Source organism: Amblyomma maculatum, chromosome 2 (assembly GCF_055883805.1).
Source record: "Amblyomma maculatum isolate TAMU_Amacu chromosome 2, ASM5588380v1, whole genome shotgun sequence".
Lineage (NCBI taxonomy): Eukaryota > Metazoa > Arthropoda > Arachnida > Ixodida > Ixodidae > Amblyomma > Amblyomma maculatum.
In genome coordinates this window covers 122,621,676-122,765,854 of record NC_139345.1, presented here as the reverse complement: position 1 = coordinate 122,765,854, position 144,179 = coordinate 122,621,676, and the positions used below count along the sequence as shown (strand labels likewise).

Below are 144,179 nucleotides of genomic sequence, written 5' to 3'. Positions count from 1 at the left end.
TAAGTTATCCCGGCGCTCGATGGCTGAACCCATAGACGCAAGATCATATCGTGGTTCAGGCGGCCGCTTTTAGATGGGTGCGAAATTATTACAGTATTGCGCTTAGCTTCGCTTAGGAGCTTAATGGCGAAATCATAGAGAAAGAATATATGAAGATAGGGCACTCGGCTGAAACTGGCCTCAGAAAGTACGTCACAACTACGCAGGCGTCTAGTATTTTCACCCAATTCCAGACAGCACAAACAGCAAGAAAATGTTCTTAAATTCTAACGTACAACTTTCTTGTTATTAAATACTTATCTTATGCTCTAAGGCTGCTATTTTAATATACGTATGAATCTGTAATTTATTGAAAAAACATGCTAGACTGCAAGTCGTCTGCTCTGTAAGCTCGGTATTGCTGTGGTGCATCAAACGACATTTCGCTTGCTGACCAACATGTGAGACATGTTTTTCTGCTTTAAAACACCGACATAAACAGGCAGCAGGGGCTATATAGTTGCGTTTTTGCATTGCAGTGGGCTGTTTGCATGAGGCGCAGTAATGCATTTAAAGCGCCGCGCCCATGCAGGTTTGATTACAAAAGTAAGAGGATGGGGATGAGGGTAATGAGTAGCCAGAGCGCACTTATTTCTCGGTGGAGCTTAAGAGCAAAGTTGTGCCATTTATGAAACCCTGAGCCTGTTTATTACTCTGAAAATTACGGGCAGATTGTTTTGCTCAGGTGCTGAATTGCCGCGTATTTCAAATCCCGAAAGGGCTCACGTTGGTATATTTCGGATATGATCAGCGCTTGTCGCCAACTCCTGTGTCAAATCCCATAACCTGTGTCGTTGTGCCAGCGTTTCTGTATGGCGGAGTACTTTTCTACTGTGTTCAAAACAGTTTTATTGCAGTTATGACTTGTGAATATGGTTTGATTATTCAGAATAACACGTGCATGTACTGACATCTTTCAGACCATTACGCTATGCCGTACGGCGGCCATTCCTACGGCAGCTACTGTTCTGTGTCGTGGTGACAGAACAATGGCAGAACGCATAAGAAGCCAGGAATTAGTTTCTTCCGCATACCATGGGACAGCAGGGCAGTGAGGACTACAGTTCCTTTCTCTTCGTGATATGTGAACTGCTGACGATGATTGACTGGTCACACAATACTCAAACTTCTGACAAAGTGGTGCATAAAAGAGGGAAACGAGCTGCCGACATTGGAGCAGCTTTTATTTTTCAATCTTTGTACTGGCTCACCTGCAAAGCATATTTTACATGCATACCAGTACATATTTTGAGCATGTCCATCTTTTCCTAATTTTTTTCTGCAAACACTAGCGATGTGTTGACGTTTTTGTAATTGTGTTCGCTCTGGTATTATATTAAGATTTTATTTGCCTTTCTATGGAGCCTTTCTCCGTCATGCTGGTCTTGGTTTGTGCCTAGATTTAGTGTTCATTTTTTACTTTGCGCAGAAATAAAAAGGTTCCTCGACTCTCCGTTTCCTTATTAAATATTACATGCTGACTGACTACTTGCTCCAAACAGTTTCTGTAAATTTAACATTCAAAATAATTTCGGAACGATAAAATTCGCAGAAGGGATAAAATGAGACATTTTATCCACCTCAGGCCACAGACAAACGCGAGTAACGCACAAACAATTTGAAATTTGCGCCAGTGAAACCGAAACAAGAAGTGTGTGCCAGTTGCTTTCACGCTAAAATCCACTGGACGGAGCGCAAGCAATTTTAAATTCGAGCCAGTGAAACCGGAACAGGAAGCATCCGAAAGTTTGGGGGTCAGTTGTGTTCACCCACTGCTAGGCGCGCTAGCGTCGATTGAGCCGCTAGGGTTTATGAGAGTGGCCGTTCTTATCCTTTCTTTCTCTATGGCGAAATCCTTTCCTTCTTTTTTTGTGTCTGTTTTCTTCTACCATTATACGGCGCAGAGAAGGACGAGGACAAAATGAAGACACATAGGACACACGAGTGCTGACTTGCAACAGTTTTGTATTTTTCCATCATGAATAACCAACACGCCCAGACTGCCACGGTATTATACGGCGTGTTTTTGTACTAATTGTAATTTAATTTCCTCATTTCTTTTTTTTTTGTTTCATTGTCGGCGATATCGGCATCTCAGGACTCCTCTCCTCGACATGAGAGACTGAAAGGACTTACACGTAGCCCTACGGGGATTTTATAGGGACTAGGCCTAACTAACTAAACGGGGAAATTGCGTTGCCTTCAAGCCTATCGCGACATCTGGCGGAAAAATCTTGCGAACACATCTCGCGGACAAAACTTGCGGACGCGAGATATTGTTTTAAGGTTTTCGTCTTAAAACCAGAAGCCTGTATATTTTGTGATGTCATTGCAAGTTTAAGAACCCAACGTGGTCTAAATTTCTAGAGCCCTCCACTTCGGCGTCGCTCATAACCTGAGTCGCTTTGGGACGTTAAACAACTTTCTGTCATAATCATCATCATCAGCCTGACTATACCGACCGCAGGGCGAAGGCCTCTCCTATTTCTCCACTTAACCCGGTTCTGTGCCAGCTGCATCCACTTGACCCCTGCGAACTGCTTAACCTCATCCACCCACCTAACTTTCTGCCGCCCCCTGCTACGCTTGCCTTCCCGAATCCAGTTTGTTACCCTAAGAGACCATCGGTTATCCTCTCTTCGCACTACATGTCCTGCCCATGTCCATTTCTTCTTCTTAATTTCCACTAGAATGTCGGTGACCTGAGTTATTTCTCTGACCCACTTTGCACGTTTCCTATCTCTTAATGTTACCGCTTACCACTTTCTGTAGACCAAACAGCATTTCTTCAAAGCATGATATCACATTTCACATGAGCATTGTAGAATGTTTAAAATTGTGGCGAAAGGTAATGTGGCTATGACGTCAACACTTTGTCGACCTAAAAGAATTTTCGCGACATGACAGCGGAAGCCGACGGTAGAACGTCGGGTTTTCCGCTGAACTGAGAGCTCACAAGCTATGGCTTTGAAAACTGACGGGCATTATTGTACGATGCAGCTTGAAAGCTAAAAAAAAAAAAACGAACATTCCTGAAATGTTCAGAATAGCGCCGAAAGCGATTGTTGGTGCCAACCTTATGTCACTAATTCTAATGTTTCGTAAAAAACTAAAACTGAAAAGTTCTTATTCTTACGGCACCGTTTTCGCAAACATTTTTTGCAGGCCTCGACTGCATACCAGAATAAATGTAGCATAATATGTGCCGCTCTTGCAGGTTTTTTGCAAACATCCTGCTTTGCGCTTAGGCATATTCTAAAACCATGTCACTAATACTGAATCTTTCCGACAATCGTACTATTTTGACCAGAGTAAATAAATAAAAGTTAACGAATGATGCTGTTGATTCTTACGAATGTACGTTGGCTACAGAACGCAGGATGATGCCACCTACTCGAGCCGCTCTGGCTGTGTGCGGCACGCACCTTTCACAACGGAACCAAGATTAAGGTGTTCTATTTTCGGGAGTACGTTCTGTCTTGGTCCTTCGTAGAGATAAGAATAACACATGCGCGGCTCATGAGCTGCTCATTCCTTGACGCATGATGCTTTTTTCAAGAAATTGCAAAGATTCTGCTAGCACCTGTTTTAGCTTAACTCTGTGCTCAAATTCGTACTTCAATGAGGACTATGATAGACATAGATATTTCACAAAAGCATGAAGTGGCTGCTGTTGACGGTTTCCTCGCTCTTGGTATGAGAGCAAAGATATACAACAGCAGACTCTCATCAAATGCCACCACCTTTCTTATAGAAACTGCAATTCTCCAAGGGATTTATCTCGTTTGGCTTGCGGATAATTGAATAACTAAGGAAGCAAGCTCTAGATCCTGCACTCAATAATGCAAGAGGCTCTACACCAGCAGAAAGGCTTGCATCAGGAAAAGTTTCTTGTTGTTTCACGCAGCAGCAACAACGTGAGGAAGAGAAACACACAGTACGGTTTTTATTCTTGTGCCAGATAAGATGAGCGTTTAAAAAGTGATCTGCAAATAAAGCAAATTCCGTTTTTTTTTTTTTGTTTTGCTTATATATAGATGTTGATATTCACTAGCATCTAAAAGAAAACCGTGCTAATTTTTAATATAATGGCTCCCCATTGTTACATCTGCACTAGCTATCACTTTCTCACATACATACCATCTCTCCGTAATGTCGCTAAAGATGCTAAAGAATATCAGGATCTCGTTACTGAACGTTTGGAGCAAATCTTTTGTGATCAGAGCATACACAGGAAGGAAAAAATGATGACAGATGAAAGGAAGTCTGGTAAGAGTAACAAAGCGTAATTGGCAGTCTTACTGCACCAATCGACACGAAGGGGCCTGAAAAAGAATGAGAATAAGGTAACCAGCATGTACGCGGTACGGCTAGGTGCGTAATAACCAGCAGCCGGTCGGCACGCAGTGATCTCGTCTTCAGAGAGCAACATTGGTCATTTAGAAATGAAATTGCTTTGATGTGGTTTGGAGGGTTTAACCTCCCAAAGCAACTGAGGCTATGAGAGATGCAGTAGGGGAAGACTCCAGAAATTTCGACCACCTGGGGTTCCTTAACGTGCACTGACATCGCACAGCGCACGGGCGCCTTGCTTTTCGCTTCCATCGAATCCCGTCGAGGCTGGGATTCGATCCCGCATCCTTGGCCACCGTAGTCGAACGCCCAAACTAAATTAAGAGGTGATTACGATAACCCTAAAGCGAAATTTAAGCGAGCCATTTAAGCGTTTTTGGACTACATGAAGACGACGAATTTGAGGGATGCCAGTACGTGTGTGTAGTTACAAACAAATCAATTTTTTTTTTCTAGAGAAGAGCTCGTGGCTGATTTTTCTCTCTTTCTGATCAGTTGTCTTTGGCTTGAGACGATTCCTTCTGAGAAATTCTTCTTGGCTCGTGACTCTCCAGAGTCTCGTGACACTCTTTCGCTCTGTTACATCGACAATGGCACCAACGGAGACGCGGCTAAACCTTTGAAAGGGAAGCCTAGGATTCTTGTCGCCGCTACTGAGAAGCATTCATTTTGTTCGAGACAACCGAAGTGCACCAAATCATCAGATCATTGCAGATAACTCAAAGGAAGGCAACCAAAAATTCACTTCAATAGCGTGAAATTCAGACTATATGGAGCATATACATTCAATAAAAAAAAAAGGTGGCTTGCCGGGCACAGAAACGCGTAATGCCTCAGTTGATAACGTGGTGTTCTTAAAAGCCGACAAAAGCACTGTTAGGCATGCAGCAACGTTGAAACTGCTATGAACGAAATATGTACTAGCCAGCGTGAAATCTACACCATAAATTGTTATGAAGAACCAGCTTTGAGAAACAGCGGATACGTAAGTAAACTATCCAGCTGAAGACTCATCCAGCTGGATAGCTGAAGACGAGTCTTCAGCTGGAGTGAAGATTGCTGGAAAACGTATCAACAACCTTAGATATGCGGATGATACCACTTTAACGGCAGAAAGTGAAGTGGAACTCAAGAGACTTCTGATGCGCGTACAAGAAGAGAGTGAGAAGTTTGGGCTTAAACTGAACATTCAAAAGACAAAGATCATGGCGTCTTGCCCTATCAAGTCCTGGAGCATCAATGGACAAGAAGTGAAGGCTGTGACAGATTTTCTGTTCTTGGGCTCCAAGATTACCTCGGAAGGAGACTGCAGCCATGAAATTAGGAGACGCCTGCTTCTGGGAAAGAGAGCAATGGTTAGCCTTAACTGCCTAGTAAAGAGCAGAGACATTAGTCTGCCAACCAAGATCCGTATAACTCGTGCTATGGTCTTTCCAGTTGTGATGTATGGATGCGAGAGTTGGACTGTGAAAAAGGCTGACCGCCGAAGAATTGACGCGTTTGAATTGTGGTGCTGGCGAACACTCTTGAGAGTTCCTTCGACTGCCAGAAGATCAAATCAGTCGATATTGTCGACCATAAACCCTGACTGCTCATTGGAGGGTCAAATTCTAAAGTTAAAGCTCAGCTACTTTGGTCATGAGATGAGAAGAGAGGAGTCGCTGGAGAAAGATTTGATGTTGGGAAAGGTTGAGGGTCGCCGGAGAAGGGGTAGGCAGCGAACGCGATGGTTAGATGGCATCCTCGAGGTACTGCAGATGAAGTTATGTGATGATAGGAAGACCGGAAAGCGTGGCGTGACATGGTCCATAGGGTCACGAAGAGTCGGACACGACTGAACGACTGAACTGAACTGAAGTAGACTATAATAATGATGAGGGAGCTTATTTTTACAGCTACTTAATAATTTGAAGTATGCCTCTGCGGAGAACGGTATAAGCACTCAAATGGCGACATTTCTTTTTATTGACCACATGTGTGCGTTTTCGAAACTGTATTCTGTTTACTTAGTTCCATATAATCAGATACAAGAATTATATCAGGTGTTAAATCTCAGTGCTAATGTAAATATTCTTCCTACTTGCTTGTCACTACAACGAAGGGTCCTGCCCATAGCACAAAAGCCAACCGTACGCCTCTTGCACAAATACGAAGCCACGTAAAAACTGACACGACCTAGATCAAAGTGCAAAAGTTAAGAGCTCTGAAGTGAGGCCACCTTAGTGCACAATTCCGAGTGGCTCAAGGACGCCTTCTCTTAATGCTTATATCAAAGGGCTCACACTTCTTCCGCTGTGATACCAGTACCTGAAGCACCGTGCAGGGCACCCGTCACTCGTGGAGATCACTCAGTGACATCTCTGTAATGAGGGGTTAATATGCGTATACCTTCATATGAACCTGAGGCGGCTCCGATGGCTGTCTACGAATGAGGGCTGTTGTCATAATTTGTATGGATCAGAGCCGTCAAAAAACAGGCCCCTTTCATATATTTGCCGACTATAACATTCTTCTTTAAATTTCGTTTATTTCTCGCAATAAAGCGTAGATTATGAGGAAGACATAATTTCGCTGAAGTAAACCATTTCTTCCTATGCAAGAGACCAGCTAAGTTTCAATAATTCGATCATTCAATAATGAGAACTCTCACGCTCCAGGTCCGGCTCAAAACAATTCTTTTCTCACTTAACATGCGGGAAGTTCTATTTTCACACCATTTTAAACAGATGCCGCAGCAGCAACTGAAATATAGTTTTCTTTGTCTCTGCAATTTCATAATCTTTTATGGCATTCACCTGATATGCCTCTCTTGAATTAAGCTACTCACAACGAATGAGTCTTCTAGGCGTTGACGCCTCAAGGTATTTGCATTATAGCTAGCTGCTTCATGTCGTGAATAGATGATCGCAATACCACCTTCAAAATAATTAAAATGACTACGTTGGAACTTAGGAATGACACCAGAGTTAGTCGCCGCAGGATTCAAATGGGAAAAGAGTTAGGAAGCAGTCGCTTACGCAACATCATTGCTACTTTAGCAAAAAAAAAAAAAAAAGCCTTGTTAAAAAAACTGCGTGTAAAATTCTTTTCGACAAATGTACTAGAGTCAGTCACATACCAGAGCTGTTCTCAGAGAATCTTAATTTGCATGTTGCACTATAGCTCCAAATTTGTGTCCGCACTGAAATTTTTAAAGTTTTATTTACTTTTCAAAATAAATGCAAAATCTTTGCAAAATTCTACTGGGCCAATAACCGAAGCTAGAAGATCCATTTAATCCGTTTTTATTTAGGCAGCAGGATATGATGGCAGGATGGTTCACGAGTGATGCCAGGGTGTCCACACGGATGCCAGCCTGGCCGCAAGCACATTGCGGCATCGGGCCCGTGCTGTCGCGCAGCATCCCACCAACCACGCGCACGTCAAAAGCTTCGGCGCACCACTGCCTGCAAGCGCCACTACAGGAATACGCCCGCGATTACCGCCACATGCATTCTCATCCACGATAGTCAATTGCCAACAACAAACCTCCTTTCCACCTGACCATTTTATTTATTTATTTGAAATACCCTAAAGGCCCAGTAGGGCATTACATAGGGGGGGGGGGGGGGGCTGTGGAAGCAAATTAGGGTAGAACAAAAACAGGATAACATATAATGTTATGGTGGTATGTGAGGGAAGTATATAACTAGTCATAGTAATCTTTATAACAAACTAAGAAAAAACAGTCGGGCAAGAAACATAATCAGAGAGCTGTAAAAAGAGAAACATGTGCAACGATTTCAGCAAAAGGGAAAAACATGCACATCGCGCATGACCGACACTACAAAGCTTACCATGAGTACAGAAACTAAAACCAGAAAAAAGATGATAAAAGAAAGGTTCGAGATCTCACCGACTCAGAAACACAATAGATACCGAAAGAATCAAGGAAAGGAAACTACACTGGGAACGACAAAACCGCACAAATTGACTACGATGCGTCTCAAGAAGCTAGCAATGCTGCTCGAAACTCTAATAAATCTATCAAAACAGCGACATCAGACGGCAACTGATTCCATTCATTTATTGCTAAAGAGAGTGGTGAATATTAGTATCTTCTTGTTCGTGAGAAAATTGGGATGATTTGGTTTGCGTGGTCAAGGCGTGATGAAACGTGAGGAGCAGGAAGAAGATGGGAGCGAGCAAATTCTGATTGACTATAGTAAAATGTGTGAAGAAATGAAAATCGCGCAAACTTCCGTCTGGAAGCGAGCGATGGTAGGTTTGAAACTTCTTTAATTGATGATATGCTCTGAAATCTTGAGTAGGATGATGCAATGAATCTTGCTGCTTTATACTGGATGGATTCAAGAAGATTGGAAAGGGAGTCCTGGTGAGGATGCCATATGACGGAAGCATATTGTAATGTTGGTCTTACGAGTGTAGTGTAAGCTTGATGTCTTGTGCTTGGGAGTTGTAAACGGCGCCTTAGCATGATAAGTTTTCTAAAAGTTTTGCCGGTGATGAGGTCTATATGAGTGAATAAAATGCAAATGACCACCAAGATATTTTATAGAAGAAACAGATTCAACAGTTTTATCTTTGACTGTGTACATGCTATGTAACGGGCCTGGAACAGGCGAAAATCCTATATGTTTAGTTTTTTATTGAATAATTTTCATTTGCCAAGTACGGCACCATTCAGTTAGCTTGCTTAGATCGGACTGCAGCTTGTGTGCATCTTTCGCGTTAGATATCGTTTTATAGATTGCGCAGTCGTCTGAAAAAAGGAGAATTGATCAGTTGATGTTACTTGCTTTGTCATTTATATCAATTAAAAAGAGCAAAGGCCCGAGAACTGTCCCTTGTGGGACACCTTATTTTACACGTGTAGGGTTAGAGATGCTATCTTTTATCTTAACTGATCGGAAGCAATTAGTCGAGAATTCAGCAACCCATCTGGCCTTGTTATCACCAAGCCGCAGATTTTTTAGTTTTTAACAGTAAACGTTTGTGAAGAACACGATCAAAGGCTTTTTTAAAAATCGATAAAAATTGCGTCTGTGTCAAGGGACATATGTAGCGCATGATGTAGGCCAGTAACTAATTCAAATAACTGCCTTTGGCATGATCTTTTGTACCAGAAACCATGCTGGGTTTCTAGAAGCAGATTATTTATAGTTTAAATGGTTCATAATGTGAGAAAACAAGATCTGTTCTAATAATTTGGAGCATATTGATGTCAGGGAAATGAGTCTGTGGTTAGAAGGATCAGAACAAGTTCCCGCCTTATATATAGGAATGATGTGAGCAATCTTCCAGTCATCCGGGGCGCATCCTGAGTCAAGTGACGGCTGAAATAGCAGCGACAAAAGAGATGATGATTTATGGCACGTCACGTTGGGAAGACACCACCTAGCACCGCCTTCATTGGGCTCTACAGCGCCACAGATATGGCCACCGCAACTCACCTGCGACGTTGTTAGTTTTGGAGGCAAATGCAAAATATAGTACTTTATTCGCGCGACGCACACGTTATGCTGGCTTATTGGTGCTGCCAAGGCAACTGTGCTGCATCTAGATTGCCTCTGATTGCTACTGTCTTATCAAGCAGTTACTAATCCTTAAAGGCAACGTTGAACTAAACCTTGGTCCCAACACTCGTTCCGTAGATACCCAATCTTCCACTGAAATACTTTAAGCACTAAGCGAAATTTGATCCGACCCCACCCCCCAAGCTTCAATTCTTACAGAAATGAAATCTTTTCGCCTTAATCTTTCCCAGAGTGACGAAACATTTCAGGAAATCAAAAACATTGATCAAAATTGAAGCTGACTGCCAATGGTAGCAATTAAAGAACAGATGAACAACGTACAAGAACTCTCCGAACAAAATGCTAAGTAAATTGCCAGCATTGAAACCTGACTGGATGATTCGGACGACAGATCACGCACATCAAACCTCTTGTCTTTTGGCCTTAAAGATGTCGAACGCGATACGTGGGCGCAATCAGCATAATCCAGCACTGCAGTACACAATTAGATACTACTCTCATTCCTCTTGATATTGAAAGAGCTCACAGGCTGGGAGGGTTCTGGGCGGACCGTGACCGACAAATCATCGTTAAATTCGACAACTTTAAGGTAAAAGAAAAGCTACTTTCATGTGCCAAGAAACTAAGAGATACAGGTTACAGTTTTTCTGAAGATTACTGTCCACACACGCTTACAACTAAAAAGCACCTCCTGAAATTAGGTAAAGCATAGAAAGGTTATCCCCCACCCTTTAAACTCTTAGAAGGAAATCATTCGCGTCCTAACCTTTCCTACATCTCTTTTTTTGTATACTAATATTCTGTGAAAGCCGTATGCCAAAACTTGATGCTCTCCGTAATGTACTTCACACAACAGAATCTAACATTGTCATTCTTACCGAAACGTGGCTCAATTCATCAATCACAGACTCCGAAGTACTTTCGCTTTCTTCAGATTTCAATATTTTCCGGCGTGACCGAAATAATAAACGTAGTGGTGGTGTACTGATAGCCGCCCACCGCAGCCTTCAGTGCCCTGAGTTTAGGACACCATCCCCCTTAGAAATTACATTTGTTATTAGCAACGCTTCTTATCCACCCATAGTAATTGGCGCCTGTTATCGACCTCCTGATGCAAATATTTTTTTGTTGGCGAGTTCCAAGAGGTGCTTCTATCAATATTCAGCGCATACCGTCTTCAATTTCCCTGCCATAATTTGGTTAAATCTTGCCTCAGTCCTATCACAAAACAACAGCGAAAGTGACTTTGTAAACACTTGCTTAACCTTTGGACTAACGCAAACAGTCACAGAGCCGGCGCGTCGAAGTAACAATTCATCAAACACACTCTATCTGGTTTTACCTTCCGAGCCCAATATGCCCTCTCCACTCACATATTTGCCAGCGCTTAGTGACCATTTCATTTTACACGGTTCCTTTCATTATCATCTGGTGCATACGTGAAAAGTAACGAAAACAATAACACTATATAATAGTCAGAACTATCCCGAAATTAACGCAGTACTCGAAGAATTTTGCATCTGGCTTCTTCATGCCGACGGTTGCTTTCAAGGCCATAGCGGTGGAAAGAAAATTCCTATGTTGGCGCGGCCCTGCTGCGGTGAGAAAGCGGCATCTAGTGTGCACCGCTAGTCCCAGCACATTTTAGGGCTATTTGATTTCCGCTAATTTTCCTGGTGTTCCTGCTAGAAACAGCCGCGCGAGCTGATATGTCGCGCCCAGTGTCCGCAATAAAACACTGCAACGCCTAATTCAAAGCAAGTAGATCTAGTTCCGTTTCTCACAGTCCAAATTAATTTGCCAACACAGAGACACTCGTCACCCGCTCGAGTAGAAATTGAGAAGGCATCGCATGCAGAGACCCAATTTTTAGACTACCTCGTCTGACAAAGACCTATTTAATAACTTCAGTTACCAACGACAACCACTAGCTGCATAATCGGGAAATCAGCTCATAAGGTTTTGCTGATGTCCAGGACAGATTCGCACGCTCTCTTAGACTGCAACTCCAGACTAGTACATTCATTCACTCTCTTGGGCATTTTGTACATTTGGCTCTAGCAAGGAGAGCATAATTATGCGCTCACTGAGAAAAAGTGCTTTCTACAATATTTCAATCGCAGCTACGTGCCCACTTAGAAGAAGTAGGCATTGTTCTACAGAGCTCCTGCAGTGGAATTTCGAAGCGCAGCGCTATAATCAAATGCCCGGCGGCTAAATGCAGTTGTTCAAAACATGTGAAAATATACAGCAGCGAAATTAAGTGCTTGTGCCAATTGGAGCCACAGAAAAGCCCCCCAATTACCTGTGCTTCTCCTTGCGGCCGCACCGTGGCCCGAAAGCCATATGTTCTATCTCTAGCCATACGTGGCTAGAGATAGAACAGCAGTTGAAGGATGACAAAATAGGTGTGTACGCTCTTTGCGAGACTCATCTCAGGGATCTAGAAGATCCGCCGTTTATAGAAGGCTACGTCTGGGAAGGGTGCAACAGAACGAGAACGGAAAGAAAGGGTGGAGGGGTAGGTAAGTTGATACACCAGGGAACAAATTGGCAAAGAATTAAATCATCTTGTAAAGAACATATCTGGGTTTCAGGAACCATTGCCGGCATAAGGACATGGCTAGCGGTAGTTTATTTAGGAACAGGACATCAATGCAGGCAAGAAAACAGGGATCTTGTTGAAGGTCTCAGTGACGATATAAGCCAGTTTGGAAACGGGGCCAATATTATTGTATTGGGGGACATGAACGGCCACATCGACGATCTGGATGGATACACGAATTGTAACGGCAAGCTAATGCTAGATTTCTGTGAGCGACACGATCTATTTATAGAAAATAGAGAAACAAAATGTGAAGGCCAAATCACGTGGGAATTCTGCAACAGGCAGACGACCATTGACTATTGTCTAATTTAGCAGGAAATTTATAGCAAGGTCACAAAAATGGAAATAGACGAAGAAGGGAAGTGTAGTCTGGGAAGTGATCATAAACGTATTAGTCTGCAGATGGGGCCCTTGATGAAAAGAGAAATGGGACTTAGACAAAACGTAAACGCAAAATTAAACGACGATCAAATAGCGCAGATAGCAGCAGACATAGAGGAAGCAATAGAGAAAAGCCCCATGGAAGACTGGGATTATGAACAGGTAGAACTACTCATAAGGAGGAAAATTCAGGAGGTTAAAGTAGCAAACCGCTGGAATGGAAAGAGGAAGCCACGGAGCTGGTGGAATAAGGAAATCAGGGAAGCTATTGAACAACGACGGGCTGCTTCAAGGGAACACCGAATGGCAAAGAAAGCACAGGTATCTCAGGAGGAAATCGACCAAAAATGGGAATCATATCGACAAAAGAAACTTCAGGTGCAGACCCTCGTCCAAAGTAAAATAAGACAGTCCACCGATCGCTGGATGGCTAATATACGCGATGCCTCTAGAGGCGGACCAAGAAAATTCTGGAACCATATAAGCTGGCTAGGGAAGAAGAATCAAAGAAAGCAGGATCGGATTCAAGATAACGAGGGAAATTGTTTAAAGGGAGATAACGCAGTGAACTACATTACATCAGTTATAGCCGAGTCATTTAAGACTGACGATAGGGTGATCTCCGCAAATCAGGAAGCGACACAAGGTAGCAGAATACAAAGCAGCTTAGAACTGACCAATCTAAACTGGAAAAAAGGCAGAAAAAAATATTCCTAAAAACACATCTACAGGAATACATGGAATTCCAATCAAGCTGAATAATTAACACGGTCCAAAAAGTAAGGAAACGTTGTTAAAAGCTCTGGAAACGGTCATAGCGAATAAGCAAATTCCGGACAGCTGGCGGCAGAGTAAAATGAATTTGATTTATAAAGAGAAAGGAGACAGGCTGCACATAAAATCCTACAGGCCGATTACCATAACATCTGTTATGTACAGGTTAGCCATGCAGGCGGGGAAATTAAAGGTGCAAGCATGGGTTGAAAGTAACAAGACACTCGGAGAACTTCAGAACGGCTTTAGAAATGGTAGGCGCTTAGATGATAGCCTGTTCGTGCTTACCCAATGCATCCAAATATCTAGAGTGGAAAATAGACCTTTGTATTTGGTCTTCCTGGACATAAACGGGGCGTACGACAACGTAAGCAGGGAACTCCTGTGGAACATATTAAAAGAAGAAGGTATCGGACATGAGATAATAGAGTTCCTACAGGAAATATACCGGGATAACAAAGTAGAAATTACGTGGGAAGGGATAAGAAGTACGGAGGATGTCAAAGTATGCAAAGGATTAAGACAAGGCTGTCCTCTATCACCGGTGCTGTTCATGCTTTATATGATAAACCTGAAACGGAGGATACAAGACAGTAACCTAGGTTTTAACCTGTCATATAGATTAGGTGGAAAGGCGGTAGAGCTACCAGCGCCTCCCCGGTTTGATGTATGGGGACGATATTGTGCTGCTAGCTGAGAGTCTGGACGAATTGCAAACTCTAGTTAAGTATTGTGGAGACGAAGGGGACGCTCTAGGCTTCAGTTTCAGCCCCGTTAAGTCGGGTCTGATGATTTTCAACGGCTCAACTGATCAGGGTCTTAAAATACAAGGCCTTGAAATACCTAGAGTAGCAGAATAAAAATATCGGGGGTATGGGTAAACGAAGGATTGGCATACATTGGAAAGCATGAGCAATCACTTAAGGCCAAAGGGCGAAGGAAGGCCGGGATAATGAAGCATAAGGCATTGTGGGGATACAATAGGTATGAGGTTTTTTGGGGTATTTGGAAAGGAATTATGGTGCCCGGACTTACTTTCGGAAATGCGGTTTTGTGCCTAAAATCAGAGGTACAGTCGACATTAGAAACAAATCAGAGATCCGTTGGACGATTAGCACTAGGTGCCCACGGCAAAACTACAAATGAGGCGGTACACGGAGATATGGGCTGGGCATCTTTCGAAATGCGGGAAGCTCAGAGTAAAATATTATATGAGGAACGCCTGAGGAAATTGGACTGTAACAGATGGGCAGCTAAAGTATTTAAATACATGTACCTAAAAATCATTTACTCACAATGGAGGAAAACAACTAGAAAACTAACTAGTAAGTATGCTAGTAACAAGGACGGAGAAATAAAGAGCATTAAGCAACATTTGAAAAACACAGAAGGTAAAAATTAGATAAATTCGATGGAAAAGAAACAGAGTGTGGAATTATACCGAAAGTGGAAAATGCAGATCAGGAAGGAAGATTTCTTTGATAACTCAAGAGGCAGTGCCCCACTTTTTGAAGCTAGATCAGGGTGCCTTAGAACACGCAGCTACAAAAAGAAATTTAACAATGGAGATGACGCATGTGCTGTATGTGGAAACTCCAGTGAAACAATTCCCCATATTATACTCGAATGTAATGGTATTCATCCGGAAGTTGGTGCAGGCGCAATCACTGTTCCTGAAGCTCTGGGGTTTAGAGATAACAGTGGCCGGGTGAATAAACCTGCGGTGGAAACTAGCAAAAAACGACTGGAAGATTGGTGGCTTAAAAGCAGAGAAGTGACATAATGTTAGTAATGTAGGAACAAAATTTAATAAATAGAATGATGGTTTAGTTAACCATTCTAAATCAATAATTAAGATATAGGGAGAAAAATGAGCATGATAGCTACTGCTCCACCCCGTTTCAAAGGGGACGCTCCTATATTCCATCCATCCATCCATCCATCCATCCATCCATCCATCCATCCATCCATCCTTCCATCCATCCATCCATCCATCCATCCATCCATCCATCCATCCATCCATCCATCCATCCATCCATCCATCCATCCATCCATCCATCCATCCATCCATCCATCCACATCCATCCATCCATCCATCCATCCATCCATCCATCCACATCCATCCATCCATCCATCCATCCATCCATCCATCCATCCATCCATCCATCCATCCATCCATGCATCCATCCATCCATCCATCCATCCATCCATCCATCCATCCATCCATCCATCCATCCATCCATCCATCCATCCATCCATCCATCCATCCGTCCATCCATCCATCCGTCCATCCGTCCGTCCATCCATCCATCCATCCATCCATCCATCCATCCATCCATCCATCCATCCATCCATCCATCCATCCATCCATCCATCCATCCATCCATCCATCCATCCATCCATCCATCCATCCATCCATCCATCCATCCATCCATCCATCCATCCATCGAATGTGTCTCGCGGCGCTGTCGGATCGCTTCTCGCACCGAACATTAGGCTGCGCGACTGGATGGATGAAGCGGTGGGAGAATATGGTTGCGAGCGCCGCATCGCGTAGAGCGACGAGATTAGGCGCTCCCTGCAATGAATGAATGAATGAATGAATGAATGAATGAATGAATGAATGAATGAATGAATGAATGAATGAATGAATGAATGAATGGGGCGCTTCTCCGCAATAAGTCGCACGCATTGCATTGTAAGAATCACGAACATAGATCGCCACGGAGAACAAGGCGCAGTGCATGAACCGGGATGTTTTTAATATACGAGTGCCTCATCGCAGAAATGCGCTGCATTGCGTCGAACACTTAGTTTCTCGCTCACTTCGAGAAGCAGCGCTAGCAAATCGATCCTTTAGGTAACTATTTTGAACTACTGCGCCGGAGTAAACGACCGGGTATGGAAAATACAGGAAGCTATAGTTCATCTGTCTGTCTGTCTGTCATGTCCGATCCTCCTCATGAAATGCTTCTAGTCGGCGTTAGTTGGCAGATTGTATGGCTTGGCGCCAAATGACCGTCGAGTTGCGTGACGTCAAGAAGCCATATGTTACAACCGAAATGACCGCTGTTGTACTTATGCCATGCATGCACGTTCGTAGACCCTGCTTATATAAGCCCAGCTTTCTTCGCGGGCAACACCTGCAAACGTCGGCAGCATATCTCGTATAATATTTGCAGAACTAAGCCAGTTCAAGCTAAGCAAAACAACGGATAGCCACGATAAATTATTAAAACCATGTGTAAGCCTTCTTGAGCATGATAAGTCGAGATTAGTTCCAGGGTGAACGACCCGCTCATTTATTTTCCGAACTAAGAATTTTGAATACAACCTGCCAGCGGATTTGTCAAGTAAACCGTATCGCATGGTGTGGTGACGTCACGTATCCCTCCGACTAACAACGCTCGGCCATATGATGTGACCCTCAGAGGTCCTCACACCCGCTTTAAACCTTCAGTGAGATAACCAGCGCCAAAACGCGCATTGTTTTTCGTTGCGCCGCGTCTATCGCTAACGCACTCAAACTTCTTTTGCGGCCGATAGATATCGAATACCACAGCAGTAAAATAAAGATAAATGGGAAAGAAACAGGAAAGCCGGTTATCCAAAAGTACACCAAGGAATCCCACAGAAAATAGCTGCTCTGGATTGGTAGACTTACCTTCTGTATCCCTACCAGAGCATCATTCCTGCCCTGAATAGTGAGCGCTACATCGAGCAAATCTTCCGATTCCCTTTTTCCTTTTAAAATTTCGCAGTGGCTTAGGTAAAATGAAACGAAACGGGACTACTTGACCTACCTAGGCCTCTGTTTACAGATTTCGCAACTGCATCTCAACTCCTCTCGCCGTCTCCTCGAGGTGCAGTGGCATCATGGTCCAGAAAAAGCACGGTAGAACTTGTTCAAGGTGTGTGCTTTGAAGTTGCTACATACTACAGGCAGGCATGCTAACTGTGAGACGTGCTAAGCTACGGGCGTTTCGCATTCCGGTGTTAGGCTGCACTGCACATCGCCTGCTGAAAAGCGGCACAGAAAAGCTGTCAAGTGGAGTTGAAAAGGAGGAACCCAAAATTTCCATATTCACGATTCATAAAATAACGCCATATTTCGCCACGAAGTTCACTCCCGCAGACCACATGTGTTGCGTATTTGAGCAGGTGTATTCGTCTGCTCCTATATCCTTGGTTGCATTCGCGCGCTGTATATCAATGCTTGGCCAAATCGGAGCGCTGCCATCAGGCCCTACCTTACCCGCTTCGAGAACACTACTTCAGTTTTTGTGCTCGGAGCGCCCGCTTCCGTGAACGTGACTAAGGACAAAGAAGCCAAGAACATCGTGCTATACACAAGGAACTGAAGGCCTGAGTCTTTGAAGAGGGCCCGTATGAGAATGGAAAAGTGCGCAGGGCTGAGTGCCGTAATCCAATTAAGGGAATTAGCGGAGCCCGCTGCAGAAATACAGTCCCGTGTGCGCACGACAGGTGATGCTCCTTTATCTGCGCTCCTTGCACTCCTGAGATTCTTGTAGCTGGTGACGGGACCTTTCGCAGTACGAGTTGTCGTAACGCAATGAAACTGGGACATTTGCAGGCCTTGCTCGCCCTACGCATCGCCTAGCTGGTTTTTTGTCTTCTGGTCGCTATCGGAAGTGGAAATCGTTACTTTGAAGGAACTTTATATAGCGACAATACAAATTCCGCGGCTCTTCTGATCTCGCTTCTTAAGTGCATTAATCTGTTCACACGTCGTATGCAAAAAAGCAAAACACAACACCACAGGAAAAGAATATTAAAACTTTTAACACCTGTCTTTGCAGAATGTTCAACATTCTTTTCTCAGACGTGAAACGGATGTAATTTCCCTTCTATATCCGACACTAATGCATTTCTGTTCCTTTCCCTCTCACGTTGTTCATGGTCTTTCATTCTCTCTTTTGACTTCAACCCTCGTAGAAGGGGCCGAAAAAAGGCTGCCAGCATTATACATACAAAACCTGGTTAGCACATCACAGTAGGGATGGGCTACTCGTGCCCACCATCCGGCAAAATAATGTTTTTGCGAACTGTTATCTACTCTCAAGCTCTAAAGCAGATCTGCTGCAAAGTGCACTTCTCATCCACAAATCCTCGCAAGCATTCATAGCCTACCCCGCCTATTCGTTTAATGATAGTGGCGAATAGTTTCAGTTGCAATGGTAATGACACGTGACGTCATTCATGGCTCCACTAGTCAGCGGGCATCACGCATGAGCAAGCCCCTCAGAGCAAGCTACTAGCTATGACTTCTCAGGTTTCCACACACATCTCAAGGAACTCCTGATATGTAGGATATAACGCGTTCGAATCTTTGCGCATTAAGAAAGGCAGTCAAAATGATGATCGGTGGGATCCCGCAGCACAAGTTTGACACGTACAGGTGCGCAACATGGTGAACGAAGCAAGCTTTCCCCTTCTACCATGTTTTACACGTTGCCTAACAGAAAGCAGCAGCTATTATATCTTATGGCTTGTATTACTTAGTACACTTACTCATCTGCAAATAATATTTATTCGAATGAGATCGAGGAGATAAGATTGCAGTCTGATCGAAGCAGCGTGCTCCGTTTATCTATGTCGGCGTATGCCTATATTTACATCGTGAGCTCTCGAATATGTTGTTGTACTATATATATCAAGGATGTATTCATTTTTCTTTTCCCCGCTGCTGCTGTCTTGCTCAACAAGTGCAAACATACAGACGATATTTCTCAGGCTGCCATTCTCGAGCTGACTCGGTTACTCCTTGTAATACTGCGAAAATGATAATGCGTAACTAAGCAAACATCAAATAACATATCTCGAAGAAGGCTCGTGTGGAAATCTTTCATGATAAATTTGTCCAGCTGAATGCACAAGCACGCTGTGCATCCTAACGTATTCTGACGAACGTCAAAACCGCTACGTCAATCACCAACCAGCGAGCACAAGGAAGGGCTATAAGTGACAGCGACCGCTTGTCTTTTTTCTGTTTTTTCTTTACGGCAGCTCCCGCGTATCATATGAATTATATTATGGTTTCGTCGAATATCGACGAGCGGCTCTTCTGAGAAAGTTGAAGTCTCTACAACTTGCTTTCGCCAGTAGAACACCTCGGTCGAAGTCGAAGTGTATACTACGTTTACTAAGTTGGCTTGATCCTTCTTGTTCTGTTTGCTTCCATGAAATTTGCTGGTGTTTTATGAAATATATAAACGTTCGCTATTAGATACAGTTTTTGCAAGAGGTTTGTGAACTATATAAAACAGATCCAATTTTACCCTTGTGTTTCAATATCTTCCGTACTACTAATATAAAGCGTTTTCAATTTCATCGCATGTCTCGCAAAGCTTTTCAAGGTCGTTTCTTACTGCTCAGAGATTATCTGCACGTCTGCTAGAAGCTTTTTTTTTCCTTGAAAAGGGGAGGGGCGGGGGGGGGGGGGGGGGGCAGAGAGGTAGTTCCTGAACTTCGGCGAATACGAACTTAAACGAATATTAAGTTAGCTCGAGCAAGCGGGAACTTGCGCGCCATCAAGTGCGCTGCTCGACGCGCGATGTATCTCCTTTCCCCATTTAAGCGCACTATTTATGGGGCTAGAAGGAATGCTGCAATTAAGACGAATCCTTCGATAGCTTCCACTGGTCGTTAAGATCGCGCGCATTCCAGGAATCCGGTTATCTCCCGAAGAAGTTCTGTTTAAATTAATCGTGTGCGGGCTCTAATGGATGCCGTTAATCTCAGCTCGCCTAGATTTGCGCCTAACGACGGTGGTCACGATTATGGCGCAACGCCTGTGTAAGTAAAGCTGGCGCTAAGAAGCTGTTGCCGGGTGCTGCCACTGCGACGAAGGCAGGTGGCGACCTTCCTTTGCCCAGCGGGGGCTGTGTCTCCCAATTCCGCCGAAGAATGCGATAACTGTGACCATGGTTTTGTACCACCGCAAGGAGGCGCAGTGGAGAGAGCCACAAAATTACGCGTCCAAGAGAAAAATATAGAAACTACAGGAATGCGCTTCAGTACCTTTAAGAGTGCAAATAGTGCCACTTTACACGACTGTTTTCACTAACTGCACTGTCGTTGCCATTCTACAAGCATTTTCTTCATCACTATCGCTACTACCATCATTACCACCAAATTCACCGTTATTGGTATCGCTACTACCATCATTACCGTTATTACTAAGTGTAGCTTCATGATTGTGATTATCATCATTGTCGCTCTCACTAACTGCATCGCCATTGTCGTCGCTACTAACATCCTCAAGGTAGCCAAGGACAATTACGATGCTAGTGGTGTGCGCCTCACGTATTTCCGTTTCCCGAAAACTCCAGCAACGGAAGTAGCGGTTACGTCAATAAAATATAAAGCACAACAAAAAAAGAAGTCCATAAAGCCTTACGCTCTGTTCGAGCATACAGCGCAGTATGCAAACTTAAATGCACTATTAATAAAATAGTTATCTGGTTTAAAATTACGTACAGTAGAGAGCTTAATACATGTGTTGCGTACGCCGCGCCCACCTTTGCTACGTTGAATAAGTTAACTTTACCGGCGCGGAGTAATTCCGCTTTCTCAACTTCTTTCTGCAACTTCTTTCTCCTCATTGGTTGTCTCTCTGCGAGTTAAACGGCGATTGTTGGTCAAAGATGTCTTTGAACGCAACCTAATTGTAACATACCCTCACTGACAGCATAAATTATTACGGTGAAGATAATTGCACAATGTTATCGTTGTCATACCGTCACGTACTGGCTGTATTCACGGCTCATTTTTCGGCTGTTAAGAGTAAAAAACATCCAATTATGCAACCTAAAGGGGACCACACGCCAGTAAAGATGTCAGTAATTTATTTAGCGTTGTAAATTGAAAAAGTACACTCACAGGATTCGAACACATGTTTTAGTGCTGAGATCAGAAGTGTTAATCCACTGCGCCACAGAAGCGAAGAGAGAGAGAGAGAGAGAGAAAACTTTTAATGAGCATATAATCAGTAAAAATTCGCAGGAGCTGGGTGGTCGGTGCCCCTAGTCCAGGGCTCCGCTGGCAGCTGCTGACTTGCGGACTAGCTGGATAATCCAGGCTTGCTGGTCCAGATTGTCGCTGGTCAGGGCCGCCTCCCACTGTTCGTGTGTCGGGCATGGCACTATTAACGTTGGGTCAGGTTTGTCCTGGCATTCCCAAGAGATGTGATAGAGTGTGGGGCTTGCACCGCACCAAGGACAGTAACTCGTGTATTTTGTTGAGCTTATCTTATTTAAAATTTGAAGATTAGGGAATGTGTTTGTTTGTATTTTTCTCCAGTCTATAGCGTCCGAGGAAGGAAGTTGTTTGTGTGGTGGTGAGAAAATTCTTCGTTCTAACCGTAGGTGTTCCAGCCTGTCGCCGTAGGGTCCTAGGAGAAGGGTGAGGTAGGGATGGGGATCCGCCCGGTTTGTGAGAGCTCGGGCTAGATCATTCGCTACCTCATTTCCTTCTAGGCCTTCGTGTCCAGGTGTCCATGTAATTCTGTGCGTCTGGGAGATGGAACGAATTATTGCGAAGGGAATTGCGGGCTTTAAATGCGCTCTTCATCTTATTCGACATAGTAAAGATGGCGCGACGGACGAAATGGCATCATCAGCGGATTACTGCAAGCAATTTTAATCCAGCAAACCATTTTGTTGTGTATGCATCTTAGTTTATGTACTCTATTGTGTGCCCGGACAAAGAGCAAGACTTCACTGACCTTTTTTTTTTTTCTTTTTTTTTTTTTATGACGCACCCGGCACTTCGGTTGCTGCAGTATACGTACACGGCGCGCTCGGCTGGGGATAAGAGGAACAGTGGTTTCATTGTCTATGGAGATATAATGTTTTAAGTGTAATTTCGTGCGGACACTCTCTACCCAGGAGCCAAGAAAGGCTTTCGCCTTAAAATGGTTTTATGCAATCTTGATGAAATAAACTGTTTACAGTACATAACGCAATAAAGGTGATATAAGGTTTTCCATTCTCCACAAAGGCGAGGCTCATGTGTTGATTGCGCTAGTTAGAATGATTGCCGAGATTACATATACGTAAACAGTTTGATTCGTACACTATTTGATTTCATACCAAAGGACGCCACCCAGAAATACGAATCGAAACATCAACAGTCTACAGGCTCCAGAGTGAGATGCTGTGACTCAATTAGATCGGAATAGCTCTTACGGCTGCAACGTGTAGCACAGAGCTGGCGCGGTAGGAATGTTGCAGGTGCTATAAGGTGTTTTTCAAGTAATATTACAAAAAAGTAAGATCAAACGTCTTTATCCGGCTCTGGATCAACCATTTCTTTCCATTAAGAGCCGCACTTTCAAAGACATCAAATTAACTCAAGAGAAAATTTTTTTTTGCTTATCTTCGAGTCGGCAGCCATCAAGATACGTTTCCGCAATTTTCTTAGTATGCTGTATAATGCGCTTTCACGTAGCAGTGTTTTCTGTCCGTTTCGAAAGAAAGATCAAGGTAACCCTTGAAATTGACAATGAAAGCGACTCAACCGTATATGAGGCAGACATGTTCACAGTTATTGATAACAGCTTAATTTTTGTTTTGTGTTACAGAAAGGATTGATGGGATACCTATTACTCTTGCGCGTTTTCTAGCTTTATTAAATCGTTTTCACGCCTCATTTGAGTGTCACTTCTTTTCAACACGCTCTGATGACAGGCTCTGTGGACTAGATCTGCCGCCAGTCTATACAATGATTAGACAAGAAATGCTTTCTCAATCAAAACAATACGCCTATCAATCAGTCAGACGTTATGGTTTAGTGAACATCTTCTACACCGCTGTTTATTTATTAATTAGTACCTAAAAGGCGCCATTGAAGGGGTATTATATGATACAATAGCTCTTGAATTGCTTTCTGCACCTATATCAATCGCAGTTTTGCCTTTTAAAACGTTGCTAATAACCGCTTGGAGACGGAAATGTATAAGAGCGTAGCGTGTGTTAGATCGAAAGCAACAATACGTTGCTGTGCATAGCTGAAGTTACAACACTGTGAAGCAGAGCTGAAAATTCTTGAACATGTCACAATTGGATCGCAAGACATTTATTTCGTGAGAAAAGGCAAAATGCAAATGATTCGGGCTAGGGCTATCGGTCTACGGCTTACAGCGACCTGAGTAGACCATTCAATGACCCGTGTTAGAACTTCCAAGTCTGAGCTGACCAACACAGCAACCCATTGCTAGAGCTTAGAAACTTTTATTACAAATTCTGGGGCCAGCTCCTCTTTTGAATTCTACAATATGTGATCATAAGTGGCTATTTTACCACTTATTTTACGATCCGTATCATAATCACCGGGGTAGAATTTTGAGAAGTAAGCAGTCATGAAGGATCGCGTCTAGAGTAGCCTTCAGGTTGTGTCCTGCTCCTTATGTACGGCTTTTTCTGGAGGGGAAATATCTTTCTTTCATGCTGAATGATTAATAATGTGGTGAAATGATGCTAGGCTGTCCTTCGAGAAACTCTCAGTAACTACCGCGTCCCCTGCTCGGCGGACGAATCCTCGAGTTTTCGTATGCGTGCCGCTTCGTTACCAGGGTTCCCCAAGTGAGCCGGGACCCATGTCAATTGATTACTTTTGTCTAAGTGTTTGGTTTGACCCAAAGTATTCATTGCTGCCTGAGAAATTCTGGGTCTTGCATAATTGCATATTGCGAATTTAGAGTCGCAGGAGCCACACTTAGGCATTGGCATTAGCAATTGCAGTAGCGGCAACGGAGTACGGACACCAAATTATCAGCTCAGAATCTTGCAACTGGTTATGCCTGTCGTGCCTGTGGTCTTTGTGAAGAAACATGTCTGAATCGGCATAGTGTCCTGGACATAAAGTGGCAACACTTGTATTTCATGGGGCGCCTCTTTTACGGGCCTGGTGTAAGGGCGCGCTTTCTGGACTACACAACTTTCTCGCCTTTACCGGTGGCCCTTTTTTTCTGCCTTCATCACCATCTGTCTATGCTGGCAGTAACTGCATCGATGTCTGTCTATCGACTGCATCACGTGGGCGGATGCACTTTGAGTGCGGCACATTTTGTTCAGTAGCGGCAACGTAGTACGGACACCACATAATCAACTCTGCATCGTACAGGTTGAGGCCGTTTCTTTAATATTTATAAGACTGCGCTACGTAGTCTGCGTTGTCGCGGCTGCAAGGAAAGTATTTTTCTATCTTGCAGATTGTTTCCCTTTACCTTGTCGTGTTGAACATACAATCACGCTCAAACTGTCATCGTTGCTTTAACCATATACTGATTGAACCTTGCCGAAATTCGGTGCGTTCGTATTAAGACCCTATACTGCACATTCATTCATCTGATGTCTAAAAGCCGGTAAATTATCAGCGAGTATAAATTCCTAAATTCACAGTGAGCAGTTTTGTGCAGCTTACCTTGACTGAAGAAGTTAACTCCCTCTTATCGTTAAGTGAGGAGCTGACTGAGAAGCCATCGTACAGTAAACAAGCTTGCGAAAAGTCTCATCGACCTTATCCTGAAAAATGAGTCTATAACTAGCATTATTATAGTCCACATAAGGTGTCTCGCGGAAGATAAGATATCACTGAGTGAAATACAAGAAGCTAAGATTTCCATGGCACACGAACTCGCTTTTTTTGAAGGCCTGTAGGCTTACAGTACGTTGTGCAGGTCTTTACAGTTGCTAAGAAAGAACAGGCTGGGAGCAGCTACAGGAGAATTTGCGACTTAGTGGGGAATTCAGTGATATGCGATGAGAGTTGGTTGACCTGAAACATTGTGCTCGCAGACACAACATCGAAATTAATGGCCTGCCCCATTTCGCTGACGAACCGCTGCCATCCATGATGGTTAAAAGGTAACTGCGCCGGTTTTAGATTTCGATGAGTTTCGAGTGGTCGAATGTTAGTAGCTTGCAGTTTAAGCAGCCAAATATCTCGACGATAGCATTTGAATCAGTGGTGCAATTAACGATTAAAACCGCGACTGTTATCAGGCTTCTCGGCTCCGCACAGTGATGGGTAGGGGCTGCATGATGACGTCATTTTCAGTGCCTTGGTTTGCACTTGGTTTGAAGTAGTAAAAACAACGCTAACAAAAGCAAAGCCCTAGGAACGCTGTTTGGAGGCATTACAAAAGGCACCGCAAGAAGTGGGGGAAGGCAAGGGAAAAAAAGAATCCTAATCGTCCGTGATGTCATCGTCGAGCTTCGCTGCAGGCTTTCAGGGCTATGAGGAGAAGCTCGAATTTTAATCGTCGATTACGTCAGCAGTTTGAATGCTAGCGCAAAACCACTTTGCATGCATTACCTACAGCCTCTATCGATTTGAAGCCTTTAATATCGCGGAATTTTCGAAAAGTGATGCAGCTCTTCATAAAGTTAGCCATTCACCTGAAAAACGACCTTGAATCTGAAGATATATTGATATCATTCGTCGCCTTCACCAAACACAAAGATCAATCTAACATCGAGGCAAAAAAATTTTTTTACAGCAATTCGGGACCGCAGCTTCTATTCCTATGACCACTCTCTCAACATGGGTCGAGGATATGTATGACCTTGGCCTGCTCTTTGCTCTTCCAAATATCCCAAGGGCACAATCATCCCGTAGAAGCCGCATTTCTGCGCACGTAGGACAGCAGTGCGCCATAAGAAACTACGAATAGTCTAAACTAATCCGGAGTGCTTCATTTCCCCACACGCCGAATCGAGATGTTTCAAGTACTTATGATGCGTGTGCGGTCTTTAGGGAGCTGAACATTTAAAAATTATTCATTTTAGTGCTCATAATCGGCCATTTGGACTTGATGTTACACGGAGTCTTACCACACAGCTGCGGGCACTGACAACCTCGTTAGGCGCCGTTTGACGCAAGCTATCCTCTCTAGAGGCTACCACGTTACGCGAGCCCGCATGCCCTCCCTAAGTGCCTCGGCAAACACTTTTATAGCCGGCCATAAATCATGGGAATGTCGTATATGTCTCGAGGGCAGGCAATAAAGCTGGCCTTTATTAGCGATATGCGCGTATATTTTTTCTATATCTTCTCAAGTCGGAGCCTCACTCAGCTCCGCTCTCTGCGGTCGCATACGGTCATATTGCTTCGCAATTGCGTAATCGTTGCATTCTGGGAGCTTTCCAGAGCGCCAAGCTAAGCTCCGTGCACAGTCGTTTACCTAGCCGTTTCATTTTACTCTTTCTTTCATCTTACACGGCAAGCCTACCCGCAAACTGCGCGCACCCCTAGCAGCAGTTCTCGTCGTCAATACTTTCAGTAGCTGGTATCAGTTCGGATTGCTCTTTCACGTCAAGCATCCCTGAACGTACAATAGGCGACAATGTGCTCGTCGATTTTGACGCTAGAGTCTTTCGGCACTCATAATCAGGCTAGTGAGAGCAAACGTAAAATGAAATTTTAGCTTAAATTGTCGAACAGTACTGAAGAGGTTGTAGCCGAACATGAGCGAAAGTTGCGCACTTTTTAAGATCTATTGCATTCGATACCACAAATAACTAGAAAAATTAACTTCAGCCTCATAACAGATACTTTCAGACGCAGGGTTGAATGTTATGTAGCAGCGCGGCAGGATTAAGTAACGTAGTAATAAATTACAGTATAAAAATTCAAAAATGCATCATTTTTAACTAGCCACCAGAGCAAGACTAGCAAAGAGGAGTAATTCTGCGATTGAGAATGTTAATAGCGATTACTTTATTCGTCCACATGTAAGCCTAACCGTCTTGTTCTTTAGTGTCATTAGCACACTTTCGTTAGAAGGAAAACACACTGGAGGGATAAAAACTATCCAGGTCGATCCAGACCTGGGAATAATAATTGTAGCCCAGGCGTTAGCGAAATGTTCCTACTGCAGATTTCAGTACATGTCGAATACGTGCGAAGATAGCCTGAACGAAAACGACTCAGCGCTCTTTGAAGAAATGCGTTCGTTGATCGGTCAAGGCGTGATGAGCTTGGCATACGTGGTCCCGCTTCAGTGAGTGCCGCTTGTTTAGTTGTTTATACACGGTTCTATTTATTCGCGCCTAAATAATACTGTCCAACCTAACCTAGACAGTAACTAATATGGATAAAAGTGAAAACTGAGAGATAGAAAATAGCTGCATGTTGCGTACAACTGGTACAAATAAAAATTATAAGGACGATTGCGACAGTAGACATTTCAGCTCCGCTATTTCACCGTTTTTGTGATACACTGAGGCAAATAATTTTAGACGTTCTTACAAAGCACTCTTCACTTTTCTCACCAACCAAATAGAATTTCTCTGGAGAAGAAAAAGCAGAGCCACGAGCCAGCGGTGCAGGGCCCGTGGCTCTTTTTCCTCCTCTTCTGACGAATTCTTTCTGGCTTGTCACTTTCTTGCTTGCTTACACCAGCTACGGAACCAACGATGATGCGGCCTAATCGCCGAACAGGTGCATGAGAGCTCTGCTCTAAACGGCAGCGTTAGCTTTACCGTAGCGCAGTCGCTGGTGACAGGAACAAGGGCCGCATCAGTCAAGGCCAGCCAGCATCACATCACAAACAAGAGAACGTTTTCCTTCAGTTTCCTTCCATGGTAAGTTAAGATAATATCTTCATCGTTCAACCGGAGACTGGAGCAGTGTCTCGCCAAACATACTGGGCTGTTGCCTGCAACGGTGTAACATCGCTAGCTTCAAAGTATGCACGCACAATGCTTCTAACTTCATATTTAAGCACTGCGTTACGAGCTTTGCGCTCAGACATTGCTCTCTGTAACGTAGCGAAAGAACAGGTCCATTTTCGTGCGCTTTATTAAATTGCGTCTTTGTGCTGCTATACGAAAGAAATGAAGAGCCACTTGAGCAATGCTGCATCACTTATAAACATGCAATACTATTTTGGGTTGTTTTACAGGGAGCATTTAAAAAGCTAATCACTCACATTTGACTATTCATTCTATGAAATGGTTCATTGCTCTTCCTTATGTTGATAAGCGCCAGAAATGTGGACACAGGATTAATTGACATAAAAATGTCATATGATTAATTGGTATTGCGAATCGGTAGCATCATAAAATTTCTTCTTTAGCCGAAATATTAATAAATGCAGGTACGTGTAGTCCACACAGATTTAACATTTGCCGCAATTCTAGTGCTTTGCTGCTTAGAAAGGGCTTTATAAGGCTTTTTGAAGGCTTCAAAATATTTCATGTCGATAAAACATTATTCACTTTAGTAAATGCCAGGTTTAAGGAAACTTATTTGTGGTCTAATGGATTGGCGCTCTCTTCTTGAACAGGCATGACAGCATTTCGAGTTCCTATTTGTACGCTGTTGTTTGCTTACTTTATTTTAGGTATGTTTCAGAAATCTAACTGTCATTTGTTCCAGGGCTATTCTTCAGATACTTTTGAGATCCTTTTGGGTAAAAATTACTCTTTACACATATCAGTCTTAAGAAAGTGCTTCCTCTCTTTTTTTTTTTTCAGCAACAGTTACCTAAAAGCATATAATTTGCTCATCTTAAAGTATGTGTAGCATTTTATATTGCATTATCCGTCATTTTGAGGTTGAATTCATTGTCCCAAAAGCATTCAGCCCAGCCGGACGGCCAAACTAGAAGTTGGTGCACTGTGCCATTACCACAATGAGAATACTCTCCGCAAGCATATCTTGCACTACAATCATCACTTAGAATAAGTGTCAGAAAGATAATACGGCAATGTGCAAACCTTCTTATAAATTCATTATGCGTCTACTGGAAACAAAGAGCAAAGAGGTCGACATTTTTCTTGTCTCTTAGTGATTTTCGCTCTGTCGCATATAACCTTGCTCAAGGCTCGCCAGACAAGCCGGTAAACTAACAAAAGTTTTCTCTCTAAGGCAGTCTAGATGTACGGAAATATTCCTACAAGGGCATTCTTTGAGTCTGCATTTAGTCTTTCTTCACTAGGTAACAGCGAATATGTTGTTCTCACCAAGAGTACCGACACCAACTCCTACAGGGTCTAACGCTGTCCGCGCTCCCTTTGATCTATGAGAGCCTCCTTGATGGACTTCCTTTCCGCTTCGCCGGCCTTCTCTGAGTCGACAGACAGGCTCTGATGCCTCCATAAAGGATTGGCGAAACGCAAGACACGTAGCCATCGGACTGCAAGTAACAGCGTGGCCCAAACAATACATTGTTACTGAGATCGATCCTCTTCATTAACTGTCACAAGCGAGGCTCTGTATCCGAGCCCCCTCTTCGATAGAACTCTTCTAAGCTTACAATTTCCGGTAAGATGTCAACGAAAAGTTCTTGACATGTAGTTCACGATTTCTTCACGTTTACCAAGTTGACGCTTCTGAGGCATAGACAATCTTTTCGCTTTGCTGGGAGATAAAGCCCGCGTGAAGCCATAGTCGGACCTAGAGTAAGAAAGCAGGACGCTTCGCACTTCAGCATTGCCTTTTGTATTTGTACAGTAGTAATACAATCAATGACATTGATCTGCCTTTAATGTCCTAATATTGAAGTATATATTGATAGCGTATGCATGTTCTGCTTGTATTCTTTTTACTCTGCTCTTCTTAGCACTCCGCTTCTTTTTCTTCGGACGACCATAACTAGCTTATATGGATTCAATCCATATAAGCTACATGTTGGCCCCACACGCGTTATGTTCACTACAACGTGGTCCACTGTTATATTGAACACCGTTGCTACCTTTAAAGTGCCAATGTGTGCGGCGTGGTCGCATATCTAATGAAATTCGTGTAAGCCCTGAGGCTCCTTGCAATAATGGTTCGCATTGTCTCCGCTTAGCTTCAGTGCGCGGCCAAGAGAGCTATACCGCGTTCCAACAATGAATAGACAACCCTGTATACTATGTTGACGACGGCCTGTCATGATATCAATAATTACGCTTTGAAGCTTCATGTAGAATTTTTTTTATTACTATGCTTTAATTTTTGGGGTCATTACAGAATGTCGATCTCCTGCCTTCGCACAGCCGCAGGTGCCTTCGAAACGGGGTAAAAAAGAGTTTGAAAGCTTTTGCAGAAAGGTGTACGATAGAAGTAACGGTCACAAACAAGGCACGCGTGTGCAACGAGGCTTAGAGTGAATAAGGCCTCAGTTTCCCTCAGCAGTAAGGGAATAGGCACAGTGTTGTATTTTTGTAGCATTGAGAAGATGAACTTCGTGTGAATGACAAATCGCCCTCAGAACGAAGTTTGATTAGAATTACTCGCTCTATAAAGGCTAGAACGCTACTATCTTTCATGCTCATAATGTATTACTCAATTTAATAGCCTCGAGAAAATCTGAAGGTTTCGGTTTGCAGGCAAAATAGGGGCCACTGGTTTGAGCGCCACCAGCGCTTATCATTTACGAACCAACTTTATTTCACAACGAGTTTGAGATTAAAGATTAGGAGTAACTGCAGCGAAAGGTTCGATTTGCGATGGATTTAAGTACAAGGTCATTAAGACTTAGAGGGAAAATGACTCCCCGTGGCTGTCACGTGCAGGGCGTTATTGCACGCAAGCTAGCGGCAAATTCATGAAAAATAGCGCATGACACGAATAACCACTTCTATGTCCGGGTACTATTTCGGCCCAAGTCATTCTGTAATTGATCCGTGACAGGGTTATGTGCAATAGAGCAAAGCATGTGCATGGCATCGTGGCGCCATGTTCATTCTCAGTGTGATTGAAACAATGTCAGAGGTGTCATGCAAACACAAATGAAGGTGTGCGTGCGTTCGTGTGTGCGCGTGTGCGTGCGTGTGTGTGTGCGCGTGCGTTCGTGCGTGTGTGCGTGTGTGTGTGTGTGTGTGTGTGTGTGTGTGTGTGTGTGTGTGTGTGTGTGTGTGTGTGTGTGTGTGTGTGTGTGTGTGTGTGTGTGTGTGTGTGTGTGTGTGTGTGTGTGTGTGTGTGTGTGTGTGTGTGTGTGTGTGTGTGTGTGTGTGTGTGTGTGTGTGTGTGTGTGTGTGTGTGTGTGTGTGTGTGTGTGTGTGTGTGTGTGCGTGCGAGTGCGTGTGTGTGTGTTGCAACGTAACACAGTGCTAAATAATTATTTGGCTTTACATGCACTCATTTTCTCTCACTCCGAAATATATGAACCATATATACTCTTCTAAATGATCAGGTACCGACCCTTCCCAGACATTTAAACGCTTAAAAATATGAAAATTGCGATAATATATCAATGAAGCCCTACATTAGTGCGCCCGCTTTACCGTGAGTGTCAAGCGATAGAGATACGCGCTTGCCTTGTATATGTCATCCAAACAGATCCGTCTTAATTCTGCCTTCATTGATATACGTAATTTAAACTTTTTTACCTCTTTCAAGCGATTAGCCTTAGTCTGAAATCGAAGTTTTACAATCGGTATCATCAAGCGCACCGCTAAATAGCAAGTCCTTTACTTAGTATCTTGGCACAGTGACATTCTCTCACAGTGCCCGTTTCTCGCCGCCTTTCATACCGCTTACAGTCGGTCTTGCTGCTGGTATTAAGGTGAAGGACTCTTTCTCCTGCTCTTATATTGCATGATAATCGCTGACGTTTATCCAAACTCAGAAAAGTTTATGAAATCGACATGAAAAACAGTCCTTGTGCTTTTCAGTGAGTGCTCGTTAAAGAATCATAAGTTATCGACAGCTACGCCAACCGCTACACCGCGGCCATCCAAGATCACTGGAACTTCCCAATTAAAAAAAAAAATTACAAAGTTCCATTACTTTACAAACCCCATTCATCATCTGTATTATGTAATCACTCGTAAATGAAAGAAATGTGTATTTAATTCAGTCTTTTTATTCTTTTTCGTCCATTTCTTTGTTATGCTGCTAACTGAGCTTTAATTAATGGGCGAACGTTGTCTTTAGAATCCATAGTTGAAAATCATATACAGAGCCTAATGGACTGCGTTGATGCATGCTTTGCACTAGCTTATGGCTTTACGAAGGATCCGTACGCCGCGAAAGCCGCCGGCTTGGTGTCAGCGCCAAACATCTAATTATTAGGGGCTGTGATTCGTCTCGCGCAAGCAATGGCGCGCCCACAGGAGGCAGGAAAACGCCGGTTTATCTTTATCCAAGATACTAGCTTTAAGCCGTAATCCAAGTTTTGTTGCAGCAATGGGGCAAGAAACACACAGTGAACATAGCGTAATATTAGCTTTGTGGCAGCTCTGTGGTAGATATTGCAAAGCTGGAACACGAAGGAAAACTTTGCCTCTGTGCCTCAAGCAAAACAAACTTTACGCTGGAAATTGTGCGGCTTAACATCCCACGGTGGTTGATGGGCTAGGAGGAACGGCATAGTTGAACACTTCCGATTAATATAAACCACCTGAGCAATCTAACGTGCGCCGCAACCACACAACAAACGGGGTCGTTTTTACATTTAGCTTCCAATGAAATAAGGCCAAGGCGACATGGATTGAAGTTCGGACCCTGTGATCAGTATTCAAATAAGAACGCCACCAAATGAAGCGACGGTACTAATTTCACACCAAGGATGCGTGCTCGAGAAGGCTTTGGATGTCGTAAGTATCGCTCCGAGCACGCCTCCAAGGACGTTGTCGTTTCTTCTGCAGCAGCTTGCTGGCGATGTGAACTTCGATACACAGCTGGGAATGCAACCGCTTCAAAAGGTGCCGTCCACAAATACCTTTGTGGTACCGCTGCCACTGGAAGCCGCCCATTCACTCGACGATTAAGAGCATCGCTGTGCAGCCCGTGGCGAAAACTTCCCGTCAACCACTCGCTCAGACAAATTTGTTATAGGCCTTAGTTCTCACCGAATCTGTTAGCAAAGAACATGCTCTTTAGAACAATATGCAGAGTTTGGTTTGATTTAGGGGGTTGAACGTCCAATGTGACTCAGGCTATGAGAGACGCCGTAGTGAAGGGCTGAGGTATTTTCGCCCACCTAGGCATTTTTAGCGTGCACTGACAACGCACCGCACAAGGGCGCCTTAATTTTCCCCTCTATCTTGAAGCGGCCACCATGCTTAGGATTCGATCCCACATCCTTGGGCCCAGCAGTCAAGCGCCCTAACCACTGCAACCACCACGGCGGGGCATTAGTGCATTATGAAGAGAGGTTTATCGACAATATTCCCCAATTCGATGAATTCCTGATGACTGCTTTAAAATGTTGCGCTACTTGTCTAGTTTGACAGGGGCTGCATCCCTAACAAAACTCAATGCAATTATCAGTTGAGCAATGTCGATAACCGACATTGCTCGAGTGGCGTACAAGTCAACTGCCTATTAATGTGAAGTACAGTTGAAACCACTCGTGTAACTGAGGTTTCTCTCACTGTAAAATGGGTTGCATTTTCTTTGAAAGTAATACTGCTTATCTGAATTCTCTTTCAAATACCGGAACACTAAACGTGCGTCCCTGCGCAATCAACGAATAAATTTCGGTATAAAATATTTTAGCTATTATTCTGAAAGTTCAGCAGCGCCGAGGAGTTACCTATAACCTACCCAAGAAAGTTTTCGAAATAAAAATAAATAGATAGTAGTGCTCCGTCAGCCATCTTAAAACAATGCCTTCTTCTTCATCCTGGTGCCTATTGAAACATGGCACTAACTCACCTGGAAGGATTGGTCAAGGTGCAATGTCTACACAGTAACCTTCGACTTGGGTACGCAAGGGCCAATATAAATCGCCAACATACTCGCAATTTATTTATTGTCAACAAGAACTTCTTCTTTTTCGGCTTTCTGACGAACGGCGGCATGCAATTTTCATTGTGCGATAGTTCTGGAGAAACAATTTCCCAAATCTCTGCAATGTAAAACCAATTCTTTCTTTGCATCACCTCCATCGGCACCAATAATAGAAGCCACCCAAGGAAAGAACCTTAGCTTCACTGCAACTTCGTTGCACTGCTGCTATACTTATGCGTACGAAACGAATAATTGTTTACAGCGTCGTCCGCGTTGTGCGCGCACTGCACATACTGAAGGCATGCTTTAAAATTTCGGCAGTGGCATGGCTACTTAGAACTGAAGCTGTATTTTACATCGTCTGAAGGAAATCGCGTTGGCCGTCGTAACGTTTGGGGGTTAGATGCTTTCAAGAAGCCCCACTTCCCCATCTCAAATGGATTGAAGTGTGACTCACATTCTGAAAAGGGGAGTACCTTCTTTACTAGCTCTAAAGTTCTTGCTGAACGAAGAGAAAGTTTGGCTCCTGCTGGTGAAAGGTGAAAAATAAAAGAGGGTAGAGGAATAGGCGATAAGTTAAATATATTGCAGAGAAGTTTCCATTTTCACTCGAGTATGAACGTCAAGAAGGCAGCTTCAGAAATAGCGACGATGCCCGATAGTTATTTTATGGTTTTCCTTTGTTTTACTACAATATCCCGCTTTTCTTTCTCTGAAGGACGTTAAGAAAACAAGCGGTACCGCAGAAACCAAAGGAATCGGTAGGAAAGGAACACGGGAGATTTCCAAGCACCCTCAGGAACCTCTCGCATGCAGAACAAACAAGGAGACTTGAAGAAACAAAATAGAGGACAGGAAAATCGTGAACATGACTAGCATTATCAGGAACACAGTCGCTGGTCTAATTTGCATTGTCTTTAAAAATTGTTATGACAGTCTCAAGAAAAAATTCCAAACACTTCCGCCCGACGGGAGATAATAGTTTAGCTCCAAGGAGATAAAACTCTTCGCGGATAAGACGCTGGTTACCGTAATTTATGTGCTGACAAGGCCGAAAATATAAAGATATAGGACTACACAGCAATGAGTGCAAGCTTTCTATACTAGCCTGGTACTCAGATTTTTGGAATTGAAATGATGGGGAAGGCTGGGCTTTCAAGCGCACATTTCGCGGGCTAAAACTCTTCACATTGATGTTGTTTGGTTTGCTTGCCACGTGCCATTAAACTCAAATGAAATAATCATTCCAAGGGCGTGTATTACTTCATTGTGACCACTGTACAGAATAAAAACAACATTTAATTCTACAAAGGTATTATCGAGAGCGACGAACTGTAAAAGGGATCTGAAAGCACACGGACTCTTCAAAAGCTCTTAGGTGGTCGTAGAAGTTTTCCTCTGGTCAGGGATCGAAGCTGTGCCTTTCTTACTCCACCTCTTTCGGTATATGCTGCTTTATTTGCAAGCCGCTATGTCTCCGCTTTCTTCTTATTTCCTTAAATCCTGCTGGAATAAAAAATCTGGCAAACAAAAGTCCAATAATACATTTTCTCAAGCGGATTGGTTTCTCAAAGCGATTAATTTGCTTTGTGGATCGAACTACGTGGGCGTGCTTCATATGAAATAATAAAAATACTCTTGCACGGCGCCTTATCAAACGACGAGGAATCATGCTAATCCACACGAGCGTTTTAACATCGTAATTTTCTTCTTCCATTTGCTGCTAAAATGCTTTTATTGCGAAAGCAATACTATAACAGCCAAAACGAGACCTCGGGGGCTGCAGCTACGCCGTGAAGAGGCGTAGCTAGGGTTTCCTCGTAAAAAAAAAAAACAGCTGGCCGTGACATTTGAATTAACTTTACGCCTATGTCACGGGTCGGAGCTGCAAACACGGGTTGATCGATACTTTCATATGGGAGCGTGATATCAGAATCGGCCTGCCAGAACCGCTTGCATTCTCGTTACCCCTGTGACACGCAGGCACGTCCATACGGCTTGGCTGAAGCGTGACTTTAAATCTGGGCTGGTAGCTTTTGCTCTCGAGTCATACGCTTAAAGGATGAGCTTAAGTGTCCCCAATTATGTATCCCCTTACACTGATAGGGCATGACAAGGGAATAATGTAGCAGGCAAAAGGAGCTTCCGCCGTTGCTTTCGCAATTGAACTAGGGTTAACCAGAGCTAAACCACAAGTAATTTTTTTATCATGTTTTCTTCAAAATTTTATATGCATACAACTTTCCATGCACGTCGATTGCTTCCACAACCCTGCCAACCCAAACAAGTCTTTACTTAAGCTTTAAAATTCGAAAGCAAGACTATCTCGACATTACACAAGTGCAAAAATAAATGTGCGTAACTTAAGGCTTCACGCTTGCTCCCGGATATTATTATGCATCCAGAAGGAACATGTATAATCACGTCAAAGGAAAAACTGAGCAATGCAGTCTGATAGTTAAGTTATTCATTTCGCAAGTGCGGCTTAATTCACTTTTGTTTTTACTTTTCATTTTGCCTTATTGCCTGTGTTCTACATCAGGGTCTTCCCCAGGTAACGGACGCAGCTGCGATTGCTGTGGTGTATTACGCTTGAGTAGCAAAACTTAATTGTATCTTGTCTTATGGTAACTCCCGCTTTCGTTATCCTCAGGCCCTGTGGTTTGAGGAACCAAAATAAAGCTTCTGATCGATTTTTTTTAACCTTGATTTTTCGCTTTTTTTTTTTAGCATTCTTCTTACACGAGACTCGACATTGTTATTTCATTTCTGCAATGTACAAACAAAGGCGCGAACATTGTTTTGTATTAAAATCTCTTCTTCGGTATTTGTCCCATTGTTATGAGCTGTTCCGTCACAAACGTGCCTGAATGTAGCAGGTCTGATTTAGAGTCAAAAGGTGCCGGGTTCAATTTACGCCTCACCCACCCATCTCAAAGAAGCTATACCGTACTTGACAGCTGTTGTCAACTCGGCCACGTTATATGGTAAATATGTAACACCAATACATCGTACTTCCGGAGTACATACGTTAAATCAGTCTGATGTGGGGCTTAAACCCGTCATCAGTATGATGACGGCGTAACAACATGATATAACTGTCTACACAGATAGCCCCCACGGAAACAACCCTTACTCCCGTTTTAATGTGACAGCGTCAAAAGAACGTGTCTTGAACGAAATCCGTGTTTGGCGTTGTGGGTCAGAAATCCAGTTTCTGGTTCAGGCACACAGCAGATGACAAGGAACATGGCCGTCTACTCGTCTACTAATTTTTCGGCGATTTGCGTGACGTCATGAAACCACATGATATGACGGGCGTGGAAAACGCAGCCTTCTTTTTTGAGACGGGCGAAAAGATCGGACTCGCACCTTTCGGACATGCATGGCAAAATTACTTTTGAAAAGGAATTAAATTACATTACTCATCAGTGCTCCTAAAAAGTAATGAAATCGCATTGCAATTACTTCGACTGAGTAATTCAATTACTTTTAAATTACTTTCTAGTTTTCATCCATGCAAAAACTAAGTAAAGCTAGTAAACAAAACAACTAGTTCTCCAGACACGAAGCACGCACATTCTTTCGTCTTCCCGCCAAATTTCGTCCCAGAGAACTATTCCTTCTCTCTTTCCTACAGCACGTGACGTTGAAAAAATAAGACAATCGCAAAAAAATAACAACAACAAAAGCAGAAGCAGGTTGAACGGTAGTGAAATGAGCGGCGAATTTAGCGTCTTGCTGGTCCGGAGTTAGCTGTCTCTGCCATTTGAAGGTCCCGAAGAAGCTAGGCTATTTATTGCTCAGTAGTCCCAAGAATTGTCCTCGGCACCTTGCGCTCAGTAATGCTCACGTCACGGCAGCTCACGGCATGGACCTATCTGCCTGTCTACCCCACCGAAACCCTCCCTCGCCCCTTGGTGACGAGTGTAACCAGGCACCATTGTGCCCTAGCCGACGCAACACGCCGCGCTTCCAACTAGTTTTCAACTCCGGCTTTCTTGCACCATCTGTCCCTTCATCATTCCCTTGACGCCTTGTTTCCTGCTGCTTGGAGAAAGGTTGCCATAGGATAACTGCACAGTGAACTGCTACAAAGGAGGTCTCAGGCGCACTGTTTTGCTCAGTTTTGTCTCGTTTTGCCGATCCGTTACGCTGGCTTCGGCTTGTGGCACGTCGTTCCTGCTTTCGCGACACTGTACTTTGTTGTCTATTGAAGGAGTAGTGGTGCATTTAAGTAAAAGTAATTTCGAAAGGAATTAATTACTTTTGCAGCGAAATTACTGCCAAAAGTAATTCATTACAATACTAAATTACCAAACCGAAAACGTTATTCATTACACTACAAATTACTGGAAAAAGTAATTAAATTACAGTAATTTTATTACTGTAATTCAATTACTGCCATGTATGCTTTCGGGACCCTTAAGCGAGGAGTGAGACACGCTGCTCCTAGGCCACGCAAGCACTTCCGTGCGGCTTGGTTAAAGCGTGCTTTTATAGGTCAGGTGGTCTCCTACATAACTGGGCAGCTTACAACTTCATTCTATTCAATATGTGCGAGATAATAAAGTCACAAATTATGTCATTAGTGATCACGCATGTTACGCGCTTTATGTACGCAAAATGAGATCCGTAAGGCTACCCCGAGGCTGGAATCTTTCACGCTGTCGCATGTTGCGCTCAAATGAGAAAATTAGGTGTCTGCCCCCCCCCCCCCCCCCCCCCAATTTTTTTTAACAACAAACTATGATCAATGAAAAAAAAAAAAAACATTTGCGACAAACTCAGCAGTGACATCGAATAGAAAACAAAAGGATAGTAACTTGCAGCATCTGGGCTTTCTTGAGGTCGTCTAGTACGCTGTGCGATATGGAGATTCAAGCGAAGCGCCTAAGTTCATTTACTACATTACTTGGATTTACTTAGAGCACGAAACGCGCGATAGGATGCTTTTAACACGCTTGCGTTGATGTAAAATTACAGTGAGAGACGGGAAGACAGCTCACGAATATTAGAAGCTATAGCAAAGAATAACTGACAAAACTGAAAAGGCACTCATTGGTGAAGGTTCTTTAAGGCAGCGCAAGAGTATTACTATTTACGTAAACATCCTTTAAGTCAACGTGGTAAAACTATATGTACATTATTTCTTGCCAATTTGACAGGATGCAAAAAATTCCAAATGAAAGAATTGAAAACAAAACCATACATGCGCGTAATAAACAGCAAAAAACTAAAACTTGTATTCACTCTTCCCTAAGAAAACAAAGCATATGAAAACGTACAGCAGTTTCTACGTGTCTCATTTTTCCTATATGCGTAGTAAGCTGCAATCCTTAAACTCAGAAAATGATTTTGGGCCAAGTTTGAATGCCAAATGCTAATTTCCTTATTGTACTTCTGGCGGGCAGTTGTGAACTTCGTGCCTCGGTCATGCAGCATCCACCATTTTAGGCGACTAGCATATTTCAAAATTGCGTGAAGGGATTAGCATATATCAGCAGAAGATTCTCGAAGAGATGGATTGCACAAAAAGGCCTAGAATGCCTTCTCCACCCAAGCGTGAGCGCCAGACTTACAGTTGGGTGTTCTTGTCTAGAGCCGCGCTAAGGCATTGGCCTCCAACGTTCCGCTTTCTCGATCAATCCTGTTTTTTCTTTAAAAATACTAGAGGCAAGATTAGTCAACGTGGAAAGCACCTCTTATCACACTGTAGAAAAGAGTGTTGGTGAAGCGGACAGGAATGGTCTGAGTAGGCGGCTGTTGACATTTCGAACTTAGTATGCGCCGCGCGCATTGGATTCTCTTCTGCTGCTCCTGTTCTTTCATCCAACTATATATAAATGTACTACTCATGCGCATACATTGGTTCGCCCATCTCGGTCTAGAGTCATGCCTAGGAATACAATATTGCGCCGATAGCGCTGTAAAGTGCTGCCAGTGACTTTCTATTCCTATGAGATGCGTGCGGCCTACTGACCACGGTTGGATCATGTCAAGGATTTTCTGACTAACCATATTGCCCGACTTTGCACGCCGGGCACAACTCCGATCCTGTTGCTATCGTAGGGACACGCCACAGTGCTCTACGATTTCCCCAAATCCTATTGAGCTTCTGACTGGGACCTCTATCTAAACAACAAGCCGCAACCTCCGACATACACCGCACGTTCTATGGCGACGTCCTCAGCCTAAGGAGTCCAACAGAAAACTTGGGAGTGGGTGGTGCATATATATATATACGCGCCGGCATTGAAATGGGGGAAACCTACCTCTCCACTATAGGACTAACACCTGCGCCAGATAAATAAGGACTTGTACAAACATTGCAAGAAAACGTCGCTTCACAATCTGCCGCAATTTTTGCAAAACAAAAAGAAAATCAGTGTTTCAGCGCAAACCTACTGTTTTTCATTCACATCCTGTATTTGTTGTATATTAAAATTTTACCGCCACACCACGAACTCATGAATCGTATTAAAATTTGTCAGAGAAATTGGCGGTATCTGTTTGCACCAGAAATATGCTACCGGCACCACGGGGTACCCCGTGGTTCGCGCCACAGCTTGTAATTAGCGCAGATGTCGCGTGACGACATACCAAGGACCGTAACATCCATAGATTTGGCTCCGGCCCTGCGTTGCGTGCGAAACTCTTCGTGGGTTAAAAAGGCAAATAGGGCGCGCTATTTTCATTCGAGTGATTATTAATGCCTTTAACGCGTATATTCGCACCCGCAGGACCCACGAACGATCATGTATCATCGTTGCGGAGACCTGAGATCGGCCATCAGCGTCTATCGGCCCCGAAAACTTTCTCTGTAAGACTATCTGCAAAGAAGTGCATGACGTTATTGGTGAAATTATAAGCAGATTGGCCTCAGGCAGACCTTGGTACGCAAATTTATATGAGGGACGGATATCGAACAATGTACATGCAGACTACCGCCATCGTACGCCTCCTGCCACTTCTGAAAAATCGTTGTTTTAAAGAAAAGGCCTAGGTGTTATGCGCACAATTCTTTGCACTAAGTTCACGGCGTCATACATTAGGAAGAGAACTTATGAAAAGAATGAAGCAGCACAACGCTGATATCGAACAGAGAGAGAGAGTATAATTTTTAAATGGTTCACGGATTTGCGTGGGTGGATTTCATGAGTCCAGGCCCCTAATGGCTTTGCGATAGAAGCGCTGTGACAAAACTTTTGCGATGCATGAGAGAGATTGGTCTATGGGAAGCTTTTATACTAGCTTCGATAGAAAATGAAGAGGGTTATGTGAGCGCTCCTTCAGTTTCGTTCAGTTCGAAAAAACGAATATTTCTAACAGAACAGAAAGAGTGAGTAATGGGATGTCTGTACTATACTTATTGAGGTGCTTCCCTCTTTTGGTATCCGGTTTTGTTTTCTTGGTTTTTATGTAATTCTCACTGATGTTGCAAAAAAAACGAGGTGCAGTTAGTCGCAGAGCAGTGTTATAAGAGTGGGTAAAACGAAATAGACAAAGTAAAAAAAAAAAATAAGGAGGAGGGCCAAAGAAGCGCAGTTGAGAAAAGTGAAAAAAGACTAACGTGAAGGTGGAAACCCATTACTACAAAAAAAAAAAAGATGAACGCTGTAACGAGATATAGGCGCAAGTGTGACTCGCAAATTCTAAACATTTTTGGCTTTGGTTTTAGAAAGGTGAATTTGCAGAGAGAGCAACAACACACTAACTAGGTTTTCTTCAGTTGAAAGATTGAAGGACATAGCGGTCCTAGCAATCATTGGTTAATAAACTGCATATACTCATAAATGAAACATGCATGCATTCACCATACATAAAACGTATTGTGCCGCCGAGTTACTTTGCAATGATGTCTAATATTCTGGTCTGTTTTGTTTCCTTTTGCGTGCTCTCGACGCCTTTCACTCGGACACCTGCCGGTTTAGGTTTCTTATTTTTTTAATATTAGCTTTGCCGTTTAGCCGAAACGAATGCGGTGTTCAAACAGTACTGGGAATGTTAGATTCTAGTGTTCTAAGTGAACTTAATTTACTAAAATACCTTTGCAAGGACCACTAGGACGATTTGCGTTAAGAAAGACTTAACTGGCTGCGCATGCCTGTCTCACAGTTTCTGAATTTATACGACAGACCGTGAACACACAAGTGTTAAATATTTAAATTCTACCTCAGGCTCTTCCTGAATTCACTGTCTCCGTGAATATAAAAGGAACCTGGAGCACGTAATGTGCTTATCCTGTAATCGATCAACACGGAATTTCGATCTTCTTTAAGACTTTGATGGCACCGGGTATTGATTCTGAATGGTTCTCATAGTGCGGTGTATTATGGTCAATGCTATAATTTTGGAACGATTGGATCAGAAATGAACGAAGTCCTCTCTTGAGTAAGGTGCGCCCCTCCATTAAATATAGTGTGATTTAAAGAAAAGAAAACACATCTTAAAAACAGCACAAATGCTGCTTACTGGGATTTGCAGCTATCATATGTAGGAGGCAGAATAAAGAACACATTTCCATACTTTCTTTCAGGATGACTCTTTTTTAACTTGAATATTCGTCTACATTTCGCAACACGCGGATTGTACGTGGATTTGCTTGAACATGCGTAATGACCTTTTAGTAACAGTTTGCTGTACGCACTTTCGTGCCGCGACAGAATATCAGTAGACTACTGTATGATCATATGTCGCTGAAAAACACGATAAAATGCCAACGCTGATTTTTTGTATACCGCTTGCACAGATGTCAGGGGTAGAATTAACAATATGAGACGTTGATCAGTCAAATTGCGCACGTCGACGCTAAATATATTTAGTAAGGCTAATGATTCTATTAGTTATTAACAGAAGAAAGGCCTTGTGCAACAGAAAAGGAAAAAGGCAGGGTTGCGTTTGTGTTTCCTTTAATAAAGGTAACCTCCTTCAGTATGTTTATGTATTACTCCGTACTTGTATTACTGTTGTAATCATTTCGTTTGGTGCCCATATATTGCAGATATTAGTATTAGTAAGGGAGGAGGTTTAAAAATATAATCTTAAAAGCTTAAAAGTAAAATGTAGGTCCGTCTCACGATAACTAATTTATTCCTAGTATAACGAGCTTTCTTGTAAGGCGAGCTGGTTTGCTAGGCCTAGGTCGAGGCTTGGAGGCAGGCGTTTGCAAGGTAGGCGCTTGCTCGAATAGCTGGCGCTCGCGTCGCGTGCCCGCGCGTTGGCGCCAGATTATCTTCTTCTTTACAATCACCCCCCAGGAGAAGAGGGAGCCATCCCAGTGACTTAAGGGGACAACAATACGTCAGGGTCGTAGTAGGGTTTTAGCCGAGAAATATGGTCGGTCTCCCGCCCACGTCGTCGAAGGTCCGGCGAAGGCGTGACAGGCTCAACAATGTAATTGACGGGTGAGGTGCGCTCAAGGATGCGGTAGGGTCCTTAGTATCTTGGCAGTAGCTTGGAGAAGAGGACACGTGATGTACAAGGCACACTTAGCCAAACATGGGCGTGCGGATGAAAGCTTTCGGCGGCGTGAGCTGAGTCAAAATGATTTTTCTGTCGGCCCTGGTCGGAAGAAGTGAAGAACGGGCGAGCTTCCTGCACTCCTCGGCGTATTTCGAGGCTTCAGACACGGTGGTGGCTTTAGAAGAATCGGGCTGGTAAGGAAGTATGGTTTCGAGTGGTGAAGATGGCTCACGTCCATATAATAGAAAAAATGGCGATAACCCCGTAGTGGTCTGAGTAGCAGTGTTGTATGCATACGTGATGGAGGGTAGGAATGTGTCCCAGTTGGAATGGTTGGCAGCTACGTACATCTAAAAATGTCGCCTAGGGTTCGGTGGTGGTAAAACTTTACTTTCCAATAGATACAGGATAGGCACCAACCTATATAAGGGTTCACTTGAATCTATCAGTCGGACCATTATTCTGCGGGTGGTAGGCCGTATAGTAGTGCGATGGGTGATGTTACATCGATGCAGGAGGGATGAAACCACTTCAGATAAGTATACACGACCACGGTCGCTCAACAGTTTTCGTGGCGCTTCGCGACGAAGGATGAAGTGGTGTACGATTAAGGCAGCAACATCGCGTGCCGTAGCAGCTGGTAGAGCTGCGGTTGCGGCGTAGCGGGTGAGATGATCTACCGCAACAATGACCGTTGCAGTGTAGGGAAGCGCGCCATAGAAGTCAATGCCTACTCGGTCGAAAGGACTTGATGGGCAAGGAAGAGGCTGCTTGGGGCCGGCGGAATGGCGATGGGCCACCTTGCGGCGTTGACATGAGCGAGAACTTGCAGACGTAGGTGTACATTCCGCGCCAGTAGAAACGCAAGCGAAGCCGAGTATAAGTCTTCAATGGCCAGCGTGAGCGACTTGCAGGTCAGTGTGAAATGAAGCGCAGATTTCAGAACGCAAGTGTCGAGGAGTACAATGAGCAGCTTGGAGGCGAATTGCACGAGGCGTCGTAGTGGGCGAAAAGGCCGAAAGGAAAGCGAGAGAGGAGACGATCCATGGATCTCTGGGCTGCTCGATTGCCATGTTGGTCAAATACAAGGAACTGCAGTCGATGGTGGAATCAGAAACACTTTCAGGGGGTAGCGGAGAGCGAGGCAGTGCGTCGCGCGTCATTATGCTTCTTTCCAGATCGATACACAACACGGATATCATATTCTTGAAGCCGTAATGTTTAGCGAGCGAGGTGATCGAAGTGCGGCCTAAACTATGATGTGACAAATGAAAAGAGGCACGGAACAGGTCAAGCAGGGCAAGAAGCTGAGTCTGTTGAGTCGGCATGAGCTTATTGTCAATAGAGCTGGCAAAGATATCTACTGGAGATGAATCAGCAGAGGTAGCAGTAAGCGCAGCAACTGGTACATGGCAAGGGTTATTATCGCAGTTGTCGCATTCCAGCATCAAAGCAAAAGGCTGGACGTGTCCCATACACTCACCACGACGAAAGCTTTGAATGGATTGATGACGGCCGTGGCGCTATAACCAGCTTCCACAGTAATCACGGCAAACGGCAGGGGTAGACAGTGGCGACGCGTGAAGCCATAGGAAAGCCAGAAGATGACAGATTTGTCGGAAAGAGAGTCGGATAAAACAGACAGAAGAATGACAGAACATGGCGGAATCCAAACATCGTCAGCCACAGTGAGTTTGGTGCAGGTAGTAACGGTGTGGGTCGTCGTAGCATCACAAAGGAGAAACAGCGCTATGTCAGCACGAGTGTAGTCAAGAACGGCCTGATATTGGGCCCAGCCCAAGATGACATCGTGACAGCAAGATGAAAGGACGATGAATGCAATGATGTAGTGAACGGCCTGAATACAAACTCTCGCTGTAAAGACGGCCGCAGGGTATATGAGCTGCAAATCGGCGGCACGAAGCGAAAAATCATATAGCGGCGTCGTCACTTCGCGCCTCTGGCGAGACAATTTTTCTCTTCGCATGGATGCAGCAGCACCGGTGTCAACAAGGGCAAGAACATCGATGTCCTCCACGGAAACATTTATCAAATTCGGCGGCGAAAAATGAGGGCTTAGATCTTCCGTCAAAATTGCATTTCTTAGCAGCAGAACTGCGATCACTAGTTTTCTTGCGGCGGGGTTGAACGACAGTGCATGGGAGACACCGAGCGGCGATGCGGAGATGGAGAACGGCGACGAACAGATGAATAGTATTCGGGGTTGATGGGCTCGGAAGTAGGGGTTCTGGTAAAATGCCGTGGATGGTCGTAAGCGTTTGCTTGGTGGTTGGTTTCGTCAAAAGAGGTCATGAGGCGGCGGCAGTGACGCTTCACGTGTTCTGCGATGCCACAGGCGTAGCAAAATGACACGTTGTCTGGTGTTCACCACGGTTGGACACGTTGTGGATGCGGCCGAACAGCAGGAGCGAAAATGACTCGAGGGGGAGATCGAAAAGGAGAAAACACTGCCGGCGGCTTTCGGGTTATTTCAACGTAATTAAGTGGCACTGTAACAGGAGGCGCTGCAACGCGAGGCGCTACAACGGGAGGCACTGCAGCTGCAGGTACTGCAACGGAAGGTGGGTGACAAACTGACGGCATGGCCTCGGACACTTGTTCCGGGATCAGATATTGAAGTGTCAGGGCCAGGTTTGATGGCGGCTACGGAAGAGAGGGAAGCAGCGACAGCTGTCGGGCGACCTCCTCACGGACGAACTATTGAATCTGGAGTAGGCGAGGACGGCTGACCTCACTCGTTACGTCGATGTTATTAAGAGTCGCGGCCTGTATTGAGGGCAGCCGAGTGAAGACTCGCCCTCGGCGCAATTCGTCATAACTCTGGCAGATATTGATGATCTCGCTGAGAGAGGTGGGGCCTTTAGCTACTAGCATGTGAATGGCGTCTTTAAGCACATCCTTGACGCGCTCTGTCACTGTCATTGATGTACTGACGCGCTTGCATAGGTCGATGACGTCTTCGATATAACTGGTGAAGATTTCACCGAGCTGTTGGGTGCGAGAGGAAACACGCTGCTCACCGCGAAGTTTACGCACCGCCAGACGCCCGAAGGTGTCGATAAAGGATGTCTTGAAAGCGGACCAGGTGGCGAAGTCCGATTCGCGGTTTTTGAACCAAAGGTTCGCCACATCCATCAAGTAAAAAATGAAATTTGTCAGCTTCATGCCGTCGTCCCACCGGTTGTGAGCGCTCGCCCGGTCGTAGGAGGGCAGCCAGTCTTCCACATCATGGTCGTCCGTGAAACTGAAAATGGCAGGATCCCGTTGACGAAGCGCACCGGGACAAGTTGTGGGTAGCAAAGCGGTCGGTTGGATGGCGTCACCTGGCATCGCGGTAGCGAGGGTACGACTGCGTAGTTCCAGGATCAGTCCGCGCAGACTCCACCAAGATTATAGCAAGCTTTATTGTAAGGCGAGCTCGTTTGCTAGGGCTAGGTAGAGGCTTGCAGGTAGGCGCTTGCAAGGTAGGCGCTGGCTCGAACAGCTGGTGCTCGCGTCTAGTGCCGGCGCGCTGGCGCCAGGTCATTTTCTTTAGACTAGTATTTCTCAACAGCACAAATAAAGGTGAGTGGGTATACATATTGCAGTATATGCAAAAATATAGAAGGTATAGTAAAGCACACTGGAGTCGTCTTTGCGGTGTCGTTCTTCTTGTCCCTGTCTTGTGTGCGCTGTTGTTTATCCAAGGTTCTTTCCCAGTTAGCTCGAGTGTAAGTTTTACCACAGTAGAGAGAAATGTATTCTCAGATATAAGCTATGATCGCGGTTGCACTGCATCTACATCAAGAAGGCACTTGAAAAGCCCTGCTTATGCACCTGTATCTTTCATAGTCCCGTGCAGTGCGTGAGAGCAAAAAAAAAACGCTGAAATGCTGTTGCCACAATCAGAACATTAGGCCGGTGAATTCTGAACAAACAGGAATGTAGAACGTCAAACTATTGCCGTGATCTAAAGCACTGCTCATGTGCAAAATTAAAAAATACAGTAGCCGACGAAAGCGCACAGTTGAAAGCGAGCCAGCCGAGTGCGGCCGGCGGGTCGGCCGCCGACCGACCGCGCTTCGATTGCGTACAGCGTCACCGCTGCATGGATTACGAAGGCGACGGGTCAGCAGGCGAGAGAAGCAAGACTACCAAGGTTTTCAAGGACCGTAATACAGGTGTAAACGACTGCAGCGATTTTACCCATGATGGGAGGTCCTTCTCTTCATGTCGCCAAATATAGCCAAACGCCGAATACACTTTTTGTGCTTAGCATGTACAATATTAGTCGGGGGGGGGGGGGGGGGGGTAAGCATTATTTGAAAAACTTGTTACCGCCTAGAACATTATACTTTAGGAGCACCCGTTCTGATCCAAAAGGCGCTTTAGCGCAGCAAGCACGGGCGAGAGGATAAAAAAAAAAAAACACATTGTGATGAGTTTTCCTACTCCGTCCCGTGAATGCTCGCAGCACCGAAGCATTTTGTGAACATTTTCTGACGCAGCTTTCCAACCTGAGCTAAACTAGGTGATAAAACAGCTCTTCACAGCACTTTACCCATGCGGACACTTGTTCCGGAATCAGATGTTGAAGTGTCGGGGCCAGGTTTGATGGCGGGTTCGGTACAGAGGGAAGCAGCGACAGCTGCCGGGTGACCTCCTCACGGACGAACTGTTGAATTTGGAGTAGGAGAGAACTGTTGACCTCACTCGTTACGTCGATGTTATTAAGAGTCGCGGCCTGTATTGAGGGCAGTCGTAATACACCGTAATTTCGGAAAAATAGGCCATAAAAATAAAGCGAATTAACGAAGGCCACGATCGTCTAGAGAACATTTGCACTGTTTTCGTAAATATAGGCAGCAATCATTGTTTACGACGAAAACGATCTAACGTTATGCCACGGAAAAGCGTACCAAAGGGAAAGAGTCGTGTCGATTTCTTGGAATTACAGCCGGAAACACAACCAAAGCAGGCAAACTTGTACGCGACTTACCGTGAAGTACTCCACGCTGTGTTTAGCCAAAGGAGACTTCATATGTGAATTTTATCACGCAGAAGCACACCTAATAGAAAATTGCGCAATCTTTGTGGTGACCATGCTCGTACCAGTGCAGTCATTGCAACATTCGGATCTCAAGTAAACAGCGTGTATTGCTGGGTGCTCTCACGGCACCAAATCGCAAAAAGATTAATTAAAACAAAATTGTAGAATGGAAATGCCCTCTGTAGATTACGCAAGCCACATCCGAAGCGTTGCCGTCCCGGCGGGCCGGTGTCCATGGTGGATAACTACAGGACCGCAAGCTTTTCCACCAATGATATCATGAAGGGACTGTGTTATGTACTACCACTGGCGCAATACAAACGTTTCACCTGAAGATAGTTCTCTCATTACGATATCAGAACCGCGCGTAGCAGCTGAAGACCAAAACTCCTATGCACGCAAGTAGCGTTAGCGGACGATGGAGCGGCCTAGCTGCGCTTGAATCAAGTGGGGTCTGCTACAATGCCAGTCCTTTTTCGTTACGTTGTCATGACGGTTGAGAAGTTCCTTTTTTATTGCATTTTGACTCGACTGTGCAGATTGAACGACATTATTAGTAAGAAAATGTTTTGAATGCTACGCGAGAAGCTTTGGCGATTCGGGGAAACATACAACGTATAGTAAGCGTTTCAGAGCTCTCAAATGGCTTTACAACATACATTTACAGCGCCCTTTCCGAAATTTCATTCAGTATGACAAGGCACACTCTGTTATATATTTTTTCAAAACACTTGCTAACTTTCTGTTCTAGGATATTTATGGTTGCTCGGCCGTTTTGATAAAGTGGTATTCGTTTTAGCAGCATGACATTTATAATACGAAGAGTAGAAACTCGGCTTCTGAAAAAGGAACTGCGAGAAAGCTCACATGAGGAATGCAACGGAACCACGCTCCTACAGCATGCTCGAAAGCTCTTATATTGTGAAAATTGTTTTAACTTCCACGTTAATTTGACGCAAGACGTCAAGTTTCACTGGATAATTTAAAAGTTGGCCGTATTTGAAAACGTACCCTCAAGAGGAATGGCTGCAGCTTTTCTGCAGTAAAAAGTTATGTAGTACGTCATCGCTGATACCATTTTGTCAAAACAGCATGTGCTTTAGATTCACAGTTTATGCGTTGTTGCGCTTCTTGCGCCGCTTTGGTGCAGACACCATTCGGTAGATGGCATTGCTAGCCACATGGAAGTGAAGTGATCAAAGGTAGAGTGAATCGGACTCCAGCCCCAAACGCTGCTGGGGCCGAACCTCGCAGTGCCCCACTGTATTCCGAGAATATGGCGCCCACCAGCAGCGTTTTTATTTCTTGGTCTTTGGGTAAGCGTAGCGGCTAGGGTAGGCAGAGCGTGGCCGTGGGCCAGCGTAGAGCTCGCCAGCTCCGCCAGTGGCAGCAGGTCCAACCAAGGGCGACATGGGTGACATGAGCAGCGAGGGAACGGGAGTCGAGGACGGCTCCACGAGACGACGGTAGAAGGCACACTGTAACACTGTGGTCACCATCACGCGGCAGTCGCTCAGCCCTAGCTGGCGACGGAGGCTGTCCAGGGCGTCGACCAGCAGCTCCCAGTTGACTGAGTCGTCCATAACGCGGAAACGCACGTACGACTGCGTCAAAAGCGACCGGAACAGTTCAAAGCTGAAAGCGCCAAAGCGCCGTACTTTTGCTTCGGCATTTCATAGTTTCATGAACAATGCTTACCTCTTTTGGCTTCAGTGTAGGCATATCCATGTCGCTGTTAGCCATAAAATCTCGCTTTATGACTAATTTCCTCATTTTCGCCGCTACTGTCTATCGCATGATCATTAGCATACAGTTGCAAGCTAGCAAATTATGTTAAAAAAAAAACTGGCACTGATATGAAGACCCGCTTTAATCAAGGTATACTTGCGTGCCTGCGTGACCTAGGGGTATCGTGTATGACTTGGAGTCAAGATAAACTGCAAAAGTCGCCGGTTTGCTTCCCATCTCAAAGGGCTGCCTGGTTGGCAGCTCAGGCAAACTCGGCCATATCACGTGGTGTTGTGACGTAATTAAAACACACCCAGCAATCACTGCCAGCTATATCATGTGCAGTGGCATGGGAATGATTTTAACGCGAACGCACTTATGCGCCCACCGCCAGCGAGCATGAATCTTGTCGGAACTAAACGCCGTCGTTTCCATTGGCTAAACTGTTTCGTGAGGTAACAACCACGTGGCCTAGCTCCTAGTAATTCAAATTCAGTCCGGTATAGCGGCTCCAGCGTGCGAGTCTCCCTGACGGGTATTTCAAGTGAGCCAGCGAAAAGAGAGAGTGATGGAACCTATGACTGAACAGTGGCCGACCGTGACCTCTTCTAATGTTTTCTAATGCACTAACAAACAAAATCGCTGCAGTTTCGGACAGGCTTCGTCCAAACGCATGTACCCTAATTCTGTAGCGGAGAATCTCAACTACTGTACCACCGCAGCGGGTGTTTTAGCTCATTATAACTAGGCTTAAGTAGGGATAAACATCCGCCATTTGATGGGGTGGCTCCTAGATGGCACCACAAGTAACGTTAAACCCGGGCCCACCGAGGTGAAGCGCGCCTTTGCACAGCAGCTGACCGCAGAGGCATGGTTAAATCTCCGCTATTTAACGCTGTGGCTCACAGATGGCGCTGAATGTACCGTTGAAACTGCAGAGCATCAAGCAATTAACCATAGGAAACATCTTACCTACACCGTTTGGTGAAAGGAATTTTAAGGTTACCTGACGTCATTGCCGGAAAGGTGATGACTAACCGGTTCATCGAGTGTCTTGTGAAAATGTACAAAAATTGCTAATTATTGTGTAAAAAGCAGCATTACACCAAGTTAAAGCATGAAAGACGAAAATTGACTCGGCTTAACACTGATAACCGCTGCCAATTTTTCTCAAGTACCAGAATGAAGACGTCTACGATAGGTAGCGAAAAACAGTGTGTGATAAGGGTATACATCTACTTGAAGCCAATTGTGGCCACATATGTGACGCGCTAGAGTTAAAAAGAACCAGAAGAGTAAGAATCGAGTGGAGTGCATTAGGCAGCTTCTCTATGATCACGAAGGCAGTTAACCACTACTGCTCAAGAGAAGGGTTTTAGAGCGCAGGTCTTTGGCTCCTGTTCCTGCGTTTCACGTCGGTGTCGCCGTCGGTGTTGTCCCTCGTAACCATCTCCACAGCCGGGGCAGCACGCTCCTGCCGCCACCGTTCGCCCCTGCGTGTACCCTTCCCCTCTCCTCCTCTGTGGTGGCGACCGCGCGTGTTCTCCGATTGATGCATGCGCTCCTGCCGTCACCGTTCACCACTCCGTATAACCCCCTTCCCGCTTTTTCCTGCATGGCGGCGACGGTTTTCTCCGGTTCGTATAAGTGCCGGCTCGGCATCAGCGGGTCACGATGCGTGCATCCCAAGCCTAAACGCATTGCCACGTTGACTTGAATCGCTAGCGGCGTCAGCGGCATGAGTCAGTCGTTGCTATCTCTTCGCAGAGAAACGTTCCTATGGGCCCACGCGCTGCATCTCGTGACCTCCCGGTAACTTAATTGCTCTCTTCGCTCCTTGTCCAATGCCACCCCTGTGCGGCGGCAATCAGAGCTCCGGCTCGGAGACGGCGGATCTCCATACGTGCACCGCCCGAGCCGAAACGCACCACCTCAGTCTATAGAAAAGCTAAAACAGCTGATGAGCTGAGCTCAAAATTTGCATTAGGAAGTGACACAATCATCTGCAATTTTATCAAAAGCAGTGTCTGGTATTCATCTGGGAGGCATGACTTTAGAGTCTAGTGAATAATAATCAGCTTAAACTGAGAAAAACGCAGTGAGGCAAGCAAAAAAATGAAGTTTGACATTAACATGCATATAGAAAACAGCACGGGAGGCTTGGGCACGAACACAAATAAAAGAAATCGTTGTTAAAATCAAGAATGACAAATAGGCGTAAGGAGTGAATTTAGTTAAGCCAAAGCAACTAATGGTCGTAAATGTCTACAAAGTGGAATAGAAGAGACAATCAAGTTAGGTTGGTGGATAAAACTGCGAAGTATGTGTAAATGAGATGACCATAGCCGGCACGAGACAGGTTGAAAAAATAAATACGGGAAAGGTTTTTGTCACGTAGTGGGCGTACTCAGACTCATGATGATTAAATTGAGAACAGAAGGACCTTTGTTCTTCGGTATTGGTGTTTCATAAGATTCTCAATGCATTTCCTTGAGTCCTGTCGTTAGAGTTTATTGGCAGTGAACATGGCTGAGCTTCTTATGGTGCACTAATTGGTCCATGTTTATATATTTTCTACTTTAAGCTACCGCGATTGCGGTCATATTTAAATTCTGATTCCATTTTAAGGACCAGGTCTCCTTCAGATATCACGTCATTTATTTCTCCTGATTGACAATATCTGGCAGCCTAGATCCGCGCAGACACAAATGTATTTATTGTCCGCCAAAAGGTTGCGTTACAATTAATGCATGGTTAATAAAGTGCAATGCGCATGAACCTGCAGAAACGTATTTAAAAAAAAAAAATGCCCTGTCTCGAAAGAATAATCAGTGCAATTCTATTCGACCTTCTGAAATGACTATCAAGGAACAGCCTAGTTGCAAATTATTATTTTTTCCTTGCTTGCTCTAAAATGCGCATTTCTCTCTTCAGTGCACGCTGCGTGACTGTGTAAAATTATCGCTGCTTGGTGGCCTCGCCCGTGATTCCAGTAATGCAATTTTGCACTCAAGCCTAAAACACGTGTTTTAGGCTGTATTAAATTAGGGTACGTACGTACGTATAGCCTAATTGATTACAGGCTACGGTTGGTTCACAAGATGACACTTGAGAGAGGAAGTTTGTCGCAGTCGCTTATCGTCGGGCGAGAGCAGCTCTCGTGCACACGCTGTACGAACGGCGAGAGCTGAGGTACTAGCGGATAGATGAAAATTCTCGAAACCCCAGTCCTCCTCACCTTTCTCCTGCTTCCGCCCCGACACAGGCTGTAACCGCGTCCCGCAAGTGCACCAACAAAGAGGAAGCAGTCAGGTGACGACATCGTACCAACTACACTGATTTGTTCTCTGAAAAAGGCCCCTACCTTGGCAAAAAAGAAAATAAAAAAGCAGGATTTGAGAATATTATGGGAGAAAGCGCGATCGAAGATGAGGGCCGTACCTTCAACAGTCATGCTGTGCTCCGTAGTGGACGCAATAAGCGATTTTGTTTACCGTGTAGATGGGCTTCAACCTGTGTTTTCACATTGGGATGTGTAGATGAGTCTTACCCAGAATTTCACATTGCGAGATTGCGTCATGAGATATCGTTGGCTTAGGAGCATACGACCCGCAGCGACGCTTGCTGTTGTACCGCGTCACAACACCCATATAAAATCTGATCGGCGATTCGAACTGCTACGTTTGGCCCTTAAACAAGTGCACGCAAGCTCGTTTGCAAGAGGCAAGAAGTAGGGAATGCAAAGAGCGAACAAAGAAATCTCACCGTCAGCTTGGTGACAGCGAGATGGCGGCCTGGAAAGAGGCTCTGCACGGTATCCTGGATTTCCTGGACAGCGGCGGTTGCCGTCAAGCCGCTTAGTCCATCCAGCGGCACGGTGACCTCGTATCCACGATCGGCAGACGGATCAAGGTCGCCAGGAGTCAGCATGCGCTTAGCACGACCCCGATGCAGGAAGAGCACTCGAGAGGCCACCGACTCGGCCTCTTCGATACTGTAGCGGAGCAAGAAACATCGGAAAGCTTCAAGCACGCATTCTTACCTAAATGAAAAATATACCGCTCAAGTAACGCCATGCTGCACTGTTTCATGCATGCCGACGAAGCCCGCTACCTCACTGATAGGTATGAGCGTGACAACAATAATAGAAGAAACACCAGGAAGTCATTGTGAGCGTTTTTGTGGCGCTGCTGTCGTTTCTCATACTTCATGTTTTCTTACGGAAGTCGTCGTAGAAACTAATTATCTGTCAAGTTTTATGGTCGATAAATTAGGACTTATCCGCAGAAAGTGCGCTGCTCTTGTTTATGCGCAATACTGCCTTGCTCAAAAAGCATATAGAAAGTCCGATACCAGTCATCAACGCTCATATCATGACTGGAATAAGGCCGGTTCCCTGAGAGACATTTTTTACAATAGGTACTGTTGCAAATTCTGGGTATTTCAGAATCAATGCTTGAAAAATAACAACCCAAAGTGAGCTAGAATACCTGCTGGAGCTGAAAAATGGCTAAGAAAATACTATTTGTGTTGGCTGATAATTTCTTAGAGGGACAACCATTTATCCACAGTGCGATGCTTCTTCCTCGGTGCGAACGAGCGGCAATAGATGAGATGTGTCAGTACGCTTCGTAGAGACTGCCTATAATGTTCCTTACTTCTTTCGGTGATAAACGCCTTATTATAACATTAGTAATAGATGATAAGGTGGTTTTATATATTGGTTGCATCAAAACTCTGCCTCATGTCGATCAGCACTGCGAGGGTATAGAATACACATGCACTGCTCTGTCAGTATAGAGCCAGTATGTAAGATCTGACGTGCTTTGAAATAAGTGGACAGTCGCCTCTATTCTACTTTATTAGAAGGGTAATTGCATGGCGGTCGTTGTGCAGAACATTACTTTCGGAGAGGTTTAAGAAACTGTCGATGTCGAGATTACTCAAATACAGGCAATCCGGCAAAGAAAGTGAATAGTTCACTTGTGGGATTTTCACAAAATCAAATCGTAAAAACTAATTGGCGAGAAAGTAAGCACCGGAGGCCCTTAAAACGAAAGAGCTCTGAAATGTGTTTGAGCGCATAATGCCCACATATTTTTAAATATTTTTAATTTCAGAGACTGCTTTCTTCTCATAACTTATAAACAACAAGGCGTACTGTTAAAAGCTCTGGAAGCATTTGTAGCGAACAGTAAATAATTAACATTTCATTACCATATTCCACTTACTACGTTACTGTAAGGTGCACCGCAAAATGCCCCTTTTGTGTGCCCCACTGCTCGTTTTGAAAACCAACAGAATCTACGTGTCTCCGCCCTGTAAATTTGCTAGTATAAAGCCACGAGAAGAAACCACCACGAAATGCTATGCTCTTTGCCAATGACGACGCAATCCGTTTACGCCTAGACAGTAACTATGCGCACTTTGAAATGTCTTCTTTAAACACACTTTTAATGTGTCTGGTCTATTTCAGATTGCCGGCACAAATATCGAATTATACCATTATGCAATACACTTTTATCTCAGCTTGATCAGTGTTCTCACTGTTTCTGTGTCGAGCAAATAATTTTCTGTGACAAATAGTGTACATTTAATAATATGGTTTATGGTTTGTGGGGATTAACGTCCCAAAGTGACTCGGGCTGTGAGAAACGCCGTTGTGGAGGGCTCCGGAAAATTGGACCACCTGGGGCTCTTTAACGTGCACTGACACCCTACAGCAGACGGGCGCCTTGCTTTCGGCCTCCATCGAATAGCGACTACCGATGCCGAGATTCGATCCCGCAGCTTTGGGACGGTAGTCGAGCGCCGTAACCACTGCACCACCTCGCCGGGGCCACATTTATGAATGTATCGAATTATTAAACTCTCAGCAAACAACCCATTCTTTATGTCCTGTTTTCTAATATACCACATTCAAATACAATCTAAAAAAGAAAAACAATTATCTTCAGAACCGAATCCCCAACCACTGTGGAGGTAACTTCCTATAAAATTAAGCTGGCATATTTAGAGTGCTAATTGCATATTCAATGATTGTGTATTTAATAGCATAGATACTCCTTGTTAGTTCAAACTGAGAGACAGTTGGACGTTATAGAGACGACAGAGCCTTGACAAAGATTTATAATATTCGTTTTCACTAACGGCATAGCTCGAATAATTTCAAATCTAATTACTGAATTTGAATTATTTGGTTGTGCAAATAAAACTCCCACGATATATTACATCTGTCAAGGCTACGTGGGTAAAATGGGATTGGTGAAAACACCATTTGCTATTACGACCTCCTATTTTAAAGCATCGGGGTTTGCTGAAACAACCGATATAAATCCATTTCACTCCACTGAGCAGTCCAGCCTCCCCACAGACATTGAAGTGGAAACAATTCATAGATAGGGTTTTTTAAGATGTGTCTCAGTGAACTACTGACTTATAGCTCAGCGTGACATGACTGCTGATTGCATTCTTTCAAAGTTTCTCTCTAAGCGACGCTATATAGGGAAGGCTCGAGGCCATCGCCCGTCTCCCGTACATATTCACATTGCTCTGTAGGGAAAATCACCAGTGCCGTCTGCTCAGCGTCTTTGTTTAGTATATGTAAAGACCCTCACCGACGTAAGCTTGCAAAGTACAGCTTACGAGTCCATAAGCAGCTGCTCATTCTCTCGAAGTGACCCAATCATTTGGCATATTTTGGATTAGCTTCTACAAGTGAAGAAATTTAAGCAAGATGTGCAGTCGATGTCTCAAAATAACAGCACTCGTTCACTCACTCATCGGTAGCAAGCAGCACTGACATATGAGTCTTCTTCACAAAAGTGATGATGCAGTGCCACACGCGCCTCCTAGCCACCGGATCGAGACCCTCTGTAGGTTTGTCCAGCAGCACCACGGGAGGTGCCCCAACCAGAGCCAGAGCCACCGCCAGCTTGGTCCGCTCGCCCGAGCTGTACTCGATGGCCGGCCTGTTAGCCTTCTCAACAAGATCCAGCATGCGCAACAACTGCTCCGTTAGCGGATGCACAGCGTCTGGAGGCACGCGGCGCAATCGGGCTGCGTGGCGCACCAGCTGACGACCAGTGAGCCATCCGACGATTCTGCGATCCTCGCTGACGAAGCCCAACGCGCGCACGAACTCAGTCGGATGTGCGAAAAGATCTGCGCCTAGCAGGTACGCGTTGCCATCCGAGATGGGCATCTGGGCCGTGAGCACACGCAACAGCAGCGATCGGCCGCTGCCCGTGGGTCCCAGCAGGGCCAGGCATTCGCGCCGATGAAGGCACAGGTTGACGTCGTGCAGCGGGGCGTACGGGCCGGCCTCCTGGCGCAGGTGGTTCACCACCAGCGTGTCCACGCACGGAAGTGTCTTGTCTCTGAAGTGGCGCTCCTGGCTGTAAACGTGGAGACGGGCTGTCACTTCTGGAAATGGCACTCGGTCGTTGTGACCGGTGAAGAAAGGTAACATTCACATCGTCAGATCAGTCGTTATTGCCAGCAAGCAGCGCAGCATACCCTTCCCATTGCCCTAGGCACAAAACAACAACAAATAAACGCCGTGACAACTTGTATATATATGCCCTCGTGATTAGATGTGAACGAGTGTGCTGGGTGCGCGTCTGAAGGACACATCTTACATGTGAAGCATTTCTGTTTCCAGGCGCTGTCACGGATATTTTCGTTCAGTGGCTCCCATCGCAGTGTTCTCGAAACATTAAGTGTACATTAAATACAAAAAGGAAGTAGAGACAGGGGTAGTGACAGAATCCACGTTTCCCTCGCATAGAATTTGTTACTTTTCCATGGATTTAAGTCGGGCTTGTCTTAGCTGCCGTATGTGCAATTTTAGATGGCTTCGTTTTTTCGTTCATTCCGAGTCCAGTTTTCTGACGCATCACTTCTAAATGGGAGAAAACCGAATTGTTGTGAGACTGTAATGAACATGTTTATAGGAACCAACATTCATAAAATTAGCATATTACTTCGTAAACCTGTTTGCAAAGTCTGTTTTGCGCTCCAACCTGATAATAACGTCTGCCAGAGAAATCCTATTTTGTGCATTTTTGCCAAACACGGAGAGATAATTGCGAAACATTCTAAGACATACTGCTGTGAATATCCTGATGAGAATGTTTGCATATTTGTATGAATGGCCCAAACTTCTTTTCTAAGCTTGCTCTCCGCTCGCATGACCACCATAGCTAAAGTAGCGGGGTGGTTTTGACAACACGTGGCAAGAAACCACTCGCGTTCCGAGGGATGGGGTGCGAGTATATTGGTTGCTACAGTGCACTGTGCTATTGGGAAAAAAGTCGGAATAAAAAACTTTCGTAAAAGCATAAGCATAGCATGAAATCGCGTCATACCGGATTTCAAGGCGCATGTAGAGTTGAGTTTGTTAGAGTTTGTTAGAGTTAGAGTTGTTAGAGTTGAATACGCGCCTTGCGAAATGGAGTCGGTGTACAGATTCACTCAGGCAGCCCATTCTTAGTACTCAAGCATGGCATTAGGCTGTGTTTAATGCACTGAAACAAAAAAAAAAGATGTGCAATTCACGAGGTTTACAACCTGCAGAGGTGCAGTGACAACATATAGGTGGTCCGTTAAGTTTTAATGATGATTTCAGACAGTACATTTGTGCGGGTATATAATCTTATTTCACAGATATTTAAGATTTCTGCAAATGGAGGAAATATGAGGAAGCGCTCACCGAGCATAATGAATCAATTAATTTATTTTGTGCTTGACTACTTCTTCCAAAAAGGAAAATGCGCTAGTTAAGTCGAGATAAACGGCAATGATAGTCCAGTATGTACTTCAAGATAAAATTTCCCGTCATTTCTCGCAAACTCAAATTAGAGTGATTAGAACTTTACAAGCATTAAAGTTTTCTTACAGCAAAACCACTTAGGACGACTTCTCTCCCGGCGGATGCTATGCCGCAGGGAAAGAGTTAGCCGATTTATACAGCCTACCCTGCCAGTGCCACAGCAAAAGCGAAATACAAGAAGCGGATGCCCTGTTACGCAAAATGTATAAGACAGCGCTCTTACTACCGCGCAACACGGCTACAGAAACACACAGGATCCTTGGATTGAAAAACACCCTCCATGAGCTACTTTTACGTTTCGCCACCGACAAGTGTGACAGCTGACGCGGCCACCGCATAGCAAAAGGGAGAACAGCGAGCGGTTCGGCCATTTCGGCGCCTTCCAGTCGGCCGCCCAACGCTTCCTCCCGCGAACGTGTCTCAGCGTGTTCTTGCCACGCGCCAAATATGTGTGCGTGCGTGTGTGTGCAAACGCTGGCCAAGCCCGGCACTCGAGGGAAAGTGCCGTCGCCCTCGCCCGTCTGCAGGAGGTGGAGGAGATGTGGTCGCGCCACCTGCGATTGAGTCATCTCGTCTTGCCCAAACTTGTAGGGCTCTCCCTATCCCTCTGAACTGGCAAACCTAAAAAGCAGCGGCGGACTCCGCTGAGAGAGAGATCCTCGGGCTGGTGCGAGTGGGTCACCGCCGCTTGCGGCGGGGTCTGGACTGCTACCGATTTTTTATCTATTGTAGGCCGTCATTTTACCCGCCACTGCTTCGGTGATGGGCGGCGACTGTTGTTGCGGCGCGCATCTTTTTCTCCCTGTTCCTGTTCTTTTCTCTCTATTTTCTCTTCTGTCTGCGCGAGGCAGCGGAGGTGGCTCATCTACAGAGCCAGTAGCAGGCCCGTGCATTTTCTTTTCCTTCTTCCTACAGTCACAACAACAACAACCGCTGAGAGAGAGACTACTTATACGCGCCGTAGAGACGACGCTAGACACCAGCTGTGTGAGAGTGTCTGTATTCTCTCCGAGTCAGCTTCTCTGCCTTCTCTGCCCTTCATAATGTTGTAGTAAAGGTTTTTTCGTTACAAGACGCCTCGTCTTTGCTGGGACCGTCGATGCCGTCCGCCGAGCCACGGAGCCGCCAGGCCAACGCTACCGAGGGGCCGCGAGCCAAATGTAATAACTGGTGGCAGCGGCGCGATACTCAGGCGCGACCCAAACCTAATACTACGCAAGGTGCAGCTTCAGTCGCAAAAACTCAGTCTGCGGCATGCAGCAATGATTGCAAGAGCGCTCTTACAGATTCGGATACCGCGAGAAGATGAGAGAAATGGAGAAGATGGAAACGATCCCCGAAAAACTTCTCAAGTCTCTCAGGGTAGCGCCAATCCCGAGGAACATGAACCCCATTTTGTTTTACCATTTTATGAGAAAAAAAAACAAAAAATTGAGGGGGAGCGCGGACCAGCAAAAGCTTTGCCAGGCTTAAACAAATTAAAAATAAATAAAAACGAGCAGCTGAACCCCAACTGCCCCAACGTCCACCGAGGCAGAAGAGAAGCGAAGGCAGAATTCCTTGAGAAAACACGCTCCTCAAGACATGACAGTGTATGCAACCGCGTCCTAGAGAGAAGGAGGCACCAAAACTGCAGTGACCACTTTGGTAGATTCATTTTTACGCGAAGTCACCAACGCGTCTATGCGAGACCATGGTAGCAGAGGTAAATGACGTAGTCGTTGCTTTAGCGGGGGCGGAGAGCTATAGAACCAGGCAGTCGCTAACAATACTCACGAACTCTCAAACGGTCTGCCGAAACTGCATGATGGTAGGATAGATCATCATGCGCTTCATATGCTCATCGAAGCGAGTGAGAAAATTAAAAACCACTAAGAAGAAAACAAGACCACACACAAACGTATGTTGGTACTGGGGCACATGGTGGTGGCAGGGAACAAAGAGGCTGACACGATAGCTCGAGCGTACACTACTTTCCGAGCATCCGACGAGACCACGGTACTTTTGCCAGCACCAAAGGAATACCGGTCATATTTGCAAACTACAGATGCACAGGAATGTGATGTCCCAGCCGCACAGATTTCTCAACACAGAGGAAGCTCTCATTTCAAAACAATTGCAGACAGGTTTGTATCAAAACCTGCACTAAACGAAATGCACCCTACGATATACCTGTACACAGCTTCCCTGGTATGAAGAAAAATCAAAAATATCACATCACCTAGGCCTGTAAATATATAGATGTGGTCCCCAAAATACGAAACCCGAGACTGCTGCCCAGCGACGGCTGCGAAGACCAGCAAGGTATGGTACAGCAAGCTCAAAGGGCGGCAGTGGTCAGAGGAACCCTAAATGAGGATGCCCGACCATTGGTTGGAGGTGCACGAGGTCAACAGAAAAAACTTCTGGTGATGCAACAAGGACACATCTCTGAAGATGCCCTACAACTACCGAAAACATAACATAGAGCCAAATAAAAGTTTTCCTTCCTTTGCTCCCCTCTTTCGCGTATGCTTCTGTTAGATGCTCACCGCTCCTTCTCCCCTTCGTCGAGCAAGCACTCGGGCGTGCGGTTGATGTAGAGGTGGGGCTGGTACCCGCAGGTGCGCCGTAGCAGCCACCACACGTTGGTCTCTGATAAGCACAGGGCGGCCAAGCACAGGAGGCCGGTGAGCAGCAAGCTGGCCACCTCGGGCCACACCGAGTGTGGGTTCCACGTCAGCAGGTGAGCGCGCGGCAGAACGCAGTTTCGAGATCCCGCCAGGCAAGCCAGCCGCATGTTGCAGCAACGCACCAGAAACCAATAGCGGCGCACCACTTGCGTCGAGGACTCTGTGGCGTTCAGGATTCGGCACGCCTGGCAGTAGAACGTGAACCCGGAAATCAAGCGATGAATAACAGTATTTAAGGTAATCAAGGCCTATTCCTAAAGACCGTAACAACGGCTGTGCTTTGCACAGCGACAATTTGTGCAGTTCGTGCAATTCGTGCAAGATGACTGCAGTGAGAAAATCAGTTGTAAAGAATTGTTCCGGACAGGCCGGATAACCTACCAACGCCTGAGGAACACCTCAGCTCCGCTTTCATTGATATGAGGCGAAAACGTTCATTGCTGCCATGTGCGGCTTTCAGTGAGGATCCTCGTTCGCGTACACGCCCTTTTCTGCTAGCTTTAATTACTAATGCCTTAATTTGTGCTTCAATTACATTACGCACATTCATTAGCATATAGTCTCAAACTAACACATTATGTGAGAGATCACATGACATAGCAATAACGCGCCGCATTAACGGAGTCGCAGAAACTTGCCTTCATGTCCTGTAGGAACCGGAATTTAAGGGTTTAACGACGAGGAATCACGACACCTGTCACGTACCAGTGTGGCAATAAAGCCTGAAACACAATAATAAACTAGAATGTAGCGAGGGCTTACATACCGATTGACCAATAACGAATATAAATAGCAAAGAAATATAACAAATATAAATTACTGCTATTTATAAAAGCTATGCCTAACACGCACTATATGAATTTAGGGCCTCTTAATGCATCTAGTGTGGAAATTCAATAGTGGTGTGGGTTCATATCACATAAATGAAAGTTTATAATGACTTGCAACTAAACACTATTGCGTTCGGTTGCTGCGACGGCGTAGTGTTCTAACGCAGTAACTCACCTGTCCGCGCCGCCGTGGTTTTTCTTTTTGCTTAGCGTCAACTATATACTCCCTGCCGCCTAGTACCTGCCAGAAGCCAAACAACGTACAAATATCGGCGAAATCAGCGGAGTCGAGTTCTATGTGGCGTAAACTACCACTTATCGGACTCACAGAAGAAATATCGGTGACATTGATGAATAGGAGCGCCTGTGGTAGTGCGCAATATACCTGTATAGCGAACAACCTGGACATAACGAAAACAGCGGCAAAGAGGCACACCACGAGAGAGGCATCGCAGTTCTTAGCCATCTGCTGATAGAGAACGCGGCATCTACCACGGTGGCAACGTAAAACTAGGATATAACTAGACTCAAATATACCAAAACTTCGATAGAACAAAAAAATTGAAATAAAAACTGCGATATAACAAAAACTTCAATATAAGGAAATACTCACCACCTGTCTGTGGCATTTACATGACGTATAGATGTGAAATAAATTTTGATTCGATTTGAGTACTGAGATAGAAAGATAAAGGGCTGTAACAAAAAGCTCGGATATAACCAACATCCTCCCAATTTCGCACACCATTCTTTATCAACTTAGCTAGAGCGAGTAACGAAATGCCTTGCTAACGTATACCTCGTCGTCGGAATTGCAATAATCTGTTGTTTTTATCCCCAGCTATCTTATGAACGTGAATAGGGGCATGAAAGCCGCATTATGCTTCACTGTCACTGGTACGTTCATGGCAAATATGAAAGAAATGCCGCTCCTTGACTATGACATATGTGGATCTCTCTGTCCAGTGTACAGAAAGATACGCGACTACGCCCAAGGTGAAACTGCTAAACCCTTTCATTCGAATCAGCGGCGTGAACGATCATTATGTTTATGAAGACGGTCATGAGCGCCGTCACCTGCATGAAATCGGCGTCGTTGTCCATGTGGCAGAGCTGGTTGAGGGAGGCAAGCCACATGGCACGGCTCAGACCCCAGGAGAGCGACACAGTGGGCAGCGCGCGCAGTACAGTGGTGACCAGCTCCAGCCCGTGCTTGTCCACCAGCTCTGTTTCTCCCGTGTAGTACACCATGTGCAGCCGGATGATGTACATCATTGCCAGCACGCCTGTGCCAATACGCGCACACGTATAGGCCAGAACACAGAGAGATCAATGAAGGTCGACATTTTTAGAGCTCCTTAGCGACATATATTGATTAGTAAAAAGAAAACGATTCTCGTCTTCCTCCGCGATCTTGCACGACACAGAGCGTAAAGTGGTTCTGTTTACTTGCCCCACTATTTTCAGAGACAACACAATGTGTCCGATGACTTTTGCAAGCCCTTTCTCCACCATCAATGCAACTGTGCAACAGTCTTGGGCGTCGCAAACACCTTAACAACTAATTAATTGTCTCCTTCTTATTCTCAGTGATTGCGTACACAACGCAATGGCTCCTTGATGATGATGACTTCTTCAACTAGCGACAGGTTAATACGGACCATTAAACCTCATAGATGTTACAAACCTCACTTGTATCATATGACGGGGATACTGTATCTAGCGTTCTTGCACGCACAAGCCGCACAAAGCACGTACAAGCCGGTCTTATATATTATCATATTCTGGCTTATAGGGTCCACGCATCAGCGCCTAGGAAGCGTATGAATCTGAAGATGCTAACAAGTGCGCAGTGATGCCGCCTCGTTGCATTCGAGAGCCAGCAACACACACCGCGGGATGAAACAGCCAATGACACACGCACAATGTACAGCGTCGTCAACTCTTAGGGTGAACACGCAAGGAAGTCGTCGCTATCTTTGAAGCGCTGCTATGCGGTACACAGCCGCATATCAAAGCAAAGTAGCGCAGGTACAGACGGACCTAAAGGTGGTGTTGCGCATGGGCTGCCTTGCCTCGAAGCGCAGTTTATCAGAAGCTGTGAAGTTCTTAAGGGGACGGCTACATGCACGCGCGTTCATCCTGAAAGTGAATTACCACCTACAGTACACTCTGCGTCACTGTGCCACGCTGGTCGTGCAGAAGTAAGAATGCGTGCGCACAGGGAAACAAACAACAGCATTAAGCCCATACGCGTCTCTCAAGCCGTCTGCAACGTTACTTTGTTTTCCGGAGAATAAATCGCTTCTCTTTCACTGAAATTATCCCAATTCGACCACCGCCGTATGGGTTCGCTTAGCTTACGGAGTGCCGCTAATTAATGTTTCCACAATTAACCGGGTTTACCTCCAACCAAACCGCTTGAGGCGTGCGAGAGAACTGTTTGGCATGGTTTTGCTTGGCTGTTTATTATTCGAAGACTGGCGCAAAGTTTTGCAAAGTGTGCTTCCCCGAAATAAATATTGGTTGGTTTTGACGAAAAGAAAGACGCATTTTCTGTTTCACTCCTCGGTGGGACATCTTTCAACAATATGCGGCTTTCAATTGAAGGTATAATCTGCATGTTCTAATCCCTACCGCGAACTGGCCTCCAGATCGCCTAACAGATGGATGTCAATTGGGAAGTGAAATAAGATACAATCTGGAACGCTGACCATGAAATGTGTCACAAATTTGATAAGAAATCACCTTATATATTTTGTATCCATGTATTGCCCCTTTCTGAGGACACATTCTGTGGGCACCACTCATTAGCAAAATAAGCCTTCCTTCCTTGAAAATTATAGTGGTTTAACCGTGGTTACACCCAGAGCGATAGCTGTACGGTGCTGCTTATTTTCTAATTCTACTTCTTAAAGCCTAATGTAGCAATATATAACTTGTAAATTGTAACTTGTAATATATAAAATGTAAAATTTATTCGTGGTTACCTAATTACCGGTAATTATCTATTACCTGGACCTAGCGCCGGAAAACCGTACTCATAAAGCTGTCCAGTTATATATAACTTCATGTTGATGCATAACATTAAATTTCAGTCAACATTCACTTAGTATAGCATTACCTAATTAAGGATTACTATTAGCCGATTGGAATTATATTCGCCTAAGCTATCCAACCAATATAACGATGCTGCAGCGTTAAGTTCAATTTTCAATATCAATTACGTAGTCATATGTAATTAATTACAACGCATAATTAGTAAAGCGGCACTTTATTCATGTATTAATAGACAGTAAATCATGTGGTCATGCACCAGATAACCATAGTACAGTGCACTAAAATAGACATGTCGCTGTGCAGGCTAAATCTCATTGGTTTAAAGGAAAGTAAAGACACAGTATACAAATGTAATAGTTCTTGGCATACATCTTAATCGCACCGGCAGGCTAAGTGGATGCTGAGAATCATTGTCATCAACCGCCTATTGTCATCTATTTTCCTATTTCTTGCCAATTTCCTATTTGTTGACTGTTTTCCACGACCAGTCGAACTCGAAAAGATATATTTGCACTTCCTAGTGAGCTGAAAATCGTATAACACCGGAATTAAATTTCTCAAAATACATCTAAACCGGCAAAAATCTTTATTCGGCACCAGGTCTGCAATCGCATGAGCCCCATTGTGTTCTTTATACTTTGAGAAACACATTGTGTATTTTTAATCCTTCACATCAAAACCTGGTCCATGAGTACCCTTATAAAAACCGGTGTATTCCGAAACTGGTGTGAATAAATTAATAGGGAAATCAGCAACATCTGCAAGTCGAGGTTAGCAGTTTCTGAACTATATTTTAGACACTCTGTGTGTGTTAGGAATGCCAAACTGTATTTTTGTTAATACTGAAGAGACTACAATCTACTTGTGCAGTCAAATCCTACTGAGCGCTCAATAATCCCATTCCTGTTGTTCTGTTGTGACAAGATCTCTGCTTTATACGTTGGCGAGAACTCGCCTTCCTCCGAAATCACAGCGCCAACACCCTGAACATAGATTGTGTAAAACGGCGTAGGAGACATTTCACATAAAGCTTTTGTTTATGACAATACGACAGTGGAGAGAAAGCCTAAAGAAGAACAAAAGGTATGAATTAAAGCGCAATTAAGTCCTACTTATTAAGCTTTAAGAAATGACTTTTCTCCTCTCGTTTGTGCCCCATGTTATCTTTGTGCTTCTCCACTACATAGCCTGACCAATAATCTGAGAGCAGGATGTTCCTAGAAAGTAATGTTTACAAAATGATGATAAAACATACTTTCGACCCTCTAGGTCCTCGACGGTTCTGAAAAGCTCACCAAATACACACTTGATGATGATCGCCAGAGAGAAAGACCTGGAAGGCCGTGTTCCCATAACTTGTGCCGTTAAGTAGGACAGCGGTATAGCTGCCCATCCGTAGGAGGCGAACAGTAGTACCACAGATGCCCAGAATTGAAAACTGTCACCGAAGCCCCAGATGACCAGCATGGGTGCCAGCAGGAGCATGTACAACAGGTACAGCACGGTGTAGTCCCACAGCATGTTGGAGAGCCAGTACAGGGCTCCCGGCGCACCAGCGAGGCGATGCAGGAGGCGACCGCCATCGCTTTGGTCCAGGGACGGAAAGACGGTCGCTGAGGCGGTGAAGAGACCCAGAGAGATTGGTATAAACGTGGCCCCACTCAGCTTCAGCTCCACGTCAGAAAGCCACGAGAACACATTCATCGGGCTCACAGAAGCCCCCCCAGGGAGAAAGTCGATCGTCGCTTGTATGCGCTCTTCATTACTTCCGGTGATGTGCTGCAGCACGGCTTCCTGAAGGAGTAGCAGTGACAGGGCCTCCGATCGCCGGACCTGGACGTTGTACCACGCCACGAGCGCCTGCGATAAAGGATGTCACAGCCGAAAAACAAAACTGCTTGCAATGACCTCAATATTACACTGCATGTAGCAAATGCTTCGCCCGAAAATGAAGGCAGTGGTTACAGTAAAAACATGCTCGATTTCATGCCCTTTCCTTACACTCCCTGTGGAGTTTCGAGGAAGAGGAGAAACGCACAAATAAATTTTCTGCTTTCCACCACCTGAAGCACCAGCCCGTCAGAACTATATGTGCTATTTGCATGTATGTGCTATTTGCCAACGGGTGGTGATGTAAGCCACTCCTCGCTGTTGGAGTTGACCCAGCCCGATTTGACGCTCTCTTGGTCCATCTACTAGTCTATATAAGCCCAACAGGACAATTTCAGCCCAATATGCCGACTTGACTCAGCTGCATCGAGTTTATGAAAATTCCCTGTGCAGGTGTCACACAGAGCACACCTTTCTTCCATCTTGAATGGTGGCCGATATTCCCTTTTTTGGACTGGTAATACAATTTCCGCTTTCTTGATTTGCAGCCCGCCTTTTCTTGACATTTCAGTTTATTCGTCGTGTTTCTATTATCAAAGAATAATCTGAAAATGGTTAACGAAAAACGCATGGGTTCGTTGGCACAATGAGGACACCGTAACTTGGCATACCTTCAGGATAAAAGGCCAGCCTTTACAACGTGTACTTGTGAGTGTATACAGCAGAACTCTACACCCATCATCCCTCTTTTACACCTCTTGTACACACATCAGTATCCTCTTTTTTGGCGATTGCCTGCAGAACTAACTACATCAGATGATGTTAATGTCCTTCTGACAAAATCTTTATTTACGAAATATCGGTCCTGCCGCATCGCAATTTGATATGCCCAACTCCTGTAAGAACTGTAAATTCTAAAGGGTTAATTTCGAACTCGTACTATATCTTCTATTCAGATAAACGACCTTTCCTATCATATGCAGCTCGTTATTGTGAAATAACACAGCGTGAAGGCAATGCTGCAGGGAACAGCCTTACGTTGCCGCACTGCGAAAGGAGCCGTAGAACTGTGTAAATTGCTCGAAATCACGTCGGTTTGGGGAGCCCCGTATGCCTATCTGTTTTGCTTGGCTTGTCCATGTGGTGCCTGGCATGAGCGCGTGCTTGAAATATTCCGGGAAGGGTCGCACTCCTGTTCGAGCAGCGACATCGTATTAACACAGGACCGCCGGGACCGTCTGTCCATCGCCATGTTTTCGTATAAACAACCAAAAACCACGTTTCAGGAAATATGCCCGCAACATTGAAAATGTTGCCGCATTGTCCCAAGCCCTCGCCTTTACGGTCAACAGAGGCACGGGATCCCCTTTACGGTTACCCACCGTACCTCTAGGAGGCATGTTAGGCCGGTCAGCCCATAAACTACGTGTGTCGTTGGGAGATTGAGGAATAAGTTCAAGGAAGTCATTTTTTTTTCTTTTATACCACTGAATATTTTTAGCTAGTAGTCCAAATTACACTTCATAATGATGGGACATAAAAAAAAAACGCCGCAACAAGATAGTGATGAAAGACGACTTGATAAATGACAAGAGGGGAAAAAATCGAAAATGAACAAGCACTGCGATAAAAGAAGACTATAAGATAACAAAACAAGTACTCCAGATATAGTAAGTAGAGGCAAGAGTTCCACAGAAAACACAGCGTAAAATACTAATCGAGATCAATTTTTAAACAAGGGCGAAAACCATATTCAATTAATTGACAGTCTGTGGGAAACAGGAATTCTCACGGCTTTCTTGTTCGATGAGGCGTCGTAGTCGCAGAGTTAATCGCTAGCGGCGGCCGTACAAGTGAGGAAGAAACGATAGATTTGGACGCGGGCTTGGTGGAAAAAAAAAAAGAAATTTTCACAGAGCTAGAGCCCGCAGTAGTTTCTCGAGAGAATACACCGCGGGCGTGCTGCAGCCTGCCTTTTTATACTCTCGGCTGGTTGCGCTGCGGTCCGTCGTCAAGGGCGCGCGCTGGCCGGTCGCTGCCCCGGAGATTTATGTCAAAACATGCTCGGAGGAGCAGGGAGGTCCCGTAACTTCCGCTGTATATGTGAGGCAGCTTGTGATAAGCACTCACATGACCTAATTATATTCTCGTGCATGGCGGCTAACAGACGTGAGGTCTCGTGATCTGAGAACCACCATTCGTGTGGCTGGTTTCGTAACGGTCTCGTAATAAAGGCCACACACCGTAGCTTATCGAATCGTGTTTCTGAAACGACTGTCAACTAACCTTCGTTCCGAGATCAAAAGAAAAACGTGCTGACATGTTGCCGTAGGTAAGGGCATCAGCTACTCCGTGAGGAGCGTCCACAACCTTGATGCCGCGCTCCGCAGCGTGCTCGCCCAGTGTTCGGGCAAGTTCCGTTGTCTCACTCACGTAGCGCAGGTACCCTGCGCAACATGAACATAGGCCACAACAAAAATGGGTTTGGGAGAGCAATCGTAGCTCATTCCTGCTTGAATTTGAAGCGTTAATTTATGCACGCATGCGGCTAATTTGGGTTACGTTTGTCACAGCTCACAAAAACAAGGCCCGGACACAGTTTTCAGATTTCCGTCATGCTAGGGCGTGAAAAATGTTCGTTCGGAGCTAAAATAAAGAAATAGGGCATTTTCCCATGCCAATGGGCATTGGCGCACGCACGCCCTGTACAAATCATCATTTTTGTTTGATGTGAAAGGCGCGCTCGTTATCACATTGTCCCTGATACTATGCGCAAAGTTGCGCCACTTTTACGTGTGGTGATGCTGTAAAAGATTCAAAATATTGGTTTTAAATTTATAAATCACATTGCATTTTTATGCGCTATTCAGCAGGTGGATGTGCTCCTATGCTTTGCTTATGCAACGTATGTGTATGCATCTCACGTTAGTTAAAATACGAGGGTGAATCAGCCGCTCCGAGGCGCCAAGATTCCGATGCGATAGGGTGGCTTTAAAGCGACAGTTCTACTATACCAGGTAAAACCCGAGAGACCACCTCACTACCTCCAGATGGCCTCGAAGCTCAGAAATGGTCAAACTAGGACTTCAACTGGTGGATGTGCTGCAATGCCTTAGTACATGGATTTTACGTTTGTTAGAATACGAGAGCAAATCGAAACGGCCCCGATGCGTCAAGGGATGGAATGCTGGTTTAAAGCGGTAGATCTACTACTGCAGGTACAAACCAAGAACCAAGCGACCGCCTCGTATCTGCAGATGGCCTTGAAGCCCATCCAGAGACAAGCTGTGACTTTGCCTACCTAGCGAGAAGTCTCGCTTAGTATAGGCTCTGTAGAGTGAACAGGGGGCGCTGCGGAGGAGCGGCGCCGTGGCGGCTGATAAGACCTAGGCGCGATTGATCTCGAGGGGAACGCGCACTTGTTAGGAGAGAAAGAGCATTCCCCATCGAGACAGGCCTTGTCCGATGATGCAGCGGAGGCAGCCAGTGACTGCCCTCCTGCGTTCGTGCGCGACCAGTGGGCGCGATTGTGTGAATGACATACTCTAGTCGTTGTATTGTGGCTAGTTACATTCTGCTTCGGTCCATTAAGGGAATAGCAGGGGTCTCAAACCCACATTACTATGGCGGGCACAATGAGCAAGTTGTGCTCCTCGCAAAACAGGAGACGGAAAATAACAAAAGAAACAACAAACAAAACAACAGGAAGCTAAATACAACAAATAACAATATAAGGAAAAAATAAGCAAAATTTAGCGTTCCCATAACACACCCTCCCATTCTTAGTGCAAAAAAAAAAAAAAAGCGGTGGGATTCTTCGTTCTGCTTGAACGCCGGACAAAAGCCGCTTTCGAATCCCTCGAAGAGAAGTACGGAAACGGTACACCGGTTAATGAATACCTACCTTACTCGTCCTCAAAAAGGAATAATGCTCACTTGGAAATGAAAGGCGGATTATGCGTTGCCTTGCTCCTGGAGGCACAGTGATGTACAATCGAAAGTTCACGCAGATCAAGTTGTGTATGCCTCTCTTCATTTCCAAAAAGAATATGGGCCATCTGGCTACAAATCCTGAGTTATTTTAGGTGATGATCAAATGCGGTGGTATAGTGCTTTTGGCGGCCGGCATAAAGCAGCTCCGCGGCCATAGATTCGCGCGTTTGAGATCCCTGGCAAAGACGAATAATTTCTAGTGAGTGGAACGGTGTTCGACGCTGAACATGTTATCAATGAGACGATAGTGGACGGAGCGTAGCTGCTGCGTGCCCCGTTTTCAGCTGGAAACGAGTTCACTTCACTTCTTTGCACATGAATGAAGATGTGATATATATTATGCAGCTGTTCCCGCGGCTAGAAAATGGGCGCCGCTGTATAGGTGGTGTATGTTCTGTGCAGCTGCTCTTTTGCAGGCCAATCTTACAGACGTGGATTTATCTATCGCAGCGGTTTCCAAAGCTTTATAGCGGACGTAGGAGGCAGGTTATAGCAACTTTGTCACGTGCACAAATGAGCGACGCAAAAAATCTGCTCATGAATATCCTTCGTTAAAGAGGACAGCTTTGCTAGTCTCTCACATCGAGTTGGCAAACAAAAAGCATGGTTCGATCTCTCATTTCATGCGAACATTGTTTTGTTGTTTGGGACTAGTTTGGATTCCTTAGTTTCCAACAACTGTTACCTTGTACATTGTGTGCAATGCATGATTTGCAGCTGAGAAAGAGAGACCGTGAATACAAGCTGGACATTGTAACTACAGGTAGGACACTGCAAGAAGCAGGTAGCACTACGCTGCTATCCCGCTTTACGTCACCATTTTCGAGATATCTCGTGCACATCCAAAACGCAGACGCGTGGAACGCCACCCCAAAAGTCACGTTTGAATGACACGGTATCGATCGAAGAACGTTTTGGTGCTGAGTGCTTGTTGCATGTGCCTAATGGATGCAAGGTAGATCGTCTATCACGATTAAAACATTGAGGGACGCGTGTTCTGGAAAAGAAGAACAATATGTTTCTTACAGCTGTAATCGCGACTGACCGAGTCGCGTGGTCGTGCTACCAGGGGGAAAATGAACCTCTCCTTAAACCTAACATATTTCACACGAATGGATTGCGTACCTCCGCCATAAATAAGCGTTTTCAGCGGACTCGCTGCACTTAAGATTTGATCGCGATGCTACCTATTGCTAGACACTGTGTGGTATAATGGCTAGGAAACTAATTGTTTGCAATGCAATCTAGAAAGTACTTCAGAGGTAGAAGGTAAGTTTTGTGCTTTTCAATTACAGTTACTAAAAATCGTGCTCCCTATGCAGCCTTAATTCTCTTAATGCACCTACATTTCGTTCACTTAACAATCACCCATACGTTGTAGGGAAACAGCCTCCTGGAAGCAGAGCTCTCCGCAATGCCATGATCCATTTCTTGCACCAGTCTATTTCATACGGCCTGCCTGGGAATCAAGAACTCAATGCCAAACTACCCTTCGCGGGTAGGCTATGGTAATCCCATGGCGCATCAGCACTGACGATTACTTTTTCTTTTTCTCCCAGTTTTTTACCAAGGCTACCAATAACACTACTGGTTGACGTCGTTATACTGCGCCGGAGAGCGCACGTGCATCCCATCCGCAGCGCCCACTGAGATTTTAGTTGGAGATGCGATAGACGGCGCAGGGTTCGCGCATGAAGTTCATTGTACTCAGCCAATAGGCGATATTCGCTTTGATACCTGGTCGCTGCAATCTTAATTTGATGGTGGCGCCTCGTATGAACCAAACAGGGCTCATAAGCAATTCCGCATCGGCTCTTCTTGACGCCATTAGGCTTTTCCAAAGCCTCCTTTATAAAGGAGGCCATGGCTGTACGCGTTGGGGGTGAGATAGCTGCAGTGAACAATGGCCACTGCGTGGAAGTAGTGAAAACTGTCCGAGGCCGTAGTGCTTTTATGTGGTTTATGCGAGAGCATCAGCAAACCACGCCCTCCGTGTTTAATGGCGGAAACGGTTGGAAGCAGCAGCGGCAGAGTCCAGGGCGACTGCGAAGGAGTGGCCTCCGTTTCTATTGTGACAGTCTCATTACTGGTGAGTGTTACAGCTAACTATGAGGTTCTCTCTTATATTTCTTGCGATATGTGTAGTTTTAGATATATCTAATTTTAACTGTGTACGCAAGAGAGCCGAGCGAAGCAAGCGTAAAGGCAGCAAATGAACGTAGATGCCCGTTTACAACGGATGGATGCTTGCCATTCATCGGCGCACTGATTTACCGTACAGTGCGGTCCACTTCATGACATGTATCTTCCCTAGACATTTGTATTCGACGTTTTCCTGTCTTAATTTCGCAATAAGGAATTTGAGGTTAAGCATCTGTCACATCATGCGGACGCGCTGAGAAGACCAAATGTAGTTAGAGCGCTCAACTAGTGCGCAAGACGATATGGCTTCATTAGCGGCCCCGGCGACAGCGTTTCGAGCGGAACATAGAAGCGCATGTAATGCCTTGTTCACCGGCGTTATCGCGAAAGTTGCTGTTATCAAGAAGGGAGCATGGGTACGTAGTTTAATTAAACTATAAGGAAATGTAACCCAGTCTTGCGAGCCCGCCCCAGAGTACGAAAAGCGTACAATCGTGCTTCCCGTTTTATTAAGGTGGACGTCTTGCTAAATGACCAAGAACAGCACATAAACAAAGCAGTGTATATATACAGTGCCGTCCAAAAGCGCGTTTGTGCAAATTCCAAGTACGTCTTAAGGCGCAGAAACAGTGTACCACGCAGCAACTCCATCTTTTCATTTCAACATAGTTTGCGCGGTGTGTTCTTGTGTGAAACGTTGAATATGCGGTCGGTCTTCTCAAATGGATTGTGAAAGTAGACAAGTTAGCAACCTTTCGAGCAGCGGATTTCGCGAGCTTACCTCACCATTACCTCCCACGAACGCAGCGGACGGGGTCTCTATGTCCAAGCGCTCCATTGCGATTGTTAGGCCTAAATTGGTTTGCTTCGAAGACATCCGATCTGCTGGCCATTCTGGTTAGCTCAGTTGGTAGAGTGACTGCCTCGGAAACGTGGTGGTCCCGGGTTGGATCAGCACATTAGGAGAAATTTTTCTTTAACTACTAAGTTTCCAAGAAAGCTATTTAGCTTTCCTTTGTAGCCGTATGGCTGCGCTGGAGTGGACGTCACGGTGTTATTACTGCCTTATTTACATATATGCTTCTTCTTTAGATTCTCCTCACCTATATATTCGATACAAAAATTGAAAATTATGTCGGAACGCTTTCATCTATCTTGGGGAAGGTTTCGACGAGTAGTATCCGACTATATCTCTCGATGTGGTATTTCGGCAGCTATCACTATATTGGCGTAACAAAGGTTATACTACTTTGATTTTGTTTCAACGCCCGCCATAAAGCTAATATTAGGCATCAGGTAAGCTTAGGCTCAACACTGCACCACGGGCACCTTTAATTGACCCTGTTATCCCCACATGCTCAGATATACTAGGTCTTTACAGAGCCAGCGAAAACGCTACCCAGTCCTACACAGGAGGTAAATCCAAGAGGAATCCGTAGACTGGCGCTGTTTACAACCGGCACTAATCTACACCTATACAAATTACACAAGATTTTCCCTTCGCAATATGAAGAATGCCTATTTTGTCATGGTACACCGACACTCAAGCACGTCACATGGACCTGCCCTGAGGCAGACCTGGACCCAAAAATAGAAAACCCGAGTGTGGCGCAAGGGAGCACTTGCTGGCTAGCGAGGACGAGGAAGAGCAAAATTTTCTTGTACTCAGACCCACAATCGGAGCAGCGAATTGCACCTACCTGGACCGAGGATCGACCACGGCGCACAAGTTACCAGCAACGAGCACAAGCACATCGAATCCGCAGAAACATTTAGTAATTAAGCATTGATTGGCATATGACCTTGTAAGGCACGCATTCGCGCATACTGTAGTCCAGGGTGCACGGCAATAAGTAGTAATTAATCAGCTTATTAAGCTACTGTCACTGTCTAATAATTAGTAATTATTAGTAATCAGCAAGTAGTAATTATTAAGCGGTGTTCAGTAGTTAATAAATTATTACTGATATATTGCACAGATACCGCTAATAAGAAATTATTGTTTACCTATTCATTTTTAGTATTTAATTACTGATTGGCATATGGCCATACAAGGCACGCATACGCGCACCCTGTGGTGGTGCTCTGTGATTAGTCGAGACCTCCATGACGTCATCTCATCTCGACCAAACGGAGCCGCCGCAAAAGCGTGAAACTTTTGCTGAGGACAACGATGAGGCTATAAAGGCTTTCGCCGTGAAGTTTTTCCATCCATCTATCCCTCTGACACGTGGTTTTGTTGCATGCGGTAGCCTTCCGCGCGCAAGTACCTCCTCCTCGCAGCGCATGTGTGTCGAGGGGCAGCTTGGGCAGGCTGCGCGGGAAAGGCATGCGCACGCTGGCCACCCGGTCGCAGAACACCAGGAAGAGCAGAGCCCCAAAGAGTAGCACCAGCGTGTAGAGGATGAGGTGGCGGCCTAGGTGCAGGATTCGGTAGCGCTGCAGCGCTAGCACGCCCCGCCAAAGCACGCCGCCGCTGCGTGCCACGTGCGCCTTGGCCCCCGGCGCCACGTTCAACCCGCAAGAGGGCACCACTGCCTCGCCAGACATGTAGCTCACGCGCATCTGCGTATGCGCCCGCCAAAACACTTTCAGCCAGCACTGTACAAGAATCATGCTGACATTTAGGCAACACAGCTATTCAGAATGAGCCATACTGTAAACAAATGTACATTGATGTACGTAATAGCTAGACAACATTTGCATGATGAGCCAGCAGCCTAGTCAACTTAATCTGTTGTTTGATTTGAGGGGAGGCGTTTGTGGCCCTGTGGGTGTAAAATACAAGCAGTGATGTCAGGCTTCACATAACAGGCTATTGGGAACCACAGCATTGCATCATATACGCACGCGTGGAAGATTGTACAAGCGTCTGCTCTCACCACCACGTCCTCAAGGCTGAGGTAGGGAAACCCGACGTCTCGGATATACATGGCTGGCGCATTCTCATAGAGTTCGCGGAAGGTGTGACCGAAGTTGAGAAGATTCTGAGTACCTAGAGAGAACAGCATCTCGTTGGCAGCCTGAAACAAAAAAGTTGAACTGTTAATTTGATCCCTTATTTTAAATTTCAAATCCACTGTGACGATAAATATATCTGCAAACAAAGGCGCATCGGAATTATTGAGTGTCGGCGATATCTCAGAACAGTGTCGAACCTCTTGTTTACCTTTCCAGCGTAGCGATAAATGAAAGTATATATTCCCTAGAAACATTGCACAATTCTTTTCCTGACGTCATATATGCTAATAAAAAGAAGATATCATTAAACGAGAGGAGAAAAAGTATGCATTAGGCGTTTGCTTACGTTTAGTAGCGTCGGTGCTACCATTCTAGGTTGTAATTGACGTCGCCGAAAAGTCGGGGAAATGGAGGGACGCTTGTTTAAGGAGCGAATATAGTCCGACGCAAAGCACGCGCGCGGGCGCTCGCATAAGCCGCGTTACGTTGGCGAAAACAGATTGTTCCGCGAGCTCCAGCGCCCAACGTAACCGAAGGAGGCCAGCGCTGGCTCCTTCAAATTCCTTTGCTAGGCAAATCTGAAAACAGGCCACCATACCATTACTGTCATCCCAGTATTTAAGTACACTGCGCGTTTTATATTTGCACTGTTCACGGTTAACGTCGACGCCGCCGACAGTGCGTCGACAGTGAGATCAGTCACGTGAAGAAATGTGCGAAACTGTGAGCGGTGCGTGTGCACGGAGAGTGGACGCTTGAAAACTGTGTGCGAACGTGCGTGTGCGAAACGAAGAAGTGTATTTGTAATTGAGTGGTTAATTGTTAATATAGTGATTGTTCTTTTTCATATTTTATTTGTCTGTCGAGTCTCTTCTTTCAAATCTATTTTTTCTCGTTCTATATCTAACACTAGCGTGTACGAAACGAAACGACTCGACTTCAGAGACCAGCAGGGCAAATAGAACGCGTGTGAACAGATAATGTGGAGCTGCGGTCTCTTGACAGGTGAGCTGTTCACTGCTGCTGTGTTCGATTTCAGTTGTATGCTTGCCGGCCGAAGCGAGTTTCCGACTTGCTGCACGCACCGTAACTTCACAAGTTTTTTTTTTTTGTCTCTCGTTTCTATTTGTAGTTGAAGAATGCGATAAGTTGCGGAAGAAGCTCCGAGATCACTTTACCCGTTAACGGTGCTGCGAGCGGAATGTAGACAGCCCGCGGGTCCGCGATCTGAGCGCATGCTCTAAAGAGAGCCGCTGATGGCGCGCAGCGCCAAAGTATAAAGGGGATACATTTCGTCTGGTGTAGCGAAACCGGAGTAGCGTGGCTGACCGCGAGCGACGCTTGCGCGCGCGCAGAACACGTCGGACTATATACGAGTAGATGCAATCGCGAAAGTAGAAAATAGGTTTTGGCTTACCTGCTGCTCTGCTCAATACGGGTTTTACCGTCCTAACAAAACTATACCTACTCTGGCTTTCCGGTTGCATCTTGAGGTATGCTAGGCTACTCTCTACAGCTCCTTCAAAGTTTATCACATCTCATATTATGTTATTTTCGGATTAAGAATGAAATTTAGTTGTTTTTATTCTGTGCTTTGCTTGGCAGAAAAGCGGTATCCGCAAAGCCATCCATCCATCCATCTGTTCCGGCTGTTACCAGCTTTAACGCGTTTATTTTGCATCGTGTCATATCTTCTTCTTTGTCAAGGGCCCCCACAACTTGGACTGGGATATATAAATGGCGATGAGAGCTTTCATGACTACCCATGAGTATTAAATGTCCTTTGGTTAAAGGCTGCGGTCAGGCATCTCGCACTGCGCAGGAAGTTTCAACCTCCGAAGCAGGCAGCGTTACTGCGAAGATGACTCGCGGCTGTACATACACTATTTGTCTTAAACGGTCCACAAAGAACGCAGAAAGTCGATATAGAATTCCTAATCCTTCGGCCCATTGATCTAATTGCTCAACGCGCCAAGCCATTCAGCAGTTATTTATTGTTGGAAGCGCCATACGTTTGGTGCAGCCCATACTTTTCTCACAATGCTTAGTCCAGGGCAGCAAGTTAAGTTTAAAGAATAAAAATGGATGGCCCCAAATCTATAGAAACACAGAAGCTGGTACATGGGAAATGATTAGAAAAGTACTGAACCATCATTTTACGAATTTCTTTTAAGCGGACTCCAGAAGTCAGCTGTAGCCTTATCAAGAAGAAATCGCCTTGCCTGATGTTGAAGGTTACGAATTTGTATGAAAAATAGCCCGACCAACTGTTTTAGGTTATATTAATTTTGGAGAGTAGTTAGCTTTGGGAGGTAGTGATGTTTCACTACATATGAATAAAAGGGCATATTTGGTGATGCTTCTTGCTGAAGAACTGTACCATTTTATATTTTAGCGTTTATGTGTCAATCGTTATCACTCTTCGCTGTAACAGCTAATATTTGTAAAACACGGCACTCATAATTGCTTCTTTGCGTCGGAGATGTCGTGAGTCATCTTAACTCAACACCTGAACTACGAATGCATTTTCATCAATAGTTTCCTTTCAATTTTCTTCATTGATTACCGAAATAAGAAATAAAAGACTGTTGGTGCAGTGGCGGCACAGTATAAAGGAAACATCTTTTGCTCTATCGCGTAACGCTCCGAGCTTAAAGGTAGACGCAAAGATGCATACCTTTGAAATTAGTTTGGCGTTCGGCAGACACTCCCGCAGCTGGGCCTCAACGAGTGCCGAACGGCAGTCAGTGGTGTCTCGCGTCAGACGGCAGCGGTAGGGCACAGCGAACACCTCTTTCAGAAAGGAAGGAGATCCGAAGCACTGCACCACGCCCCGTGCCAGGATAGCCATCTGTGGGCGAAGGTACGATAGAAAGGTATGTCCCACGTCGACTCAATGCGGACATTCATGTACGAGGAATGATCCTCAGCCCGTTGTGCCAGGCGACTGAGTTCGAGACTTATCGTAAGGAAAAGGTTCCGTATTCGATGTGAGATTGCCAATTTCACATAATCAGCGTTCAACACAAGCCGCGCTTAAATTGAAATTTCTGGTCCAAATGCCCGCAGCTTTCCACATGGCGAGATAATCATCACTGCAGAATATTGCTACCTAATGCTTAGTTTGGAATTTTCTGTCGATTCATCGTTCGCGACTGTAACCGGCCTTATAAAACAGTGGTAATGACCACGTTCTGTAGAAATTGCGGCATCAGCTAAGACGTTGCAAGCGAACAAGTTTGAGCATGTCTCTGCATAGAGTATAAAGGAGTCTATGGTCTCTGCAAGGCGGCAGGGAGCATGAAGGGACACTAATTGGTCAGTGGATAACGTGACGTCACGAAACCACATGACATGGAGGACGTGGCGGGAGCTACAAATAACTCGCTATCTCCGAGATGATACGGTCAATAGGGAGTAGAGTAATACCCCTGAATCCCGACGCAGACACCACTGCTTCACCACGTAAGCACGTTTATACAAAATATTTAAAGAACGGCGTTAAGACCAGGGTCTTTCACATAATCGGGTACGTTGTGTTAACCACGCAAAATGTGTAGCGTTTCCTCTCTTTTGTTCTGTTTTCCTGCCCTTTAATTTTCCCACGTATGCTTCGGCACTAGTAACTCCCCCCTCCTTGCTTGCTTGCTGCTGCTTTACCGTCCCACTTGCATCACTTGCAAGCTACTGCTTCACTCAGTGCTTCTGCATAGACCCCTGATGGCTTCTGCATAGACCCCTGATGTGGGATCGCAGCGTGTGCTGCGATCCCACATCTGACGTCATGTCAGACGTGCACCGTAGTGTGGTGATAAGGTAAAATAGCCCCCTTGATTACGACGATGTTCAACATATACACAAGTGCCGATCAGATTACTTGTGCAATCGCTCTGGATTGATGAGCGAAAAAAGCGTGCTTGCCCTTGTCCGGAAGCTTGCATTGTAGGCTACGCTTGTATGCTGATGAGTGCGTATTAAGCATATGAAGGAGCAAATAAGCAATCTATAAGTGCATGTGCGCGAATCAAAATCCACAAGGAAAGCTGAATATAAAAGACATTAATTTTTGCGCGTCATACCACACCAAAGGCGGAGGCGGAGCTGAAATAATTTTTATACATTGTATAATCTGCTAAATGGGGTGATCTGACTGCTACCTGCGTTTATGTCTGCCTGCATTGAGGCCTGCCACGTAAACGCGCATGAGCTGTTCTGCGACACCCAGGCATGCGCATCCTGATTCCACTCTTTCCCAGATGAATCTGGGCTGCATTTCAATATTATACGGAACTTTATACGAGGATGACAAATAAGCAACTCATCCCTTCATTCACACAACAGTATTATCGCTGTCTCGAACGCGAATATAGATGGCGCCAGAACATTTGCGTTTCGTCTGCAATATGCAGTCTATCGACGAGGCATTGCCTGAGTATTTTGCGGATTTCAACTGACTTCACTGTAATATTCGACTGTAAAAGTATCTTATAATTATTATTAGGCTAATTAGGCACGATGGCGGTCACCTGAAAGGGCAGTGTGCCTCCATGTAAGATAGATAACGCTTAATGCTTTGGTAACTCTGTACAAAAATTATTTTCCGAGAATAAGTTGCTTCCGACCGCTTGCCTATTTCCCCTTGGGAATTTTCATTTTAGCGCTCAATAGTAAGACGCTGGCATAGTATCATCCAGTCATTTCGCGCTCAATTGTGCAGCTCAGTTTTTCTTGAGAGGAGAATCCCAGTACTAACCTTTACCGCTTCTACACACTGTTGAGAGCAATGGCTGCTTCTCGAGCATATCACGAACTTTCTAACTGTTGCTTAAACACATCTCTCTAAGCCCCGTAAAATGCCTCGTCGTTGTCGACATAAGGTTGTCAGCAGAGGTGGCACGCTTTCGAGAGCGAGAGGTAAAAAATAAATTAATAAACATTGTCTCCACAGGGAATCGAACCTCTATACATTGGTTCCCCAGACGCTATGCCCCGGATCGTGAAATGCTCTTCATAATTTCCCTTGTTTACCGAGATGATGATAGCGGGATTCCGCGAGCGACAATACTGCGCCGTTCCTTTCCTTTAAACGAATTACAGAACGCGGTGAACTTTTATGCGTTCAATGAAATGCTGGTTGTGTTCGACAAGGGGCGCGCGATGTACCTTTACGACAGGTCATGACGTCACCAGGCAATTCATGCATATGTAAAGCTGACCATGCCAGGCGTCCAATCCAGGCACCCGTGCAGTGCCTTTCATTTGCCGCTTCCTTGAACGCTGCACCACACAGTAAATAGAAGCAGCCCCAGATGTCTATGAGGCGTTAATACAGCAGGCATCAGTGGCGTTTGAAATTAAGTTACAGGACAGAAAAGGCGCAGTATCTGTCACTATTCTCCACGGACCGATTTAAAACTGATTTATTTTTAGGAAGGGAAAGGCGCGGTAACTGTCTCACTTGTTTTTCTTTGGACACCGCAACCGCGCCGTAAGGGAAGGGAGGAAAATGGGAGTGAAAGTGGAAAGAGAAAGAGGAGCCGTAGTGGAGGGCTACGGAGTAATTTCGACCACCTGGGGATATTTAACGTGCGCTGACATCGCACAGCACACGTTCACGGACATATGTGCCACGCCGTAAAGGAAGGGAGGAAGGCGGGAGAGAGAGCAGAGATGGAGATACTGGTACGGTAGTGGAGGGCTACGATCCACCGCGCTATAATGGCTTTCGCCTCATCGCAATTTAGTGGTCCAAAATGCGATCTAGAATTTTATTGTACTCATATTTGGCACTTTCCATCCGTTCTTGCGATTCTATACTAGGGTAAACGCATGCCTTCGCAAAACCATCGTTTTCAGTTTGGCCATGTGGAGTGTGCACCTTGTCGGCTACAAATTCCAGCTCATCGGGCCGTTGACTGGTGAGGAGCACGGCGCACTGGCCCTTGATGGTCTTGATGAGCTTCAGCATGCGGCGCCGCAGCATCACGTCCACGCCGCTCGTCAGGTCGTCCAGCACCAGAACCTGCAAAGAACGAAGGGGAAGAAAATTGCATCACTCGTGCTTGCTTCAGGCATGTTTAGCGGTGTTCAGTTATCACGACAGGCTAATAATTATACAGGAGGCTTTCTCAGCTGCTCTGTTATTAAAATGACCCATGTATTTGATTTACGCCACCTTTGGAGCCGTCATAAGAGCAACACAGAGGCCAGCGCACTTCCTGAGTCCCATGGACAGCTCGGACACCAGGTCGTTCCGGCGAGAATACAAGAAGAATGCCCGGAGAAGCTCGGCCACCAGCGCTGGAGATACCGGCTCGCTGCTCATCTGCGCACGCGCGTACAGACACACCACACCGAAATGCAACGGCCGCACTTATCAATCACGAAAACTACGGAAGTAAATCTTGTAGGCACCGCTTTAAAAGATTGCCTGCTTCGGATGGGCTAGATGACATTTCGCTGCTTCTGGCCTGCAGCGTAAATTTGTTCACAAATTACTACCTAACATTCCGCCGACATAAACACCTGTTCCGGTGAAAGCAGCCGTTATTTCCGTGAAGGTTATTTACAGTATAGAGATTCCAATAAGCACTTTCGCAGTGGTGACACTCTTGTGGCGAGCAGCGGACGCAATTTTTTTTTAGCTTACCTCACTCGCAGTTTTGTCGGAAAATGATGGCAGAAGTAAATGTACATTTTTGAGCCAGATGAGCACTGTCCCCATGAAAGACCAAACTTTTTGACCTTCAGAAATACTTAATATTATCAATCAATATTCAGAATAATCTACTGATAATGAAATTATTCTCGCGAAGATGCGGTGAACAGCAAAATTAGTTCACATGAAGCTCAGTAATAGGCATAGCAAATGACAGCCAGCCCATGTCTGAGTAGCCGCGGCCGCACAATCGCTCTTCATTTTGTTGGAAGCAACGTTGATGCAAAGAAACATGAGAGGATATATTTGGAAAGAAAAAATTTGTTCGGACACTCACGCGCACTCGCAACGAGTTTTGTTACTCGCCGCTTTCTGATCCACAGCGCACATGTCTTGCTTTAAAGCATTTCAGCGTCTTGACAGATACACACTTAAATATGTAGAAAACGCACAATTAACAAGAAAGCCGGACGAGCTCCCGTGTCTGCTCTACCGCTGTCCTTTAAAATCATACCCTCGACTGCCGGGTAGAACGAGCATATCCCACGAAGTTCGAAACGGAGCCAGGCACTACGGACGTAAATGCATGGGAACTGGTACATAAAAAAGGACACGAAAACGGCGTTGGCTAATAAGGGCTTAGTCGGATGGTACTCACGAAAATAAATATATGGATGAAAAAGATGATTGCAGAGAATTCAAAAGCGTGGCTTTTTGAGCTTTTTGGTGCGTGAAAATAGCGAGATTGTAGCGCAGAGCAAGAGAGGACACAAGAAGCGCTCGTGTTGTTCGTTTCTTTTGTTGTCCTGCCTTTTTCGGCGCTACAATCTCGCTATGCAAAAATTGATCTAATCTTCCTACACTACATCAAGCCCGTCTGTTTAATTTCTCTATTATGGCCCTAAAAATGAAGGGCACAACTCAGGCCACCAGTTAACATATTTGAGGAGGCTGACGTGAACTTTTGAAGCGGGTGTAATCAGTTTCGCGGTGCAAGCTACCGGCAACATCAGCTTGATGCAAAAATGAAAAGGACAAGGATATTCGTTATGAAATTTCGACTAGAGGCCTCGTATTGTTCTGGGGTGACAGCCAAAGGAAGGATCCAGTACAGAAACTATATGGTGCCCAAGCTACGTCTTGTGGTCATTAAGTATTGAATTAGTTATTTCAGACTCTGCGCTTCGTGTTGCAACATACAGCTAGAGAATATGCTGGCCATCTCGGGACTGCATAAGTTGCGTGAGCGCTTCACGCTGCATTCGGTGTTAATATATTTGAAAGAAATCCCGTTCTAGTGGATTGGCTGCTGTCCACGTTGCTTTCAAACTGAAAGAAAAAACAAGCCGAGACTAAATATTCATACTAACCTGCTGTATTTTGTAGGTCCATGTTCATTACTCTTCATTTTCTCTGAATAAAATGCTATGCTTTGGAGCTATAAATTGTTATCTAGCTTGTGTAAAGAAGACAAACAGAAAAACGCTGCGGCATCGCCATCACCATCGCTTGTCTCCCGCGCCCATCTCGCTTGAGGAGGAGCCGGCGCGAATGCTGGAGCGTAGCTCAGTGGCGCAACGCCGGACGATGAAACTGTGGGCGTGAGTAACGGCATTGAAGGTGCGACCGGAGCTGGTTGAGGAACAGGATTAGGGAGGACTTCAGATACGTGCTGCTGGATTGCATGGCGAAGCTCCGGAACAAGGCCAGTTGTTGACGACTCCTTAACATAGGGCTGCAGGGACAGTTGTCGCGCGACTTCCTGGCGTACAAAAGCCTTGATGTCTTCAGAGAGGCTAGATGACTCCCTCTCCGTGGCTAGTCCAGCAAGTGATGTATGAGGCTGGCGAATCAAAGCACGCTCCCTCCGGAGCTCGTCGTAGCTTTGACAGAGGTCATAGATTTCCTTGACCGTAGTGGGGCCTTTCGCGATGAGCATGTGAAAAGCGCCGTCATCAATTCCTGTGAGGACATGACGTATTTTAGCGGCCTCGGTCATGGTCGGGTCAACGCGACGACACATATCAACAATGTCCTCAATGTAACTGGTGAACGTTTCACCGGGCAGCTGCAGTCGCGACCGAAGACGCTGTTCCGCGCGGAGTTTTCGGACGGCGGGGCGGCCAAAGACATCAGAAAATTTCGTCTTGAAATTCGCCCAGGTGGCAAAGTCCGACTCGCGGTTTCGAAACCACAGATTTGCGACGTCGCTCAAGTAAAAGATGACATTGTTGAGCTTACGGTTGTCGTCCCAGTTATTGTGACGGCTGACCCGTTCGTAAGTGGTCAGCCAATCGTCGACGTCGTCATCGCCGTTTCCACTGAAGGTAGCCGGGTCCCGTTGACGAACGGCACCTGTGCAGGTGACTGGCGGAGGTAGGTGCAATGAAGTCGGCTCCGTCATTGGGGTAGTCAATGTTCTGCTGCGAAGTTCCAGGGCGAGATGGGTACAGGGAACCTCAGATTGACCTCCACCAAGTGAAATGTGGATTTAATGGTTGGCTGGAACGTCTAGCACTGGCAGTACTTCGGGCACAGCAGGGTCGAATTACCAGCCGCAGGGCACAGCTTCAGCGCGAGCGAGATGGGCGAGGGAGACAAGCGATGGTGATGGCGATGCCGCAGCGTTTTTCTGTTTGTCTTCTTTACACTTGGTTTGATTTCTAGAGTTTAATGTACCGAATCGACTCAGGCTATGAGAGACGCCGTAGTGGAGAGCTCCGGAAATTTCGACCACCTGGGGTTCTTTAACGTGCACTGACATCGCACAGCACACGGGCGCATTGTTTTTCGCCTCCATCGAAAAGCGGCCGCCGCGTCCGGAATGATCCCACCTCCTTGGGTACAGCAGTCGAGTGCCCTAACCACCGCGGCAGGAACACTTTTATTGCCATTTCTGCATCCGTTTCTCACACCTCGCTGAAAATAAAAGCAGCAGAAGACTGGTACGCAGCTTCGGTGCAATAAAAAAAAACGAACAAAGAATGCAAGGACACAAAATAGAAAATAAGCGCAGACCTAGTGTCTATGTCATATTTGCGTGTGTTTTTTTTTTTTTTTTTTCATTCAAACATGGCTATGAGTTTCTAACTAGCGCGATCAGTCACTTGTATTGTCTCAACATAGGTGGTTCCTCTCACTTCCATATTCTAACTTTGCCGACTTCGTTAAATTTGTGGCAGAAGCGCCTACGGGCACCATACAGTATATTTCTGAAGCGAAACGCCAAAGCTCGGCGCTAAGCGTTCGCTTGGGTAGCGGAATTGTTGTCCGGACAAGAAGAGAAGTTACATAACAGTGCGTAATCGACCATTTCAGATGAAGACAAACAGAAGCAAAACAGTCGCCACGACTTGCTTTTACCTTGGCGAAGTAGTAGAGGTTCTCGTTGACAGTCATATAGGGGAACAACATACAGTTGTGCGGCAAGAATCCCAAGCGGCGCCTGGCCAGGTGCGGGTAGCGACGCATGCTGTGCTGGCACATAAACACGTCGCCTTGGGATGGAGCTTGGAGACCAACGACGATGTTCGCAAGCGTCGTCTTTCCGCTGCCATTTGGACCGAATAGAGCAACGATCTCACCGTCGTAGACACGCAGGCGCACTGAGTTCAGCACTGCGCGATGGCCGAGCAGCTGCGTAGAGGACACACGAAAACTGGTTGAAGAACCATCCTGTTCCATCATTTCTGTATTGAGCACTACAGATTTGGCCACATCTCAACTGCCGGAACTTCTCGGTTTTCAAGTACGCAGGAACTACTGCCTGCTGTGGAAGTAACTTCAGTCTAGACGAATCTGTGTTCGCATATCTGGAGCATTATTTCTTTTGCATTCCGAAGATTAGGTTTAACCTCGTTCTGCCTGCCGGGCAGAACGAGGTTAAACCTAATCTTCGGAATGCAAAAGAAATAATGCTCCAGATATGCGAACACAGATTCGTCTAGAATCAAGTTACTTCCACATACCAATTCGTCATCGGTGTACTCTGGCCTACAGTTGCTTCTTCTGGGAACTTGAAGAGTTCGGATGGGTGCGTTGCACTGTAATCGGATTTGTGGACTGCTGGCACCTCCACTTATTGGTGGGGAACGAGTAGCGGATTCGAAGCTATATACGATAAGCAAAAGGCAAGGGGCTAGGAGTACAAGACAGAGCCTCACAGCATCACCCATAGGCGCTCTATTTACATAATCTGCTTGATCGACTCATCGTCTAATTGGCCACATTTAGGTCGGCTCTCTTTTGGTTTATATTTTTTTTGCCGCCATCGATTATTCGAATATTATTTTATCGGGAATTTCATGCGCTTATGTAGGTCAGGCAACTGCGTGGCATGTATATTAGTCCCTTTAGAAGTTACATAATCTAAAGTAGTATATCGTCAAGGGCATTAAATTACGCCACGGCTAACTGTGGTCATCCTTTTTTGACAGGCTACTAATCACAGGAATCTTGCATGCGACCGATGTCACACAGAATGTAGGAGAGCTACCGCTGATGTGGTGCTGATAGGAAGGCGTATTTGATGAGAGGAGAAAATTCATGGCCGGCACAACCCGCTCGATCAATGCTGTAAGGACAGTGTACCAGTGGGCGGGTCGTAACTCTGAACAGGTTACCTTACTTCGCCTCAACATAGCCTGTTACCTTAATACCAGGCCAGGATTTGCTCTCATTGAAAACAGTCTTGAGCCTTGCTCCGCGCTTATTGCATTAGGGAGACGACAACGTTTATGACAATTTAAATTTTCTTAGACTGGTTACTAGTCAATGCCATATCAGATATTTCCACTACCGTTACTGGAGAAAACAGCTAGCCAGACAGAGCTTACTGTGACTTGCCACTCCATAAGTTGTAAAGGTAAACTTAACGAAATGAAAGCACGTTACGTTAAATATCTGTCAGCCCATGGTACCTGTCGCGAAGTGTCTGGCTTTGTTTTTAGATGCTTCTTTACTTTTAATTTTACAGCTTTAATAGCAGCTTAGTGCATGCTACCTTGGACACATTGTCTACGTAGATGGCCGGTGGCTCAGTGGGTCGGTGATCACTGGGCTCGAAAAAAGCATGCTCTGAATCCGGAGCTTGCCATGGGGTCCGATGCTTTTGAGACTGCAGGTAAACAAACATCGCAACATGAGGTTACCGTTTTACTCACACAAGAACACTTCAGGTATAAATGCCAAATCCCAATGTATGGTATATCGTGATGAACAACTATTAAATAAAAGCACCAGTCTTGTATTGCAATATTTTTAAAAAGCGTTTTCATTTCCCTCCTACAGAAACCCACACAATCTGGCCCTCTGCCACCTTTTTTTTTTTTCCATCTGGGTAGAAACATCTGCAGTAACGGTTTGAAACATCTACAAATGGTTAGTTGAAGTGAACTAGTGCGCCAAAAAAAAAAAAAAAAAAGGGCTAGTGAGTGAGTCGGCGTCGTTGCATTACGCTTAAGCAAAACGCAAAGACAAGGTTTCCCTGAGAAGACCGGTTGAGGACGGCCGTCTGAAAGGCTTGTATATCCTGTATGTGTAACCTGTATATTCTGTATGTATAAGTACAACACTATTGATTGCCGCGTCACCGAAGCCAGAAAGCTGCGTAAGCCGCTCTGTGCGTAGTCACTCTAATCATCAGTAAACGTCACCCTCGGGACACCTCAAGCATCAATTCTGTCTCCTACAATCTTTATTCTGTGCATGACAACGCCATTCAGTTTGCAGTCCCCACTTCCCCACCGTCTTTGAAAATTCCATGCCAAAGACATCATAAACCTGTGTTGCGAAGCCAAATGATGACGATCACTACACAAGCAAATGATCAAACTGCCTTAAAGGAGTTAACTATTTTTCATTGGGCCTTGATTAGGCCTTCTGTTATATTTTCGCCTCCACCTTTGTCTTCTGTAGGAATTATAAATAATATGCGATAAGTATCGACGTATGAAAGCGGCGTGCACAGTCATCAGTCCATCGCGATTTAAGCTGAAATCAGGCACTGACAGCTACCTGGCAGCTCACAGTGCCGCGCATGGCTTTCGGCCTGTTCGAGTGTCCCGTGTATTAGGATCACATAGTGAATATCGATCTTGAGTGATATACAGCTTGCTCCGTTCTAAAGGAAATATACAGCTTAGTTACGACACATCGATAGCCATTCTTAAAAGTTCTCTTCCTAACTGAAAAACTCCGTATCGCCTTAGACTATTCTTTACCGGCCTCTACAGTCCAGTATAAATCTCAGGACGATGGGACCAGTCCAGCCTAAAATTTAACAAGGTTTGTACTCTGGACACACCGGTCCGGTACGGAGGCTATACCGGAGAAGCCTAATATAGGATAGATCATTTTCATAGGCTAAACCGAACAGGTCATGCGCGGCATACATTTCAACCGAGGGTCCTTATGGTATAGCGGTCATGTAATAGACAGACCATGTACGTGTGGGAAAGCTGACTGGTCGGATCCACCCTGTATTCAACGTATACAGGATATATGATTTCCGTGTCTAAGCTAAAACCTGCCGGATCGATTGACAGAAATTGGGTTATAATGCAAATACGTGTGGAATGAAGTGACAGAAAGCGCTAACAACTCAAGTTTTCATTCATCGATCAATCTCTTATATACATCAGCTGTTCATATCTAGAATAGAAAACAGAACGGCAGGAAATGACTGAAAAAAAAAAACGGATTATCCCTCATCGTACGAAGAGCAGGAGTACAAGGAGTTCCATTTTAGCGCGGAATACTTAGTTGTTTTTGTTCTTCTTTCATAGCAAAGTTGGATTATTGAAACACGAGAGAGCAGAGTTTCGAATCTCATCAGCTTCGATAATTTATCTGCCCAATGGCGTCAGCTACCTGTGCACTTCCACTGTACTATAAAACCTAATAGTACAATGACGGTATTTTTAGGGAGAAAGCCTTTAATGGCTCATACTGTCGCCCATTCGCGAGAAGTGGCACTTCTACGGGAGATTATGTGGGATATCGCGAGATTGGAACGTCATGACCTGGTGGCTTCATTTGTCTTGTCCATCATGAGGGAGATATAGTTAAATATAAATAAGCAAATCTTGTCTCCACCGGGAATCGAACCTCCATCCCTGGAATCCCCAGCCTAGAGCATTAACCAACGGCGGTACGCCCTGGATCGTGAAACGCTCATCACAATTCCCCTTGCCTACCATGAGGATGATAGCGGAATTCCACGAGTGGCAGATATTGCGCCTTTTCTTTCTTGTAAACGAAATGTGAACTTTGATGCGTTCAATGGAATGCTGGTTGTATTCGACCAGGGGCATAAGCAATGCCCTTTCACAACTGGTCGTGACGTCAGCAGGCTATTCATGTATATAGAACCTATTCACTATCAGGTTTAGCAGGCGGCAGTTGTGGCAACCCTGCATTGTGAAGACGCCATAATGTTGGGCAATTCGAAACTAAAAGCACAAAAATGTTTCCGACGAGTTGTTGTTGTTGTGGCTGTAGGAAGATTGGTTTGGTTACGTTTGTGGGGTTTAACGTCCCAAAGCAACGCAGGCTATGAGAGACGCCGCAGTGGGAGGACTCAGGAAATTTCGACCACCTGAGGTTCTTTAACGTGCACTGACATCGCACAGCACACGGGCGCCTTGCTTTTCGCCTCCATCGAAAAGCTGCCGCCGAGGCCGGGATTCGATCCCGCGTCCTTGGGAACAGTAGTCGAGCGCCGTAACCACTGCGCCACCCCGGCTGTAGGAAGAAGGAAAAGAAATTGCACGGGCCTGCTACTGGCTCTGTAGCTGGGCCACCTCAGCGGTTGGATTGGATTGATTTATAGGGAGGGAAAGGCGCGGGAACTGTCTCACTTGTTTTCTGTGGACACCTCAACCGCGCCGTAAGGGAAGTGGGGAAGGTGGGAGTGAAAGTGGAAAGGGAGAAAGAGGAGCCGTAGTGGAGGGCTACGGAGTAATTTCGACCACCTGGGGATCTTTAACGTGCGCTGACATCGCACAGCACACGGACGCCTCTTCGTTTTGCCTCCATCGAATCCACCTCCGCTGCCTCGTGCAGCGGAGGTGGATTCGATAGAGAAAAAAGAAAAGGAAGAGGGAGAGAAAGACGTTGTTGTTGTTGTGGCTGTAGAAAGAACGAAAAGAAAATGCACGGGCCTGCTACTGGCTTTGTAGCTGAGCCACCTCCGCTGCCTCAGAAGAGAAAATAGAGAAGGAAAAAGAATATGGAGAGAAAGACGCGCGCCGCAACAACAGCCGTCGTCTACCAGCGAAGTTATGGGTGCAATGACGGCCTACAGCAGATAAAACCGGTGGAGGGCTAGCCCCAGCCGCAAGCGGTGGTGATTTACCTCGAATTTACCTGAGAATTCGAATAGCGAAGCTAACTACTCAAGCAGACCAATACGCATGGGACCTCGCTCGCACCAATTGGCTAAAAAGGTGCGAATCCCTCAAAGGTCGCCTAGACAGCAAGACTACGTGGAACCTTCTCCGATGCCTAATTGATCCACCGAAATCGAAGAGTGAACAACGTAGAAATTTGCATCGAGCCTTACACAACTTTCAAGGCACGGATGATGAACTCATGGATGAACTCACGCGTCGCTATATCTGCACTTCGAGAGACGCAGAACCCTCAAATCCAGAATACCGGGGGGAACCGAACGAAGACCTAGATAAAGACTTCACTTTAGAAGAAATCATAGCAGCACTAGCAGATATGCGCCGAGGTACAGCCCCGGGACAAGACAAAATTACGGTCGGACTTCTAACCAACCTCGGCACGGAGGCACTGCAGCAACTTACGGATTACGTTAACGAATGCTGGCGCATCGGCACCATTCCACAGGCATGGAAAACAGCCAATGTACACTTTATCCCCAAACCCGGCAAGAAAATCAGCATTGAAAACCTACGCCCCATATCCCTCACGTCGTGCGCAGGCAAACTCATGGAAAAGGCAGTCCACGCACGTCTCTCCAACTATCTAGAGAACAACGAGCTACTGCCACACACGATGTTTGGATTCAGAGCACATCTGTCCACCCATGATGTGCTTCTGCAACTCAAACGCGAAGTCATTGATCCAGCACGCAGAAACAGTGACCGAGCACTTCTATCCCTCGACCTCAAAGGAGCGTTTGACAATGTCAAACATTCCACAATCCTCCAAAATCTCCAGACCACCAACTGTGGCCAGCGAGTCTACTCATACATCTATGATTTCCTTAAAGACAGAACAGTCAACATCAGCATCGGCACTAAACAAACAACGCAAGTGAAGATGGGCACGAGAGGCACTCCGCAAGGGGCAGTATTATCCCCACTTCTGTTCAATATTGCACTCCGCAATCTTCCACCTCTTCTAAATCAGATACAGGGCATACGACACGCCCTGTACGCTGACGATATAACCATCTGGACAACTAGGGGTAGTATGGGAATGATGGAAGAACAACTACAAACAGCGGCAACAACAGTTCAGAATTATGCACGAGCGTGTGGACTAACCTGCTCTCCCGAAAAATGTGAACTCCTAGTCTTCCGCCAGCACAAAAATCAGGCCACGATCGACATCCACGTTGACAACTCACCCATAAAGGAAGTTCAGACCGTTAAGATACTGGGTCTATGCATCAATAACAAGGGCAACAACCACCTCGCCATCCAGAAACTCCGCCTCGTGAGCGAGCAAGTCGGCAGGATGATCGCCAGAATAACGACGCGGAAATCAGGGATGCGCGAAGCAGATACTCTCCGACTGGTGCAGGCCTTCGTCGTGAGCCGCATCGTCTATGCGGCACCCTACCTTCGTCTCAAGAAGTTTGACATCAAGAACCTCGACGTCATAATCAGAACAGCCTACAAGAAGGCCCTGGGCCTCCCTCTTACGACATCGACGGACCGGCTTTTACGACTGGGCGTCCACAACACGGTAGACGAGCTGATTGAGGCACACCTCACGGCGCAGGTGGTACGACTCTCCACGACTCTGACTGGCCGACAAGTCTTGAACGATTTGAACATCAATTGCCCCGAACAGCTAGACCCTAAAAGCGACATCCCAGCCTCATGGAGAGGACAATTCAAGGGAACTCCATTACCGAGGAATATGCACCCCGACTTTCACCAGCCAAGAAGACAAGCACGAGCGGAAGCTATAAAAAGGCACTACGGCGGGCGCGAGGGCGTGTTCTATGTCGATGCTGCGGGTCCTGAACAGGGAATGGCGGCCGTTGCGGTAGTACACCAAGATAAAACAGTGGATGGACTAATATTACACAGCCATGACACACTGGCTGCGGAGGAAGTGGCAATTGCCCTAGCTGCGACACACACTACCTCAGAATACATTCTTACAGATTCACAGACAGCATATCGCAATTACCTCAGGGGCAGGATTGCACCGCTAGCAGCTAAAATCCTGCAAGATAGTTACACCCGTGGCTACCAACCCATGGATAAACACTTAGTATGGGTACCAGGTCACCAGGGCATCCCAGGGAACGAGAGCGCACACGCCTCAGCCCGAGCATTTCTCCCCCGGGCACCCAATACGGATCTCGTGGAACCTCCTATCCCATTGCTAACTTACACCGAAATACTTCAGCACTTAAGGTTATCTCGCCGGGTCTACCCTCCACCGGCAAAGACACTAGACAAAGGGGAGGAGATACACCTCCGCAAGCTACAGACCAACACTTTTAACAATCCACGCAGACTACACGCAATAGATCCAGAGTCATTTGACTCACAATGCAAATTCTGCGGGGAGAAGGCGGACCTATACCATATGGTGTGGGCATGCCAGCGAAATCAGACTGTCACTATTAATAACCAGCCAACGCAGGAGGGGTGGGAGGCAGCTCTGACCAGCTCGGACGCAAGGGTTCAAAAAGAACTCATCGGAAGAGCGCGGACAGCAGCCTACGCCAATGGGGTTCCGGACTGAGGACTCCAACCGCCGCTACAACCTCCTAATCATTTTCATTAAAATATTTTTACCACCATTACCTGTCTTAGCCCCATCAGCGGTAGAACTGCCGACGCGTCGGCGCCTGTCTACAGGCGTCCTCCCTGCTGCGCACCGTTCATTTGTCGGTCACTCGAGACGCCGTTTGCAACGCCGTCCAGCCAAAGCTCGCATTTCACCAACGAGGTGTAATTATTCGCCTTAGGTACCTTTCACTTTCTTTCGCCCTATCCGATGTTGCGTTCCGACTACTGTGCCGGAGTACCCGGGTCCGAACCCGACTTCGGCGGCTGCGTTTTGGTAGAGGCTAAACGAAGAGGCGTCCGTGTGCTGTGCGATGTCAGCGCACGTTAAAGATCCATTGGTGGTCGAAATTACTCCGTAGCCCTCCACTACGGCTCCTCTTCTCTCTTTCCACTTTCACTGCCCCCTTCATCCCTTCCCTTACGGCGCGGTTCAGGCGTCCATAGAAAACAAGTGAGACAGTTGCCGCGCCTTTCTCTTTCCATAAATAAATCAATCAGTTGTGTGTGCCATAGTTGCCAGTAAAGCTGCAATGACGTCACGTGAATAAGCGAAGCTGATACCGCCGGGCGTTCAATCCACGCATCCGTGCGGCGCTTTTTATTTGGCGCTTCCTTGAACCTCGTCCCACACAGAAAACAGAAGCAGACCTAGATGTCTAGGATTACCACGGCCCCTCGATGGAAGCGCACTAGGTGCTCTTCCATCGAGCGGCCGTGGCATTACTACGCAGGCATCAGCGGCGTTTCAAATTTACAGGGAGTAAAAGGCTTAGTATCGGTCACGATTTCCCGCGGACACATGTACCACGCCGTAAAGGAAGGGAGGAAGGTGGGAGTGAAAGAAGAGAGGGAGATAGAGGTGCCGTATAGTGGAGGGCTATGACCCAGCGGGCTACAATGTATTTCGCCTCGCCGCACCTTCCTGGTCCAAAGTGCCCTCTAGAATGTTTTCAATGTACTCAGTGGTTTTGCTGCCAGAACTGTTTCGAACACAATTTGCGTGCTCCCTTTTAACCCCATTTTAAGGCATCTCCCAACCTTGCCAATAAACCGTTTACCACACGTCAGCGGAATGAAGTACACATTCTGCAAACATCCTGCGAAGCGGCTTTGTTGGCATTTCAACAGGCTATGTTGAAGTGCAACTACTGTATACTGTACTGCAAGTCAGCAACAACAGCTTGAGTTTTCTGTATATCTGGGACACGCGTTTCCTCACAAATACCTGAAAGCTATGAAGCCATCGAAGTGCACCCTGTTGTTATTTTGTTATTTTGCTGTTGTTGTTTTTCGCTTTTATTTAACTTTCATTATAAGTTATCGTAGGTAATTATGTTATTAAAATGTGTTATTATTTTTAATTTATTACCATAATCGCTTTATATATTTCTTACATACCCTAATAATGCTTTCATTAGTAATTGGCCTTACGCTTTCTGCGGACACCGGAACAATACAATAATTGGTTCACACGAAAGGGAAGGCACAGTATCTGTCGCACACATCCTGAAGGCCCGATTAGACCATTCGCACTAAACGTGCTCTCCTTAGACCAGGCTGCATATGAGGCGACCGCCTAAAGTTTCAAGCTGAACATCCGGGTGTGGCACACGCATCTAACCTATACACATGCTCATATGCCTGCAAAGTGCGCCGCGAAAAGAAATGTTCGTTCGTGTGCTCCGCCTTATTTTGTGGGCACAAATTAGTACATCTGTCAGTCATTTTGAAAGCATATTTGTGAAGCATATTTGGTATACAGTCAGGGACAAAAGTTTGCAGGACATGTATTTGTAGAAGCACATCCATTTCTTCGTTACCGCGTTTGTCTTTTGATATTTTTCTCTTAATGAGGCTTGCATGTTTCCTTATGATTCAGCAGATTTCATTCATCATGTTCGGCCGTACGCAAAATAAATAATATTACACGAACTCGCGTCCCACAATCTTTTGTCCCTAAGTGTATACCAAATTGTAAGCCATTCATTGAGTACACTGATAGGTGAAAGATACGGCTCCATTTACCTTAGAAGGAAGGGAAGTAATGAAAACGTGGTATTAAACACGACAGGGCCATTTTTCAGCCTACGTCGGCTACATCAGTGTAGCAAAACTCCAATACCTAGAGCGACGTTTTGGTACACTAGTGTAGCGGGTGTAGGATAAAAAATGACCATGGCGTCTACTAAGGTTCAGAGTCCACATAAATTTTATAGAATCGAATAAACAAAATACCCACGCGACAGCAGGAAAATAAACATAGGTAGCACCTAGGACGCAGATTTGGCGCGCAGCGAGGGGCAGATGCGCTTTTTCTAGTATGTGGATATAAAGTTACAGTTGTTACAATGCGTTCCTGAAGTCTTAGCAATCATGGTATCATTAGCTCAATGCCGATTGATGACCCTTCGCTTCACTTCATAGCAGCACTAGCACCGCTCCTTATGCCCGCCGATATGACCACCTGGGCTAACGATTATGTGCAGTAAGAAGAAGATCACTAGGCAGAGGACACTTTCCTTCGCCATGTGCAGGAGGATTGCTGCCGGTGCCATACCTAAATTCCAAAAATAGTGACGCATAGCATTCACCCGAAGAACCAATTATCTCTAGGTTTCCTACTAAACTTGTACTGCTTGAGAATTTGAATCTTGCGCGGTGAAATATAACCTTCCCTTCCCTCGCGAACTTACTGGAAGTCCATAAAGAAAAAATACGTCTTCGTTTATTCACAATTTTCATTTTACGCATTATTGCGCTCAGCTTGTTCGGACGAAAGTGTCAGCGTTGCCATAACCCAGAACTAAGAAAAACGCGCCGGAATAAATGTGTACGAGATTTCATATCAAACTTACTGCTCCGTCGTGCTGGTCCAGTGGTTAAGATGCCCTACTACTGTGCCGGAGTAACCTTGGTTCCATCCCAAACTCTGGCGGTGGAGGCGAAACTGAGAGGCATCCGTGGGCTTTGTGATGTGAGACAACTCCGTAGCCCTTACCTACAGCACCTTGCTCCTTTCCCTTACGGTGCGGTCAGGTGTCCACAGAGCAAGTGTTACAGATACTGTCCCTTTCCCTTCCTATGAACCAAATAATATTATTTAATTATGACGAAAGCCTTCTTTGTGCAAAGATCACAGTGATGTTAAAAAATTTTAATTCTAATTTAGTGCCCATCTAGCTGCCGACACGGAGGCCAGTTAGGGGTATGGATTAAATCAGACAATTACGTACAAGGAGGTCCGCAAATCTTAAACATGGTCGCTGTGGTCAATTATTTCATCGGACAAGGACGCATACTGACAAAAATTGAGGCAAACACGGATAGACCTGGATGCGGTGCTCATATAACGGGCCGCTTAGCGCTAATGCTTCACTTGATCAGACGCTACCTGCTTAGAAAACAGTGACCGTGTTTAAACTAAGAAAGGACGGCCCAATAACTTCAGCTGCATGCTGTTCATTGTAACTGTAGGTGTCCACTGGGAAGAGGGAAGACACCAGGCTTATTTTCCTAGAAACTAAATTATACCACGGCCGTGCTCCGCCGGGGTGGGGCAGCAATAAGACGCCCGACTACTGTGCCGGAGTGCTCGGGTTGGATACCGCCCTCGGCTGCTGTCTTTTGCTGGAGGCAAAACGAGTAGGCGTCCGTGTGCTGTGCGATGTCTGCGCACGTTAAAGATCCCCAGGTGCTCGAAATTACTCCGCAGCCCTCCACTACGGCTCCTCTTCCACTCTTTCCATTTTCACTCCCACCTTCCTCTCTTCCCTTACGGTGCGGTCAGGTGTCCACAAAAACGAGTGTGACAGATACTGCGCCTTTTACTCCGTAATCGGGGGCTCCGGAAATTCTGACCACGTGGGGTTCTTTAACGTGCGCTGACATCGCACAGCACACGAGTGCCTTGCTTTTTGCCTCCATTGAAAAGCGGCCGCCGAGGCCGGGATTCGATCGCGCGTCCTCGGGGGAACAGTAGTCGAGCGCCGTAACCACTGTGCCACCCCGGCGGGGTGGATGAAGAAGCCTTGGTCTTGCCGTAACTTATAATTAAGAAGAACCTTCCGGAAAGCACGTTTTGCGGGATTTCATATCAAAATTATCTTAAAACCGTCCTTTGTGTAACCTTCAGGATAATGTCATACAATTTTATTGCTAATTTAGCATCCATCTACTTTTCAACTCCCACCTCAAGTATTCCACAGTCACCTCACAAATGAAATTGATGCCTAAGAAATTAGAAAACAAAATGTATAGTCGAAAACAAGTGCGCCAAACGAACCCTTTGTTATCCGCGGTGTGACATTCGTTTTTCTCCTCTTTTTTTTGCGTCTGGAGATTATGGTGTCTGTAAGTGTGCTTTCACTAGCATTTTCTCGAGAGAAAATGAAAATTCTAATGAAACGAACATGACGTAACTGTTCACATATCTATGGACATTCAATCAATGGGTAAATGAATAGGAGAAGTCTTCTCTTCTTCGAGAACATACGATGAAACCACGCTGCAGCAACGCCACGGCAAAATCTAAGCTTAGGATAAACGCGGTATGAATGACTGTGTTTGGAATTTAGATAACCAAGGGCAGCAATTTCCTGGATGATATAGTTCGTGGTACGGATTCAAACGGACGAATTACGTAGACGGTGGTACACAAAGGTTGAAGACATTGCTGCACAATTTCCTCCGAGGAGGACGCATACCGACAAAGAGTGAGGGAAGCGCTGGTGGAGGCAGTGCGTCGCACGGCCTGCCGCTTAGCACCATTGCTTGTTGTTGTTGTTGTGGCTGTAGGAAGAAGGAAAAGGAAATGCATAGGCCTACTACTGGCTCTGTAGCTGAGGTTGTAGGCCATCATTGCACCCGCCACTGCTTCTGTGGTGGACTACGGCTGTTGTTGTGGCGCGCGTCTTTCTCTTCCTCTTCTTTTTCTTTCTTCCCTATTTTATCTTCTGTCCGCAGGAGGCAGCGGAGGTGGCTCAGCTATAGAGCCAGTACCAGACCCATCCATTTTCTTTTCCTTCTTCCTACAGCCACAACAACAACAACTATCGTCGCTCAGCACACGGACGCCTCTTCGTTTCCCCTCCCGTCGAAACGCAGGTACTGGCGCTCGGCTTCAAACCCAGGTACTGCGGCAGTGTAGACGGGCATCTTACCTACTGAGCAATAGTGTCTGGTCCACCCAGAAGAGGCATGCGACAGCTTCTGCCCCTTTGCTTTAACAGCCATTTTCATTTATATTTCGAGACATTTAACACTTTTCGAAGCTAAGTGCTAGTCTCTAAATGCCAATATTTTGCGAAATCAAAAGGCAGCGTTAAACACAATATATTGCATCCACTCTTGCGGTAAAGTTCAAGCTTCCCCCTAACTTTTTTGAAAAAGCGGTAACTGTTTATTATTGATTTCAAACATCCTTCATTGCTCCACTCCATGAAAAGCAACGCCCTCTTCGTATCGCCAATGGTCTGTTTTCAGCCTTTTATTATTATCTGGCGAGGCATTCAATATTTGTTTGGTGGGTGTGTGGGTGAGGGAGAAGGTAAGCGTGGCGGGCAACGTGCCGTTGGGATTTTCTAATGAAAAATTAAAAGGGTTCAACGCTGCTGAACGAAATATTGAGCGAAAGCATTAGCTGCGGATGACCGAGAGTTCTTGTCTTTTTCTTCTTCCTGAGCCCAGATATAAAGCCCAGCTTTAACTAACCTATATGAACGTGCCTTAGTTGCCTGTAGGGGTAACGTGAATGCCAGGGTACTAGCAGGCTGATTCTGACATAACCTTCCCATGTGAAACGAGAGACACAAGTTGGCAGCTCCTACCAGCTCGTGTTTCACGTGGAGTGTGACGTCACAGCGTCACGTGGGTAAGAGGTAACTGTGGCCGGGTCACGCGAAGGCTTGAAAGTGCGAGTAGTATTGCTTTCGCTATAATAAGGGCTAGTGATCGTGAAGGGCGGTCCCTTAAGGACCGCTCCTTTACCAACTCCATGCACAAAACTAAATAAATGTGCTTATTTAAATCAGAATGCGGCGCTTAACCGGGTTCAGGAGCAAAATATTGCGTCATGGTTATGAGTGTGATGAAAACGGTTCCTTCTGCTATTTATCGGACTAGTGCCTCAGACACATTTCGTGCTCGGAAAACTGAAGAGAGTGCAGAAAAGGAGTGAGTCATACTTATGCATTGCTGTCGGATCGACCAATTGATTATTCTCGATTTCTTCTTTTCCATATAGATATGTGCAGTACCCCGCATTGCTGTTCACAATAATTTTATACGACATATCCTCAGCAGTGCCGATAATTATTGCATCGTAAAAGCTGACGGGAAGAGATGCCCTGCGAAAATGGCAGTGCTTGCATGATTATTAAATATATATCTATGTTTCCACGAATTTGCATAGAGATAACTGAGGCAATAGTCATTCTCAATGGAACGCTTCCAGAAACTGTCAGCCTGCGTTTTCGCGTGGCTATGCATATAAACCACTCGATGTATTGCCTGCAGCGTACTGCATCACAAAACAAACAGCACAGTGCAGCAACCTGCGAGTTGACCGACAATTAAGCGCCATGCAGAGGCTGTAGGTCGAGGCTGACCTGTAAAAAACTAAGGAGACGGGGTCCGTCGATGTTGGTCCTCAGTGGGAGTAGGTCGTCCATGAGAATGGCTAGTGTGAAGTTGAAGGATATGCCAAGCACCATGACTACGAGCACCGATGCCAGGCTGGGCACGTCAGAGGTGAACATGAGGTTCAGCTGGTCCCACTGCATGCCAGTCACTGCGCACACCAGAAGAAAAAGTTGCACACCTTCTCCCTAATTCATTACCAGCATCATGATCCGATCGGCGACACCCTGCTGTCTCAAGCCAGTCCTATCCATAGCCGTTACTGGCAATGCTATCCCCAGTTATTTCGTAGCATCCATTGTCCTCCAGGCGATTTCTTATCTTCTGAAGTGAGCCCCATTACGCCGCGGGTGAACTGTTCATCAATTCTCGCCCATACATGCAGCGCCTCTGCCCATTTCCTTTTATTTCACGTAGAGGCTACAGCTAGAATATATCATTTGTGTTCGTTCTCTATCTATTCTGCTCATTTAATAGCAGCTTAAAGTTCGCCCTATCGCTTTCCTCTACATAGCTCGCCGCGTAGTACTCAACTTATATTAATGCTTCACGCATAGCTGGTTCTGCGCCACTGTCGAATATTGGCAGGATATAACGAATGGAAACCGCGAAGCGGTTTGTTTGCGGTTAAAACGTCAGGCGACTAAATCGGTGTAACAAGGTTCTCTGGTGGTCGAATGTTCCCCGCAGCCCTAAACTACAGCACCTGTTTCTTTCTATCACACAGGTCGCAGTGAAAGCGGAACGAAATACAAGAAGTGAAAATTGAAATACACAAAATTCGTGGTTGAAACGGCGATCTTACAAGCATAACTGTGGCTACTCTCACAGCTTTCACTTTGATCAGGTGCAAACAATCAGGACCCTAGGCATGTATGGCAGACTATCATGAAGAGTTGGGGGGTTTTAGGAAAGCTTAGAGTAAAGTAAACGCTACTTTGAGCCTCATCAGGAGAATAGCCAATTGAAAGAGAGGGGTGCGGGAAAATTAGTTATGTCTGCTGGTACAGGCATTCGTGATCGGCAGAATAGTTTAGGTGACGTCTTATATGAATATGGACTCGACGAAGAAAACAAGTTGCATGCTATGATTAGGCAGGCGTGTAAGGTAGCCTTTTAGTTGCCTAACAATGCGTCTGCCGAAAGGTAGCTGGTATTACAACACCCTGGAACAGAGTTAGGCTCACCTGGTGATGCAACTCGGTAGGTTTTCGAAAACAAAAACAGGATGGAAAACATTGAAGAGGCTTGGCATTGGGTTTGAAGCTTCAGACGTTAAATGAAGTTTCAGGTGAAGCAGTAAATGCGCTAAGGCTTGTACGACAAAAATTTTGCCCAAAAACATAACCATCATGTGCATCATGCGAGTCGCACAAAGGTGAGAGCTAGAGCTTCACTTGAAGTGCATTGGGACAGTCTGTGAAGACGTTGCAGATTATGAGAACAAGCACGCATTTGCGGTTGTGTGAATGGATAAGGACGCTCGGTCACCTCTGCGTCCCTGATTTTCATCCACTCAAAAACAGCCATTCCAAATCTGACTAGGGACAGTATATACGTTGCAGCGGCATAAGTTCTTAATAGAGACAAAGGCTTAGGGAAGCGGAAATTGTCTGGGTGTCTGCACACTCTGGGAACTCTGGGAACAAGACGGCTCACATTAATCCTCTAGGTGTCTTGAGCCGAGCAGGTGAGCCGGCGCTCCTGGGTAAGTCCACAAGAAATGGGCTGGTTTCCTTTCCCGCCCCGGGCAAGAACATGGTCAAGGCACAGGAATTCCTCTGAAGAAGATTGCACACTAGGCCTTTCGCCAATCCATACCTACTGAGCAAAATATACACGGAGATTAGCCAGAGTGCAGGTGATTCCAGGGGCTGAGAACCTATGGTCATATTTTATGGAAGTCTGCCATAGCGCCGCCGGAGGCGGATATGCGAGATTCTTCTTTCGAGCAGTGAGAGGTCGTGTTGCCCAGACCCGGTCGTCTAGGGCCGTGGCGTGGGCCGTCCTAGTTGCCGTCAGCAATGGGATCATGGCCACCTAACACGGAATCACGCGCACGTGCTTTCTGATGGAATAATTTTTCCATTCATCCATTCATAGGTCCAAGCAATGATTAAACCCCTAATGTTTTTTCGAGCACTCATTCTCTTGTTCAAATGGCATCCATAGTGCTGCGGCTTTCGCCGTTTACGCGCCTTCGGCAATCAGGCTCCCAGCTTTTCTTCTGTTCCTCCTGTTGGTAGCAATAAAGAAGGATAAAACTAACCAAATGCAGTCTGCACCCTCCGTGGCTGAGTGGTCATAGCGAAATTCCACTGCTCAACCAGCGGACGCGGGATCAAAGCCGGCAGCAGCGTTTATATGGGGGAAAATCCCAAGGCGCCCCTGTGCAATGTGAGTTCAGTTCCCGCTAAAGCGGCTCTTGTGGTTAAAATTATAGCGGATCCCTCCACTACAGCGTCTTCAAATCCCACGTCACTCTGATACTTTATATCCTCTGTGGACCACACAATGCCATAACATGATTTTATTTCAAGCAGAACACGCGCCAGGTATTTGTACAAACTTTGAATGGTAACAATGACTTTGTGAATAAAGAATTATGAGCACGCTAGGCTTCACCTAAGTGTAGACGCGAGTAGACACGCCATCAGAGCTGGCTTGATCAAACTTTTAAAATTATTGTTACTGCTACATAGGTACACACCTCAAACACAGGTTAGTAAGCCATACGCATCGCAACACATTCACTAGGAGCTCCTACAACGCGCTTGATACCACTGACCTTTCATGGCCTATACGCGCGGTATTGCCCGCCTGACATGTAGAGCCCTGTGTCCGCCCGTTTATAGATACAAATCTTGTTTTATTGAAATAATTCAATTATCGGAAATAACCCCACCAAGGCAACGACCTCGTATTTTTGGCTTCTCTTGAACCCTCCCCTAATTCGTTACCTTAATATCAATGAGAAGTGTTTGCAATACGCGTGCGCCGCAATGTAATTGTGACTTCAAGACTTTTTCGACCAATCAGAATCTTTCCGGGCCATCGTCTTCGGCAGCGGCAGCTTTTTGGTGACGCGAGCAGTATGCGCTATCGAGTGAAATGGGAAACAAAAAGTATTGAAATAGAACAATAATTATTGGGGATCCTTAAGCTCGTCTTTAAGGTTATGACATGACAGCGTGGCCTAAAGGTAACATGTCTCACTGAGATTACAATGGCCCTGGCAAGTTGATTCCGACATCCCCCTTCCACATGAGAGCAGGGACCCGGGTCGGCAGCCGCTGCCAAACGTAACATCAAGCAACAATACGGCCAGTTAGTGCTTGGCCATGTGAGCTGCCTGCTTGCACCATGCTGGTGAATTTTTGCTCACAACGCTGACGCCGCCGCCTTATTTTTTGGTGAATGAGGCGTTTAACGCTATAGAGATAAAAAAAAAAATGTTACGAACATCAGCTAGCTATGTCAGCCACCAAACAGCTTTAGCCCGATTTAGAGTAAAGAAAACGCACTCACACTGACGCTCGAAGGTGACGACCAAGTCCATGGCAAGCTGGAATGCGGTGTTCGGCAACAAGCAAAACAGGAGCCGCACGGGGAAGGTCATCTCGACGTAGAACAGGTACGGCAGGAAGGCCATGAGCACGGCTATGCAGGTGGCCAGCACAGTGGCCGTCTCCGACGAAAAAAATGTTGTCACCAGCGTCACGTAGCTGAGCAAGTGTAGAGCGTAGACGTAGAGCAATATCAACAGCACGGTGGGGTCGGTGTAGTGCAAGTACGACACACCGAATCGATCCGGAACGCTAGTCAAGACGAAAAGCAGGAAGCAGCAGGACGTCAGCAAAGGGCCGAGGCCCCGAAGCAGGACCTCAATCCAGTACACGCACGTGGATTGGCCCATCAGTCGCCGGAACTCACGGTAACGCAGACGCTTGTCGCGTACCGTGTCCGCGGCGTAGTTGAGCAGGAGCCACACAACGCCGAGTTCGAAGGCGATGGCGGTGCTGTCGCGGTGCAGTGCCAGGCGCGGCGAGGTGGGCCTGTTCTCTTGGAAAGATCGTGTACGCCAGCGGTAATTCGGCTCGGACCGACCGAGGGCTCGTGCCTTGAGCCGCAGATGGGCGTCCCCTAGCAGGCAGACCAAAGGCACCACGTAGTCACGCCTAAGCGGATAGTAGCCTCGGCGGTCGTCGCGGTCTTCCAACAGGTACAGTCGGCTCGTGTTGTAGCGCAGTGTGTAGCGAAAATCTTGAGGTGGGCGCTCGTCCTGGGTTGGAAGGCCGGCCTTACATAACGAAAATTCCTAAAATATTCGGCAAAACTCAGAATAAAAACCTTCAGAATAAAACCTTCAATGACGCACATCGACGTATGCGATGTGCGTCACTTGCTGTGGACGTGTCCACCAACGACTCACATTAGGCAACGGATAATCATGAAGGTGGGCCTGCGGTGGAATCGCGATTGTGATTATGAGAAATGGACAATGGACAATCGCTACACTGCCAACCTCTGCGAATACATAAGCGCAACAGGACTTCACTCCTTCTTTTAACTTTCTATCTCCTGCATCCCATTACCCCTTTCTCAACTTATGCCTTGTGGCAAAGTGTCAGTTCAAAACTTCGCTTGTCCCTGGCGTGCACTAAAATAAAAATCAATTTTTGTTTCAACTTTTCAATCAAGATCAACTAGCCCACGTAATACTAGCTGCGCACTGGTACTGATGAAATTTCTCTTTCCATCTGTGGCTAGGTTTTAACCCTTTCGGATTCCTCCTCAATTCAAAACATCAAGTATTCTTTCTTAGTTCTAAATTTCACAGTGTGGATTCAAAGGAAACCTTCGCGTGAGTGTTTCTTACGACCTTTCTTGCACACGCCGAAGGGCAAGGAGCTACCGAAAGGTTTAGAAGAAATTCGGGGCAAGGATATGGCCTCATAATTGTGTTTGGAAATTTTATGATGGGTAGAAAGCGCCAGACTGTGTAAAACGACCAGAATTTTCGCGCCAGAAACAAAACATTTGGGGGCATATTAATGAGCATTAGTATGATACCACCACAGTTTCTTTCACTCGTGTATATAAAAGCTCTCTTAACTTCAGCTTGTTGCTGCCTGGGAATTTTTACAGGCTAGTTGGTGCATTGCAGGACACTTTTAGCGCCGGAAGGCCGCAAAGGAAGGAACGAAGTTGACAGCACATGGCACTCCCAAGTGAGGCTTTTTTTCACCATGCTCCTGCTTATTGATATACACAGCTGCTCATTTCTACAAAACAAAAAATATATATATACCCGCACATCAACCCAACCGACATGGCGGGCACATTGTGGGGTGATGGACTATCGGTTCCTTTGATATCCCGCATGTCAATCATTGTCTTCTATATTTTTGTAATTCGCGTGTTTCATTTGGAGCTCAGAAAAAGATACACGTGAGGTTTTCTTTATCGCAAATAAATAGAATGGGGGTTCCTAAAGGTGGTCTTCAACTTTGGAAATAGCATTTATTTTCTGGAGTCAACACAAGCTAATTAGAGAAGTTAACCTAATTAATTTATTACTTCCGAGACAAAAATTTCTTGGAGTGCAGAAGATGACTGGAAGCTCTATGCAATTCATTTCCCTCGCCTATCTTAATATGTAATTTTTTAAGCATTGGATTAATTATTAATTTAGCTGGGACGTCTTTTATAATATATATATATATTTTTTTTTTCAAAGATTAGAAAACAATTATTTCGCACTCGCTTCCCTAACCAAAACTTACTTTCAGTTTAGCGAAAGACGAATAATGGAACAAAAGCCTCAGCGGGCAAATGGAGTCTCACATCTCTGCGTAAGCCTTCAAAGAAGATGATGAGGTCGAAGGCTGCCGACTCGTTGCCCTCGCTGCGCGCGTACTCGATGGCTGCCGGCGGGTCCGGAAAGCCCGCGAGGCCCTCGATGGGGCTGTAGTCGCTGAATGCCTCCTCGATGAGCCGCTGCGAATAAGGTGCGTGGGGCGCGTAAGCCACGCGCCGGAACACCACCTGGTTCTCGGCCACGGAGCACGGCCAGTCCAGCACGTGCACGCCCGTGAGCGGAGGGTCGTGGGCACGCTCGACGAAAGGTGTGCCCGTGGTCATCAGGAACAGCAAGCACAAGAGAGGACCCATCAGGCACTCGGAGAGTGAAAGCCATCCCTGGCGCAGCATGGCGCGCAAGCACAGCTCTTTCCAGAGCACAGCCATGAGCTGACCGCCGATACCCATTATTTTTTTCCTGCGTTAGCAAAAAAAAAAAAAAAAAAAGAAAGATAAAGAACACACCCATCGGCGAGCACAGTTTGGCGTGATAAATCACTGCATGCTTCCTCTCTCTTATAATCTGTTATTTTCTTTTCATGGTTATCTGCATTGTCCTCAATTTAATAGATTCATTTTCGTTAACTGCCATCTTTCATCTCCGTAGGTGAGCAGCACTGACATACTCTCCTCTCTCGAGATACAGGTAAAATTATCATTCACGACCCAACAATACCTGCGAAATGCAGGACAACCTACTCTTACACAAGTTATTTGTCTCGTAGTCCGCTTCTCGGGGCACTACCTTCCCTAATTGGACGAGTTTGGTTATTTCTCTTCTTGATCTCTAAAAATTGTCGTTATAAATTTTAGTAGGGTCGCGGTAATATGAATATATCGCTGAATGCCGAAGTAGTGCGAAATTTCCATGTGATCCGGAGTTGGTTACTACCAGTAAGTAATGTGTAATGTTGGTTCTCCTCCCACTGCGGTCACTCTTGCTTTCGTCGCAACCCTCGTTTTCGTTCAACGGGGTGGTTGGTGGGGGCCAGTGGGAGGTTGACGCCTGTAGACATCGTGGCTGGGGATACGTGATGATGCCGCGATTTCGCGGAATGTGCGGTTTATATGCACCGCTCTGCTAAGGGAGCGATTAACAGTCGGAGCCGAACTTTTACGGGCCCTTGGGAAAATAGCGCATATGTTGGAGTGATCATTTGCAGCAAAGGGCAGCATGGGAGTGCAGTTAAACATCTTGATTAAACCAATGCAAGAGGAAGAGGTCTTAGCAGGCATTACGTAATGAGGATTGCAGGAAATTTAAACAAAAAGGGCAATTTGAAAAGAAGGGCTTCATTTCAGGCACTGCAACCGGGGACACACAACAAACGAAGGCTTACAGAATATTCTAACTAAACATAACGCCATTTCTATGTACTCACAAGTGAAAAGAAACGAAAAAGATAAATCTCTAAACCTTCAGGCATTTTACAAGATGCCCCACAAAGGCAAATTTTGGACGTAAATTAACAACAGTTTTAAGAACTGCGCCATGATATCCCGCTATATATATATATATATATATATATATATATATATATATATATATATATATATATATATATATATATATTTCGATCGGTGAGCAGCAGGGGCGTTAATTGCCTTTAAGGTCCTTCGCTGCTTTGAGCTCTTCTCTTGTTTGTAGCATCTCTCGTAACCTTCCTCTTAATGTAATCTCACAAGACAAATCCCGGATAAAGCTCAGGATGTTATTCAGCAAGGTCTAGGTTTATGTCTACGAATAATTATTGTGCTGTAAACAGGGGCCGAGCCAACATTTCATTAAGCGGAGTCACATTGTCTTCATTTCTACAGTGTGAAAATAAAATACCGAAATGACCGAACTAAACACTGTCGAGCCTCACAAACAGAATCCTCCTTTAGATTAAGCGGTATGGCAGCGTTGAGCTGAGCAATGTCAAAATCGATTGAGTTCACAGTGAGTGTAACGGTCGCAACACATTTTCGGAAGAGCAAAGCGGCAAATTATAGCGGCTTCTGTAACAACTTATCGCTACAGATAACCTTTTTTTCTAGCGTACAAGGATGCTTCGTGTAATTTGAAAGAGTGGCGGAGAGTATCCCCCCCCTTCCCCCTCTCCTCCGTCGCTGCCAGACTGATTGAAATCATCCACCTGCTCCCAGACCTAGCTTGAAGGCGTTTCCTATCCTAACCGAACGCTCAACTCGACTCTGTCGGCGTCGTGTAAACGCCTACGTGCGCTATTGCTTACCGTTTCAAGGGAGCTGTAGGGTTGAAGTCGAGACAGGGGCTCGCTGTTCTTCTTCTGCTTCGTGGTCACGTTCTCACGCTGTCTCGCGCTATCCTATTCTTCTTCGATTCTCTCCTCTGTGCACACGGCACATCTGTGGGATTTACGAGTTTGATCTTCCATGCAAAATTTACTTCTAAACTCAAAACGTCTTCTATCATATCCTGCTGTTCCAACTCCTTTCTCGTTAATTTCTGCATTGCTTTTTTTTTCTATTCTTTGCTTAATAGTTGCCCTTTACATCTCACAAATTAAAGCTGACTATGACCATCTATGTCACTAAAACTGAGTTGCTGAAATTTCTGGCAACCATTTATTTCTGCCGCATGTAATCCACGAATCTGTAATCACAGCATGGTCATCGCCAATCACCGTTGAGGGTAGGTGCCATTCTTATGAGAAAAATAACAACATAGTACATATTGATCGCAGCGGATTAGCCAAGGTTTAGAGTAGGCATATGAAATGAATATATGATTCAGATCTTGCCTGAATAATATATAACACGAATTATGAAAAATTGTCAGTGAAAACGTTCCGGAAAAAAATTGAAGTGGTAGGAATAACAACATTATAAAAATGCAAATACAACTTGTAAGTAGGAAATTACAGGGAAGCGCATAGAAACCAATCTACCGGCCCCAATTTTATACAACTCGTGTCTGGCAGTGGCTGCAAGGTATCATAGTGGCAAAAATGTCGGTTTTATCCGCACAAATAGGACATTAAAAAATGAAATTTCTTATTTAACTTGCCTTTACGAACGCAGTGAATAAGTTGACGAGTGTTAAGTTTGATCAGTAACGTATATTCTACGGCAGCATCAGCCCCGTGAGAAGCTGCACCATATAAACACTGCACAAAGTGTTCACTAATGCTTGCTCGGTTGTTAAACTGTTGTTAAAATTAGAAAGAAATTAATAAATACGCAATACTAAAAGTAATCGTTTTATTTTGTGACACGCACCGAAAGCCAACGCAGCCATTCGTACTTCTTTTTTCCCCACTCGGATAGATGAATCCTATTGTTTTTTATGGCATCAACATCAAGTACAGCATTACAGTACGGAAGAGGGCCCCTGGCTACGGTAGTCTTTAGTAAAAGACGACAGATAAGTTCGTGCTACTAGAGAGCGATTTAGGGGAAGGTTTCGGAGCTAAGGGAAGGAGATGGGCGCGCGACTATGACCTTTTATCACTGCGTTTCTAGTGCTTTCATAAATTTTTTGCGGTGTTTCTTTATGCTCACTCGTTTATTAGGCATGCGCTAAAACACTCACGATCGGCATCTCTTACGAGCATAATTAAATGCAGGGACTACACAAGATGCCCCAAGTTCCGCGGCTGTTCAAGTTTTACTCGAGATTGCGCCGTGCATGGCAATCAGTCAGTGCAGATAGCGCCACTGTATTAAGCTAGATAAGTCAACATCCGATCCTCTTCCTTGTTCCAAACAAAGAAGACTATGCAACACATCACAACGTGATTTATTGTTATCAACGCAGCATCAAAACTCCGAATACCATCAGTGACTAACTAACTAAACAACTGACCAAATGCTTCCCGCTCTGGCACGTCTGTTTTGAGAGCTTCAAGGGCGTGTCTCCTCTTTCGGGCAATATCTCTAGGTGGCGGGAACAAAAAGACATCAGCAGAACAAAATGCCCTAGAAAACATATAGGCCAGCGGATGAAGCACTCAAGTGTGGATTCATTCGGCCTCACTCACCTCACGCTCACGTTCGAGATCACGATTTGAGTGGTGAGTATTGGATCACGTTAAGATCCAATGTATCAATAATATGGCGTTGAAACAGACGTGCTGTACATTCAAAGTTTAACATTCCTTGAAATTTATTTAGTGTGGCTGATATTTTATAGGTCATTGCTTTCTATAATTTGTCCTTACTTTTGGTGTGCGGAGTTCTCGGTTCCTTAAAAGATATTGAGAATTTCCAGAGTCTTGTTATTGTGAAAAAGCTTCTGGTGTATTATTTTTAATAAGTTCAAATATGATAATTGATCCGTCCTGAGTTGCGATGTCCATTTATATATTGTAACGAGTAGAAGGCGGCAACCCCTGCACGGATCAGTCTTACACACTCAGCTTCGTCCTCTTTTCTCTCAATTTCGAGAGACACACGGCGTTGCTTCGTCCTCTTTTTCCTCGGTTCCTAGAGGCACGCAGCATTATATAGTTATATAGTCCGTCGCCGCTACTAACCATCTGTTTCCTGATTCGGACGCTGGAAATTAAAGGGCCCAGATGATCCATGCCCGCTTGCTGGAAAGGGGCTGTTGGCGGAGGTATCGGCTGAAGAAGCCCGGCAGGCTTCAGCGGAGGTGTCTTTTGCCGCTAGCTATCTCGGCATGTTCTCACGTATTTCTGGATTGAAGGCAGCAACTTAGGCCAATAGTACTTTTGGCGAATGCGTGTAAATGTTCGCGTGACTCCTAAATCACCAGCCGAAGGCGCATCGTGACATGCGTGCAAGATTTCTGGCCGGCGGTCGGACGGAACAACGAGAAGAAAGGTTTCCTTCTTGGACTGAAAGTTTCTCTTATATAGGACACGATTGTGAATGCTGTAGGAGGATATACCCCATGCGAAAACGCATGGGACAGCTACATCAAGGCCTTCGCGATGCTCAATAAGCGGGTGTAAACCTGGGTCAGCCCGTCGACGCTGGGCCATGTTAGTGGTTGTGACTACAGCAAGAAACGGGAAGTTGTCGCCTTCGCTGTCGGAAGGGGCAGCATCAACTGGTGCACGCGACAAGCAATCGGCGTCTTTGTGCTTACGGCCGCACTTGTATACAACCGTAATGTCGTATACTCTTGGAGACGAAGGCTCCATCTTGCAAGCCGGCGACAGGGCTCTTTGAGGTTGGCTAGTCAGCATAACGAATGGTGATCGCTCACAGCACTAAAAGGGCGCCCGTAAAGATAGGGTCGGAACTTAGTTATCGCCCAAACTACCGCAAGACACTCCTTTTCCGCGGTTGAGTAGTTTGCCTCTGCTTTTGAAAGAGAGCGATTGGCGTAAGCGATAATGTTCTCAGTGCTATTTTGCCACTGAATCAGAACGGCACCGAGTCCAAAATTACTGGCATCGGTATGAATATCCGTAGCAGCGTTCATCAAAATGGGCAGGTATCGGGGCGGCCTGCAGTCGCCTGCGTAACTCGTTGAAGGCATCGTCTTGATGTTTTTGCCACGCAAAAGGAACATTTTGAAGCTCGGTAATCGGTGAAAAATTATGGACGAAACGCCTGTAATAGGCACAAATCCCCAAAAACTTTCTGACTTTTTGTCGGCTGGGTGCGGGATGTTTTCATGGCAGCAGTCTTGTCGGGATCTGGTTTCACGCCCTCAGCACGAATAACATGGCCAAGAAAGCGGAGCTCCTGAAATTAGAAATGGCATTTCTGCGGTTTTATCGTCAGTTGGGCTGAACGCAGCGGCGCCTGTAGTACCATTCGCAGCCGGTCGAGGTGCCCCTCAAAACTAGACTCGAAAATCACGACGTCGTCTAAGTACACTATAGGCACGCTTGCCATTTCAGTCTAGAGAGAATGGTGTCCATCATTTGTTGGAAGTTTGCTGGCACAGAACAGAGACCGAAAGGAAGCACTTTAAGTTATAAACGCCGTCGGGGGTGACGAATGCTGTTTTCTCTCTGTCCCTTTCGTCCACTTCTATCGGGCAGTAGCCATTCTTGAGGTCAAGCGACGAGAAATATATAGGCATTGCGTAACCGGTCCAATGCGTCGTCGATACGCGGGAACGGGTATACGTCCTGTTTCGTTACCTGATTTAACCTACGATAATCGATGCAGAAACGCAAGGTATTGTCTTTTTTCTTCACCAAGAGTACAGGCGTAGCCCGGGGGCTGGTAGACGGCTGCACCACATCGTCGGTAAGCATTTCTTGCACCTGGCTTCGAATAGCCTCACGTTCCGTTGACGACACGCGGTATGGGTGTTGAGAAATTGGCTTGGTCTCCGCGTCAACCATAATGCGGTGTTTGGCTACTGGGATGCGCCCAACTTGCGAAGACGTTGCAAAGCATCCAGCAAAATCCTGAAGGAGCTCTAGGAGTCGTCGCTGCGCAACCACAGACAGATTGGGATTAATGTCCACAATTGATAGGATGTCGGGTGCATTGCATCCGGCTGGAGGCGGCGGCGCCAGAGTACAGATGTTCACTGGCTCAATAAAGTCGGCAACATACGCGATAGCCGTTCCTTTAACAATGTGCTGAAACTCGGTCATGAAGTTCGTAATCCAAAGCTTCGCACAACCATCCCGCAAGCGAACAAGTCCTCTTGTAGCGCAGACCCCTTTATCAAGAAGCAGGCCCACGTTCCTCTCTGCCAGCACATCGCGGTCGGATGGTGAGTCCCTTTTTACCATAACCATAATGCTGCACCTTGGTGGGACCGTAACGTCAGCAGCTGTAATACCTAAGGCGGTTGGTGAACTGTCGACGCTAGATCTCGGAATGGCTTGGCTCGGCGAAAACGTCACGCGTAATTCTAGAAAATAATTATCGCACCGTTGGCCTGTAAGAAGTCCAAGCCGAGTATGACATCTCGCGAACAGTGGGTAAGAGCAACGAAGTCGTCAACATAAACAGATCTATCAATTGCAACTTTCGCAAAGCATCTTCCAGCCGGGGTGATAAGGTGTCCCCCTGCCGTGCGAATCTGAGGCCCAGTCCACTCGGTTAAAATTTTCTTCAATTTCCTGGCTAACCCACTGCTCATAACTGAATAGTCCGCCCCCATATCAACTAACGTGGTAATGAGAAAATCGTCGATAGAAACCGGTATGTCCGAAGCTGCGCACTCAGGTTCATCGTTACATGACTCCGTCTGATAGTCATTATCTTGTAATAAGCGTGATGGAGGATGTTCAGCAGTTCGCTCGTCAGCGGCTTCACCTCTGCATGCCTCTGGTCCTAGTTTTCCCAACGGCTCGGGGAGCGGGGGCTCTGCGAGCGGCCAGTGCGGTATCTAGAGGGAAGTGGACTTGGGGAACAATAATTGAAGAGGTAATGACGCGGGACCTGTATTGTGGGATGTATGGGGTATTCCTATGCGCCGACAGGCACTCCTCGGTTTCGGGTGGTCGCTCACCACTGCGAGGACATCGTGCATCGCGCGCGAGGCATCGTGCACGCGGAGGAAAGCCACTTCCTCCGCGTGACCGGCCTCGCCACAGTGGTAACAAAGGGGCCGCTGGTCAAGGGCACGCCAGACGTCAGTCTTTCGAAACCGTGCCACAGCTAGAAGAGTAGGACGACGCGGGCTTGGTTCAAGTGTAGGGGTGTCTACTGTGGCTCTAGGAGAGTCGTACCCACTATGGTGCTGGTTTGGATGCGGCACAGTGGTGTTCGCTCTTGGAGAATCGCACGGGGTATTCTGCTGAAGTACGGCTGCGTACGTAGGCACACTCGGTGGCGGAGGCTGAACAGCAGGCACCGACGCCTCCGGGACGACTTGCCTAACTTCCTCACGAACGACCTCCGCGAGTGACGGAAGCCTCGATGACGACGTTAGATCCTGTAGCTGAATACGTCTCAACTCTTCTCTGACCAAGGATCGAACAATCACCCTTAAGGCGTCACCAGAACCGTTGAAGCCGGAAGCATAGACGGCCGGTGACATGGCGGACACGTCACGGTTATAGTACTGTGCCCTGTGTTGAAGTGTTTGTTCCATCGTGGTGGCCGCCGCTAAAAAATTTGATGTTGTGCCGGGTGGATTGCGCACGAGCCCCGCAAATAATTCTTGTTTCACCCAGCGCATTAGGTGGCGCACTTTCATCTCTTCAGACATATTTGGATCAGCACGCCTAAAAAGACAGATCATGTCCTCGCAGTACATTCCAACTCTTTCGTTCAGGGCTTGGCAGCGAGATCGCAGTGCAGACTCCGCACGCTCCCTTCGGTCATTGGCGGTGTAGGTCGCCAACAGCTGGCGACGAAAGAGGTCCCATGATGGTAGCGTCGTTTCGTGGTTGACGAACCACGTCCGCGTCGAGTCTTCTAGAGCAATGCACACATTGTGCAGCTTCCTTTGCTCATCCCAGTCGTTGTAGTTGGCCACCCTTTCGAATTGGTCTAGCCAGTCCTCAGCGTCCTCATAAAGCTCACCATGGAAGAACGGTGGCATTCGAGACTGGAGGACGACGAACTGGGGTGAACTCTTTCCGTTAGCCACAATGTTCGTGTTCGATCTATGCATGGTGATCACAGGCGTCCAGGACAAAGGCCCGAACTCTGGCGACTGACCTTCGAGGCGGCGGCTGGTACTGCGGTGGGCCGGTGCCAAATCCGTGGTGACTCTCAGTTGGGCTTGAGGGGTGGAACTCAGCAAAAGGGGAATCGCACCCAGCACCTCCACCAGAAAATGTAACGAGTAGAAGGCGGCAACCCCTGAATGCATCAGTCTCACATACTCAGCTTCGTTGTCTTTTCCCTCGGTTTCGAGAGGCCCGCGGCATTGCTTCGTCTTCTTTTTCCTCGGTTCCGAGAGGCACGCAGCAATATAAACAGGAACCACATAATAGTCGAAACCCCGACAGTATGTGACATTAAGGTGTTGAGGAAATGGGCACATTTTTTATTTCGAGCTACTCCACTGTGTCACGCAGGTTACTCGTTTCTAACAGCCACGAATGAAAACGAAGTCTAATATTCCATTCCACAAAGCTCTCTGTCATTTCGACATTGATTTAAAAAAAAAATTGCTTTGATATTTTCATTTCAGATGTTCAAGCGCTGTGTTTTGTGCCAACTGTGTACCCTTTTGATGCTCTTTGAGGTCTGTCTTTGTTTCCTAAACTTCTTCAGGGGCCTCGAGGCCCCGAGTCCTATTTACGTCTCGGCAATGAAATTATCAAAATGTGGAAGGTGCAATTACTGATTCAGGGCACTAAAGCATAAAAACGAGCGCAAGCAGATTTTAGCAAATTAAAAATTACAATTGCGAAAAGTAACTGAACAGCATAACCGAAAATAAAACCAGTGCCTAAGCTTTTCAGTTTCTCTTCCCCGTCGCCCTGGGCTGGATCGAGGGATTGCTCAAAGTCTTGCAAATAAACGGTGCACCAAAGCTATGCGTTTCCTTGCAATGCCTCTTTTTTTTTTTTTTTTTTTTTTTGCAGGAGGCTATATGCTATATAGCGACACTACCCCATAGATGTGGACAATATTTAACAAAATGGGAAGACCTGATTTTCTCTGCCCTGAATGAGATTACACACCGCGTTTGGCCGTGGCGCAAGTAGCAAGATAGGTAGGACATGAAGCAATAGCATGGCACTCTGGACAAAGTCAGAACGAACTCACCAGCAGAACTTCTATTGAGCATCGCGCTTGAGAATCGCGAGGCATAAAAAAAGAGTTCATATTTCTTCCATTATAACGTGCTCGCGTCGCGTAGCCGGAACTACTGCACATCGTTTTGTTAACTGCACAGATGCTATTTTTGTTAGGGTCCCCTTAAACGATATTCAAATTACACTTCCTTCCAATCTACCTGGCATGCCACATCTAACGGCAGCCCTGGAGAATAACAATATTTAGGCATTGTTTTGATCATTGTACGGCGCAGGCTTTGCAGAAAGAAAAGGAAGTTGAATATCTATGCTTGACAGGTTTTGTATAGAAACTCTGTTTGCCACTATGATTATTATCATAAGGGATGTTTCTATAGAAATCTCTTTTCCTATTTGGTCACCATCATATGTCTAATTTGATTTTGCTTTCGTGTATAAAGTTTTGACGATGCTCATTTGGGCCTGTGCTATGCATCTGTTCTACTTTCCGCAACAGCAGGGAATGCACACGTCAACGTACGGCGCTTAGATTCTTTGTACAATGAAAACTATACCTTGCAGAAATCGATTAACCAAATATATCTAACAGTAGACCAATTCGCCAAGCGACTCAAGGATTCACAATTTCAAGCTTCTGTAATTGAAGCGGCGTTGGTTCAAGTTCCACTCTGGACATCAGGACCAAAATGTCTTTTTCTTCTCGGTATCGTTCGGAATGAGAATTTTTGAAAGTTCAGTAAAGTTTTCGCTTCAGATTCGACATTGGGTTCGCGGTACTTCGAGGACTATCATTATTCGCAATATTCAATCCCTGCAACATAAAACCCCTTCAGGTTTAAACTGTAAATACATTCAGAAATATTCACTCGTCCAAAACGAATTGTAAACAAAGCAGCGGTTTTCGTTATTACTACTGCCCTAACGGGGTAAGCTCACCTCACAGTGCAGGATGCCACCAAGCTAATACTCATGTCGTTTTTGATTTGTCCAGTTCTTAGGGAACTGTACTGTTAAACCCAGTGGACGCGGATTCGATTGGATGTATTCCGCCTAGGCTACGATTCAATGCACATAAAACGCAATATGCCCGTGTAAGGTGCAATATGGCATTCAGCATTAAAGCCCAGAGGATTTTACACCTCTCCTAGTCTGAGTCGCTTTGGAACGTTACACCCATAAACTATGCGCCAAACCGAAACAAAGTGGTCTCTAAATTTAGGTCAAACGTCCCCCTTCCTCAATATCGCTGAAGTGACGCTTTGAATGGTCACAATATTAGGATGAGAGCATATTTATATGTATTGTGTGAAGCGACAAGTAGGCAATCGCAGCGCTCTAATAGCTACTCGGCACATACGCACAAGAGATTGCTAGTCATGAGTGGACGCCACTACACAGCCTCATTGTATAAACGTCCTCTATTGTCGGTGATCCTGACAGCATTACATGAGGAAGCTTTTCGTCGTATACAAGCACGGCCAAGAAAAAAAAAATACACCTGCTGCCCGCCGGTGGTTACATGCCCCATCTCATCCGCGTAAACATACACTCAAGGTCGATGTCCGTCTGAAATTTCCCAATCCTCGCCGCTACAGCCAAGCATGCAGTCGTTGACAAGGCCTGTGTATTCAGGCACATACTCGTTGGTAATCTCATAATTAGCGTGTCTCGTCCCATCTAGCTGAAAACACGATACTCATCTCTTCAGTGTGCGCAATTTCTTTTTTCGTCGGCTCAGACTCAACACATTTCTTTCATTGACTTGTCCTTGTACGCTCTTGTTCTCCACTCACTTTCAGAACGCGCTCAGTAAACGATCAATGAAGCAGTCACCACCTCCATCCCGAAAAGTAATACTTTTTCCCCTTTCCTACATGCAATGTTAAACACGGTAAGGTGAACACGATACCTTGATTATGAATGCACTTGTTAAGAAATCAGTTATTTTGTATTTCTTCCCGCTGACTACACAAAGAGTTTTTTTTTTTTTTGGTCAGGTTTACCGTTTCACCATTGCTCCGTTCCTATGTATTGCTCCCTTAATGACCGTGTCAACAGAGCGATTCCGAGACATATATTGTGGATCGTATTATATGTCCTCGTAAGGCATACGGCTTTAGCTATGCCAGTCACCCCAACAGTTCCTAAAATAAATTCTGGTAGTGTACCATGTTATATCATGTTTAGAAATTGTCACGTATTATCATCGCATCTCGAAGAGGAAGTTCATTTGCTTCTGCTTCAAGCATTATGTTGCTTTTGTTGTTAACTAAATAGCAGATGGTGTACACATAGACAGTGGGGATAGGCCAAGAATCGAGTGGCAGAAAGAGCTTTTTACCTGTATATTCAGTTTAAAAAGGAAATACCGGAGCGGAAAAAAAACACCAAAAGGTGAAGCAAAGAAAATAAAGAAGAAAAAAATGATGAGGCACACGGGAGACTGACTCTAAGATTTCTATGCAAGTAATAGAAGAAAAATGGAGGAAGGCAGATGACTTCATTCCGGTAAGAAATTTTGGATGCACGTAAAAACAAACCTGCAGTTGTAAGGTATGTTGCTGGGCGAGTTGGTTAATGATTGCCAGAGGAAGAACGATAGCAGATGACGGACAAATATGAGGCGGACACACACACGCACTCACAAAGAACTTTTATTTTGGAAGGCAGCCTATCTGCGCCTTATATATAAATACCAAGAGTGGTGTGATCGAGCGCACTTATCTGAGCTCAAAGCGCGGCAAGCATCCGAGCGACAGTATTGCTTATTGAACACCAAAATCATAACGCTGTGAAACGCAGTGTGCGGGGCGGGGCAGATTCAAAGAAACAGAGACCGAGAGCGCAAATGAAGCACAGATAAAACGATTCTGATCGCAGACAGCAACACGCCTGAAGGGAAAAATGAAAGCACGAGACCAATAAATAACAAAAGCAAAAACGTAGCGTGGGTATAAAATCAGACTAAACTGTCACCGGAGTTAAAGGCGCTAAAATAGGAAAAAGTACAGAATACATGAACAAACGACTCAAAGACGCTGAATAAAAACACTAAAATCTATTCAGTCAAAACCGGAAAAGGCTGCTAGAATGACGCTTAACAAAAGCCCAAATTAGTTTTATGCATAGCGATCATAAAAACAGAAAGGGCTAAAAACGATCCACAGATGCATGAAACCTAATGGCAATAAAACGGTGGAGCAAATACAGATTAGTTCGACTAGATTAGGACCGGCGAGACTTTAAAAGGAAGACGACATAAACTAACACAGGCGAAGAATAAAAAGAATGCACGAAAACAGACCTAGGCCAAAAATGAAAATTATTTTCCTAACAATGCATGTGAAGGTGTGCTAAGGCACTCATCTTTTTGCTCGTTGCCAGCGGCGGCTCCAATGATTTCACGAGTGAGCTGATTGTGGCTCTCTGCCAAAATTTCTGTTGCCTTGAACTTCAGGCAGAGGCGGCGGCAGGGACTGCAGTCTCGGCAGTGCATCGCCAAAGTGCAAGACTTTTTTTTTCCTTCGGCGTTATTGTGATGCTCTAATAGGCTTTGATTTATGCAATGGCTTGTCTGACCAATATATTTCTTGCCGTACCGCAGGGTAATGGGATGGAATACACGACACCCGATGAGCACGTGAGAAATGGATCTCGATGCCTGGTTGTGCATTCTGGGACTTTTTGACCCGATTCATTGACCCGCTTGCAAAGACTACAAAGACGGCGAGGAACATAGAAAAAGACGTCAACCCCTGCCATTTTTCCTATTTATTTTGAAGACGTAATTCAGATTCAGTGTTTAATCACAGTTGACTAATTAACTCTACATTATTAGGATGTCTAATAAATAGCGATCAGATTTTTACGGTCAAAAAGGTCAGTATGTAATGTGATCAAGCACCAGTTCGCCATAGCGAGACTTCGTTTTGGTAGTCTCAAGTTTCACACAAACTCAGCCGCGTTGAAACCAGAGCAAGAGCGAACTAAGCCCCTGTTTGACTTGTCTCAGCTTAAAGGTCATCCGGTCATTTACGAATATTCTCAGCAGCTGTATCTTGAGTAGTTAATACACTATCAAATTCTCACTTTAAAAGGCATTCTCCGAAAAAGATTTTATGCGATGAAATGGGGCACCAGAAACTCAAACATCGCGCTTGACCAAGTGCGGCGCTACTGAGTGGTCGTAAAGCCGTTTTATATTGCTATATCGTAAAAAGCGCCACTGTATGAGATCAGCACAGCCGGTTTCTAGAACTGAACTCTCCGTGCAATGTTGGGCACACACTATGCTTTGGTCAACTTTCTTCTTCACTTTTAACCTAGGCTCTAAGTCAGCGTAATTTCAGCCTGTTCAAAGGCGAAGGGTGTGAGCCCCCCTGCTGCGCCTTCTCGATGAGGCATATACAGAGCTGTCATTGTGCATTGTCACAAGCTGCCTCACCTATTATACAGCGGAAGATGCGGGAGCTTATGGCTGGAATATAGAGCGGAATTCACGGGACTCCGTCGCTCCTCTGGACAAGATTCGACAAGCCGATGGGGCAGTGACCGCCTGTCCTTGACGCGGCTGCTGCGTAGTCGGCCGAGGGTATAAAATAACCGACAGCAGAACGCCCTCACCAGTGCGTTTGGGAAGATTCAAACTTCCGGCCACTCCGCGGTGCTCCGAAAGCGTATTGTGTTCTTCGGGCCCGCGATCGACGCATCGTCCTCTGCACCTGTACGGCCGCCGCTACCGAGCAACACAGCCTTCGACGCCTCAGCAAACAAGAAAGACGTGAGAATTTCGGACTGTTGTTCAATCGAACATTATTTTCGCTTTGTTAACTTTTGACCTGACTTAGTAGTATTTTACGCTGTGTTCTTATGTAACTTTTGCTCATACTTATAATATCTGAAATACCTGCTTTATTATATTTATAGTCTTCATTTTTTTATCACAGTGTTTTGTTCATTGTCGGGTTATTTTTTTTTTCTCTTATCATTTATTTCTTCGTCTTTATCAATATCTTGTCGTGGCGTTGTATTCTCTTTCATTGTACTCTATTATTATCAGTGTAATTTTGGTCTGCTATTTATAAACCTTCAATTGTTTGTAAAAGAAAGTGACCTATTTGTACTTATTCCTCAATCACACACCGACACACGTGCTTCACGGGTTGACCGGCCTAACTTTTAAATGTGTTCACAACCCTCATAGAGGAACGACGAGTAATCGTAAAGAGGATCCCGCACCTCTTGTGACCGTAAAGGCGGGGGTTTGTGACATAATTGGCGTCCGCGAACAGGACTGGTCAACCAAGTGTCGGTGAGGGAGAGAGGAGTAGGTGCAATTTTTTTTTAGTGTTGTATCCTAGCACTGCATAACGCTTTCCACCTAACATGGCTGATGCAGAGTTAGAACGGCTTGTTGAGTATGGCCGAACTTTTGGCTTTGAGGGTCAAGAGCTGCTCAAATGGGTAGATCAGGAGCGAGCTCGTCGCAGAGAAGAACGCAATGAGGAACGTACGCGGCGGAAAGAGGAGGCAGAACTAGAATCTATGTAAACTCCGGATGGCGGAGATGGAGAAAGAAAAGGAGTTACTGATGCTCCGACGAGACCTACCTAATAATCCGGCAACTGACGCTAACAGCACCGGAGAGTCAAGGTCAGAAACGGGGGAGAGTCAAGCTGCTCGGCCCGAACGCATAAGCCCGCACAAGCTGATGCCGGTTTTTAATGAGGGCAGGGACGACCTTGACGCTTACCTCATGCGTTTCGAGCGCGTCGCTGAGAGTCAGAATTGGCCTCGCGACCAGTGGGCTACAGCCCTTAGTCTATGTTTAAGCGGCGAAGCGCTCAGCGTTTTTAGTCGCATGTCTGCGTCCGAGTGCTTGGACTACAACAAGCTCCGGCAGGCACTCATGATTCGCTTCCGTATAACATCGTTCTCGGCGCTTGTGGAGTTCTAGAATATTCCGAGGCAATATTCTTCAGTGGGGGGCAGTGTCACAAGCTGCCTCACCTATTATACAGCGGAAGATGCGGGAGCTTATGGCTGGAATATAGAGCGGAATTCACGGGACTCCGTCGCTCCTCTGGACAAGATTCGACAAGCCGATGGGGCAGTGACCGCCTGTCCTTGACGCGGCTGCTGCGTAGTCGGCCGAGGGTATAAAATAACCGACAGCAGAATGCCCTCACCAGTGCGTTTGGGAAGATTCAAACTTCCGGCCACTCCGCGGTGCTCCGAAAGCGTATTGTGTTCTTCGGGCCCGCGATCGACGCATCGTCCTCTGCACCTGTACGGCCGCCGCTACCGAGCAACACAGCCTTCGACGCCTCAGCAAACAAGAAAGACGTGAGAATTTCGGACTGTTGTTCAATCGAACATTATTTTCGCTTTGTTAACTTTTGACCTGACTTAGTAGTATTTTACGCTGTGTTCTTGTGTAACTTTTGCTCATACTTATAATATCTGAAATACCTGCTTTATTATCTTTATAGTCTTCATTTTTTTATCACAGTGTTTTGTTCATTGTCGGGTTATTTTTTTTTCTCTTATCATTTATTTCTTCGTCTTTATCAATATCTTGTCGTGGCGTTGTATTCTCTTTCATTGTACTCTATTATTATCAGTGTAATTTTGGTCTGCTATTTATAAACCTTCAATTGTTTGTAAAAGAAAGTGACCTATTTGTACTTATTCCTCAATCACACACCGACACACGTGCTTCACGGGTTGACCGGCCTAACTTTTAAATGTGTTCACAACCCTCATAGAGGAACGACGAGTAATCGTAAAGAGGATCCCGCACCTCTTGTGACCGTAAAGGCGGGGGTTTGTGACATGCATATACAGAGGCATATGCAGAGCTGCCATGTCATTGTGTCAACAAGTAATAAACAATATGGCTAGAAATGTAAGAGCACTACAGAATCTGCATTGCTCTAATGCAAAAGCACGGATGCTGCTGTTGGTTTCTCCTGGTTGCTTCTAGTTGCTTAATTCACTTCTTGTTTAGCCATTTTAGTCTTTTAGTCTTTGGTACTTTCAAATTGCGCCTCAATCCCTTCCTGTGCCTTTTCTGGCTCTACTTCTGGTTGTGTGACGTTACATCCTTGACATCCTTGACATCACATTATGTCACTTCTTGTATACGCATTTTATTCTTCAGTGCTTTAAAATTGCGCGCCAATCTCGTCTTATTTCCTTTTTCGGCTCTACTCTCGGTTGCGTGACGTCACATCCTTGATGTAACCCTAATTGACTGCCTTAATTACCTACTTTATTCTTTGGTACTTTCAAATTGCGCGAAAATCCCTTCCTGCGCCCTTTTCTGGCTCTACTTCCTGTTGTGTGACGTTACACCCTTGACATCACATTATTTCACTTCTTGTATACCCATTTTATTCTTCAGTGCTCTCAAATTGCGCGCCAATCTCGTCTTATTTCCTTTTTTGGCTCTACTTCCGGTTGCGTAACGTCACATCCTTAACGTCACCCTAATTGACTGCCTTAATTAAGGAGGAGGAGGTAAACTTTATTAAAGAAGAGGTCGTAGGCGCGGGGTGGGTTGGCGTTCCCGTCCCCGCGGTGGGCTCCTCTTCTAGGCCGGACGCCAGGTGGCCGACCGACGATGTCGTTCGGCGACCTCTTCGGCTCGCTCCGTGACTCGGAGTTGAACCTCCGGGTCGGAGCTGAGCAGCGCGGCCCCCCACTGAGATTGGGTAGTTGCCTTAATTAACTACTTTATTCTTTAGTAGTTTCAAATTGCGCGCCAATCCCTTCCTATGCCCTTTTTTGGCTCGACTTCAGGTTGCGGGACGTCACAACTCTGACATCAGCTTAATTGACGGATTTAATTGTATGTATGTAATTGGTTCACAGGAAGGGAAAGGCGCAGTAACTGTCACACTTGCTCTGTGGACACCCGAACCGCGCCGTAAGGGAAGGGAGGAGGGTAGGAATGAAAGTGGAAAGAGAGAAAGAGGAGCCGTAGTGGAGGGCTACGGAGTAATTTCGACCACCTGGGGATCTTTAACGTGCACTGACATCGCACAGCACACGGACGCCTCTTCGTTTCGCCTCCATTGAAACGCAGCCGCCGTGGTCGGGTTCGAACCCGGGAACTCCAGCACAGTAGTCTGGCGTCTTACCACTGCACCACCCCGGCGGGGCCGGATTTAATTACCTATTTAATTATTTGATACATTCAAATGTGGCGCCATGCCATTTTCTAATGAGACCATTTCCGCCTTTACTTTTGCATTTTTTGCCTCCAATTAATTACCAAATTAACTTATTGGTCTAATTATTTTTTCCGGCACGGTATTACGTTATCGCTTATTGATTGACGCCACTCATTAACCTCTACCACGTCTCAATTACTCACAACTGCTGCGAACACGATTTTGATGAAGCAATCTGCGGAAGCGGTCTGCACACAGAAACCTTTGAACATAGCGAAGTAATCGCATTAATAAATACTCAACAAAAGAAACTCAAAGTAGACAAAATGTAGCCAGTTAGGAACCTTAAATTTTTCTCGCCAGATAGGGTCATAAAGCGCCCAACTTTCTACAGACTAGCCACCAACGGCAGCCCTGTCTAAATCTGAAAGCGACCATCAGCTACGAGAGATTACGTAGTGGCGGGCGAGGAAGATTTCGAGCAGCTGAGTTGGTAGATTTCAATTCACAGCACACCACTTGGGGATTCCAGACAGATTAATGTGGCTCTCGTTTATGGGGCTGGACTTGTGTTAATAAACCTGATCTGTGCGGTCTCGGGTTGTCCAATTTTGCTCAGGGGCCAATCGCGACCAGTATTAGGTTTAACGTTCCCAAACAAGTCTCCCTGGACTCTTGTAGACTCGGCAACAAAACGATCACCTTGCAGTCGGTTTGGAAATTGTGTGTCTAATGGCTTTGATCGGTGGACTCAGTTACTCTCTGATCAATTATCAGAATTTTGAAAGGTCATGGCCGATAGAGATAGAAACAGTGCCAAATTATTCTAATGAACGTAAGGCGTCAGGCATTTGCTCCACTGTAGATTGAGCTCGGAAGCATCTGAATTTGTAGCCATAATGGTAAAGCCATTTTTCCGAATCCTTGGTGGAATGCAATACAGACTAGGGATTACAGCGAAAGGCAGCCTTGAAAAAAATAATTTACAATCAGTGCCCCAAAAATTGAACAGATTACAAACTTATTGCAGGAAGGCTTAATCGAAAAGTGTCTCGGGCAAAGGAAGAATATGATGAACAGAATTATGAGTATTTATCTCGATCAGAAAACAGACGAGCTATGTTTCGCTTCCTGATATCGAGAAATAGGCGACCGATGCCTTGCAATGCACCCTCGACTATCTTTACTCCGGCGGAACTTGAAAAGTCATTAAAAGAAATAAGTCGAGGTTCTGAAGCGTCACGTTTCTGCAGTTCTGCAGTTGTTCTCAATGATTACCCTCACAGTGGGTAATCATTGTCTGTATTTCAGAGCTCTCCCAAATTGTGAATCAATTGCCTCCGTCCGCTCCTGGCCCAGTGTGGTCTACCTCTGTGATCATTAAACTAATTTTCGACGAATCACCTAGTAGTTTACTGGAGCTTGTAAATTACCGTATTAGGACCCCATGGATTCCGGATGTCTAGCATCTATCAAATTTTGTGCCTGTTCTTGAAAAGGAAAGCGAAGGGTTAGTCCTAGATAATATTAGACCAATTTCTTTGACTTAGACTGTGGTGAAATTGGTTGGAAGCGTGCTGTATAGCCGAGTCATGCCCTTCATCACCGAAAAGGGAATGCTGAGTTCCTGTCAATTTTTTTTTTTAAGCCGGGCTGCTCAATATAGTTTGTGCATACTGATCTAGAAAGCGGCGTCCGATTAGCCCGCCGTCATCATCAATATGCCGCACTTGTTACTCTGGACATGAATAAGGCGGAAGACAGTGTTGAACATAGACCCCTGCTGCGCAGGCTGCAAGTTCTAGGCTTACCAGGTTACTTCGTCATATGGATGTCAGCATCTCTAACTGACAGTAAATTTAACTGCTGTCAAAGCAGGATACCCTGACCCAAATTCCGACAAAACCAGAGCGGTGTCCCAAGGTGCGGTTCTCTCTCCCGTACTTTTCAGCCTTTACGAAGTTTTATTCCAACAACTGCTGATTTGTATACATATGTGTATGCTGATAGCATAGCTTTTTTTTTTTTTTTTTTTTTTGCAGCAGCAGCAGCGGGTGACTTAAATTCCCTTTGTCGAGCGTTGAAGTCGTACTTAGATGCCCTCGACCAATGGTTAACGGATATCCACATAGGCTTTATTGAACATAATTTTGCATTGTTTGTTTTCCCCATTTCTAATCAGGCTCAGCTAATGAGTTGCTCGCGATTCATTAAAGACGTGCAACTTAGGTGGGCATAGTGGTTCTGAAGAAACCTCATAGTGTTTCTGACAACTTTGGCCTGTTAATTTAAAGCCATCAAAAAATTTCTTCTAAAAAGCCGTCCGGTAGCACTGGTATATCTGCGCATGGCACGGCTCGAGCCAGGAAATGATCATAGGTAATTTTAGTTCGACTGCATTGTAGGCCCAGTATGCTTTTCTCACGACTCCTTATCATGAATTGCTTCGCTTAATTTAAATTGGTGCTAAAGAAGGACGGAAAATTTTATGGACCATGCTCACCACATTCGTTAAATTTGGAATTGTTTTGAAATGAATTACATGAACTGTATAAAACCTGGTATGAAATCTGAATGCCACCTGTCCCACGATGATCAAATTTACTGTTGCATTAAAAAGCCTCTATGCAAGCCTGACGCTCAGATAGGTAACAGCTTAATCCAACCGTGAAACGGCGGTATTCCAAAAGTTGTGAATACTTAATACAAAAGGTGAGTCAAGAAAGATTTATTCGCACTGTCGGCAAAATGTAGGCATTTATTACAAAATGGTTTCCTGTATCTACTAGCCACGGAGTCCGAAGCTTTAAGAAGGTGGCAAGATAACTTTCTGATAGCGTTGTAGATGCCTTTCCATCATGTCTCTAAAGATTGCGCAAAGCTGAAAAACAGGCTGCACTGGTTATGTAATAGCGTCTTAGCAGTGCCCATTTAAATTCATCTCTCATGACCGAATCTCAATCTACCTCGCTTCTTTTTGATGACGTTGAAGATGCGGAGAGCGTGGTACCCAAATATCAGCAGGTACACTGACAGCTTGTTTGAGAGCCAGAATGACAAGGTTGTTTTCTGCTAAGCCCAAATTAATAAACAAAAGCCCTCAAATCTTTCCTTGCTGAACTCTCCGGAATACAAGTCACACCTGATCACTAAACGCTAAACTATTTGACTGATAGTAAACATATTTCCTATTTTATTTTCCTTCTGGTTGTACGCAAAGCCTAGCAACAAAAATGGTAAAATTGTATGACTATAATTTTGCTGTTTAAATTGGCTATGCTACCACGTGCTACAGTCATGCAGATTAATTAGCCCTTGTCTGCAAGGCGTGTGACATGCGTATTGTTGAACCAATGCTCTAGGTCGCGAAGTGGGCACCGATGATTGCATAATTATTGACTTGACAGCTATGCATGCTAGGTTATATGAGACGCCATAAAATTTGCAGTGCTTTCGAAAAATGCTATATATATATATATATATATATATATATATATATATATATATATATATATATATATATATATAGAACGTCTTGCTCTTATCAGGTCCTATATACTGCAACCACCGGTTTCCGCCTGACCGGTGTTTGCTCGTCGTGTACAGGCTCGGGAGGTGAGTTCTTGTCACCAGCTAATCCTGACTATTGCGCTGGTTTACTCAGTGGCGTGTATGGAGAAAAAGAGAATGACGTGACATGTTTATCTCCTGCCTTCTCGGGGAAGGAGGCCATCTTGTTCGCCTTTTCTACTCCGCCTAACGGAAAAACAGTCACGTTTCTGGCGTCGTTGCACGGAAAATGTTTGAATAGTGACTCTCTGCGTACTCTTATGCTCATGGCAGCCGCCAAAACAGTAGACTGCCCTGTGAGTGCCTGTTATCGAGGGCACTGTCAAAAAAACGCCCATGGGCAGACTTCATCCAGTGCTAACCATTTTGTTACATACTCCATCTTGTGCTTCAGACTGGCTGTTAACTTCGCCGTGATGCGTTGCGTGGCCCATCGGCCCCAAAACTATTGTCAATCATGGCGGCTTAGGTTTGGACCAGTAGCTGAGTTCTCTGGCTTGCGAATTCTGAGTTCACCGAGTGTCGGCGAGTGATCTTGAGCTCTTCACAAGGCCTGCCGTCCTCTTCTTCACATTAAGCCTGTGAATGTAATAGATATTTTCTTTACGCGGTCCAAGCTCATCTCTTTTTCTATAATTCTCGAGCTCGCCGGGTGTTCAAGATCTTGCATAGTCAGACTAGGATTTTGAAGCAGGTTTAGGTTGTCCGTGCGTGTGCAGTGCTTTCACAGTAAAAAAAAAAGAACAGATTGCAAATTCGAACCGATTGGGTTTGAAACCGGGTACTGGGGTTCAATAGCCTAGCGTCCTAACCACAGTACCAACATGACTTTTTTATTAAACATACTATTATTTACATTCAAACGATGTTCTATGTACAGTCGTGAGCACAAGTGGTATCCAACACTAAGTGACATAGCTCGAGAAAACTACATCGGAATGCCATCTAGCGACAGCTTAAGGGACAACGACATCGGCACATAAATGTGGATAAAATGGGGCACTGCCCCTCTGTCTCGATCTTAGATAGCTGTTGCTAGGTGAAGTTGTCATATGGTTTCTGGAGCTCCACCACCGGCTGAGGGTTGTATACTACTTAGCGCACGACTGTACATTAGCTCTATAGAGATTATATGGAAGAACAGCATCAGATCAACACGGCGGAAAATAAGACTTACCTAGTCAAAAACGATCTAAATAATAAGCGATGTAGAGCACGTTACTGAGAGTGATTGTCACTCCGGTTCGAACTCGTCTTCTGTATATAGTTCCCTTAAATGAACGATCACGCTGCATAAATCAACTTTTGCAGAACCGACATCGACCTACAATGCAAATCTGTTATTTTTACCGTAACAACTCGAAAGACGCTTTAGCTCGTTATAACAAGTCTTAAGTATAGGCTCAGCCACTGTCACTTTTCTCTTCACTACTGATTGATTTGGTGAATTTAGACATCATCGTCATTGGAGCTTTGTAACCTGAAACTAGAAGAAATAAACGCCGTTGAACGGTAGGGTATGCAGTGTGCGCCGCGAAAAATGTTTCGTGCGAACGTGCACTTTGCGTCCTATAAAATGTAAGACCTCTATAATTGATGAATCATTTAGCTCATGCACGCATTGTGCTTAGTTGAGCTGACCACCTCCCCAAGACATGTTCCTTGCCTTGCTGCTGATTTCATTGAAAACATTATACCAATCTGCTGCGTACTAACCAATAGCAGCAAAGAGTGTCGGTGGCTGCCAGCCGATTCTCAGTTATAGGCCATTCCTTTCGTGAATAACAGTGAACATGAAAACCCCAGTCCAAAGAGTGCGCGCAAGGAAAGTGTGCAAGTGGATAACCTCCTGGCGTGAAGGTGTACAATGATGAAGGCATAGCCACCAGTAAGAGCCTAAATGGCGTTCGACAGACACGGTGTTACGCCCTTGGTGAGACCAAGTAACAACTGATTTACATGCAGAATAATAGAAAAAGAAAAAAAAAACTGAGAGGTAGAGAAAGGAGGGAGAATACGTGTATGCACTGTGAATAGCTAGTGAAGCTCATTTAGGTAAAATTAAACATATATTGTATGCTTACACTTTATGGTAGAGTCCTTTTTAACGTCAAGTTATGCTCAAAAAGCGAGCACTTTGGTAGACAATGAAAACTACACGAGGAAAAAACCTTCGCGTAAATTTTAGCATTTATAAAAACGCAACCACATTTTAATATAATGTACAGCTTCCCGGCATTTTTACTAGCAAGGTTTGTCAAATTTACTCGGAACACTTTTCATGTGTATTGATTTCTAGGGTGCATAACCGAAACATTAATCTAACATCTCGTTATGACCTCCATGCGTTTTGGCTTCCTTGCGCTTCATGTATTCGAAAAATTGGTAGTTGACTCTAAATCATGTGATGAATGTAATGCGTAGTTGGTGGCTAAATCTCGAAGGCGTAACGCTAGTAACCGGTGCGACCATGGCAGCGCCGCTCACGTTATGGCTGTTCATGCAGGTCTTCAACGTGGCTTTCCCGTTACAATGATTTCGTGACGGCCTTCTTATCAGCACAATGGAATCGTTAACGTTGGACAAAGCATCAAGTGATTTCGTGTAACCTTTCGTCCCTACGATCACATCCTGACAAAACGATGTTAAGCTGCTTAACATGGACATTGCCCGGTGCCAGTCGCTCAACACTGAACCATCGTCGAGAGCCACTGTGAGCTACATATGGGCCGACACGTCATTCTTCCTTTGGGGCATGTAACTGTCGGGAGCATGGCAGCGCCGCTCATGTTATGGCTGCTCATGCAGGTTGGTGGAGTACTCCATTGTTTAGGTGATGTTTCGTATGCATTTCCGGTTCCGCCCTATGTAACGTAAGCGCGTGTGTGCTGTCATTCGCCTGTAGGAAGTGGTGTGTATTATCGCAGTCGACGCTGTTCATTATTGCGCAAGGGTGAGTTTTTATACTATTGCTCTTATTATGCGGAGACATCGAGCTCAACCCAGGGCTTGATAACGTCGTCCTACAACTGCTAGATGGCCAGACTGAAATTATTCAGAAATTGAGCTCAATTGAGGAATACCTGGCTGAAAACAAGGCTGTTGTGCTGGCTCTTACTACGTGCTTGACAAATTTTGAGAAGCAGATTGGCCAACGTGACGAGCTCTTCTAAACAGCTCTGTGGCAGAATGTCTTGAAACAAATCAGCTGCAACAAGATAATCTGCAGGAACTAAGGGCCAAAATCGATGACTTAACAGAAGTAGGCGTTGCAATTTACTTTGCTTTGGAATCCATGATGCAGATAAGCATGAACCCCACGCAACAAGTGAAGCTCACGTTGTGAAAGTTTGCAGAAACATTTAGGCACTGTGTCTATTAAATTCGAAAGGGCTCACCGTATTGGAAATTTAGCCCTTGTAAACGGCGGCCGATCACAGTGAATTTCATTTCTTATAAAGAAAAGTTAGGAACACTAGCTAAAGCAAAAAAGAAACTAAAGATGCTGGCCTCAGTATATTGGGAGTCTTTTAAGACAGCGTTAGAAAGGAGCGGAAAATTGTCTGGACTCTGGAATTAGGCGATGACCATTTGTGGCAAATATGACTGTTCTGTGAATAGATATGACACTTTATGCTTGAATGGTGAAAATTATATTTACGATGAAATCCAACGCCAAGTGAAGTGTGTGACGCGACAGAAAGTTGATAATTCGCGGCTACCGATACTGTACTGTTAACCACCGTAGCATCAAGAATAAAACTGAAGACATTTAGGTCTTCTTGAATTGACAGAACCTACCATCGTTTTTGGATACGAGTCATGACTAGGTGATGTCATTGCTAATAATGAAGTATTTCCAAATAATCAATGCAGTTATAGGAAAGACCGTGAAACATGGTGGCGGTGTTTTCATCTTGGCTAATGAAACATTTTCTTCGCAGAAACTTGATTTTGGAGCATCCGAGGCCCTGTGGGTGAAAGTACAGTTTATCCGCCATCAGAAAGTACAACTAAGATGTTAGGATAATTTGTAAACGTGGAATCTGTTGACGAAGATTACATAACTATAGGAGGAGACTTTAACCTACCCATAAATGATTGGTCGCAGTTGGGAAGTTCGCAATAAATGGTAGCAATAGATAGATAGATAGATTTATTGAAAGGAAAAGGCAGAGAGGTTGGCCGGAATAATTCAATTCTGGCCTGCTACTCTGCACTGGGGAAGGGGAAGAAGAGAAGAAAGAAGCTCATGATGGGTGACGATGTGGGAGAAGGCATATGAATACATATCTACAGGCACAGTGGCTTGCTTTACAAGCGCGAAGCAAGTCCGCTGGCGCACAAAAAACGGCAAAGAGCACGCACTGCCTGGACACCATTCCCCTTGTCCTGCCAAGCGCCCAGCAGCAGTTCCTCCGACAGAGGCCTCTTGTCGAAACGCTTTAGGGAAGCGGCTAGCACACTTATTTCGCACGCATACACTGGGCCCACCAATAATATATGGTCCACAGTCTCTGGGATGCCACATGTTGAACATTCCGGGGAGTCCACCTGCCCAATTAAAATTAAGTACTTGCGCGTGAAAGCCACATTTAAACGAATTCAATGTAGCAAACATGCCTAATGGCGCGGAATATCACGCGGAACATAAAATTTCAATGTTCAATCGAGCCTTCTTAGACGAATGTGTCGGGCGTCTGGCTGGGCCCAGTAAGCTGCTCTAGCATTCTTCATACAACTCGTAAGAAGGCAAGTCGTATCCGCTCTTGAAAAAGGCTTGTCTGTTGGGAGGCCATTGATGAGCGCGCTTTTCGCTTCCTCATCGGCCTGTTTATTCCCATGGCGGCCGCAGTGGGCAGGGATCCATTGAAACATTATCATGTGGCCTTGCAGCTGGGCAGATGTGATGACCTCCATAATGTTTAGTGCCAAGGACTGATAGGCAGTGTGGCGTAAGAAATTTTCCAAAATTTGTAATGCAGTCTTCGAGTCCGTGAATATGCACCATTTTTGAGGTGGTTCCCCACATATATTGCGAATAGATTCCCGAATGGCTACAAGTTCGGCAGCGGTTGATGTAGAGGTATGTCCCAAAAGAAAATGTAGAGTCGTTTTCTGAGTTTGTATGACCAAAGCTGCAGCGGATGTCTGTGCTGACACAGATTCATCGGTGTACACGTGAATATAATTAAGATATTCTGACCAGATGTGCGCCTGAGTGCGTTGTTTGAGTCCACTAATTGGCACCATTGATTTCATTAGTATTCCGGGAACACGAAGGTGCACCAAAGGTTTGTCCATCGTCCATGGTGGTTGGGAGGGACGATATGGGAGGGCATATCCTGCCGGTAGTTGTGACTGATGGCAGCGGAGTGCACTTGTAAAACTGCAGTCCGGCCGCAAAGCAACGCAAATGCACCTCCTTCGCTTTGACGCAAATCGTCACTAAGCCAACTCCTGTAAATCACATTCTAGGCCTTTTCGTAACCAATATTCCGGAAGCTGTGCAGGCACCTGGTTTCTTACCGGGGATTAGCTACCAATCATCCATCCTCTGTGAAATGAAGATGCAGAACGCCACAGTCGGGGAAAGTGAGCAGCTCTGGTATTGCTTCTAGTATTCGTCTATTCGGAGGAAATTGTTATATAATGTTGTTAGCTGTCTGAATGACTGCGACGAATTACAGGATGATTTCAACAAGATTACCGATTGGACCGAAAAATGCGGGATGTGTATTAAGTGCAAAAATCTGGATATAATGTGCGTCAGAAAAAAAAGAAAAAAAGAAAAAAACAATAAATATTTTTATCAGATCGATAGAATTCATATTTCAGCGGCATCCGAATACCAATACTTAGGTGTGGACATAACTTCGAATATGAGTTGGCGACGTCTTTTGTGACTGCGACTGGAAAAGTTTGCCTCGTTCTTGGTCTGCTCAGGCCTAACACAAAACAATTTCTTCCACATGTCAAAGAATTACTTTTCAAGGCTAACGTCCATTCAGTATTAGAGCATGCATGTTCGGTGTGGGACCCTTGACTTGAAGTAGATATAGACACACTAGAGAGGGTATAACATCTTGGAGCGCGATATGCGTTTGTTCAACAGCAAGCACTTCAGTATTTCAGGTGTCAAATACTCTTTGGGATGGCACTCTTTAGAAAAACGCCGTATATATTGCGCCTAAAAGTTTTTCATTATATTTGTGGCAAAGAAAGCACAGGTATCTCAGGAGGAAATCGACCAAAAATGGGAATCATATCGACAAAAGAAACTTGCGGTACTGGCCCTTGTCCAAAGTAAAATAAAACAGTCCACTGATCGCTGGATGGCTGACATACACGATGCCTCTAAAGGCGGAGCAAGAAAATTCTGGAACCATATAAGCTCGCTAGGGAAAAGGAATCAAAGAAAGCAAGATCGGATTCAAGATAACGAGGGAAATTGTTTAAAGGGAGACAACGCAGTGAACTACATTACATCAGTTATAGCCGAATCATTTAAAAGCGACGATAGGGTAATCTCTGCAAATCAGGAAGCAACACAAAGCAGCAGAATACAAAGCAGCTTAGAGCTGACCAATAAAAACTGGAAAAAGGCAGAAAAAAATATTCCTAAAAACACATCTACAGGAATAGATGGAATTCCGATTAAGCTGATTAATGAACTTGGTCCAAAAAGTAATGAAACGTTGTTAAAAGCTCTTGAAACAATCATAACGAATAAGCAAATTCCGGACAGCTGGCGGCAGAGTAAAATGAATTTGATTTTTAAAGGGAAAGGAGAGAGGATGCACATAAAATCCTACAGGCCGATTACCATAACATTTGTTATGTACAGGTTGGCCATGCAGGCGGTGAAATGAAAGGTGCAATCATGGGTAGAAAGTAACAAGATACCTGGAGAACTTCAGAACGGCTTTAGAAATGGTAGGCGCTTAGATGATAGCCTGTTCGTGCTTGCCAATGCATCGAAATATCTAGAGTTTAAAATGGACCTCTGTATTTGGCCTTCCTGGAGATAGTCGGGGCGTACGACAACGTAAACAGGGAACTCCTGTGGAACATATTAAAAGAAGAAGGTATAGGGTATGAGATAATAGAGTTCCTACAGGAAATATACCGGGATAACACAGTAGAAATTACATGGGAAGGGATAAGAAGTACGGAAGATGTCAAATATGCAAAGGATTAAGACAAGCCTGTCGTCTATCACCGCTGCTGTTCATGCTTTATATGATAAACCTGGAACGGAGGATACAAGACAGTAACCTAGGTTTTAACCTGTCATATAATTTAGGTGGAAGGGCGGTAGAGCAGCGCCTCCCCGGTTTGATGTATGCAGACGATATTGTGCTGCTAGCTGAGAGTATGGAAGAATTGAAAGCTTTAGTTAAGTATTGCGGAGACGAAGGGGACGCTGTAGGCCTCAGTTTTAGCGCAGTTAAGTCGGGTCATTTGATTTTCAATGGCTCAACTGTTCAGGGTCTTAAAATACAAGGCCATGGAATACCCAGAGTAGCAGAATACAAATATATGGGGGTATGGGTAAACGAAGGATTGGCATACATTGGAAAGCATGAGCAATCTCTTAAGGCCAAAGGACGAAGGAATGCCGGGATAATGAACCATAGGGCATTGTGGGGATACAACAGGTATGAGGTTTTGAGGGGTATTTGGAAAGGAATTATGGTGCCCGGACTTACTTTCGGAAATGCGATTTTGTGCCTAAAATCAGAGGTACAGTCGGCATTAAAAATAAGTCAGAGAGCCATTGGACGATTAGCACTAGGTGCCTACGGCAAAACCACAAATGAGGCGGTACAGGGCGATATGGGCTGGGCATCTTTCGAAGTACGGGAAGCTCAGAGTAAAATATTATAAGAGGAACGTCTGAGGAAATTGGACAGTAACAGATGGGCAGCTAAAGTATTTAAATACCTGTACTTAAAACGCGTTGACTCACAATGAAGGAAAAGAACTAGGAAACTAACTAGTAAGTATGCTAGTCACAAGGACGGGGAAATAAGAGCATTAGGCAACAGGGGAAAAACACAGAAGGTAAAAACTGGATAAATTCGATGGAGAAGAAACAGAGTGTGGAATTATACCGAAAGTGGAAAATGCAGATCAGGAAGGAAGTGTTCTTTGATAACTCAAGAGGCAGTGCCCTACTTTTTGAAGCTAGATCAGGGTGCCTCAGAACAAGCAGCTACAAAATGAAATTTAATAGTGAAGATGACGCATGTGCTGTATGTGGCAACTCCAGTGAAACAATTGACCATATTATACTCGAATGTAATGGTATCCATCCGGAAGTTTATGCAGGCGCAATCACTGTTCCTGAAGCTCTGGGGTTTAGAGATAACAGTGGCCGGGTGAATAAACCGGCGGTGGAAACTAGCAAAAAACGACTGGAAGGTTGGTGGCTTAAAAGCAGAGAAGTCACATAATGTCAGTAATGTAGAAACAAAAAATTTAATAAATAGAATTATGGTTTAGTTAACCAATCTAAATCAATAATTAAGACATAGGGAGAAAAATGAACATGATAGCTACTGCTACCACCCCGTTTCAAAGGGGATGCTCCTATATTCCATCCATTTCATCCATCCATCCGTCTATAGCCTTCAAACTTTCCTTTCCTCATATCAGGGCCAGAGCGGCAGTTTTTCGAGTAGACTTCGCTTCCACAGGTCTGTCCCCCTACACAATGGCGTCGCGAGGGGGGTGCGGTCCGCACCGGGTTGAACGCTCAGGGGGGGGGGGGGGGGCAGCAGTTAGAGGGAGGAAGGGGCGGGGGGCGAAATAAATTTTGTGTAAAGACTCGAAAAGGCGCGCATTGGTGGAGACACTGAATGACAAGTGTGATCTCATCGTAGAATGAATTATTCTGCGCTGAGGAGTGCTTGAAAACACGTTTCTTAGTTTGTGCTAGAACCTCCACGCAATTTTACCGTTAGACCGGTCCTGTGTACGTGCGTGTACCATGGAAGGACCAGCATTAACGCGGTACTCATCGGAAACTCTGCGCGGGAGCGTGTTAGACGACACCCGTCGGCGGCTCCGCCGCCGCATCGCCTCTTTTTGTTTCTGTGCACTTCACTTTGATTTCCTAAGCTAGGACCGCTGGCCACATCTCTCCAGCCGTCTTTTGCCTTGTTCATCACCTGTATGTTTCTGGTTCCTCAGCCCAGGCCCACATCCGCCTCACACTTTCAAACGCCGAAAGGCACGGAATGCCAGTTGTTCAGGGGATAGCAAATCTGATTACTACGCGCTGACTAGAAAAAAAAATGAGATGGCTGGCACCTGTGTTATTTCCACCTGCGGTGTTCAGTACTTGACGAAGTCAATGCTGCGCTACTGTATTTGCAGACAAAAGGACTATCGCTTTACAAAGTAGTAGAAAAGTTAGAGGCCCTAAGCCTCTTCTCGAAGAAGAACGTGGTCGCCTAGTGCAAAATGCTGTTGATCAGGCGCTCATAAAATGCAATGAACTTGGAATTGCAGTTGAGAGGCGTGTGTCAGGTTAAGGAAGAAGATGGCAGGAGAACAAGCCACAGATTCGGGACTTTCGTTGCAGGAAGAAATAAGAGGGCGATGCTGGAGGGCATTGAGAGATTTTACGCCGAGCTTTGTACAAGGTCCAAAAGCGATTCGAGTAGTGGCAAATCTGTTTGACCTATTGAAGTATTCAACTGAGGAAGAAAGTTTCTATTCCGAAACTTACCGAATTCTATGACGGACGTCTGACACTGGTCTCTTTATCGAAATTCCTAGGACGAGGAGACACCTCAAAGCAGCCGGCATCACCTTCGAAGTCGCCAACAGTTGGGCAGCATAGGACTTCTTGACTTTCATTACGGAGTGGGATTTTGTAGACTCCCTTCCCACCTTGTCAATAGGGCTGTAGTTATTTCTCACGGTATGTATGTCTGTGGTATCGTGTGAGAGAAGTTTAGCAGAGGGTATAGGCCAACAAATGCCTGATTACAAGGGCCAGGAAAACCCGATAACGGTTGCCGAAGTCCGGGCAGAAATAAATAGACTGAGAACAAAGACTGCTGCAGGTCCGGACAGAGTCAACAATCGAAAGTGTAAGAAACTTGGACGACGCGTCGATCCGACACCTCGCAGCATTCATGCAGGAGTGTTGGAAGGCCGGTCGGGTGCCGGCGACATGGAAGGCCGCAAACCTCGTATTCCTCCCGAAGCCAGGGAAGCGGCCGGGTTTCGAACACTTGCGTCCGATCTCGCTCACGTCATGCGTGGGGAAACTAATGAAGCATATTGTTCAGGCCCAGCTGAACCGGGTTTTGGAGGACAACGATATCTATCCGAACACCATGATAGGATTTAGACCGCATTTGGCCGCATGCGATGTCGTGCTGCAGCTAAAAGAACAGATCATATACAATTCAACAGTAGACACCAGGGTGATCGTTGGTCTAGACGTGTCAAAAGCTTTTGACAACGTGAAGCACTCGGCTATTCTGCAGAATCTCAGTGCATTAGATGTTGGAGTTCGCACGTACGACTACATACGCGACTTCCTCAGCAATAGAACGGCAACTATCAGTATGGGGGGACACACAGTAGAAGGTATTCGAATGGGAAACAAAACCACACCACAGGGATCGGTGTTGTCCCCGACGCTGTTTAATATCGCCATGATTGGTCTCCCCGCCAAACTAGAGAAAATCCAAGGGCTACACCATACATTATATGCAGATGACCTTACTCTGCGGATGTGCAGGGGCAGTGACGGTGAAATTGAACAGACACTCCAGCGGGCAATCGAAGTTATAGAAAGATACTTAGAACCGATCGGGCTCAGATGTTCGGCCGAGAAATCGGAAGCGCTCGTTCTCACGTCAATGCGATCGCCCTATCGTCGTCGTAAAAGCAGGATAACCCAGAAATAACACTTAGAGTCAACGGTAACGTTGTACCAACGGTGGCAACCATTAGAGTTCTGGGATTACGAATTCAGGCCAACGGGAGGAACTCGGAAACGATACAGAGGCTATACGTAGCACCAGTCAAACCTGTAGACTCCTGAAGCGGATCGCAAACAAACATGCGGGCATGAAAGAAGCTAACCTCCTTAGGCTAGTCCAGTCTTTTATAATCAGTAGGATAGTCTACGTGGCGCCGTATTTGCGGCTTCACAAGGCAGAAAAGGAGAAATTTGACGTTCTCATTCGTAAAGGGATAAAAACGGCACTAGGTTTACCACCCAATACATCAACAAATAAGATTATGAGACTAGGGGTTTCCAAGACCCTCGAAGAGCTCATTGAAGCTGCAAGGACTTCACAATACCAGAGACTGTTGCGCAGTCGTACTGGTCGGAGCATTTTGGAAAAACTGGGGTATGAGCCGCAAGCATGCTCCAGACGTACAGAAAAAGTACCTAGACAGGTTAGGGACAAATTAAAATACCTCCGCTCCCCAAAAACATGCACCCCGTTTACCATGAGAGCCGATGGAGTGATAGAGCAACAGCGCTGCAAGCCCGTTTTGAGGGAAGACAGGACGTCTTATATACAGATGCCGCACAATGCGCGAACGGTAGGGGACGTGTTTCAGTAGCAACTAGAGAAGACGGGGGCTCGGTAGTTTGCTGCAGCACCCGAAATTCGACCACAATGGAGGCGGAAGAGGTGGCCATCGCGCTAGCTCTAACACAACAACAGGTCAAAATTATAGTTACAGACTCGAAATCGGCGATTAGAAACTTTGACGCGGGCAGCATTTCGGCCATAGCAGCAAGAGTGTTGGCCAGTGGTCCACCACCGGCAGAGCAGGTCGCGCTCATTTGGACACCGGCACACCAGGGGTTGAGGGGGAATGAGAAAGCGCACGTACTGGCCCAAGGATTAGCTACATTCCGGGATCCCAGTGACGACTTAAGCGCAACCCCGTACCCCTTGCGCAATGAGGAGCCCCTACAGTTCGACGATGACCTTAACACCTACCAAGATATCCTAAATCATTACAAATTAGGCAGATCAGTACTACCAAAAGCGTGTAAGCAACTCACCAAAAGCGAGGAGGTTATGTGGCTTAAGCTACAGGCTGGAGTATTCCCGAACCCCCAGATTTACAGCAAGTGCCACCCGGAAATTTTTAGCCCCAGGTGCAAACGTTGCGATGGTATAGCGGACATGATCCATATGATATGAACGTGTCCTAGATTTGGAGAACCTGACAGAATAGATGAGTCCTGGGAGGCACTACTTCTCAAGCAGGACGAAAAAGGGCAACGTGAAGTCATCCGTCTTGCTCTGGCCGCTGCTCAGATCCAAGGGATCCAGGTCGACGGCTGAGAGGGAGGACATGGTTGGGACAGAGCTTCGCCTCGGATCCTCACCAACCTTTTGACGGGTGCAATAGTTATTTCTCTCTCTCTCTAAGTTAAAACTAATAAAGAACTACTCGAGATCTAAAATGGTTCAGTCTAGGCTCTTAGATCTGGCATAATTATCCATTGAAAGCTGAGCTGGCAAAAAAGCACCGATTTTGATCGTGACCAGCAGCTTTGCAGTCCTGAAAGCCAGGAATGCAAAATTTTAGTTTGAGTTTCGATTGTTCCTTACACTCCGTGAATATCTACTTTTAATGTAACCATGATTTTTTTTGTGTTGCAACTTACATGAATAAAAGTGATTTTTAAGTGCTCAAACATTTTGTAACAGTTGAACCTCGGTTATACAAATCTAACGGGGTCCCGAAAGAATTCCTATCGCCCGAACATTGAATCATGGGAAAGACAGTTACGCAGAGCTGCTTACGTCCGAGAAGGATTATTACGGTCGCGCGGTGACAGCCCGCTACTCGCTGCGCACACAGCGTGACAGGCAATCGCAACGTCGGCGTCGTGCGCGCCACGTGTTTCCACAGACTTCTCGCGGTGCGTACAGTACGACTAGAGTTACTATATGGGCTTAGCACGACGAAAGATGGCGACGCGCTGGCCGAGCGGCGCCGCAGAGTGCTCGCGAAGCACGTACAGCGCGTCTATAGCGGTCACGAAGTCTACGATGTGCGGACCACGCATTACCACAAACTGCTCGTGATGCGTACATACAGCACGGCTGGCGATCGCGTAGTGCTCAAGGTTGCGGTCGCCGGTAGCACGTTCGAGTTCGTAGTGGCGCGGGAGAGTGACCGGAACATCCGAAATTTTGCACATTGTACATAATGCACTCCGGCCGGGGAACTTTGCGAATTCGTATCAGCCGGAAATCCGTCTCAACCGGACTCGTATCACCAACATTTTACTTATATTTGTCAGTTCTTGATTGTACTTTCGCTTTGCACTCTTTGCGTGAATGCCCGCTTTTAAAATATCCGTGATAATTATGTTATAATTTACACGAAAAATGTTTTGTATATCGGTCCGTTCTCGATTCTTTAACGAATGCGTTCGAGGGATACTTCTAAGCCTTTTAAATTTTGTATATGCGGCAGACATAATTCTTTGCTCCTTGTGACTTTGCAAGTGTCGTGTTTACTGACATGTCCATTAAAGGTCCTGATTAACGAATTGTCTGTTTTATAACTTTTATATTTACTGTGTGTTCCAGTTGTCCTTGAGTTATAGGCTTGCCTCTCTAGTTGTCACTTCTCATTTCCGTGCATATTCCTGCGGGCGTGATAAAGTGCATAGTTTGTCATTGTTTGTATTCGCCATTCCTTTCATTACCGGCATAAGTGCAGTTATTTATTGTACGTTGGAAACTTATTCATACGTTGAATTCGTGTAACCAGCGTAATAAGCACTACCCCAAGGAGGACACAGGAAGGCGCTTCTATACGGGTTATCACGTTTTCTTTGCAGATTCTTTCTGATGGTCTCTATATATGTATGCGAAGTTGCGTTGCTACTCCGTCATAGTCATTGTAACATTTACCGCTTCACGTCCTTGTGATTCACACGCTTAATGTTAACACATTGCGTAGTTCAGAGGCCACTTTGTTTTTATGGTCTGATACTGGGCAATTACCTGCTTAAGCCTCTTGCTCAGCGAATATTCTCGCAACTTACACGTTCTACTGTGATATTGATGTGATATGTGTGATATGATGCGATATTTTACTGAATTATTAGTCGTGGGGCAACGCCGCGCCTTTGCACCGGGTGCGGGTGACCCTAGCGACGCCATTGCCCCTACATCTCCTAAAAAGTGCTTCGGGTGACAGAGTCTTGGCAACGCAGAGAACTGCTCAGTGACAACGTCACAAGGCATGCGCAACGACCCATGCGCCATGCCTCCTCATCACGACTGTGGATTTTTTGAGACACTCGTCTCGACTTCAGTTTTGAAGATAAAGTGGGATAACACCTCAGATAACGAACCAGGGGCCCTATTTTCGACACACATGACCGCCGTTCGGCGCCATGTTGTTTCTCCGATTAGTTGTCCGAAAAGTCACGTGTTTCAAATTTGTGGCGCGAAAATGGGGTCTCTCGGAATGGCTTTTCGCGGGGATGTAATAGTGACGTGAGCGTGAAAAATGATTTTCAGCAGCGCTATTCATGATGTCTGGAAGGTATTTATAAGTAATTGTGGAGGGAAAACAGAGGTATAGATGATAGAAAGAGAAGCACTTGCGCTTGTATTACGAATGGGCTGAAATGAACTGCCCACTGTCAAGAACCGCCTCCTGAAATGTGATTGGCTGACGTTGTGCGGTGGGAAATACGTCATGCACAAAGATCATATGATGACGTCAAAATGACGTTTGATTGCGTAAATAATGTGCTTCCATTGCTGTAAATGATCAAAGTTGGGCGCAACATTTCGAACCACTTAGGGCGGCCGCCTAATAATTTTACATTTATGTCAGAAAATAGAGCCCCAGAAGTGAAAAATAAAGTGTCTTAGCAAACTGAGAAGCACGCCCTGTTTTGTCTTGGTTGCGGTAATCAATAGAAAAGCTTCCTGTCTCCGCGTTTGTAGTACATTAGGCTATTCATGTGCCACATTATAGTTTGTCTAATTCGAAATTTTATGCTCTCTTTGCAGCTTTATGGAGCCTCGAAGAAAGAAACACACTATAGGATAGGATAGGATAGGAAATACGTTAATTTCTCTAGGAAGGTCTTGTGCTAGTAGCAGAAAAGGTCCATGTTTCGTCTTCTCACAGGGTCGGTGCCCCTATTCCAGGGCTCCGCTGAGCTTCGCTGCTCGCTGGGCGTGCTGGATCAGACCTAGTTGGCAATCCAAATCGCCGCTGGAGAGCCGGCTCTCCCACTATTCCGCACTCGGGTCTTTACGAAAGCTATCGTTATTTCTACATTGCCACGTGATGTGGTATAACGAAGGTTTCCTACCACACCATGGGCAGGTGTCCCGAAATCGTGACGGGTAAATTTTGCTTAGGATATGCAGGTTAGGGAAAGTTTCTGTCTGCAGTCTTCGCCAGTACACTGCCTCTTGTTTTAGATCCCGATGAGGCGGCGCATAGCGGATCCGTACCCCCTTATAGTAGTTCAGAATGTCTGAGTACGTAGGGCCGACTCGCTCGGGTAAATCGTCCGATTGGGAGGAAGCTCGGCTCGTGTACGCTCGAGCTACCTCATCGGCGCGTTCGTTCCCCGCTATGTCGGTGTGTTCTGGCACCCAGTAGATGTTGTGTGTGACTTTTGATGGGGCTGCGCTCTGGAGGAGCCTGAGCGCGG

The 144,179-nt window shown here is 45.6% G+C and overlaps 1 protein-coding gene across 1 annotated transcript; it reads right to left on the bottom strand.

Moving 5' to 3' along the window:
- Nucleotides 1–50,196: 50,196 nt before the first annotated feature.
- Nucleotides 50,197–105,163, bottom strand: LOC146199736 (ATP-binding cassette sub-family A member 17-like). The gene is made up of 15 exons (XM_084592185.1): nt 104,776–105,163; nt 101,217–101,398; nt 86,969–87,241; nt 83,123–83,272; nt 82,826–82,969; nt 79,625–79,798; nt 76,869–77,009; nt 76,257–76,551; nt 70,138–70,298; nt 67,317–67,890; nt 64,039–64,247; nt 61,991–62,316; nt 57,406–58,023; nt 54,392–54,620; nt 50,197–50,502 (listed from the first exon to the last, which is right to left on the bottom strand). Exons 1-15 carry the CDS (start codon nt 105,161–105,163, stop codon nt 50,197–50,199), a joined length of 4,170 nt encoding a protein of 1,389 aa, XP_084448311.1.
- Nucleotides 105,164–144,179: the final 39,016 nt, after the last annotated feature.

What these genes read in the sequence shown, in the direction of transcription:
- LOC146199736 (XM_084592185.1), bottom strand. Translation starts at nt 105,163, where the DNA reads ATGGGCCAATCCACGTGCGTGTACTGGATTGAGGTCCTGCTTCGGGGC. An exon ending in GTCTCCTTAGTTTTTTACAG is followed by an intron (nt 87,242 to 101,216) that starts GTCAGCCTCGAC and finishes TCCTCTACGCAG; the next exon opens with CTGCTCGGCCATCGCGCAGT. An exon ending in ACGACGCCGATTTCATGCAG is followed by an intron (nt 62,317 to 64,038) that starts GTGACGGCGCTC and finishes TTCTACTGCCAG; the next exon opens with GCGTGCCGAATCCTGAACGC.